Source organism: Dama dama, chromosome 12 (genome assembly GCF_033118175.1).
Source record: "Dama dama isolate Ldn47 chromosome 12, ASM3311817v1, whole genome shotgun sequence".
Classification (NCBI taxonomy): domain Eukaryota; kingdom Metazoa; phylum Chordata; class Mammalia; order Artiodactyla; family Cervidae; genus Dama; species Dama dama.
Window position 1 is genome coordinate 73996341 of NC_083692.1, and position 144179 is coordinate 74140519.

The 144179-nt window shown below is 36.2% G+C and overlaps 9 protein-coding genes and 3 pseudogenes across 9 annotated transcripts; 3 read left to right on the forward strand and 9 right to left on the reverse strand.

Moving 5' to 3' along the window:
* Positions 1-7785: 7785 nt before the first annotated feature.
* LOC133067282 (olfactory receptor 4F15-like) lies at positions 7786-9902 on the forward strand. Its single transcript, XM_061158433.1, has 2 exons — positions 7786-7940; positions 8948-9902. The coding sequence occupies exon 2, from the start codon at positions 8967-8969 to the stop codon at positions 9900-9902; it is 936 nt and encodes a 311-aa protein (XP_061014416.1). The 5' UTR covers positions 7786-7940; positions 8948-8966.
* Positions 9903-13822: 3920 nt separating this feature from the next.
* LOC133066867 (olfactory receptor 4F4-like) lies at positions 13823-26620 on the reverse strand (annotated as a pseudogene).
* Positions 26621-26919: 299 nt separating this feature from the next.
* On the forward strand, positions 26920-27855 carry LOC133067283 (olfactory receptor 4F6-like). The gene has a single exon (XM_061158434.1). It carries the CDS (start codon positions 26920-26922, stop codon positions 27853-27855), a length of 936 nt encoding a protein of 311 aa, XP_061014417.1.
* Positions 27856-30974: 3119 nt separating this feature from the next.
* Positions 30975-33239, reverse strand: LOC133066868 (olfactory receptor 4K2-like; annotated as a pseudogene).
* A 12401-nt stretch (positions 33240-45640) lies between these two features.
* On the forward strand, positions 45641-46580 carry LOC133067284 (olfactory receptor 4F6-like; annotated as a pseudogene).
* A 7306-nt stretch (positions 46581-53886) lies between these two features.
* On the reverse strand, positions 53887-54792 carry LOC133067285 (olfactory receptor 4K3-like). Its single transcript, XM_061158436.1, has one exon. The coding sequence runs from the start codon at positions 54790-54792 to the stop codon at positions 53887-53889; it is 906 nt and encodes a 301-aa protein (XP_061014419.1).
* An 18048-nt stretch (positions 54793-72840) lies between these two features.
* Positions 72841-73782, reverse strand: LOC133067286 (olfactory receptor 4K14-like). Its single transcript, XM_061158437.1, has one exon. It carries the CDS (start codon positions 73777-73779, stop codon positions 72841-72843), a length of 939 nt encoding a protein of 312 aa, XP_061014420.1. The 5' UTR covers positions 73780-73782.
* Positions 73783-109208: 35426 nt separating this feature from the next.
* On the reverse strand, positions 109209-110150 carry LOC133067287 (olfactory receptor 4L1-like). The gene has a single exon (XM_061158438.1). The coding sequence runs from the start codon at positions 110148-110150 to the stop codon at positions 109209-109211; it is 942 nt and encodes a 313-aa protein (XP_061014421.1).
* A 5971-nt stretch (positions 110151-116121) lies between these two features.
* LOC133066869 (olfactory receptor 4K13-like) lies at positions 116122-119264 on the reverse strand. Its single transcript, XM_061158263.1, has 2 exons — positions 118357-119264; positions 116122-116188 (listed from the first exon to the last, which is right to left on the reverse strand). The coding sequence occupies exons 1-2, from the start codon at positions 119262-119264 to the stop codon at positions 116122-116124; spliced, it is 975 nt and encodes a 324-aa protein (XP_061014246.1).
* Positions 119265-123351: 4087 nt separating this feature from the next.
* LOC133067288 (olfactory receptor 4L1-like) lies at positions 123352-124293 on the reverse strand. The gene has a single exon (XM_061158439.1). The coding sequence runs from the start codon at positions 124291-124293 to the stop codon at positions 123352-123354; it is 942 nt and encodes a 313-aa protein (XP_061014422.1).
* Positions 124294-132394: 8101 nt separating this feature from the next.
* LOC133066871 (olfactory receptor 4K13-like) lies at positions 132395-133339 on the reverse strand. Its single transcript, XM_061158264.1, has one exon. It carries the CDS (start codon positions 133337-133339, stop codon positions 132395-132397), a length of 945 nt encoding a protein of 314 aa, XP_061014247.1.
* Positions 133340-139444: 6105 nt separating this feature from the next.
* On the reverse strand, positions 139445-141366 carry LOC133066872 (olfactory receptor 4K13-like). Its single transcript, XM_061158265.1, has 2 exons — positions 141353-141366; positions 139445-140366 (listed from the first exon to the last, which is right to left on the reverse strand). Exons 1-2 carry the CDS (start codon positions 141364-141366, stop codon positions 139445-139447), a joined length of 936 nt encoding a protein of 311 aa, XP_061014248.1.
* Positions 141367-144179: the final 2813 nt, after the last annotated feature.

A 144179-nucleotide genomic window follows, 5' to 3' on the forward strand; every position in this document is an offset into this window, starting at 1 on the left:
CAATATACAGCCTTGACATATTCCTTTTCCTATTTGGAAACAGTCTGTTGTTCCATGTCCAGTTCTAATTGTTGCTTCTTCTCCTGCGTATAGGTTTCTCAAGAGGCAGGTCAGGTGGTCTGGTATTCCCATCTTTTTAAGAACCTGAACCCATAACTTGTGTAATTATGAGAAAAATGTCAAATAAATTTCAGTGGAGTGATACCCTTCATACTTCACAGTTCCTCCAAAAGTTAAATGGAACTCATCAATTCTGCTCCTAGTCTTTAACCCCAAAGAATTAAAAACAGGTATTAAAACAAAATCTTGTACATGAATATATAGAACTATTCACAATGGGCAAAGGTGTTCATCCAAATGTTCATCCGCTGATGAATGGATTGACAAATGCAGTAATCCATACAAAGGAATATCATTCAACCACAAATGTGTATCAGATACACATTTCAATATGGATGAAAATAGTTTGGAACTAGGTCGAAGTGATGATTCCACAATATAATGAATGCCTAAATGCCACTGGTTTGTAGCTCTCAAATGGTTGATTTTACATTATGTTAATTTATCTTGATAACATAAAATGTAACACTAAAAAGATCAATGAGCAAATATTATCTTCCATTACTATTAAGATTTTAGTTATTAACTTTTTTTAGCTCATTTTTTGTTCAAAACCATTCTTGGCTAGTATGTACTTTTGATGTAAAAGAGAATGCTACAGTTCCAGCACTAAGTTTTGCTCATTTCTTTCTAGGCAGAATGTTATATAGAAATCAGTCTAAATTTCTGTAAAATGAGAATGATAGCATTTAACAAAAGGAATTTTAGTAAAATGTGTTGAAATGTAGCTTACTTATAATAATGTTAAATTTTATATGAATGGTGATATTTGATCTTCTGTGTGTACACATTGCTTTTCTGAGCAGTATTATAGAGTTAGAGAGATTCAGTATGTCCAGACTTAGTTAATGAATTAAAAAATCACAGTGCTGAATGCCAAGGTACACAAATTATTTCCCCTTTTCTAGTATTAACTGAGAAGTCACAGTCTTATTTCTCATCAGGTGTGGAAGAATATTGGATTTCCATCTCACCGTTTGGTTAGACATAATAAATGAAATCATATAGGTATAATACTCAGAAAAGTGAAAAGCTTAATAGGCATGTGAGCTCCTTTTTAATATGTCATGGCATTGATCTGAAAAAGAGGCAGCATAGCACAGAGATTAAATTCATGGACTTTGAAATCAGAATATTATTTCACTTGAATATTGGTTTTAACTTTAGCATTCTGACCTTTGCCAACATATTTAATTTCTGTTTTTAAGATATTATCATGGTGAAAATGGGTTTGGTAATTATATAAATGAGGTAAAAAGCAGGGATAGGGATGCTAGGAATTTATTGCATGAATATGCTTCTAATAGAGTTCTAAAATAATTTTTGCTAATTGTGTTAATAAGCATTCCTTTTTCACTAGTATTGGTCTAAATGATATTTATCAATATGTGTTAAAATGTTAGGAGATCCTGAGTTTCCTTGAAGATATTGCTGTCATAGTTTGTTATTCATAGCTTCCTTTGTTTCACCTTTACTTTTTAAATCAAGCTTCTAATATTTTTTCTTCTCTTAATGGCATGGGAATTTAAGGTAGAAATCTCAGAATAAATGGCCTGGGGACTCGGGTCACTAAGTCATCAAAGGGCCACCCAAAAGTGGTGTTAGAGCTGAGGTAGTTGTAAGGAGTACTAACCACAGAGATCAAAGAGGGAAACACTTCTCAAGAGGTTCATTCATAGTGAAAATATTGTTCTCAGGGACCTTTTTTGGGAGGGTGAGGTCAGGTAAGTGGGGACAGTATAATTTAAGTGAATAGCCTGTTAAAATTACTAGCTGTTTTCCCTCTATGGGCAAAGTATAGCAGCTCAGCTACAACATTATAAAAATTCTCCCCCTCCACCCCACCACTTTGCCCCCCACTCTTTCTTATCTCTATTTCTGTTTTTCAATTCAACATACATTTGTTGAGCCTTGTTGAACCTATACAATTGCCAGTCTTTCCAAGGGGAAGTTTTACTTTTCAGATTGCAAGAAGCTCTTCATGTGCCTGGATTTGTATCTGAATTTACAGGGAAATTTTTAGATCTGGATTATATTTCACTTAGAACTAGGAAGGACCTTGGGAATTGGTTTTGATGTGAATTATCTTTGACCTGTCATTTTTTTCATGGCAATTTCTAGAATGAAAATTGCTTTTTAATTCTACTGGCATCAGTTTTCAATGAGAATAATATAAAAACCCAGTGTATTTACCAAGAAACTATTATCAATTTTCAAGGTATGTGCATATGCATGCCCACAGCCACCCAACCGCTTGTCTTCTCTCCCAAATTTGCACGATTTCGTATGGTCATTGATTATGACTAAGACATAGTCCCTGCTCTCAAGAAGCTCATACCCTTTGTAGAGGAGACAGAGAAACTAGTCAATTGTAAATTATACTGTCATGAAAAAGTATCATGAGAACCTCACAAGTGAGATGTGATGGCAGGGTGGAAGAATATCTCATGCAGACTGGAGGAGAGAGGGGGCCATCACTGAGTAATAACTGACAGAAATTTTAGAACAAGAAGTAATCAGCCAAGTGGAAAAGGCCAGGGAAAACTATAGGGCTGAACAAAAGTATGGATAACCCTGATATTAATGAAAGAACAATAGTCCTCCTAGTTCAAGAGATTTGTGAGGTGGAGAAGTCAGATCAGAGGCTGGGAAAATGGGTTGTAGACTTGCATTATGTGCCTTGCTGAGACATTGTGAAGAGAGAAGTTACTGAGAGTTTGTAATTGGTGAGCAGGCCAAAAAGACTCAGGAACCACTCCTAAGGTGTGCTGTTCTGACTGCTCCCTTTTTACCTGTTTGCTATTCCTTCTTGCTTGCTTCTGTTCTCTCCTTTTTCTTTTCTCTACTGTCCCTGTCTCTTCTGTCTTCTCTCTTTCCTTCCTTTTCATCTCCTTTCTTACTAGTATTAATCAGCTAAATGATAGATATATTTTATAGCCCCTAGCAGTAGACTGCCACAAATAGGTTTTTTCTTGGCCATTAATTTCTCATAGAGAACATTTTCTGTTAAGGAGCCATTGTGATTTTTTATGACTAAACAGTTGTTGACACACTTGTAAAACTTTATTTCAGTTTTTAATGCTTGGTTAAATGGTACTACCATCACTACAATCTGAATTTGAAGGGTTATACATTGGAGACCCTTATTCTGTATTTTCACAATAAATTTCATTTTTAAGTCAAAAGCCAATACCAGGTTGTTTTAGACCATTTAAATAATACAGAAATGTAGACCTTAGGAGATGGTGGAGGAATCCTATTTTGAGGATTCACTATTTGTAATATTTGGTGTGCAGTTTTGGAACTTTTTTTCAAGTACAAACAGAGTTTCATAAAAAGAATTCTGTTTTTGCCATTAGAGGCTGTTGCTTTAATCCAGTATTTGGATGGTTGTTTTAGTTGTTTCCAGTTATTTAAATACATATAAAAAACTGCCATCAGCATTTTACCAATTTAAGACATAGTACTGATCATCATGTAACAATTTTTGCCGGAATTAATACTTGGCTATGGAAATACATACCCAAATATTTTACTCTAATACTTTTGACTTCACATCTAGATGATGATAACCTTATGCTTACTTATGAGAACAGATCCTGAATTTTCGTGTACCATCAAATGTAACTAGGTTTCTGAATTGCAGTGATATCTCATGTATGATAGCATGCAGTGTTTTGCTTTCTGTGACTGGCTTATTTCACTTTCTCTGTGTTTATTCACAAGTTACTCTTGTGCTTGTTGCAAATGGCAGGAAATTTTTTTTAAAGCCAAATATTATTTTGGGGTGTGTGTGTGTGGTGTGTATGTGTAGCACATTTGCTTTATCCATTCATTAATCATCAGAAAATTCATTTGGTTTCATATTTGATTAATGTGAGTAGTGCTGCAATGAACATAGCATTGTCAATATCTCTTCAAGATACTGATTTCATTTCGTTTGCATATAAAACTACTGAAAATTTTACATGAAAAGGTAGTTCTAATTTAATTTTTTTGAGAACCTCAACACTTTTTCCACAATGGCAGGCAAAATATTATTTTTATGTACTTTCTTTTGTCCCTTAAATTGAAAATCTTTCTAAATCTGTATATATAAAACTGTTTAATTTTTATAGTATTCCACAGTGTATATATATATATATATATATATATACACACACATATATATATGTGTGTATATATATTCTGCAGTGTGATTAATGCATTCTCTATTGATTGTCATGCATCAACAGCATTCTATGATATGTATGTGTGTGTGTGTATATATAGACATATATACATTTTATATAAATACAGGTGGTACATAAGCATAATAGTTGCTCTTGTACAGCTCTGTCAATAAGTAGATTTGTGTGTTTTAAACTCTAATAAACTTTGTCAACTGGTAATTCCATGAACAAAGTATAATGTAGCTTTTATATTGAAATCCTGGTAATATTGGTAATATTTTTCATTCTCACATGTCTCTACTCTTTCTCTTTCTTTTCCCCTGTCAGTTGGTGAAGCAGAAAACTGTGTTTCCTAGTCACTGCTAATGATTAGGCTGGGCATCTATCATTATGTTCACGTTCACTTGTACATATTGTTGTTATTGTTCCTATTGTGGGTGCCTGTGCATGTAGCCCCACTTTTTAAAGTTTGATCTCCTCCCTGTGCAGTTACTATATTGACCTTTCTATCAAAAGCAATATTTTATTTGACTAATGCCAATATTTCCTCTTCTTATTGAACTATATCAGATGAAGAGACCATTTATTAATAATGCATTTTTAACATTAGAAGTTTAAAAAATAAAAACAGGAAAAAATAATCACCTAATTTCCTACTACCAGTAAAATTTTTAATTAGTACTTTTTAAACAATTGAACTTTCTTTTGATCTTTGAAACCAAATTTGAAAAATTTTCTATGTATTCTTTTCCATTTGGAAACAAAGTGAATATACCTTGTTTTGTATACCAGACTATGTATATTTTAAAATCTACATATTGCATGATCAAAGCTTTTAGATAAGAGACTTGATTATAGCTCCTTTGAAATGTCACACCCACTGCAGTTAACTCTGATGATTGTCCTATTCATTCTGTCTTGCTCAGTCCAATTCTTTTTTTCTGTTATTGGCTATAAACTCCTCCATTCACCGGCCCTGTATCAGGGCCTCCTGGCACCACCCCTGCAGTGTTTTCTTTTGGCTACAAGACCCGCTTCACATCCACCCTCACAAAGTCCTTCCTGACTGGCCTGGCTGCCTGCATGTCTATTCTTGGCTATAACAATTTCAAGGGGCTCCAGCCGACTTTCGCTGCTTTCTCACTGAGGCAGTGAGGGCTGTGCCCACAGGAGGCCCAGGCGTGGTGTGGAGTGCCAGGAGAGGAGGGGCAGAGAGAGCGTGGCTGTTAGTGGAGTGGGGCCTGGGGGAAAGCTGAGTGGTGGCCGTGCAGGTGGGGGCCTCCTGGTGTTCAATTCAGATGTGGAACAGGCATCAGTAGTTTGGTTTGTTTCAAGATACAGTAGTTTAATATTATGTCTAAAAAAATAGCGTGTATATTAGGTTGAACTCTATAAAATTGACATTGGACCAAATATGAACTCACTGAAAGAACAATTTCTTATGACTCAAACTAATAAACGCATTTAAGCCTGGAGAGGAACAATTTAGTGATAAGACTTAGAGATGAGCATTTTCTATTTTTGCCCTAGGCATACAAGTTTTAAGAATGGATTCCCTATATATCTTTCTTGTAAACTTCTCATTTTTAAAATGTCTGCTGTTCATATATTTCATAGCAATGAATTATGTTCCTATATATGAGTAATAGGACTTCTATGGCGGCTCTGCTGGTAAAGAATCCACCTGAAATGTGGGAGACCTGGGTTTAATACCTGGAGTAGGAAGATCTCCTGGAGAAGGGAAAGTCTATCCACTCCAGTATTCTGGCTTGGAGAATTCCTTGGGGTGGCAAAGAGTCAGACATGATTGAGTGACTTTCACTTTCACTTTTCGTATGAGTAATAATGCTCTTCCAAGATAAAAGAACTATGAATATTTAATTCATATTAATTTAACTATGAATATAGTCAAGGCTATGGTTTTTCCAGTAGTCATGTATGGATGTGAGAGTTGGACTATAAAGAAAGCTTCACGCCAAAGAATTGATGCTTTTGAACTGTGGTGTTGGAGAAGACTCTCGAGAGTCCCTTGGACTGCAAGGAGATCCAACCAGTCCATCCTAAAGGAGATCAGTCCTGAATATTCATTGGAAGGACTGATGTTGAAGTTGAAACTCCAATACTTTGGCCACCTGATGCGAAGAGCTGACTCATTTGAAAAGGCCCTGATGCTGGGCAAGATTGAAGGCGGGAGGAGAAGGGGACGACAGAGGATGAGATGGTTGGATGGCATCACTGACTCAGTGGACATGAATTTGGGTAGGCTCCGGGAGTTGGTGATGGACAGGGAGGCCTGTCCCCATGCTGCAGTTCATGGGGTCACAGACAGTCGGACATGACTGAGTGACTGAACTGAACAGCACTGATTCTCCATTGCAGGCCTTAATATTATTTCTAATTTTTTCTTTCGGTAATTTTTTTCATTAATGCCCCTTGTGATTTAACTGTGAACTTATCTAGTTCCAATATCCTCAGCAAATTTTCTTTTTTAATTGAAGCATAGTTGATAGTTTTGTGTGTTTTAGGTATATAGCAAAGTGGTTAAAAGTGAAAGTGAAGTCACTCAGTCGTGTCTGATTCTTTGCGACCCCGTGGACTGTAGCCCACCAGGCTCCTAGGTCCATAGAATTTTCCAGGCAAGAGTACTGGAGTGGGTTGCCATTTCCTTCTCTAGGGGACCTTCCTGACCCAGGGATTGAACCTGGGTCTCCTGCATTGCAGGCAGACGCTTTACCGTCTGAACCACCAGGGAAACAAAGTGGTTAATTCATATATACATATATGTGTATATATATATATGTAACTCTCTGTTTCTATATATATATATTCTTTATCAGATTCTTTTCCATTAGAAATTATTACAAGATATTAAATATAGTTGGCTCTGCTATAGAATAGTTCTTTGCTATTTATCTATTTTATATATAGCAGTGTATATATGTTTTTACTTGACTTGAGATTCTTAGTCATAAGTAGGGAAAATTTTGAAGTTTAGTTATCTATTTCTAAAGTACCTTCTAAACAAATTGCGTTTCTTCTCTCTTTATCATTTTATGAATGTAGCTTTTTCTTCATAGCCTCATCCATGATTTCATCAATTTTTTAAACCTTTGAAATTAGTACAGAATAGCACCCAATGCAATCTTAATAACGTTTCTTTGATTACTAGTGAGAATTTTACTTTTCATATGACTATCAGCTATTAGGACATCTTCTGTGTCAGTAGCCTTGTATTTTTTTCTCATTTTAAAATTGGTATACCACACTTCTTTTCTTTCTCTATCTGCAAGAACTAATTTCATAATAAAAATATTAGTCATCTGTCTGATATTTTATAACTTATTTTTCAGTGTGCTTTTAGTTTTTTTTTTATCGTGCTTATATTTCAATATAAGAGATCTCTATATAGAAAGTGAAAGTGAAGTCACTTAGTCGTGTCCAACTCTGCGACGCTGTGGACTGTAGCCACCAGGCTTCTCCATCCGTGGGATTTTCCAGGCAAGAATACTGGAGTGTGTTGCCATTTCCTTCTCCAGGGGATCTTCCTGACTCAGGGATGGAACTTGGGTCTCCCACATTGCAGGCAGACTCTACCATCTGAGCCACGAGGGAATCCCCGTCTACATGTAGATATTTATACAAAACTAGGTACATATATCTGTATCTAAGTATAGTAATAACTGAATATTGTGGATATATATTTCCTTCCTCATTTGTTAATTAGAGATATTCTTTGAATGAATTTTCTATCTTAAATGTTTGCTTAAATATTGTTTTTCTTTCTTTTGGTTTGTTGCCCTTATAGATGTTTAAATATACTTTTGAAACTTTCTTGAGTTTATGATGAGAGGCAATAATCTATGTATTTACAAGTTTATCTGTTGTGCCAACGCCATTGACTGAATAATTCACCCTCTCCACACTGATGTGATATGATTCCTCAATAGTCTCTTGAGGTCACTCTAAGTTTATTCTGGCCCTGTCCTTCCATTCTTTACATTAAGGCTTTTATAACTGTCTGAAAGCAGAAATATGATAAGCTGGAGCTGAATATCCCCTCAGATTTTCTACTGCTCTTATGGTAAAAAGCAAAATTCTTATCATGGATCCAAGATTTCATCCTGTTTGGTCTGTTTCTCCAGCCTGATCTGTCATTCACATTATTGCCTTTGTGCCTCAGGGCCTTTGCACACGACCGTCCCAAAGTCTGGACTATTCTACTAACTTTTAGTGGGAACTCCTATTTTGCAGAGTCTGAATAAGCATGATGGTGATGTGTCACATTGTCAAGGCCCTCTGATATTTCCTTCAAATTAGTTGTCAAAGATGTATCTATAATTAAAGTTATTTAATATCAATATCTACTTGTATCTACCCATCTAGATCTAGCCTGTCAAGTTTCAAAAGTCAGAATTACTGTTTCACCTCAGAACTTGACATTGGACTTAGAATATAGTGGATACTCATTAGGATATCAGTTACACTCATTAGTTGCATTACTTGAAAAAATAAATGCATGATATTTTCATAACATATTAATGGCTGTTAGTGAAGATTTTTTTCTTCATAAAACTGAATTTGATAAAAGCTTAAATCTGTTTCTTTAAATATTGACATTTGACAAATTCTGTGGTTATTTTGTTTCTGGATTTTAGGTATCATCAGAAAAAGCCAATGTATGGAAGAAATGACTCTTCTGTGTCTGAATTTGTGCTCCTGGGGCTTTCTACCTCCAGACCAGTGCAGGATTTCCTCCTTGCCTTCTCTACAGTGTTTTATGTAACAATCGTTCTGGGGAATCTCCTTGTTGTGTTTGCAGTGACCTTTGATCCTCATCTACACTCCCCCATGTACTTCCTTTTAGCCAACCTCTCATTTATTGATTTGTGTCTTTCTACCTTAACAGTGCCTAAGATGATCTCTGACCTGTACTCTGGGCACAAAACCATATCCTTCCAGGGGTGTGTCACCCAGATATTTGTCCTTCACACCCTGGGTGGATCTGAGATGGCACTGCTCACTGCCATGGGCTTTGACCGATACGTGGCCATATGTAAGCCCCTGCACTACCTGACCATCATGAGCCCACGGGTGTGCCTTTTGCTTCTGTGTGGTGCTTGGGCTATTGGCCTCATTCACTCAGTGGTCCAGTTAGCTTTTGTGATCCATTTGCCTTTCTGTGGTCCTAATGAAATCGACAGCTTTTACTGTGATCTTCCTTGGTTTATCAAACTTGCCTGCATAGATTCCTACAGAATGGAATTCATGGTCACTGCCAACAGTGGGTTCATAACCATGGGCACTTTCTTCTTGTTGATCATCTCCTATATTTTCATCCTGGTCACTGTATGGAAATGCTCTTCAGGTGGTTTGCACAAGGCCCTCTCCACTCTCTCAGCACACATCTCTGTGGTGGTTTTGTTCTTTGGACCATGCATCTTTGTTTACATATGGCCATTTCCTACGGTGCCAGTGGATAAGTTTCTTGCCATTTTAGACTTTTTGGTTACACCCATCCTGAATCCTGCCATTTATACACTGAGGAACAAAGACATGAAGATGGCTATGAGGAGACTGAGTTGTCAGCTCTTGAGTTTGAAGATCTCTTAAGTAACTCATGGGTTCACAAGTTACTTCAGACAACTTCATGTAATACAAATGGTTAAATAAATATGCAGAATTTGGGCTCTTTTTTTCTGAAGTTAAGCTGGATTAAAACTCAGCATTCAAAAGACTGTGATCATGGCATCTGGTCCCATCACTTCATGGTGAATAGATGAGGAAACAATGCAAACAGTGACAGACTTTATTTTCTTGGGCCCCAAAATTACTGTGGATGGTGACTGCAGACATGAAATTAAAAGACATTTGCTCCTCGGAAGAAAAGCAATGTCCAACCTAGACGACATATTAAAAGCAGAGACATTACTTTGCCGACAATGGTCCATCTAGTCAAAGTTATGGTATTAGTTTTCCAGTAGTCATGTATGGATAAGAGAGTTGGACCATAAAGAAAGCTGAGTGCCAAAGAATCGATGCTTTTGAACTGTGATGTTGGAGAAGACCCTTGAGAGTCCCTTGGACTGCAAGGACCTCAAACCAGCCAGTCCTAAAGTAAATCAGTCCTGAATATTTATTGGAAGGATTGTTTATTTATTTTATTATTTATTTATTGGAACTGAAGCTCCAATACTTTGGCCATCTGATGTGAAGAACTGACTCATTGAAAAAGACCCTGATGCTGGGAAAGATTGAAGACAGGAGGAGAAGGGGATGACAGAGGATGAAGTGGTTGGATGACAACACTAACTCTATGGGCATGAGTTTGAACATTTCCGGGAGCTAGTGATGGACAGGGAAGCCTGACGTGCTGCAGTCCATGTGGTTGTAAAGTTAGCCATGACAGAGCGACTGAACTGAACTGAATTGACCATTTTATGATATTTAGACTAGACCATTGGTTATGAGGTTACATTCAATTATCTTGTTAAATCTCTAGATAATGATTTCTTTGTCAGCCAAATTGAAGTCCCAGGAAATATTTGGACAGTTTTGGAAAAGCAGTGATTATAGACTTAGTGTCTACTGAAAGTATGGCCTTATGCATCAGACTGCCTGTATTCAATTAATCAACTGAATTTTATTAATTCAAAGAATTAATTAATGTAGAACTAATATATGCAAACTTTTCAGAAAACTATGAAATATCTAACTCTCATTTGATTTAAATGCTGGATATGAATAGTTACATTTATCTTTCTGAAAGACAAAAATATGTATGAGCGAGTATTTATGGCGCAGAAATAAAAACAGAGTGTGAGAAATGGAGTAGAAGGAAAACAGAACAGATACTATAATAGAGATTGACAGTAGGAAGGAAAACAAAAAGGAGAGCCTCATAAACAGTATGTTTTATGAGTTTGAAATACACTTTCCTTGTTTGTCTCAATTTCAGTGGACTCAAATCATTCTCCAATTGACTTAGGACAGGGAAGTTTATGTATGTGTTGGTATTTCACAGTTTTTGAAACTGTGACTTAATTCATCAATGAATGTTCCTCAAACATCAGAATGTGTTGATCTGATCATGGCCTAGATATTATTATTAATATACAGCAACTATGCTTTCCAAATTGTTGCTGACTATTTTCTATAGTAACTCATCTTATCTAACTCTACTGTGTCTCAAAACATGGGTTTCAAATATGTGTTAGTGTGTATGGTCTGTGTAAATTATAAAACATATTTAATTTATAGCTGGCTTTGACAACTAGAAGACTGAGTCAGGTTCACTGTGAAGCTATGAAAGGACCCTATGTCCTGAGTGTTTGTGATCCACAATTCTTTCAGGATTATGCACTCAGTTTGTAATTTTATATTTTTCCTGTTCAAAATTATTTCATTGCTTTGATTTATACTTTTAGTGGATTCTTGTTAGCTACGTTAAATTAGGAAGTCAATATAAAGCCAGAACTCTGAGGAATTTGCCAAAAGTATTTGAAAGTAGCAGGAGAACGGAGAAGACTGAAGTTCTAAGCTCAAAAGTTCTGAAAGGCAATATTGAATTACCTGAATCTGTCAGACTTAGGAGCTAAAGATCTATTAGAATCATAAGCCAAACGTGGAAGGGTTATATCCAAGGAACAGGATCAAACCTGAAGTGTACCAAGTCTTCTAAAAACTACAATGCAGATTCAGATAGGGTACTTGATCGGATTGAAGGCATCACACCTTAACATTTTATGCCTCATAGAGGAAAGGGTAAATCATTTCTGAAGGAATTTATTACATCAGAGGTACATGATCTTTTATATACAGTGTGTAAAATAGAAAAAAGTAACTATGGAATATGCAAGAAGTGGGAACATGTGATTTATAATTAGAGGGAAATGAGTAAAGAGAAGCAGACCAAATATGGCTCAATTTTTGAAATCAGAGGAGAGCATAAAATAATTGATATAGTTAAAAGAGACATTAAGAAGTTGAAAAACTGAAAAAAATTATACAGAGAAACAGAATATCCAAGAATAACCAAATGATTTTAGAAATGAAAAAGAAATGTATAATATTATGAATTTAAGAAGACTTAAAAATGGACTGGACACAGCAGAAGAAAAAAGTCAGTGGATTCAAGACAAATCAATAGATATTATCCAAAGTGAGTACAAAGATATAAAAGAATAAGAATATCAGAATATATGTGCATATATACATACACATATGAAAATAGCAGTTATTTTATTTAAGGGTTTATTCCTGAGATTCTCTATTGGAAATGTTGCAACTACACAGGACCATGTCATCTTTAGAAAGTAATATGAAATTGGTAGTATATCTAGATCCATGGATTTCATATAAATGGATGTAAACTTGTATAACATTTTGAGGAAGATTTCTGAAGAAAAGTTTTGTTTTGTTTAATGTAGTAATGAATAATTCGCAAACTCTGAACATAATCTAGTTCTTACAGGCTATTTGAACACTTCAGTGAATTAAAGGATTGCTGATTTCAAAGCTACAGTTTGACCTACCTGTATGATGAATTGCCTAACCTATTTAAGAATAGGAAGGGAAAAACAAATTCTCCAAAGTTTGTTAATATAGACATCTTTGTGTTTAATATGTATCTTTTAAAGAAATTACAGTTTCACAAATGACTAAAACATGATATTGAGGGAACAAATCTCTCTCCAGATTATGATTATGATTCAGTTTTCTTTCTGAATATAATTAGGAATACTTAATGATTACTTTTATAGATATGTCTACAGAAGGTAATAGAATGTTAACTAATTGATAGACTAATTTATCATTTTATATAGATAAATATCGGAGAAGGCAATGGCAAACCACTCCAGTACTCTTGCCTGGAAATCCCGTGGATGGAGGAGCCGGGTAGGCTGCAGTCCATGGGTTGCTAAGAGTCGGACGCGACTAAGCGACTTCACTTTCACTTTTCACTTTCACGCATTGGAGAAGGAAATGGCAACTTACTCCATTGTTCTTGCCTGGAGAATCCCAGGGACGGGGGAGCCTGGTGGGCTGCCGTCTATGGGTTTGCAGAGTCGGACACGACTGAAGTGACTTAGCAGCAGCAGCATAGATAAATATAGCAATATAATGCACTAACTTATTAAAGAAAATTTTAGAGAAGGTCTATGTGAAATGCTCTGCTAAAAGAAATGCATAGAATAGTAGAAAATTTTCAGATATGGTGTCAGTGTTGAAGTAACAAAAGAAGAGTGATAATTAGTGTTAAAATTCTTATTAATTTAAAGTCATTCTTGAGAACAATCGAAATTATAAAGACTGGCCGAATTTCCCAAACAAAAACTCATTTTGACACTTCTGGAATACTAAAGAATTGATACAAAACTTTCACCAAGAGATATACATGATTTCCATATGTGAATTGGGGAACTCTTCCCAGTCTTAGGTAACAGAATAGGTGTGGCTAATTTAGGGAACTCACAGAAGACATTCAGATAATTTGAGGTGATGAAATACCAACAGAAATCCACAGTCTGCCATCATACTCTCTTAATGGCATTTCTAATCTTTTTATTTCTGAAAGTATAAATGACTGGATTTAGTAGTGATGTGATGATCTCATAAAATACAGCAAGGAACTTGCCCACCCAAGTAGTGCTGAGTGGAAACAGATAGATGAAGATACAAGGCCCAAAGAATAACATGACCACAGTGATGTGGGTAGTGCAAGTGGTGAGAGCCTTGGATGCCCTGTCCATCGATTGATGGCAGACAGTAAGCAGAATATAAGAGTAAGATATCAGCAGTAGAATGAAGCAGATGGTGGCCAAGTACCCCACTGTCAGCCTTTATCAACATTTCGGGAATGTCCATGCAAGCTAGCTTGATCACCAAATATCACAGAAAAAAACTATCCAATTCTCAGGGTCCACAGAAAGGCAATTGTATAATTATAGCTAGTTGGCTTATTGAATGCACAAAGCCAGTGATCCATGGTGTCATCACTAGCTGAATGCACATGTGTGTGTTCATGATGCTGGAGTAATGGAGTGGCTTGCAGATGGCCACATAATGGTCACAGGCCATGGACACCAGCAGCACCATCTCACCCCCACCCCCCACCTGAAAAAAAGAGGAACAAAAACAACCTGACACATGCATGCTCTAAAGGAGATGGTCTTGTTTGCTTTGAGAAAGTTTGATGTCAGTTTAGGAGTAGTTACTGTTGAAAGAAATGAATCAATGAACAAAAGATTGGCTAACAGGGAGAACATAGAGGAGTGGAGATGAAGGTCAGCAGTAATTAGGAAAACAAAGAAGATATTACCCAAAATGGTGATTAAATAAACTGAAGAAAATATCACTAGGAGGAAGGCCTAGAGTTGTCATGAGTCACACAGCCTGAGAAAAAGAAATCCAGACACCACAAATTGGTTATTTCTTCCATTTATTCAGTTTATTCTAATTTTATATGAAGAAAAGACATAAAAATATTTTTCCTGAATCAAGCAAGTTTCTTATTTATTGGTGATGGAAGCATATCCTTACATAATCACTTTGGAAAAAAAATTTTTGCTCTTCTTATAAAGCTCAATACTCACACAGCCTGTGGTCCAGCAATTTCAGTCTCATGTGTATGCTCGAGATAAATTTTACAACTGTATATATAGAGATATTTATAATTATGCATATAAACAGGACCATGGAATATTATTCCGAATCATCTTTGTAAGGTACAACTATATAAAATGACAGATATAAAGCTTTTTGAGACACCATAATGAAGAAAAAAGAGCTTTGCATAATTTTTGTAAAGTAAACAGCAATATAAAAATGCTGTATTTTGTAGGAACTTGTATATATAACTATCTATTAAAAATGATGTAAGTAACTCCAACTGTGGGAGGCTAAGGATCAGGATGAATATATACACATTATTAGCTGTATGATATTATTAAATGTTTAGGTCGTATATTAGTCATGTTTTTATAGGTATAGTTTTATTATTGAATAAACAAGCATAAAAATTCAAAATGACCATTAAAAAAGATGTTGAATATACTATGAATCAAGAATTATGATCAATTCAATGCTGTGGACCTGAGGTTTAGCCTGGATTTACCCTCCCTGTTGTCTGTAACTGAAGCTATTGACGATACTGTTTTTGTTTAGATCCACTGAGTTATCAGGTACCAAGGATGAAAATAAAAATAGAATTAGAAAGCTATAGATGTAGGAGGGGCTTTTACTTTTTTCCAGTGTGGTAAACAGGAATTTATTGAATATTTTCTTACTATGAACTGTGATGACTTTTGAGCACTTCAGTGAAAAAGAAATAGATTGTAAGTGGTGTATGTTGTATCAAAGAATAAAAGCTTATGCCTGTTTTTTCACCTAATACTAGCTTAATAGGCTGTCAATGTTATTTTAGTTAAGTTAGAAAGGGCAAAATATTGCTGCCATATTCAGTTCAGTTCAGTCGCTCTGTCGTGTCCGACTCTTTGCGACCCCATGAATCGCAGTACGCCAGGCCACCCTGTCCATCACCAACTCCTGGAGTTTACCCAAACTCATGCCCATCGAGTCGGTGATGCCATCCAGCCATCTCATCCTCTGTCATCCCCTTCTCCTCCTGCCCCCAATCCCTCCCAGCATCAGGGTCTTTTCCAATGAGTCAACTCTTCTCATGAGGTGGCCAAAGTACTGGAGTTTCAGCTTCAGCATCAGTCCTTCCAGTGAATACCCAGGACTGATCTCCTTTAGGATGGACTGGTTAGATCTCCTAGCAGTCCAAGGGACTCTCAAGAGTCTTCTCCAACATCATAGTTCAAAAGCATCAATTCTTCAGCGCTCAGCTTTCTTCACAGTCCAAGTCTCACATCCATACATGACCACTGGAAAAACCATAGCCTTGACCAGATGGACCTTTGTTGGCAAAGTAATGTCTCTGCTTTTTAATATGCTATCTTGATCGGTCATAACTTTCCTTCCAAGGAGTAAGCATCTTTTAATTTCATGGCTGCAGTCACCATCTGCAGTGATTTTGGAGCCCCCCAAAATAAAGTCTGACATTGTTTCCACTGTCTGCCCATCTATTTCCCATGAGGTGATGGGACCAGATGCCATGATCTTAGTTTTCTGAATGTTGAGCTTTAAGTCAACTTTTTCATTCTCCTCTTTCACTTTCATCAAGAGGCTTTTTAGTTCCTCTTCACTCTCTGCCATAAGGGTGCTGTCATCTGCATATCTGAAGTTATTAATATTTCTCCCGGCAATATTGATTCCAGGTTGTGCTTCTTCCAGCCCAGCGTTTCTCATGATGTACTCTGCATAGAAGTTAAATAAGCAGGGTGACAATATACAGCCTTGACGTACTCCTTTTCTGATTTGGAACCAGTCTGTTGTTCCATATCCAGTTCTAACTGTTGCTTCCTGACCTGCGTATAGGTTTCTCAAGAGGCAGGTCAGGTGGTCTGGTATTCCCATCTCTTTCAGAATTTTCCACAGTTTATTGTGATCCACACAGTCAAAGGCTTTGGCATAGTCAATAAAGCAGAAATAGATGTTTTTCTGGAACTCTCTTGCTTTTTCGATGATCCAGCAGATATTGGCAATTTGATCTCTGGTTCCTCGGCCTTTTCTAAAACCAGCTTGAACATCTGGAAGTTCTCGGTTCATGTATTGCTGAAGCCTGGCTTGGAGAATTTTGAGCATTACTTTACTAGCGTGTGAGATGAGTGCAATTGTGTGGTAGTTTGAGGATTCTTTGGCATTGCCTTTCTTAGGGATTGGAATGAAAATTGACCTTTTCCACTCCTGTGGCCACTGCTGAGTTTTCCAAATTTGCTGGCATATTGAGTGCAGCACTTTCACAGCATCATCTTTCAGGATTTGAAATAGCTTAGCTGGAATTCCATCACATCCACTAGCTTTGTTCGTAGTGATGCTTTCTAAGGCCCACTTGACTTCACATTCCAGGATGTCTGGCTCTAGGTCAGTGATCACACCATTGTGATTATCTGCTTTGTGAAGATCTTTTTTGTACAGTTCTTCTGTGTATTCTTGTCACCCCTTCTTAATATCTTCTGCTTCTGTTAGGTCCATAACGTTTCGGTCCATCTTTGCCTGAAATGTTCCATTGATATCTCTAATTTTCTTGAAGAGATCTCTAATCTTTCCCATTCTGTTGTTTTCCTCTGTTTCTTTGTATTGCTCGCTGAATAGCCAGGAGAGATAAGAAAGCCTTCCTCAGTGATCAATGCTGCTATATAAAACTATATTAATAATACTGTTAAAATAGTTATATAAAATAAGTATGTAATTTTTAACTCTAATCTAAGTGTAAGAAGTAAGCCTAAATATTCTAAGAGTATGATTGTAAAATCAAATGAGTTAGAGCAGAACTCACAAAATAATCAAAAGTTAGGAAAATTAAAAATAAAAGCTGAAAAAAAAGTTTCATTTTATTCTTTGAGCTGCTAATTTTAGGGTCATGGGAAAACTAAACTTCCCTGTTTCTTTGTATCTCCCTGTCAATGTCTCTCTGAATACCTCTTATATGATAGAAATTTTCACCTGCATTGTCTAAAATAATCTTCACAATAACCAAATGAAATAAGTTAAATATTCTTACTAGTCTGAGTTTGGCTCTCAGTGCAATCTGTTGGAATTTCAGAGTGAGAAATATCATGACTAAAGTGTAATCCCAATGTTTTCTGATGCCAGGCCTTCATCTGTGTTGTCATTCTTTCTCTCCAGTTCAATTCCAAGAGTATAATTCCATCTCCAGGGTAACTATTAATTATTATAGGCTTTGAGAGATTTCTCTCCATAATTTCTATCAGATTTCTTCCAGAGTTAAATTAGTAACCATCACTTTTCTCAATATTTGGAAATTTCTATTAATTACAGTTACATATCTGTGTCCAGAACAGTTTTCCTTAACTCAAAGAAAACTGTAGACCCTGATGATTGTGGATCTGTGACTACCTGAATATTACCTCAAAGAGGGCACCTCTGTAGCTGTAAGACTCTGTAGAAGTTACTCATTTTGATGCTAGCGGGAGACCAGAAGTTTCAAAATGTACCTTGGAGAAGAAACCCTTGATATTTCTGAATGCTATGCAAAAATTCCAAACCATTCTAATTAGTGTGCCTGGAAATATAGCATTTAAAGATTGTCTTAAATATGACAGAGAGAAGTTAAGAAGTTTACAAAGTGTAGAGTGTATCTTCTTACCAGAGAGAAACCATGGGGTCACAAAGAGTCAGACACAAGTGAGCATACACGTACACAAAGGCAATATTATCAATATTCTTCAAAATATTGTAAGGGAAGCTCACCTTTTATTTTCATTTATACAATATCATATGATTTAATCTTAAGGACAAGAATCCAACACTTTAGTGGTCTGAGAAGGAAATATGATAATATATGTCTATCTGCCCATGGCTGTTACATTTTTTTTCATCAGAAGAATACAATTATTCACATATTGGTGGTTATGGTTTCAGTTTCTTTTCTATGCAGTTACATACTTACATGTGCACATGCCTCTCTCTCTATATATACATATATACATATATATATATATATATATATATATATATATATATATATATATATATATATACACACACACACATGTATGGCGGAGTTTTTTCCTTTGAGATTTAGAGTATGGAGGAATATTTTAAATTCAATTAATTTAAAATAATATTATGCTTAAATATATTTCATTCAATGTAAATGGTTGTTTTAGAGAAATTACAGAAAATTTATTCAACTGCATATTTTTAGTGTTCTTTTCACACTTTTGCAATGAATGGCAGGGTTTGGAAAGCAGACATGAAAAGAATGAAGTAGAAGAGTGGGATTATTACACTTGACATTAACTCTGTAGGTAGTGTCAGTGATGTCAATCCACCACTAGTCAACTCGGCTGATGATCAGGCAGAGAGTCTTCTATCTTGACACACTGGAGACAGTGAAAAGTTAGGTGCTTGTCAAGGGATCATGAATTCATGGGAATGAATGAATATGTGAGGCACAGGAGATTTTAGTGTAATGAAATTCTTTATGATAACTGTAATTTCAAATATATTTTCTTAGGCATTTGCTGTTTCTTCTGTGAGGGCCTAAATGCAATGACACTCTAGAAACAATGAGCACATGTTTATTTTTAATTCCATTATCCATAAACTGAATCAGGGATCTTTGGAGATAGGGCTATTGTTGGAATAGGAAATTAAGATACAGGATAATCCAGGAGCATCTTTTAGTCCCAGAGAATAAAGGAATGCTCAAATATACATAAACTCACAAAATTTGATGCAGATATACATCAAAGAGGCTTAAGAACCAAATGAAAATTCTCCCAATAGCAGTATTTGATTATAGTCCAGATTATAAAATAAATATCCATGATTTCATACTTATATAAATGGTTGAATAAATTAGTGCATGGGGTAGCAAAGTAATCACTCATGCAGGAGAATTAGAGATAAATTGTATAGCACGCTACCCTAATCAAGGGGAGCATAGCTACTCATTCCTTAAATGTGGGCTGAGTATAGTTACTTTTCTCAAAATACAGTGTGGATAGTACGGAAAGTAAATCTACAGTGAGGGGACCTGACATTTCCGTCAGATGATCAAGGTCACCATCATCAGACATAAATCATGGTGATGGTATAGACACTTGATGGGAGGTGTCAAAAATGGCAGATCACCTGTGGTGTGCATCCCCTGAACCCATAACTTTGGTGTAATCATGAGAAAATGCCAAATACATTTCAGTGGGGTGATACCCTTCCTACTTTGCAGTTCCTCACAAAGTTAAACAGAATTATCATAAAACTCATCAATTCTGCTCCTAGTCTTTAACCCCAAAGAATTAAAAACAAGTATTAAAATCTTGTACATGAATATCTAGAACTAGTCACAATGGGCAAAGGTGTTCATGCAAATGTTCATCCACTGATGAATGGATTGACAAATGTGGTGATCCATACAAAGGAATATCATTCAGCCACAAATGTGTATCAGATACACATTTCAATATGGATGAAAATAGTTTAGAACTAGGTCGAAGTGATGATTCCACAATATAATGAATGCCTAAATACCACTGGTTTGTAGCTCTCAAATGGTTGATTTTACATTATGTTAATTTATCTTGATAACATAAAATGTAACACTAAAAAGATCAATGAGCAAATATTATTTTCCACTATGAATTTTTAGTTATCAACTTTTTTTAGCTTATTTTAAAAAAAAATACTTGGGTAATGTGTACTTTTGATGTAGAAGAGAATGCTACAATTCTAACACTAAGTTTTTGCTCATTTCTTTCTAGGCTGAATGTTATGTAGAAATTAAATTTTTGTAAAATGAGAATAATAATGGTTTAACAAAAAGAATTTTAGTAAAATATGTTGAAATGTAGCTCTTATAATAATGTTAAATTTTATAAGAATGGTCATATTCAATCTTCTGTGTGTACACATTGCTTTTCTGAGCAGTATTATAGAGTTAGAGATTTAGTATGCCCAGAGTTAGTTAATGAATAGAAAAATTACAGTGCTGAATGCCAAGGTACACAAATTATTTCCCCTTAACTGAGAAGTCACAGTCTTATTTCTCATCAGGTGAGGAAGAATATGGGATTTCCATCTCACTGTTTGGTTAGACATAATAAATGAGATCATATAGGTATTATACTCAGAAAAGTGAAAAGCTTAATAGCCTTGTGAACTTCTTTTTAAACATCATGGCATTGATCTAAAAAAGAGGCAGCATAGCTAGGGAATGAATTCATAAACTTTGAGATCAGAATATTATTTCACTTGAATATTTGTTTTGACTTTAGTATTCTGGCCTTTGCCAACATATTTATTTCTGTTTTTAAGATATTATCATGGCCAAAATGGGATTAGTAATTATATCAATGAGGTAAAAGTAGGGGTAGGGTTTCTAGGAATATTGCATGAATATGTTTCCATTAGAATTTGAAATAATGTTTACTAATGAGTATGTTAATAGGCATTCCTTTTTCAATAGTATTGGTCTAAATAATATTGATCAGTAGGTATTAAAATATTAGGAGATGCTGAGTTTCCATGAATATATTTTTCTGTCACAGTTTATTAATCATAGCTTCCTTTTATTTGCATTTACTTTTTAAATCAAGCTTCTAATATTTTTTCTTCTCTTAATGGCATGGGAATTCAAGGTAGAAATCTCATAATGGCCTGGGGACTCAGGTCACTGAGTCATCAAAGGCCACCCAAAAGTGTTGTTAGAGCTGGAGTAGTTGTAAGGAGTACTAACCACAGAGATCAAAGAGGGAAACACTTCTTAAGAGGTTCATTCATAGTGACAATATTGTTTTCTGGGACCTTTTTTGGGGGAGTGAGGTCAGGTAAGTGAGGACAGTATAATTTAAGTGAATAACCTGTTAAAATTACCAGCTGCTTTCCCTCTATGGGCAAAGTATAGCAACTCTGCTACATTTCATGCACCTTGCCTTCCACTCTTTCTTATCTCTATTTCTATTTTTCAATTCAACATGCATTTGTTTAAATTAGTTGAATCTATCCAAGTGCCAGTCTTTCCAAGGGGAAGTCTGAGTTTTCTGAAGCATGAAGATCTTCATATGCCCGCACTGTTTCTTAATTTACAGGGAAATTTTTGGACATGGATTATATTTCACTTAGAACTAGGAAGGACCTTGGGAATTGGTTTTGATGTGAATCATCTTTGACCTGTCATTTTTTTATGGCAATTTCTAGAATGAAAATTGCTTTTTAATTCTATTGGCATCAGTTTTCAATGAGAATAATATAAGAAACCAGTGTGTTTACCAAGAAACTATTATCAATTTTTGAGGTGTTTATATGCACATGCATGCTCACAGTCATCCAACCCCTTGTCTTCTCTACCAAATTCACACAATTTCGTATGGTCAGAATTTCTAAGACATAGTCCCTGCTCTCAAGAAGCTCACACCCTTGGCAGAGGAGACAGAGAAACTAGTCACTTGTAAATTATGCTGTCATGAAAAAGTTACCATGTGAACCTCACAAGTAAGATGTGATAGCAGGGTGGAAGAGTATCTTATGCAGACTGGAGGACAGAGGGGGGTATCACTGCATAATAACTGACAGAAATTTTAGAACAAGAAGTAATCGGCCAAGAGAAAAATGTAGGGAAAACTATAGGGCAGAACAAAAGTGAGTAACCCTCATATCAATGAAAGAACAATTGTCCTAGTAGTTCAAGAGATTTGTGAGGTGGAGCTGTGTGGTAAGAGGCTGGGAAAATGGGTTGTAGACTGTTGTATTTTGTGCCTTGCTGAGACATTGTGAAGAGAGAAGTTACTGAGAGTTTGTAATTGGTGAGCAGGCCAAAAAGACTCAGGAACCACTCCTAAGGTGTGCTGTTCTGATTGCTTCCTTTTTAATTGTTTGCTATTCCTTCTTGCTTGCTTCTGTTCTCTCCTATTTCTTTTCAGTACTGTCCCTGTGTCTTGTCTCCTCTCTTTTCTTTTCATCTCTTTCCTTACTAGTATCAATCAGCTAAATGATAGATATATTTTATAGCCACTAGCAGTAGACTGCCGCAAATAGAAGATTTTTTTCTTGCCCATTGATTTCTTATGGACAACAATTTCTGTTAATGAGCTATTGTGATTTTCTATGAGTAAACAGTTGTTGACACACTTGTAAAACTTTATTTCAGTTTTTAAATGCTTGATTAAGTGGTACTACCATCACTACAATCTCAATTTGAAGGGTTATACATCTGGAACTCTTATTCTGTATTTTCACAATAGATTTCATTTTTAAGTCAAAAGCCAATACCAGGTTGTTTTAGACCATTTAAATAATACAGAAATGTAGACCTTAGGAGATGAAAGCCACATGTATCCTATTTTGAAGATTCACTATTTGTAATATTTGATGTGCAGTTTTGGAACTTTTTTTCAAATACAAACATAGTTTCGTAAAAAGAATTCTGTTTTTGCCATTAGAGGCTCTTGTTTTAATCCAGTATTTGGATGGTTGTTTTAGATGTTCCCAGTTATTTAAATACGTATAAAAAACTACCATCAGCATTTTACCAATTTAAGACATAGTACTGATCATCATGTAACAATTTTTGCCGGGATTGATACTTGGCTATGAATATACATAGCCAAATATCTTACTCTAATACTTTTGACTTCACACCTAGTTGATGATCGGAGAAGGCAATGGCACCCCACTCCAGTACTCTTGCCTGGAAAATCCCATGGACAGAGGAGCCTGGTGGGCTGCAGTCAATGGGGTCACTAAGAGTCGGACACGACTGAGCAACTTCACTTTCACTTTCCTGCATTGGAGAAGGAAATGGCAACCCACTCCAGTGTTCTTGCCTGGAGAATCCCAGGGACCAGGGAGCCTGGTGGGCTGCCGTCTATGGGGTCACACAGGGTCGGACACGACTGAAGCGACTTAGCAGCAGCAGCAGCAGTTAGATGATTATAACCTTATGATTACTCATGAGAACAGTACCTGAATTTTCATGTACCATCAAATTTAACTACGTTTCTGAATTGCTATGATGTCTCATGTATGATGGCATGCAGTGATTTGCTTTCTGTGACTGGCTTATTTCACTTGCTCCATGTTTAATCACAAGTTGCTCTTGTGCTTGTTGGAAATGGCAGGAAATTTTTGTTTTTTTAAGCTAAATATTATGTTGGTGTTTGTGTGTTGTGTGTGTGTATCACATTTGCTTTATCCATTCATTGATAATTAAAGAGAAAGACAGGAAAAATAATAATCACCTAATTTTCTTACTACCAATAAAAATTTTAATTACTACTTTTAAAAAATTGACCTTTTATTGGTCTTTGAAACAGCTTTAAATATTTTTTACATATGGAAACAAAGTGAATATACATTGTGTTGTATAGCAGACAATGTATATTTTAAAATCTGCATATTGCATGATCAAAGCCTTTAGATAGAGACTTGATTATAGCTCCTTTGAAATGTCACACCCACTGCAGTTAACTCTGATGACTGTCCTATTCATTCTGCCTTGTTCTGTCCAATTCTATTTTTTTCCCAATTATTGGCTATAAACTCCTCCATTCACCGCCCCTGTATCAGGGCCTCCTGGCAGCACCCCTGCAGTGCAAGACCCGCTTCACATCAACCCTCACACAGTCCTTCCTGACTGGCCTGGCTGCCTGCATGTCTATTCTTGGCTATAACAATTTCAAGGGGCTCCAGCCGACTTCCGCTACTTTCTCATGAGGCAGTGAGGGCTGTGCCCACAGGAGGCCCAGGCTTGGTGTGGAGTGCCAGGAGAGGAGGGGCAGAGAGAGCGTGGCTGTTAGTGGAGTGGGGCCTGGGGGAAAGCTGAGTGGTGGCCGTGCAGGTGGGGGCCTCCTGGTGTTCAATTCAGATGTGGAACAAGCATCAGTAATTTGGTTTGTTTCAAGATACAATAGTTTAATATTATGTCTAAAAAAATAGCATGTATATTAGGTTGAACTCTATAAAATTGGCAGTTGATCAAATATGAACTGACTTTGAAAGAGTAATCTCTTATGACTCAAACTAATAAATGCTATAAGCATTTTCGTCTTAGACATACAAGTTTTAAAAATGGGTTTCCTGGATATCTTTCTTGTGAACTTCTCAGTTTTTAAATGTCTGTTATTCATATATTTCATACCAATGAATTTTATTCCTATATATGAGTAATAATATTCTTATAAGATGAAAGAACTATGAATATTTTAATTCATCTTCATTTAACTATGAATATGCTCCATTGCAGACATTTATGTTATTTCTAAATTTTCTTTTTATAATTTTTTATCATTGATGTCTCTTGTAGCTTAACTGTTAGTTTACCTAGTTTCAATATACTAAAAAAATTTTATTTTCTTATTGAAGTATAGTTGATTAATCATTTTGTATGTTTTAGATATACAGCAAAGTGATTCATTCATATATATATATATTCTTTTGCAGATTCTTTTCCATTAGAAATTATTGCAAGAATATTCAATATAGTTGTCTCTGCTATAGACTAGTTTTTGCTATTTATCTATTTTGTTTATAGTAGTGTATATATGTTTTTACTTGACTTAGTCATAAATGGTGAAAATTTTGAAGTTTAGGTATCTATTTCTAAAATACCTTCTAAACAAACTGAATTTCTTTTCTCTTTATCAATATATGAATGTGACTTTTTCCTCATAGCCTCATCCATGATTTCATCAATTTTTAAACATTTGAAATTTATTAATTCAGAATAGCACCCGATGCAATCTTATTTCCATTTCTTTGAATACTAGTGACAGTTTTACTTTTCATATGACTATCAGCTATTAGAACTTCTTCTGTGTCCATAGTCTTATATGTTTTTCTCATTGTAAATTTCATATACCACGCTTTCTATCTTTATCTATCTGGAGGAACTGATGTCATCATAGAAATATTAGTCATCTGTCTGATATTTTATAACTTGTTTTTCAGTGTGTTTTTAATTTTTATTTTATAGTGCTTATATATCTATATAAGATATCTATGTAGCTTTGTATGCAAACTTTGTACATATACCTATATCTAGTATAGTAAGAACTGAATATTGTGGATAGTGCCAACTATTTTTCCTCCCTCATTTGTTAATTAGATATTCTTCAAAAGACTTTTAGATGTTAAATGTTTGTTTAAATATTATTTTTCTTTCTTTTGGTTTGTTACTCTTTTTGATGTTTAAATATCATTTTGAAACTTTCTTGAGTTTATGATGAGAAGCAATAATCTATGTATTTACAAGTTTATCTGTGTGCCAACACCATTGATTGAATAATTCACCCTGTCCACACGAGTGTGATGTGATTCTTCAATAGTCTCTTGAGGTTACTCATTTCTTCTGGCCTTCTTCCATTCTTTACATTGAGATTTTTATAACTCTCTGAAAACAGAAATATGATCAGCTAACTATCCCCCCAGATTTTCTCCTGCTCTTAGGGTAAAAAGCAAAATTCTTATCATGGATCCCAGATTTCATCCTGTTTGGCCTATTTCTCCAGCCTGATCTCAGTCATTCATATTCTCATCCCCCTGGCCGGTGTCTCAGGCCTTTGCCCACGGCATTTCCAGTCTGCACTACTCCACTTACTTCCAGTGGTAACTCATTTGCAGAGCCTAATAATCATGATGGTGATGTGTCACATTATCATAGCTTTCTGATATTTCCTTCAAATTAGTTGGCAGAGATGTATCTGTATTTAAAGTTATTTAATGTTGATTTACCTGTATCTATCCATCTAGATCTAACCTGTAAAACTTCAAAAGTCAGAATTTCTGTTTCACCTCCAACTTGACATTGGATTTAGAATATAGTAGATACTCATTAGGATATCAGTTACACTCATTAGTTGCATTACTTGAAGAAATAAATTAATGCATGATATTTTCATAACATATTAATGGCTGTTAGTGAAGATTTTTTTTCTTCATAAAACTGAATTTGATAAAAGCTTAAATCTGTTTCTTTAAATATTAACATTTGATAAATTCTTTGGTTATTTTGTTTCTGGATTTTAGGTATCATCAGAAAAAGCCAATGTATGAAAGAAATGACACTTCAGTGTCTGAATTTGTTTTCCTGGGACTTTCCACCTCTAGACCAGTGCAGCATTTCCTCCTTGCCTTCTCTACAGTGTTTTATGTAACAATCGTTCTGGGGAATCTCCTTGTTGTGTTTGCAGTGACCTTTGACCCTCATCTACACTCCCCCATGTACTTGCTTTTAGCCAACCTCTCATTTATTGATTTGTGTCTTTCTACCTTAACAGTGCCTAAGATGATTTCTGACCTGTACTCTGGGCACAAAACCATATCCTTCCAGGGGTGTGTCACCCAGATATTTGTCCTCCACACCCTGGGTGGATCTGAGATGGCACTGCTCACTGCCATGGCCTTAGACCGATACGTGGCCATATGTAAGCCCCTGCACTACCTGACCATCATGAGCCCACGGGTGTGCCTTTTGCTTCTGTGTGGTGCTTGGGCTATTGGCCTCATTCACTCAGTGGTCCAGTTAGCTTTTGTGATCCATTTGCCTTTCTGTGGTCCTAATGAAATCGACAGCTTTTACTGTGACCTTCCTTGGTTTATCAAACTTTCCTGCATAGATTCCTACAGAATGGAATTCATGGTCACTGCCAACAGTGGGTTCATATCCATGGGCACTTTCTTCTTACTGATTATATCCTATGTTTTCATCCTGGTCACTGTGTGGAAACGCTCTTCAGGTGGTTTGCACAAGGCCCTCTCTACTCTGTCAGCACACATCTCTGTGGTGGTTTTGTTCTTTGGACCATGCATCTTTGTTTACATGTGCCCATTTCCTATAGTGACAGTGGATAAGTTTCTTGCCATTTTAGACTTTTTGGTTACACCCATCCTGAATCCTGCCATTTACACACTGAGGAACAAAGACATGAAGATGGCTATGAGGAGACTATGTGGTCAGTTCTTGAGTTGGAAGATCTCTTAAGTAACTCATGGGAGCACAGGTTATTTCAAACAACTTCATGAAATACAAGTGGTTAAGTAAATATACAAATTTGGGACTGTTTTTTTCTGGAGTTACCATTTTGTAATATTTAGACTAGACCATTGGCTTTGCTGTTACATTGAATTATCAAGTTAACTCTCTAGATAAAGATTTGTCAGCCACATTAAAGCCCCAATAAGTATTTGGACAGTTTTGAAAAAGCAATGACTAGAGACCAGTGTCTACTGAAAATATGGCCTTATGCATCAGACTGCCTATATTTAATTAATCAACTGAATTTTATTAACGCAATTCATATAGAACTAATATATGCAAATTTTCAGAAAATTATGAAATATCTAACTCTCCAATTTAAATGCTGGATATGAATAATTAAATTTATCTTTCTTTCTGAAAGACAAAAATATGTGTCTGGGAATATTTTTGACCTGGGGACAAAAACAGCATGTGAGAAGTGGAGTAGAGAGAAAATGGATCAGATGCTGTAATAGAGATTGACAGATACTGGGAAGGAAAACAAGAAGCAGAAGCTTATAAATAGTTTGTTTTATGAGTTTGAAAATATGCTTCCCTTGCTTGTTTCATTTCAAATGGACTCCGGTCATCTCCAGTTGACTTAGGACAGGGAAATTTATGTATATGTTGGTATTTCACAATTTTTGAAACTGTGACTTAATCCATCAATGAATATTTCTCAAATATCAGAATATGTTGATCTGATTATAGCCTGGATGGTATTATTATTATTATCCAACAACCACTCTATCCAAATTTTTTGTTGACCCTTTTCTCTAGTAACTCATATAACTCTACTGTTTCTCAATACATGGGTCTTAAATATGTGTTAGTGTGTATGATCTGTGTAAATTACAAAACCTATTTAATTTATAGCTTCTTTGACAACTAGAAGACTGAGCCAGGTTCACCGTGAAGCTATGAAAGGACCCTATGTCCTGAGTATTTGTGATCCATAATTCTTTCAGGATTATGCAATCAGCTTGTATTTCATATTTTTCCTGTTCATAATTATTTTATTGCTTTGATTTATATTTTTAGTGGATTCTTTTGGGTACATTAAATTAGAAAGTACAATATAAAGTCAGAACTCTGATTGAGGAATTTGTCTTACTTTTGAAAGTAGCAGGGGAATGGAGAAGATTAAAGTTCTAAGCTCAAAAGTTCTGAAAGGCAATACTGAATCACCTGAACTCTGTCAGACTGAGGAGCAAAAGATCTATTAGAATTATAATCCAAATGTGGAAGGGATATATCCAAGGAACAGGAGCAAACCTGAAATGTACCAAGTCTTATAAAAACTACACTGCAGAATCAAATAGGGTAGTACTTGATCGGATTGAAGTGATCACACCTTAACATTTTGTGCCTCAGAGAGGAAGGAGTAGATCATTTCTGCAGGCATTTATTATATCAGTGCTACATGATCTTTTATATACAATGTGTAAAATAGAAAAAAATAATCGTGGAATATGCAAGAAACAGGGATATGTGATTGATAATTAGTGGGAAATGAGTTAAGAGAAGCAGACCACATAAGGTACAATTTGTGAAATCAGAAAAGAGCATAAAATAATTGATATAGTTAAAAGACATTAAGAATTTGAAAAACTGAAAAAAATTACACAGAGAAACAGAATATCTAAGAAAGATCAAAGTGATTTTAGAAACAAAAAGGAAATGTTCAATATTATGAATTTAAGAAGACAAAAACAGATTGGATACAGCAGAACAAAAAAATCAGTAGATTCAAGACAAGCTAATAGATATTATCCAAAGTGAGTACAAAGATATGAAAGAATAAAAATAGGAGAATACACGTGCATATATACATACACATATGAAAATAGAAATTATTTTATTTAAGGGTTTATTCCTGAGATTTTTTATTGGAAATTTACAAAATACAAAGGATCATGTCATCTCTGGAAAGGAATATGAAATTGGTAGTGTATCTAAATCCTTAGATTTCATATAAATGGATGTAAACTTGTATAACATTTTGAGGAGGATTTCTGAAGAAAAGTTTTGTTTACTATAGTAATAAATTATTCACAAAGTCTGTACATAATCTAGTTTCTACAGGCTATTTGAACACTTCAGTGAATTAAGTGGATAGTTCATTCCAAAGCTACACTTTTTGACCTACCTAATGAACTGCCTAACCCATTTATGACTAGGAAAGGATAAAGCAAAATCTCCAAAGCTTGTTCATATAGCCATCTTTGTATTTAATGGGCTTCCCTGATAGCTCAGCTGGTAAAGAATCCGCCTGCAATGTGGAAGGCCTGGGATCAATCCCTGGGTTGGGAAGATCCCCTGGAGAAGGGAAAGGCTACCCACTCCAGTATTCTGACCTGGAGAATTCCATGGACTGTATAGTCCATTGGGTTACAAAGAGTTGGACACAACTGAGTGAATTTCACTTCACTTCACTTGTATTTAAGATATGTCTTTTAAAGATATTACACTGTTTCACAAATGACTAAAACATGATGTTAAGAGAAAAAACCTCTCCAGATTAGGATTATGATTCAATTTCCTTTCTGAATATGATTAGAAATATTTAATGATTACTTATACATATATATGTTTTTAGAAGATAATAGAATGTTATCTAATTGATAGACTAATTTATCATTTTATAAAGATAAATGTAGCAATATAATACACTAACTTATTAAAGAAAACTTTAGAGAAGGCCTATGTGAAATGCTCTGTTAAAAAATGCATAGAATGATAGAAAATTTCCTGATATGATGGTCAGTGTTGAAGTAATAGTAAGAATCATAATAATTAATGTTAAAATTCTTACTAATTTCAAGTCATTCTTGAGAAAAATCAAAATCATACTTATAAAGACTGGCCACATTTCCCAAACCGGAACTCATTTTTGCAATTCTAAAATACTAAAGAATTGATGCAAAACTTTCTTCAAGAGATATACATGATTTCTATATGTGAATCGGGGAACTCTTCCCAGTCTTAAGTAACAGGATAGGTGTGGCTAATTTAGGGTGCTCGCAGAAAACATTCTGATAATTTGAGATGATGAAATACCAACAGAAATCCACAGTCTGTCATCATAGCTGCTTAATGGCATTTCTAATCTCTTTGTTTCTTAAAGTATAAATGACTGGATTTAGTAGTGGTGTGATGATGGCATAAAATACAGCAAGGAACTTTCCCATCCAAGTGGCGCTGAGTGGAAAAAGAGAGATGAAGATACAAGACCAAAGCATAACATGACCACTGTGACGTGGGCAGTGCAAGTGGAGAGAGCCTTGGATTCCCTGTCCCTGGATTGATGGCAGACAGCAAGCAGAATATAAAAGTAAGAGATCAGCAGTGGAATGAAGCAGATGGTGGCCAGTACCCCGCTGTCAGCATGAATCAACATTTCTAAAACATAAGTGTCTAAGAAAGCTTGCTTGATCACCAATGGAATATCAAAGAAAATACTATCCAATTCTCTGGGTCCACAGAAAGGCAATTATATAATTATAGTGAGTTGGCTTATTGAATGCACAAAGCCAGTGATCCATGATGTCATCACTAGCTGAATGCACATTTGTGTGTTCATGATACTAGAGTAATGGAGTGGCTTGCAGATGGCCACATAAAGGTCATAGGCCATGGACACAAGGAGCACTATTTCACCCTCTCAAAAAAAATGTCCAAAAAACAACCTGACACATGCGTGCTCTAAAGGAGATGGTCTTGTTTGCCTTGAGAAAGTCTGAGATCAGTTTAGGAGTGGTTAAGGCAATGAATGAAAGACTGACTAATACAAAGTACATAGGGGAGTAGAGATGAACATCAGCAATAATTAGCAGCACAATGAAGATGTTGCCTAATATGGTGATTAAATAAAGTGAGTAAAATATCACTAGGAGGAAGGCCTGGAGCTCCCATAAATCACACAGCCCAAGAAAAATAAATCTGGACACTACAGACTGGTTCAGTTCAGTCGCTCAGTTGTGTCCGAATCTTTGTGACCCCATGAACCACAGACTGGTTACTTCTTTCATTTAGTTCAGTTTATTCTAATTTTATCTGAAGAAAGACATAAAAATATATTTTATGAATCAAGCAGGTTTCTTATTTATTGCTGGTGGAAGCATTTACTTACATAGTCACTTTGGAAAAAAAAGTGTCCTTTTCTTGTAAAGCTCAATACTCATACATCCTATGGCCCAGCAATTTCAGTCTCATTTGCATGCTTGAGATAAATTCTTACAACTGTATATATGGAGATATTTATAATTATACATATAAATAGGACAGTGGAATATTATTCAGAAACATAACATATAAAATACTACTATATAAAATGACAGGGATGTAGCTTTTTGAGACATAGTAATGAAGAAAAAAGAGGTTATCATAATTTTTATAAAGTGAACAGCAATAGAAAATGGTGTATTTTGTAGGAACTTCTATGTATAAACTGTGTATTTAAACTGATGTAAGTAACTCCAGCTGTGGGGAAGTAAGGATCAGGATGAGTATGCACACATTATCAGCTGTATGATATTATGAGCTATTTAGGTCTTATATTAGTCATGTTTTTATAGCTATAGTTTTGTTTGTAAATAAGCAAATAAATTCAAAATAGACATTGAGAAATTTGTGACTATACTATGAATCAAGAATTATGATTAATTCAATGCTGTGGCCCTGAGGTTTTACATGAATATAATCTCCGTGTTGTCTGTACCTGAAGCTATTGATGATACTGGTTTGGTTTAAACCCATTGATTTAAGAGGTACCAAGAATGAAAATAAAAAGAAAATTAGAAAGTAATAGATGTAGGGGGGGCTTTTAATTTTTTCCAGTGTGGTAAACAGGAATTTATTGAATATTTTCTTACTATGATCTGTAATCACTTTTGAGCACTTCAGTGAAAGAGATAGATTATAGGTGGTGTATGATTTATCAAAGAATAAAAACTTATGCCTACTTTTTCACCTAATAGTAGCTTAATAGGTTGTAAATATCATTTTAGTTCAATTACAAATGGCAAAGTATTACTGCTAAGATAATTATATAAAAACTGTGTTAGTAATACTGTTAAAATTAATTTCATGAAATAGATATATAATTTTCAACTCTACACTAAGTAGGAGAAGTAAGCCTAAAGGTTCTAAGAGCATAGTTGAAAATCAAATGAGTTAGATCAGAACTCACACAAAAAAATCAAATGTTAGGACAATTAAAAATAAAAATAAATGGGACAATTTATTTTCTTCTTTGAGTTGCTAATTTCAGGTCATGGGAAAACTAAACCTTTGTCTTTGTCACTCTGTCTCTGAATACCTCCTATATGCTGGAAATTTTCACCCATATTGTCTAAAGTAATCTTCACAATAACCAAATAAAATGAAATGAATGAAATATATCTTACTCTTCTGAGTTTGGCTCCCAGTGTAACCTGTTAGAGTCTCAGAGCTGGGAAACAGCGTGACTGGAGTGCAGTCCCAGTGCTCTCTGAGGCCAGTCCTGCATCTGTGCTGTCATTCTGCGTCTCCTGTTCAGTTCCAAGAGCATAATTCCATTTCCGTGGTAACTATTGACTGTTGTAGGCTTTGAGAGATTTCTCTCCATAATCACTATAAGGTTCCTTCCTGAGTTAAATTAGTAGCTATCACTTTTCTCAATATTTGGAAATTTCTGTTAAAACAGTTCCATATCTATACCTAGAACACAGTTTCCCTTAAGTCAAGAAAACTGCAGGCCCTGATGACTGTGGATCTGTGAGGATCTGAATATTATCTCAAAGAGGGGACCTACATAGTTATGAGACTGTGTACTCATTTTGACTATGTAGAGAGCCCAGAAGGTCCATCAATACCTTGGAGAAGAAATCTTTGATGTTTCTGAAAGTTATGCAACAATTCCAAACCTTTCTAATTAGTGTGCATGGAAATGTGGCATTAAAACTTTGTCTTCAATATGATAAGGACGGGAACTAAGGGAGACATTAAGAAATTTAGAGTGCCGAGTGTATCTCCTAACCAGAGAGACACCATAGTTGACCATATTTCTTCCTGAGAATAAAACATTGTCCATATTCTAAATAGAATCTGAAATAGAATCATATTGCACCAAAACAAAGAATCCACTTTCTGCTGTGACCAGCATTCATGGGGGAGTGTGAGGCATATATTTAGTATAGAGGGAGGCCTCTGGAGTAGGAAATTTTTCAAGCTACTCATGCTATGTTCCTTTGAGACCACTTCAATTCTGGTCTCTCTGAATTAAGAATATCATCTGGAAAGTGTGCCTTTTGTCAAGATCAGAGTGAGACCTGGTGAGGACAATAATAAAAGTTCTAATGGTGGAGTTAAGCACAGTTTTAAAACATTTCTTTGATTAACTTTTTTAAAAAGAAAAACATTATCCCAGAACTAAGTCGCCACTCTAGTCCCAGATGACTTGGGTGAGTGGTCGCGGGATGACCAGCAGAGGGAGATGAACTCGCCAGTGTGTACTCAGTTGCTCCCTCAGTGCTATAAACCAAGTATGCCCATTGTAGAGCAGTCAGTCTTGAACTGCTTGTTTTATGGGCTTTTAATGAAGAATAGAGAGACATTTTATAGTGTCAAAAATTTCTTTGATTATTTGAGCAATGATCATGATTGAAAAATGGGTACAAGGCAATACTGGGGCTTCCCAAGTGGCTCCCAAGAATCTCCTGCCAAGGCAGGAGATGCAAGAGACATGGGTACGATCCATGGAAGGGGAAGATCCCTAGTATAGGAGATGACAACCAACTCTAGTATTCTTGCAGGCATAATCTTTTGGACAGAGGAACCTGGCAAGCTACGGTCCATGGGGTCACAAAGAGTTGGACACAACTAAGTACTCTCATACCCAAAGGGCAATATTAACAATATTATTCAAAATAACAAAACAGTAAGGGAAGCTTACCTTTTATTTTCATTTTTACAATATTATATGATTTAGTCTTATGGGCAAGAATCCAACATTTTAGTGGTCTGAGAAGGAAATGTGATAGCGTGTCTCTATCTGCCCATTACTGTTACTTTTTCTTTTATCAGAAGAATAAAATTGTTCACATATTGGTGGTTATGGTTTCAGTTTGTTTTCTATGCAGTTACGTACTAACATGTGTGCATTTTAAATATATAATATGGAAGAATATTTTTCTTTGAAAGATATACAGTGTTGAAGGATATTTTAAATTCTAGTTACTCTAAAATAATGTGCTTAAATATATTTCATTCAATGTATATGGTTGTTTTTAGAGAAATTGAGAGAAAATTTATGTAACTACACATTTTTAGTGTTCTTTTCACACTTTGAGAATGAATGGTTAGGGTTTGGAAAGCAGACATGAAAAGAATGAAGTAGAAGAGTGAGATTATTATATTTGACATGAACTATGTAGATAGTGTCAGTGATATAAATCCACCACTGGTCAACCTGGCTGATGATCAGGCAAAGGAGGGTCTTCTGTCTTGACACACAGTTTAAAAACATCTGTACATTAAACTTTAGCTGACTATGTTTAGGAATGGAATCCAGAGATAACCCTTTAAAACATTTATTTAGGTTCCATTGTATGAATATCTCGAACACAGGGGAACACAAACATTTAATTATGATATCTACATTGAAATAACCTTGAATATGGGGTTGGGTGGAGAAGGAAATGGCAACCCATTCCAGTATTCTTGCCTGGAGAATCTCAGGGATGGGGGAGCCTGGAGGGCTGCCGTCTATGGGGTTGCACAGAGTCGGACACGATTGAAGTGATTTAGCAGCAGCAGCATGGAGTTGGGAGAGGGCAGAGTCAAATCCCTTCATCTCAGCTCCACATCAGCTCATCAAGAATGGGTGGCTAACAAGCAGCATATCTACAGGATGACTTTCTATTCATTTTCTTCCCTTCTCATTGTTAGAGAGCTTTTGCTAAAGACATTTCACTATTTCTCAGTGACTGGGGGCCCTGGACAGGTTTCCAGGGCTTATCTAAACTTCATGGTTGCTTCCTCTCTATCTAGTATATCTATTTATGTGTTTTAGGGAATAAGTTAATTTTGTGTTTCAGCTCCAACAAGTTAGGAGACACAACAAGTGGAGGAGGTGGACATTCTATTCAGTTAATCAAGGTGTTAATATTGTTCTTCTTATACTCCTGTGACTTCTAGGACATGGGGCTTTTAAAGAAGTCAAATGGGGCAACCAATGAAAGAGTAATCTAAAGAAACCTCTACAAATCAAAACCGCAATGGGGTACCATTACATGCCAGTCAGAATGGCTGCAATCCAAAAGTCTACAAGCAATAAATGCTGGAGAGGGTGTGGAGAAAAGGGACCCAACCCTCTTATACTGTTGGTGGGAATGCAAACTAGTACAGCCACTAGGGAGAACAGTGTGGAGATTCCTTAAAAACCTGGAAATAGAACTGCCATATGACCCAGGCATCCCCCTGTTGGGGAAACCAGATCTGAAAGAGACATGTGTACCCCAATGTTCATCACAGCACTGTTTACAATAGCCAGGACATGGAAGCAACCTAGATGCCCATCAGCAGACAAATAGATAAGAAAGCTGTGGTACATATACACAATGGAATATTACTCAGCCATTAAAAAGAATACATTTGAATTAGTTCTAATGAGATGGGTAAAACTGGAGCCCATTATGCAGAGTGAAGTAAGCCAGAAAGATAAACACCAATACAGCATACTAACGCATGTATATGGAATTTAGAAAGATGGTAATGATAATCCTATATGTAAGACAGAAAAAGAGACACAGATGTATAGAACAGACTTTTGGACTCTATGGGAGAAGGCGAGGGTGGGATGATCTGAGAGAACAGCATCGAAACATGTATATTATCAAGTGTGAAACAGATCGCCAGTCCAGGTTGGATGCATGAGACAAGTGCTCGGAGCTGGTGCACTGGGATGACCCAGAGGGATGGGATGGGGAGGGAGGTGGGAGGGGGGATCAGGATGGAGAACACATGTAAATCCATGGCTGATTCATGTCAGTGTATGGCAAAAACCACTGCAATATAGTAAAATAATTAGCATCCAACTAATAAAAATAAAGGAAAAAAAGAAAAAAGAAATAAAAAATAAAAAAAGTAAAGAAACCTCTAACCTGATTAAAACAACTTTAAATTAAGACAAACATTTGGAAGACAATTTGGTAGAGCTTTACAAAACTGATGATAGTATTGCCATATGATAAAGAAATAGTACTGCTGGGCATTTACCAAACTGAGTTAAAAATTCTGTTTATACAAAACCTACATTTGAACATTTGTGGCAGCTTTATCCATAATTACCAAAAACTAGAGCCATCTAAGATGTCCTTCAATCTGTTAATGGTTAGATAAAGTGTGGTACACTTGTACAATGGAATATTATTTTGTAATAGACAGAAATAATCTATCATGTCACGAAAAGATATACAGGATCCTTAAGTGTCTATTGCTACACAAACGAAGCCAATCTGAAAAGTCTATGTGCTGTGTGATTCCACCTGTATGAAATGCAAAACTATGGATACAGTGTTAGGTGGTTAGGTGGTGGTTAGCTGGTTGTCAGGGGTTCATGAGTTAAGGGGAATGAATGAATAAGTTACACCCAGGAGATTTTAGTACAGTGAAATTATTTTTTAGGATACTGTAATTTTGAATATATTTTCTAAGACATTTGCTGTGTCTTCTGTGGGTGCCTGAATGGCATGACAGCCTAGCAAAAATGGGCTCGTGTTTGTTTCTAATATTGTTATCCAGTTAAAGGAACCAGGGATCTTTCGAGAAATGGCTATTGTAGGAAAAGGAAATAAAGATAAAAGATAGCCAGGAGCATATTTTGGTCCCAGAAAATAAGGGAATGATCAAACATACATAAATTCACAAAATTTGATGCAGGTATACATCAAAGACGCTTAAGAGCCTAATGAAAATAAAACTCCCAATAGCAGTTTTAGATTATAATCCAAGTTATAAATACCCATGATTTCATACTGATGTAAATGATTTAAGAAATTAGTACACAGGGTAGAAGAGTAATCACCCAGTGCAGGAGAATTAGAGATAAATAATGAAGCACACTACCCTAATCAAGGGGAACATAGCTACTCATTCCTTAAGTATGGGCTGAGTGTAGTGACTTTCCTCTAAATACAGTGTGGATAGCAGGGAAAGTAAATCTACAACAAGGCAACCTGAGAAACATTTCAGTCAGGTGATCAAGGTCAACATCAACAGACAAATCATGGTGATGGTATAGACACTTGTTGGGAGGTGTCAAAATGGCAGATCACCTGTGGTGTGCTTCCCCTGAACCCATAACTCTGGTGTAATCATGAGAAAATGCCAAATACATTTCAGTGGGGTGATACCCTTCCTACTATGCAGTTGCTCAAAAAGTTAAACCAAATTACCATAAAACTCATCAATTCTGCCCCTAGTCTATAACCCCAAAGAATTAAAAAACAAGTATTAAAACAAAATCTTGTATGTGAATATCACAGAACTATTGACAATGACTTAAGGTGAAAACATTCTAAATATTAATCTGCTGATGAATGGATGAACAAATCTGTTAATCCATACAGAACAATATCATTCAGCCACAACAAGGATTGATGTACTGATACACATTTCAATATGGATGAAAACATTTTGGAACTAGGTAGAAGTGATGATTCCACAATATAATGAATGCCTAAATGCCATCCATTTGTAGCTTTCAAATGATTAATTTTACCTTATCTTAATTTTACCTTGATAAGATAAAAGTGAAGTGAAGTTGCTCAGTCCTGTCCGACTCTTTGCAACCCCACGAACTATAGCCTGTCAGGCTCCTCTGTTCATGGGATTTTCCAGGCAAGAATACTGGAGTGGGTTGCCATTTCCTTCTCCATATATAAAATGCAATGCTAAAAAGATAAATGAGTAAATATTATTTTCCATTATGAATTAAGATTTTAGTTTTCCACCTTTTTTTAAGCTCATTTTTTTAATCATGCTAGGCTAATGTGTACTTATGTAAAAGAGAACGCTACTGTTCCAACACAAAGTTTTTGCTTATTTCTCTCTAGGCTAGATATTATGTAGAAATTAGTCTAAATTTTTGTAAAATGAGAATAATAGCAGTTTAACAAAAATCAATTTTTTAAAACAATCTGTTGAAATGGAGCTCTTATAATAATGTTAAATGATATAAGAATTGTGATATTTGGTCTTCGGCATGTACACATTACTTTTCTGAGCAGCATTATAGAGTTAGATATATTCAGTATGTCTAGGTTTAGTTCATGAATAAAGAATACACAGGGCTGAATGCCAAGACACACATGCTGTCCCTTTTCTACTATTAACTGGTAAATTACAATCTTATTTCCTCATCTGATGGGGAATAATATTGTATTTCCATCTCACCGTTTTGTTGGAAATAATAAATGAGATAGTATAGGTATAATACTCAGAAAAGCAAAAAGCTTAATAGACAGATGAGCTCTTTTTTTTAAATATGTTATAACATTGATCTAAAAAAGAGGCAACATCTGTATAGGGATTAAATTCCTGATTCAGAATATTATTTCATTGGAATATTAGTTTTGACTTTAGCATATTGACCTTTGCCAACATGTTTAATTTCTAGTTTCTTAGATATTATTATGGCTAAAATGTGTTTGGTAATTATATAAATGAGGTAAAAGCAGGTATAGGGTTTCTAGGAATATTCTGTGAATAAGCTTACAATAGAATATTAAATAATTTTTACTAATGAGTGTCTTAATAGGCATTCCTTTTTCACTGGTATTGGTCTAAGTGATATTTAATTTATCAATAGACATTCAAATGTTAGGAGATGCTGAGTTTCCTTGAAGATACTGTTGTCATCATTTATTAACCATAGCTTCTTTTGTTTCCCATTTACCTTTTCAAGCAAACTTCTAGTATTTTTTCTTCTCTTAATGCTATGGGAATTCAAGGTAGAGATCTCATAATTAACAGCCTGGGAATTCAGGTCACTGAGTCATCAAAGGGTCATCCAAAGCTGTTGTTAAAGCTGGAGTAACTGTAAGGAGACCTAACCACAGAGATCAGAGACGGAAACAGTTCTTAAGAGATTCTATTATAGTGAAAATATTGTTTCTTGGGATTTGTTTCTTGGGGAGGTCAGGTAAGTGGAGAGCGTATAATTTAAGTGAATAGCCTGTTAAAATTACCAGCTTTTCCCCCTATATGGGCAAAATATAGCAACTCTACTACAACATTACAAAACTTCTCCCCATGTACCACCTTGCCTCCAGCTCTTTCTTATCTCTGTTTTTCAATTCAATATGCATTTGTTGAACCTTGCTGAAGACACAAGTGCCAGTCTTCCCAAGGGTAAATTCAAGTTGTCATTTCAGGTTGTGTGCAGCTCTTCATACACCTAAATTGTATTTTAATTTACTGGGAAATTTTTGGACATGGATTATATTTCACTAAGTACTAGAAAGGACCTTGGGAATTGATTATGAGGACCATATATGCAAGGCAGCAAAAGAGACACGGATGTAAAGAACAGACTGTTGGACTCTGTGGGAGAAGACGAGGGTGGGATTTTTTGAGAGAATAGCATTGAAACATGTTTTTTTTGTTTTTTTTTTTTTTAAAAAGAAACTAGCAGTAGACTGTCACAAATAGAAGGTTTTAACTTGGTCGTTAATTTCTTATGGAGAACAGTTTCTGTTAAGGAGTAATTGTGATTTTTTTATGAGTAAGGAGTCGTTTACACACTTGTAAAACTAACCTTTAAACGTTTGACTAAATGGAACTGCCATCACTACAGTCTGAATTTGAAGGGTTGTATGTTCATCTGAGCCTCTTATTCTGTGTTTTATCAATAAATTTCATTTTTAAGTCAAAAGCCAATATCAGGTTGTTTTAGACCATTTAAATAATACAGAAATGTAGGCCTTAGGAAATAAAAGCCATAGATAGTCCTATTTTTCAGGATTCACCATTGGTAATATTTAATATGCAGCCTTAGAACTTTTTTCAAGCATAAACATATTTTCATAAAAATAATTTTTTGCCGTTAGAGGTTGAATTCAGTATTTGCATGGTTGTTTCCAGGTACTTAAATAAATATAATAAACTGGCATCAACATTATACCAGTTTAAGACATAGTACTGGTTATCATGTAACAATTTTTGCAGAAATCAATACCAGCTATGAATATACAGATATCTTTAATACTTTTGACTTTGCACGTAGGTGATGATAATATTATTACTCATAAGAACAGGACCTCAATTTTCATGTAACATCAAGTTTAACTAGATTAGTTCCTGAATCGCTATGGGTGAAAAGCTTTTTTTCTAGGACTGCACAAGCCCCAACAACTGATGATTAATACAGGCTTTTTCAGATAGTTTATGATGTTATTTTGCAGTAGCAAACAACCTTAATGCAAGTGGCTTATAACAAGTTTTTATTTTTTCAGAAAAATTGAGGTATAGTTGTCACAAATATTGTGTATTTTTAAGGTATACAACTTGATGCTTTGACCTAGGTCTATTATGCATTATGTATATCAAATAATTTTTGTTCTATGTCAATATTATATATGACAAGTAATTACCAATAATTATCAAACAATTACCACAATCAAGCTAATGAGTGTATCCACCGCTTGGCACAGTTACCATTGTTTTGTGTGTGAAAACACTTCAGATTTACCTCTCAGCAAATTTCAAGTATAAAGCACAACTTGCTTGTGCATTAGGTCTCCAGAACTTATTCACCTTGATATGTGAAATTTTGTCTCTTTTGACAAACATCTCCCCATTTCACCCTCCCCTCAGACCTCAAAAACCACAATTTTACTCTTTGCTTCCATGAATTTGACTCTTTTGGATGTCTCATATGTGATACGATGCAGCGTTTTGCTTTCTATGACTGGCTTATTACACTTTTCTCTGCTCTTAATCACCTTGTTGCAAATGGCTGGAATTTTTTTTTTTTTAGAATGAACTGTATTTTGGTATGTGTGTGTTGTGTTGTGTTGTGTTGTGTGTGTGTATCACATTTGCTTCAACTGTTCATTCATCACCAGAAATGTTGTTTGTTTCCATAATTTGGTTAATGTGAGTAATGCTGCAATGAACATGGGACTGCCAATATCTCTTCAAGATACTGATTCCATTTCCTTTGCATATATAAGAAGTGAAATTGTTACATGAAAAGATAGTTCTAATTTTAATGCTTTGAGAACCTCAATACTTTTTCCAAAATGGAAGGCAGAGTGTTATTTTTATGTACTTTCTTGTGTCCCCTAAATTGAAAATCTTTCCAGATCTGTATATTTATAGAACTATTTATTTCATTTTTATAGCTTCATAATATTGGAAAATCTTTTTCATTTTCATCTGTCTCTTTTTCTTTCTTTTTTCCCTGCCAGTTGGTGAAACAGAAAACTGTGAGTCTCCTAATCACTCCTGATGATAAGGCTAGGCATCAGTTTGTTCATTGGTCACTTGTACATGTTGTTGTTACTGTGCCTACTGTCAGTGCCTGTGCATGTATCTCCACTTTTTCAAGTTTAATCTCCTTGCACAGTTACTATATTGACCTCTGCATAAATATAATCTTTTGTTTGACTAATGCCAATATTTTGCCTTTCTTACTGATCTGTAACAAATGAAGAGTGTATTATTAATGGTATTTTAATGTTTAGAAAGTTTAGAAAAGAGAAAAACAGGAAAAAATAATTACCTAGTTTTCCTAATACTAATACAAAAATTTATCATTATTTTTTTAAACTGAACTTTCTTTTAATCTTTGAAACATTTTAATTTATTTTTTACATTTGGAAACAAAGTAAATATACACTGTTTTGTATACCAGACAATGTATATTTAAAAATCTACATATTGCAATGATTAAAGCCTTAGACAGAAGCTTGATTATAGCTCCTTTGAAAAGTTGCCCCCACTGCAGTTAGCTCTGATGATTTTAACATTCATTCTTACTTGCTCAGTCCAATTCTTTTTTTCTGTTATTGGCTGTAAAATCCTCCATTCACCGCCCCTGTATCAGGGCCTCCTCGCAGCACCCCTGCAGTGTTTTCTTTTGGCTACAAGACCTACTTCACATCCACCCTCACAAAGTCCTTCCTGACTGGCCTGGCTGCCTGCATGTCTATTCTTGGCTATAACGGTTTCAGGGGGCTCCAACCATCTTATGCTACTTTCTCACTGAGGCAATGCAAAGTCGTGCCCACAGGAGGCCCAGGCGTGGCGTGGAGTGCCAGGAGAGGAGGGGCAGAGAGAGCGTGGCTGTTAGTGGAGTGGGGCCTGGGGGAAAGCTGAGTGGTGGCCGTGCAGGTGGGGGCCTCCTGGTGTTCAATTCAGATGTGGAACAAGCATCAGTAATTTGGTTTGTTTAAAGTTGTTTAGAAGATCATGTATGAATAGCTTATATAGAAATATTAGTCATCTGTCTGATATTTTATAATGTATTTTTCAGAGTGTGTTTTTTATTTTATAGTGTTTATATATCCATATAAGATATCTCTGTGTAGATTTTTATACAAAATTTTGTACATCCACTATATCTAAGTATAGCAAGACAGAATATTTTGGATAGTGCCGACTATTTTTCCTCCCTCATTTGTTAATAAGAGATACTCTTAGAATGAATTCTCCATCTTAAATGTTTGCTTAAATATTATTTTTATTTCTCTTGGCATGTTAGCCTTTTTTGATGTTTAAATATCCTTTTGAAACTTTCTTGAGTTTATGATGAGAGGCAATAATCTATGTATTTCCAAGTTTTATCTGTTGTGCCAACACATTTGGTTGAATAATTCATCTTGTCCACGGGTGAGAATGATTATTCAATAGTCTCTTGAAGTCACATAAGTTTACCTTCTCCTTCCATTCTTTACACTGAAGCTTTTGTAACTGTTTGAAAGCAAAAAATTATCAGCTACAACTGAATATCCCCCAGATTTTCAACTGCATCATCGAAAAAGCAAGAGAGTTCCAGAAAAACATCTATTTCTGCTTTATTGACTATGCAAAAGCCTTTGACTGTGTGGATCACAATAAACTATGGAAAATTCTGAAAGAGATGGGAATACCAGACCACCTGACCTGCCTCTTGAGAAAACTATATGCAGGTCAGGAAGCAACAGTTGGAATTGGACATGGAACAACAGACTGGTTCCAAATAGGAAAAGGAGTATGTCAAGGCTGTATATTGTCACCCTGCTTATTTAACTTATATGCAGAGTACATCATGAGAAACACTGGGCTGGAAGAAGCACAAGCTGGAATCAGGATTGCTAGGAGAAATATCAATAACTTCAGATATGCAGATGACACCACCCTTATGGCAGAGAGTGAAGAGGAAGTAAAAACCCTCTTGATGAAAGTGAAAGAGGAGAGTGAAAAAGTTGGCTTAAAGCTCAAAATTCAGAAAACTAAAATCATGGCATCCGGTCCCATCACTTCATGGGAAATAGATGGGGAAACAGTGGAAGCAGTGTCAGACTTTATTTTGGGGGCCTCCAGAATCACTACAGATGATGATTGCAGCCATGAAATTAAAAAATGCTTACTCCTTGGAAGGAAAGTTATGACCAACCTAGATAGTATGTTAAAAAGCAGAGACATTACTTTGCCAACAAAGGTCCATCTAGTCAAGGCTATGGTTTTTCCAGTGGTCATGTATGGATGTGAGAATTGGACTGTGAAGAAAGCTGAGCGCCGAAAAATTGATGTCTTTGAACTGTGGTGTTAGAGAAAACTCTTGAGAGTCCCTTGGATACAGGGAGATCCAACCACGCCATCCTGAAGGAGATCAGTGCTGGGTGTTCATTGCAAAGACTGATGTTGAAGCTGAAACTGTAGTACTTTGCCACTTCATGTGAAAAGTTGACTCATTGGAAAAGACAATGATGCTGGGAGGGATTGGGGGCATGAGGAGAAGGGGATGACAGAGGATGAGATGGCTGGATGGCATCACTGACTCGATGGACATGAGTTTGAGTAAACTCTGGGGGTTGGTGGTGGACAGGGAGGCCTGGCGTGCTGCAATTCATGGGGTCGCAGAGTTGGACACAACTGAGCGACTGAACTGAACTGAATTGAACTAGTATAAAAAGCAAAGATACAAGATTCCATCCTGTCTGGCCTGTTTCTCCTCCTGAGCTCAATCATTCACCTTCCTTCCTCACTGGCCTTCGTGTCTCAGGGTCTTTACTCATGGCATTCCAAAGTCGACTACTGTATTTACTCTTCAAAAATAACTCATATTTAGCAGAGTCTGAGTAAGTATGATGGTGATGTGTCATATTGTTCTCATAACCCTCGGTTCTTGTCCTTGAAATCAGTTGTCAAAGGTGTATTGTATTTAAATTCATTTGATCTATGTATCTACCTGTATCTACCCATCTAGATCTAGTCCATTTACTCTCAAAGTCAGAATTACTGTTTCACCTCAGAACTTGACATTGAACTTGAAATATAGTGGATACTCATTAGGAATATCAGTTACACTCATTAGCTGCATTAGTTGAAGAAATAAATTAATGCATGATATTTTCAAAATATATTAATGGCTGTTAGTGAAGATTTCTGATTTAAAACCATATTTGATGAAAGCTTAAATCTGTTTCTCTAAATAAAAATGTTTGATAAATGCTTTGGTTATGTTTTGTTTCTAGTCTTTAGGTATCAACAGACCAAGCCAATGTATGAAGCAAATGACTCTTGGGTGTCTGAATTTGTTTTCCTGGGACTTTCTACCTCTAGACCAGGGCAGCATTTCCTTCTTGTCTTCTCTACAGTGTTTTATGTAACAATTGTTCTAGGGAATCTCCTTGTTGTGTTTACAGTGACCTTTGACCCTCATCTACACTCCCCCATGTACTTCCTTTTAGCCAACCTCTCATTTATTGATTTGTGTTTTTCTACCATAACAGTTCCTAAGATGATTTCTGAACCTGTACTCTGGGCACAAAACCATATCCTTCCAGAGGTGTGTCATCCAGATATTTGTCCTTCACACCCTAGGTAAATCTGAGATGGCACTGCTCACTGCCATGGGCTTTGACCGATACGTGGCCATATGTAAGCCCCTGCACTACCTGACCATCATGAGCCCATGGGTGTGCCTTTTGCTTCCGTGTGGTGCTTGAGCTATTGGCCTCATTCACTCAGTGGTCCAGTTAGCTTTTGTGATCCATTTGCCTTTCTGTGGTCCTAATGAAATCGACAGCTTTTACTGTGACCTTCCTTGGTTTATCAAACTTTCCTGCATAGATTCCTACAGAATGGAATTCATGGTTATTGCCATGAGTGGGTTCATATCCGTGGGCACTTTCTTCTTGTTGATTTTCTCCTATGTTTTCATTCTGGTCACTGTATGGATACTCTCTTCAGGTGGTTTGCGCAAGACCCTCTCTGCTCTGTCAGCACACATCTCTGTGGTGGTTTTGTTCTTTGGACCATGCATCTTTGTTTACATGTGCCCATTTCCCACAGTACCAGTGGATAAGTTTCTTGCCATTTTAGACTTTTTGGTTACACCCATCCTGAATCCTGCCATTTACACACTGAGGAACAAGGACATGAAGACGGCAATGAGGAGACTGAGTAGTCAGCTCCTGAGTTGGAGAAAGGTCTCGTAATTAACTCATGGAAGCCCAAGTTACTTCAGACAACTTCATGTAATACAAATGCTTAAGTAAATATACAGCATTTGGGTATTTTTTTCCCTAAAGTCAACATTTTATAATATTCAGACTAGACCATGTATTATGAGGTTCCACTGAACTCTTTAGGTAACAAGTTGTTTGATAGTCAGATTAATCCCAGGAATTGCTTGGTGGAAATTTTTTAAAAACTCTCAGTTATACATTTTGAGTCTCCTGAGTATATGGCCTTATACATCACCCTGCTTGGATTCAATTAATAAATTTAATTCAATTAGTTGAATTAACATAACTATTTGTAAGGCCTCCTCAGACAACCATTTTGCCTTTTTGAATTTCTTTTCCATGGGGATGGTCTTGATCCCTGTCTCCTGTACAATGTCATGAACCTCCGTCCATAGTTCATCAGGCTCTCTGTCTATCAGATCTTGTCCCTTAAATCTATTTCTCACTTCCACTGTATAGTCATAAGGGATTTGATTTAGGTCATACCTGAATGGTCTAGTGGTTATCCCTACTTTCTTCAGTTTAAATCTGAATTTGGCAATAAGGATTTCATGATCTGAGCCACAGTCAGCTCCCGGTCTTGGTTTTGCTGACTGTTTAGAGCTTCTCCATCTTTGGCTGCAACGAATATAATCAGTCTGATTTCGGTGTTGACCACCTGGTGATGTCCATGTGTAGAGTCTTCTCTTGTGTTGTTGGAAGAGGGTGTTTGCTATGACCAGTGCGTTCTCCTGGCAAAACTCTATTAGCCTTTGCCCTGCTTTGTTCCGTACTCCCAAGACCAAATTTGCCTGTTACTCCAGGTGTTTCTTGACTTCCTACTTTTGCATTCCAGTCCCCTATAATGAAAAGGACATCTTTTTTCAGTGTTAGTTCTAAAAGGTCTTGTAGGTCTTCATAGAGAGATCAAATTGCCAATATCCACTGGATCATAGAAAAAGCAAGAGAGTTCCAGCAAAACATCTAATTCGGCTTTATTGACTATGCAAAAGCCTTTGACTGTGTGGGTCACAATAAACTATGGAAAATTCTGAAAGAGATGGGAGTACCAGACCACCTGACCTGTCTCTTGAGAAACCTGTATGCAGGTCAGGAAGCAACAGATAGAACTGGACATGGAACAACAGACTGGTTCCAAATAGGAAAAGGAGTATGTCAAGGCCGTATATTGTCACCCTGCTTATTTAACTTATATACAGAAGACATCATGAGAAATGCTGGGCTGGAAGAAGCACAAGCTGAAATCAAGATTGCCAGGAGAAATATCAATAACCTCGGATATGCAGATGACACCACCCTTATGGCAGAGTGAAGAGGAAGTAAAAAGCCTCTTGATGAAAGTGAAAGAAAAACTTGGCTCAAAGCTTAACATTCAGAAAACTAAGATCATGGCATCTGGGAATGGCCTCCAAAATCACTGCAGATGGTGACTCTTACTCTTTGGAAGGAAAGTTATGACCAACCTAGATAGCATATTAAAAAACAGAGACATTACTTTGCCAATAAAGGTCCGTCTGGTCAAGGCTATGATTTTTCTAGTGGTCATGTATGGATGTGAGAGTTGGACATGAGTAAAGCTGAACACCGAAAAATTGATGCTTTTGAACTATGGTGTTGGAGAAGACTCTTGAGAGTCCCTTGGACTGCAAGGAGATCCAAGCAGTCCATCCTAAAGGAGATAATTCCTGGGTGTTCATTGGAAGGACTGATGCTGAAGCTGAAACTCCAATACTTTGGCCACCTCATGCGAAGAGTTGACTCATTGGAAGAGACCGTGATGCTGGGAGGGATTGAGGGCAGGAAGAGAAGGGGACGACAGAGGATGAGATGGCTGGATGGCATCACCGACTTCATGGACATGAGTTTGGGTAAACTCTGGGAGTTTGTGATGGACAGGGAGGCCTGGCGTGCTGCGATTCATGGGGTCGCAAAGAGTCGGATACGACTGAGCGACTGAACTGAAGTGAACTGAACTTATAACTAATATTGTCAAAAGTTTGAGGGAGTTGTGAAATATCTAACTCTTCTTTGATTTAAATTTAGGATGTGAAATAATCATATTTTTTTCTGAAAGACAAAAAAATGTGTGAGGGGGGATCTAAAACCTGCAGAAACAGAACAGGGTAATAGAAGTGGAGTGGACAGGCAATGGATAAGGTAGCATAATAAAGAGAGATTGACAGATAGTAGAAGAAAAGCATTTGGGAGAGCCTCATAACGTATTTCATGAGCTTGGCCTCTGGCTACTAATCTCACCCTAGCTTGTCTCAATTTTGGACTCAAGTCATCTACAGTTGGCCTATGACAGGGAAATTTATGAATATGTTGTTATTTCACAATTTTCTGAAATTATGACTTAATCCATCAATGAATATTCCTCCAACATTGGAACATGTTGGTCTGACCGTATCCTGGCTGGTGTTATCACTAGCTAACATCCATTCTGTCCAAATCGTTTGCTGACTATTTTTCTCTAATAACTCATCTTACATAACTTTTGTGCCACCACATGGGTCTCAAGTATGAGTTATTGTGTATAACCTGTATAAATAACAAAACTAATTTAATTTATGTTTACTTTGATAACTAGAAGACTGAGCCAAATTCCCTGCAAAGCTGTGAATGGACCCTATGTTTGAGTATTGAGATCCAAGGTTCATTTAGGATTATCAATCAGTTGTACATTTAGAATTTTTCCTGTTCATAATTATTTCATTGCTTTTATTTGTATTTTTAATGGATTCTTGTTAGGTACATTAATTAAAAAGAACAATGTAAAGCCAGATTTCTCTTTGGGTAATTGGCCATACTTTTTGAAAGTAGTAAGAGAAGGAAGAAGACTAAAGTCTAAAGTTCTAAGTATAAAAGTTCTGAAGGGCAAAACTGAATCACCTGAATTTTTTCAGACTGAGGAGAAAAAGATCTAGGAGAATCATCATCTAAACTTGGAAGGGATCTATCCAAGGAACAGGCACAAACTTGAGGTGTACTAAGTCTTATAAAATTTACAATCCAGATTCAAATAGGCTTTAGTACTTGCTTGGATTGAAGTGATCACACCTTAATCTTTTATGCTTCATAGAAGAGAGAGTAGATAATTTGTGGAGGAATAGTGACTCAGATGGAAAAGATTCCACCTGCAATGCAGGAAACCTGGGTTCGATCCCTGGATCGAGAAGATCCTGTGAAGAAGGAAATGGCAACCCACTGCAGTATCCTTTTGGTTTTCACAGAACTAGAACAAATAATTTCACAATTTGTATGGAAATACAAAAAACCTCAAATAGCCAAAGTAATCTTAAGAAAGAAGAATGGAACTGGAGGAATCAACCTGCCTGACTTCAGACTCTACTACAAAGCCACAGTCATCAAGACAGTATGGTACTGGCACAAAGACAGAAATATAGATCAATGGAACAGAATAGAAAGCCCAGATACAAATCCACGAACCTATGGACACCTTATCTTTGACAAAGGAGGCAAGAATATACAATGGAAAAAAGACAGCCTCTTTAACAAGTTGTGCTGGGAAAACTGGTCAACCACCTGTAAAAGAATGAAACTAGAACACTTTCTAACACCATACACAAAAATAGACTCAAAATGGATTAAAGATCTAAATGTAAGACCAGAAACTATAAAACTCCTAGAGGAGAACATAGGCAAAACACTCTCCGACATAAATCACAGCAAGATCCTCTATGACCCACCTCCCAGAATATTGGAAATAAAAGCAAAACTAAACAAATGGGACCTAATGAAACTTAAAAGCTTTTGCACTACAAAGGAAACTATAAGTAAGGTGAAAAGACAGCCCTCAGATTGGGAGAAAATAATAGCAAATGAAGAAACAGACAAAGGATTAATCTCAAAAATATACAAGCAACTCCTGCAGCTCAATTCCAGAAAAATAAATGACCCAATCAAAAAATGGGCCAAAGAACTAAACAGACATTTCTCCAAAGAAGACATACAGATGGATAACAAACACATGAAAAGATGCTCAACATCACTCATCATCAGAGAAATGCAAATCAAAACCACAATGAGGTACCATTACACGCCAGTCAGGATGGCTGCTATCCAAAAGTCTACAAGCAATAAATGCTGGAGAGGGTGTGGAGAAAAGGGAACCCTGTTACACTGTTGGTGGGAATGCAAACTAGTACAGCCCCTATGGAAAACAGTGTGGAGATTTCTTACAAAACTGGAAATAGAACTGCCATATGACCCAGCAATCCCACTTCTGGACATACACACTGAGGAAACCAGATCTGAAAGAGACACGTGCACCCCAATGTTCATTGCAGCACTGTTTATAATAGCCAGGACATGGAAGCAACCTAGATGCCCATCAGCAGATGAATGGATAAGGCAGCTGTGGTACATGTACACCATGGAATATTACTCAGCCATTAAAAAGAATTCATTTGAACCAGTCCTAATGAGATGGATGAAGCTGGAGCCCATTATACAGAGTGAAGTAAGTCAGAAAGATAAGGAACATTACAGCATACTAACACATATATATGGAATTTAGAAAGGTGGTAACGATAACCCTATATGCAAAACAGAAAAAGAGACACAGAAATACAGAACAGACTTTTGAACTCTGTGGGAGGATATGAGGGTGGGATGTTTCAAAAGAACAGCATGTATACTATCTATGGTGAAACAGATCACCAGCCCAGGTGGGATGCATGAGACAAGTGCTCCAGCCTGGTGCACTGGGAGGACCCAGGGGAATCGGGTGGAGAGGGAGGTGGGAGCGGGGATCGGGATAGGAAATACGTGTAAATCCATGGCTGATCCATATCAATGTATGACAAAACCCACTGTAATGTTGTGAAGTGATTGGCCTCCAACTAGTAAAAAAATTAAAAAAAAAAAGAAGACATACAGATGGATAACAAACACATGAAAAGATGCTCAACATCACTCATCATCAGAGAAATGCAAATCAAAACCACAATGAGGTACCATTACACGCCAGTCAGGATGGCTGCTATCCAAAAGTCTACAAGCAATAAATGCTGGAGAGGGTGTGGAGAAAAGGGAACCCTCTTACACTGTTGGTGAGAATGCAAACTAGTACAGCCCCTATGGAAAACAGTGTGGAGATTTCTTACAAAACTGGAAATAGAACTGCCATATGACCCAGCAATCCCCCTTCTGGGCATACACACTGAGGACACCAAATCTGAAAGAGACACATGCAGCCCAATGTTCATCGCAGCACTGTTTACAATAGCCAGGACATGGAAGCAACCTAGACACCCATCAGCAGACGAATGGATAAGGAAGCTGTGGTACATATACACCATGGAATATTACTCAGCCATTAAAAAGAATGCATTTGAATCAGTTCTAATGAGATGGATGAAACTGGAGCCCATTATACAGAGTGAAGTTAGCCAGAAAGATAAAGACCAATACAGTATACTAACACATATATATGGAATTTAGAAAGATGGTAACGATAACCCTATATGCAAAACAGAAAAAGAGACACAGATGTACAGAACAGACTTTTGGACTCTGTGGGAGAAGGCGAGGGTGGGATGTTTCAAAAGAACAGCATCGAAACATGTATATTATCTATGGTGAAACAGATCACCAGCCCAGGTTGGATGCATGAGACAAGTGCTCAGGCCTGGTGCACTGGGAAGACCCAGAGGGAACAGGTATAGAGGGAGGTGGGAGGGGGGATCAGGATGGGGAATACATGTAACTCCATGGCTGATTCATGTCAATGTATGGCAAAAACCGCTACAATATTGTAAAGTAATTAGCCTCCAACTAATAAAAATAAATGGGGAAAAAAAAAAGACAAGTCAGTAGATATTATCCAAACTGAGTAAAGCGAGATTAAAAGAACAAAAAAAGTCAGAATACATACACATATGAAAATAGCAATTCTTTTATTTGAGGGTTTATTCCTGAGATTTTCTATTGGGATTGTTACTAAATACACAGAACCATGTCATCTTTTGCTTCCCTGGAGGCTCAGATGGTAAAGAAGCTGCCTGCAATGCAGGAGACCTGGATTCAATCCCTGGGTCAGAAAGATGTCCTGAAGAAGGGAATGGCAACCCACTTCAGTATTCTTCTTGGAGAATTCCATGGAGAGAGGAGCCTGGCAGGCTGCAGTCCATGCAGTCGCAGAGTTGGACATGGCTGAGTGACTAGCATACATGTCATCTTTAAAAAGTAATATAAAGTTGAGATGCATCTAGATCCATGGATTCAGATAAATGGATGTAAACTTGTATAATTTTTTGAGGAAGATTTCTGAAGAAAAGTTTTGTTTTGTTATATGTAGTAATGAGTAATTCGCAAACTTTGTACATAATCCTGTTTTTACAGGCTATATGAACACTGCATTGAACTAAATGGATAGAGTATTACAAAACTAATTTTTTTGCCTATCTATATGATGAACTGTCTAACCTATTTATGAATTGGAAGGAAAAAAGCAAAATCTCTAAAGGTTTTTAATACAGCCATCTTTGCATTTCATATACATCATTTAAAGACAATTTATTACAAAACTAATTTTTTGCCTATCTATATGATGAACTGTCTAACCTATTTATGAATTGGAAGGAAAAAAGCAAAATCTCTAAATGTTTTTAATATAGCCATCTTTGTATTTCATATACATCATTAAAAGACAATTACAGTGTTTCACAAATGACTAAAACATAATATTGAGGGAACAAAACTCTGTCCAGATTATGATTATGATTCAACTTTCTGAATATGATTAGGAATGCTTAATGATACTTTTATAGATATGTCTATAGAAGGTAACTAGAATGTTAACTAATTGATGACTATTGTTTTGTAAACGTAAAGAGAGAAATATAATGCAGTAACTTATTAAAGAAAACTTTAACAAAGGTCTATGTGAAATATTCTGCTAAAAGAAATGCATAGGATAATAGAAAATTTCCTGATATGGTGGTCAGCGTTGAAGTAATAGTAAGAATAGTAATATAAATTATTAACATTTCAAGTCATTCTTGAGAACAATCAAAATCATACTTCTAAAGACTGGCCAAATTTCCCAAACAGGAACTTATTTTAACAATTCTAGAATCCTAAAGAATTGACACAAAATTTTCATCAAGAGATACATATGATTTCCATATGTGAATTGGGGAACTCGTCCCAGTCTTAAGTAACAGGGTAGGTGTGGCCAAATTAGTGCACTCACAGTAGATATTCTGATAATTTGAAATGATGAAATACCAAAGAAATCCACAGTCTGTCATCATAGTCGCTTAATGGCATTTCTAATCTCTTTGTTTCTTAAAGTATAAATGACTGGATTTAGTAGTGGTGTGATGATGGCATAAAATACAGCAAGGAACTTGTCCACCCAAGTGATGCTGAGTGGACATATGTAGACAAAGATACAAGGCCCAAAGAATAACATGACCACTGTGATGTGGGCAGTGCAGGTGGAGAGAGCCTTGGATACCCCACTCTTTGATTGGTGGTAGACAGTAAGCAGAATATAAGAGTAAGAGATCAGCAACAGAATGAAGCAAATGGTTGCAAGTACCCCACTGTTAGCATTTGTCAACACTTCTAGAATATAAGTGTCCATGCAGACTAACTTGATCACCAGTGGAATATCACAGAAAAAGCTATCCAATTTTCTGGGTCCACAGAAGGGCAGCTGTGTAATTATAGCTAGTTGGCTTATTGAATGCACAAAGCCAATGATCCATGATGTCATCACTAGTCGAATGCACATTTTTGTGTTCATGATGCTGGAGTAATGGAGTGGCTTGCAGATGGCCACATAACGGTCATAGGCCATCATCACTAGGAGCACCATTTCACCCCCTCCAAAAAAATGTCCAAAAAACATCTGGCACATGCAACCTCTAAAGGAGATGGTCTTATTTTCTTTCAGAAAGTCTGTGATCAGTTTAGGGGTGGTTACTGAGGAAAAGCCTAAGTCAGAGAATGACAGATTTGCTAATAGGAAGTACATAGGGGAGTGGAGGTGAAGGTCAGCAATAACTAGGAGCACAATGAAGACGTTGCCTAAGATGGTGATCAAGTAAAGTGAAGAAAATACCACTAGGAGGAAGACCTGGAGGTCCCATGAGTCACATAGCCCAACAAAAATAAATTCAGATACCACAGACTGGTTCACTTCTTCCATTCAGTTCAGTGTCTTCTAAATTTATCTGAAGAAAAGATGTAAAAATAGATTTTGTAAATAAACACTCTGTGCATCAAGTGTGTTTTTTATGCACTGCTAATGGAAGCGTGTACTTACATAATCACTGTAAAAAGCAGTTGGCCTTCTCTTTTAATGCTCAATATACATATATTCTATGGTGCAGCAATTTCACTCCCATTTGTATGCTCAATATCTGTGAACTCTTGTATCTGTATATAAGGAAAATTTACAGCAATGCCTATAAACATAGTGATAGAATCTTAACAAAGTACAACTATATAAATGACATGAATGTGTTAGTAAAATATAGTAATAAAGAAATAAATAGCCTCAAATAGATCCTCTCAACATAAATTTTATAAGATGAAGAGCACTACAAAAGTAACAGTATATTTTGCAGGAACTTGTATAAGTAATAAAACTATGTCCCAAAATGTAAGAAGCAAGTAAACTCAATTGCAGGAAGCCAAGATTCTGTGTGAGGATGAACACTAAGCAGTTGTCCATTATTATCATCTGTTTAGGTCTTGGACTGGACAGTGTGTCATAGGTATAGTTTTATTATTATATAAACAAGCAAACAAACTCAAAATGGACATGGAAAAATGAGAATATACTGTGAATCAAGAATGATGATCTACGCAGGCCCAGGTTGGATGCATGAGACAAGTGCTCGGGCCTGGTGCACTGGGAAGACCCAGAGGAATCGGTTAGAAAGGAAGGTGGGATGCTGCAACTAAAGTTTCTGCATGCTGCAAAACAAAACAAAAAAAAAAAAGAAAGGGAGGTGGGAGGGGGGATCGGCATGGGGAATACATGTGAATCCATGGCTGATTCATGTCAATGTATGACAAAAGCCACTGCAATGTTGTAAAGTAATTAGCCTCCAACTAATAAAAATAAATGAAAAAAAAAAAAAAAAAGATCATCCTTGACGTGTATTAGCAGATGCATGACTTTGGGGCAAATGACACAGCATCCTTCAGTCATTTTTCTCATTTTGTAAAGTGGGAATAATGAGTGTCTACCTTATATAATGGTATTGTTGGAAAGAGTAAATTAAATATGCATATAAAGCTTAAAAAAAAAAGAATGATGATCTGTTCAATACAGCAAACGTGAGTTAAATAGTGGTTTCAAAAAATGGCATTTTCATTTGTTAATTGAAGTATAGTTGACTTACATTAAGTGACTTAAATTCTGCCATCTACAGCAACATGGGTGGACCTATAAAGTATTACTGTTAGTGAAATGACAGAGAAAGACCAGTACTGTTTGATATCACTCATATTTGGAATCTAAAAAGTAATACAAAAAGTTACATTTTATTAATATATTTTGAAGCTGTGTGGTAAAAAGATATTTATTATACATAAAATAAATTTGAAAAACTCAAACAATATTTAACACCTTATTGAAAAGTAATAATAATTTTAATGAATGGATCCAATAAAAAAGAGATATTAATACTAGTTTTGATAAAAGGACAAATTTTTTTTTACCAAGAAACACAGTTAACTGTGTATAAGAGTAGATAAGCTAATCAAGGATAGTGTGGAAGAATACATGTTGCAGGCATAAGGGGTAAATCAAAAGCATCAGGAAGAAACGTATTCTGTTCATGAAATTCAAAGCTATATAGCCTGTAATTGAGATAAGAAGATAGGTGTTTCCCAAACTGTGTGAAGTTGCATCACTGCTCTTGGCACTCCTTGCTCTGGTTTTGCTTTCCTTTAGTCTTGGTTTACTCTGCCTGTTTTCTATAATTGAAGTTGTTCTTGATTATATTTTTGTTGTTTAAACCCACAAAGTTATCACATACTAGGGATGAAAATAAGAATAGAATTAGAAAACACTAGATGTAGAATGGATTTTTAATTTTTTCTGATAGGGCAAACAGGAATTTACTGAATACTTTCTTCCTGTGAACTCTAATTACTTTTGAGCACGTCAGTGAAAAAAAAGTGGATTGCAGTCATTCGAGGTTATACTAAAGAAGTAAAAGGTCATGCCTACTTTCTCACCTAATTGCCATAAATGTTGTTAATATTATTTTAGTTGAATTACAACAGATAAAATATCACTGCTAAATTAATTATGAAAAATGAAAGTGAAAGTTGCTCAGTTTTGTCTGACTCTTTGTGACCCCACAGGCCATTCCAGTCCATGGAATTTTCCAGGCCAGAATACTGGAGTGGGTAGCCTTTCCCTTCTCCAGGGGATCTTCCCAAACCTGGGATTGAACCCAGATCTCCAGCATTGCAGGTGGATTCTTTACCAGCTGACCTACTATATTTAATTTTTAAGCAAATACTACATGGGAGAAGTAAATCTAAAGATTTTAAGAGTACAGTTGTAAAATCAAATGAGTCAAAGCAAGACTCACAAAAAAGAATCAGAAGTTAGGATAATTAAAAATAAAAAAGAAAAGGAGACAATTCTCATTTTTTTAAGCTGATATTCTCAGGGTCATACATAAATTAAATTTGTCTGTTTCTTTGTATCCGTGTGTCTCTCTCTGACTAGCTCCCCTGTGCTAGAAATTTTCACCCACATTATCTAAAGTAATCTTCACAAAAAGCCCAAGAAAGACGTCTTATTCTGAGTTTGACCATCAGTGTAACCTGTTAGAGTCTCAGAGCTGAGAAATAGCATGACTGGAGTATGTATGTATGTATGTAGTGTGGATGGAAATATGATATTGAAACAGTCTCTTAAATGTGATAGAGGAAGGGAACTAAGGGAGAAATTAAGATATTTACAGAGCATATAGACTATATTCTTACCAGACAGACACCATATTTGATCACCTTTTTTCCCAAGAATAAAGCATTGTTTATATTCTTAACTAGAGTCTGAAATAAAGTCATTACTTTGTCAAAACAGAATCTGCTTTCTGTTGTGATCAGCATTCATGGGGGACTGTGCGACATATATTTAGTGTAGAAAGTGGCCTCTGGGATAAGAGACGCTCAAGCTAAGTTCCTTTGGGGCCACTTTATTCTGAGTCTCTGAATTGAGAGTTCACTTGGAAAGTGTTTCTTTTGTGTGGGTCAGAAAGAGACCTGTGGGAACAATGATAAAAGCTCTAATGGTGGAAGTTAAGCATAGTTTTAAAACATCTCTTTGCTTGCGGTTTTAAAAAAGAAAAAAATTATTCCAGAACTAAGTTGTCATGTCTAGTTCCAGATGACTTGGGTGGGTGGACAGGGGATGACCAACAGAGGGAGATGACCTGGTCACTGCTGTACACCACCTACGTCCATGGTTAAACAGTCAGCCTTGAGCTGCTGGTTTTGTTGGGTTTCAATGAAGATTAGAAACATTATAAAGTATCAACAATTTCTGATTGGAATGGAAATCCAGGGTAAATCAAGAAACTTCTTCTTTAAGTCCAATATTCTTGAACATAGGGTAGCACAAACATATAAATATGACAACTATACTAAAATATCCTTGAATATGGAGGGGGCAGAGTCAAAGTACTTCATCTTAGCTCCACATAAACTCATAAAGAAAGGGTGGATATAATGCAGCATATCTGCAGGATGACTTTTCATTTCCTTTCCTTCTCATTGTTAGAGAGCTTTGGATAAACAGACATTTCACTCGTCCCGAGTGATGGGGGACTCTGGACAGGTTCCCAGCATTTATATAAACTTCATAGTCACTGTCTTATCTACCTGGTAAATCTATCTATGTGTTCTAGGGAGGAAATGAATCCCATGTTTTAGCTTCACGAAGTTTTTAGGTGACACAACAGTAGAGGAGGATGATGACAAGATTCTATTCAGTTAATCTAGGTAGTAAGACTGTTATTCTTATACTCCTACAGCTTCTAGGAAATGAGGCTTTTAAGCAAAGAAATCAAATGGGGCAGCCAACCAAATAATAATATATTGAAATCTCTAGCCTGACTAATACAATTCTAAATAAGGGCATACATTTGGAAGACAGCTTTGTAGTGCCTTATAAAGCTAAAGATACTATTGCCATATGATAAAGTAGTAATACTCCTAGGTATTTACCAAACTGAGTTAAAAAAATTCTGTTCATACAAAACCTGAATTTGAATGTTTGTGGCAGCTTATTCATAATTATCAAAAACTAGAGATAACCAATATTTCCTTCAATATGTTAGTGGACAAACTGTGATATGTCCTTATAATGGAATACTATACAACTATAAAGTAATCTATCAAGTCATGAATAGATATAGAAAATCCTTAATATCTTGCTACATGAAATAAGCCGATCTGAAAAGTCTACATACTATATGATTCCCCATATGTGACATGCTAGAAAATGCAAAACTATGGACACAGTGAAAGTATAGGTGATTCTCAGGGATTCAGGGTGATGGATGAATAGCTGAAGCATGGGAGATTTTAGTATGGTGAAATTACTTTTTATGATGCTGTAGTTTTGGATATATGGACTTAGACATTCGCTGCATCTCTGTGAGGACCTAAAAGGAATGACAATGTAGTAACAATGAATGCAAATTTGCTTCTAATGCCATTACCCACTAAAAGGAGCCAAGAATCTTTGGAGAAATGGCTATTGTAGGAATAGGGAAGACAGAGGAAGAATGGTGCAAAATAATCTTGGAGCATCCTTTAGTCTTAGAATATAAGGAAGTGCTCAAACATACATAAAATCACAAACTTTGATGTGGATATGTATCAAAGGGACTTAGGAGGCAAATAAAAAATCTCCCAGTATTAGAGTATAATAATAATTATATATATATATAAATATAATATATATAGATTATAGTTTGCAGTATTAGATTCTAATCCAAAGTAGAAAATCAAATCTATGATTTCATACAGATATAAATGATTGAATAAATTAGTACATGAGATAGAAGAGAAATCACCCATGTAGAAGAATAACAGAAAAATTATTCTGTCCTATATGAGGGGAAGTTAGCTCCCTATTCCTTAACTATTGGCCGAATAGAGTGACTTATTTTTTTCAAAAAGTGCATCATGGATAGTAGAGAAAGAAACTTTACAGTGAAGCAACTGACAAACATTTCAATCAGATAATTAAGGGCAACGTTAGTAGTATAAATCAAATTGATGGTATAGACCTTTGATAGGAGGTGATGAAAATAGGACTTTACCTGTGATGTTCCTCCCTTGAGCCCATGATTCTGGTGTAATCATGGGAAAAATGTCAAGTAAATGTCAATACAATGGTATCCTTCTTATGTTGCAGTTCCTTAAAAAGTTAAACTTAGAATTATCCTACAACCCATCAATTTCATTCCTAGTATTTAATCCCAAAGAAATAAAAACAGGTATTGAAATAACAACTTGTATGCAAATGTTTAGAGTAGAATTATTCACAACGGCCAAGGATGGAAACAATCCAAATGTTCATCAGTTGATGAATTGATAAACAAATGTGGTAATCCATACAAAGGAATATCATTCAGCCACAAAAAGGAACAGTGCACTAATACACATTTCAATATGGTTAAACTTGAAAACATTATGCTAAATGAAAGATGCCAGACACTAAAGGTAACATAATTGTTTTCATTCTTTTTTGTATACAATATCCAGAATAGGTTAATTCATAGAGACAGGAAGCAGACTAATAAGTGCCAGGGGCTTATTAGTGGACAGTGATTGGGAAGAAATGATGATTTAAAATGATGATTTAACAGTACTGTGAACGTACTAAATGCCATTGGATTGTACTCTTCAAATGATTTATATCATATTATGTGAATTTTACCTTCATAATAAAATAACATAAAATTTAATACTAAAAAACACATGAGAAAATATCATTTTCCATCATGAATGAAGACTTTAGTTATCCACTTTGTTTTTTTTTTTTTTATGATTTTTTTTTTATTATTATTATTTTTTTTTCCAGTGGGTTTTGTCATACATTGATATGAATCAGCCATGGATTTACATGTATTCCCAATCCCGATCCCCCCTCCCACCTCCCTCTCCACCCGATTCCTCTGGGTCTTCCCAGTGCACCAGGCCGGAGCACTTGTCTCGTGCATCCCACCTGGGCTGGTGATCTGTTTCACCATAGATAGTATACATGCTGTTCTTTTGAAATATCCCACCCTCACATTCTCCCACAAAGTTCAAAAGTCTGTTCTGTATTTCTGTGTCTCTTTTTCTGTTCTGCATATAGGGTTATCGTTATCACCTTTCTAAATTCCATATACATGTGTCAGTATGCTGTAATGTTCTTTATCTTTCTGGCTTACTTCACTCTGTATAATGGGCTCCAGCTTCATCCATCTCATTAGGACTGGTTCAAATGAATTCTTTTTAATGGCTGAGTAATATTCCATGGTGTATATGTACCACAGCTTCCTTACCCATTCATCTGCTGATGGGCATCTAGGTTGCTTCCATGTCCTGGCTATTATAAACAGTGCTGCGATGAACATTGGGGTGCACGTGTCTCTTTCAGATCTGGTTTCCTCAGTGTGTATGCCCAGAAGTGGGATTGCTGGGTCATATGGCAGTTCTATGTCCAGTTTTTTAAGAAATCTCCACACTGTTTTCCATAGCGGCTGTACTAGTTTGCATTCCCACCAACAGTGTAAGAGGGTTCCCTTTTCTCCACACCCTCTCCAGCATTTATTGCTTGTAGACTTTTGGATAGCAGCCATCCTGACTGGCATGTAATAGTACCTCATTGTGGTTTTGATTTGCATATCTCTAATAATGAGTGATGTTGAGCATCTTTTCATGTGTTTGTTATCCATCTGTATGTCTTCTTTGGAGAAATGTCTGTTTAGTTCTTTGGCCCATTTTTTGATTGGGTCATTTATTTTTCTGGAATTGAGCTGCAGGAGTTGCTTGTATATTTTTGAGACTAATCCTTTGTCTGTTTCTTCATTTGCTATTATTTTCTCCCAATCTGAGGGCTGTCTTTTCACCTTACTTATAGTTTCCTTTGTAGTGCAAAAGCTTTTAAGTTTCATTAGGTCCCATTTGTTTAGTTTTGCTTTTATTTCCACTATTCTGGGAGGTGGGTCATAGAAGATCTTGCTGTGATTTATGTCGGAGAGTGTTTTGCCTATGTTCTCCTCTAGGAGTTTTATAGTTTCTGGTCTAACATTTAGATCTTTAATCCATTTTGAGTTTATTTTTGTGTATGATGTTAGAAAGTGTTCTAGTTTCATTCTTTTACAGGTGGTTGACCAGTTTTCCCAGCACCACTTGTTAAAGAGGTTGTCTTTTTTCCATTGTATATCCTTGCCTCCTTTGTCAAAGATAAGGTGTCCATAGGTTCGTGGATTTATCTCTGGGCTTTCTATTCTGTTCCATTGATCTATATTTCTGTTTTTGTGCCAGTACCATACTGTCTTGATGACTGTGGCTTTGTAGTAGAGTCTGAAGTCAGGCAGGTTGATTCCTCCAGTTCCATTCTTCTTTCTCAAGGTTACTTTGGCTATTCGAGGTTTTTTGTATTTCCATACAAATTGTGAAATTATTTGTTCTAGTTCTGTGAAAAATACCGTTGGTAGCTTGATAGGGATTGCATTGAATCTATAGACTGCTTTGGGTAGAATAGCCATTTTGACAATATTAATTCTTCCAATCCATGAACACGGTATGTTTCTCCATCTGTTTGTGTCCTCTTTGATTTCTTTCATCAGTGTTTTATAGTTTTCTATGTATAGGTCCTTTGTTTCTTTAGGTAGATATACTCCTAAGTATTTTATTCTTTTTGTTGCAATGGTGAATGGTATTGTTTCCTTAATTTCTCTTTCTGTTTTTTCATTGTTAGTATATAGGAATGCAAGGGATTTCTGTGTGTTAATTTTATATCCTGCAACTTTACTATATTCATTGATTAGCTCTAGTAATTTTCTGGTAGAATCTTTAGGGTTTTCTATGTAGAGGATCATGTCATCTGCAAACAGTGAGAGTTTTACTTCTTCTTTTCCTATCTGGATTCCTTTTACTTCTTTTTCTTCTCTGATTGCTGTGGCCAGAACTTCCAACACTATGTTGAATAGTAGTGGTGAGAGTGGGCACTCTTGTCTTGTTCCTGATTTCAGGGGAAATGCCTTCAATTTTTCACCATTGAGGGTGATGCTTGCTGTGGGTTTGTCATATATAGCTTTTATTATGTTGAGGTATGTTCCTTCTATTCCTGCTTTTTGGAGAGTTTTAATCATAAATGAGTGTTGAATTTTGTCAAAGGCTTTCTCTGCATCTATTGAGATAATCATATGGTTTTTATCTTTCAATTTGTTAATGTGGTGTATTACATTGATTGATTTGTGGATATTAAAGAATCCTTGCATTCCTGGGATAAAGCCCACTTGGTCATGGTGTATGATTTTTTTCATATGTTGTTGGATTCTGTTTGCTAGAATTTTGTTAAGGATTTTTGCATCTATGTTCATCAGTGATATTGGCCTGTAGTTTTCTTTTTTTGTGGCATCTTTGTCTGGTTTTGGAATTAGGGTGATGGTGGCCTCATAGAATGAGTTTGGAAGCTTACCTTCTTCTGCAATTTTCTGGAAGAGTTTGAGTAAGATAGGTGTTAGCTCTTCTCTAAATTTTTGGTAGAATTCAGCTGTGAAGCCATCTGGTCCTGGGCTTTTGTTTGCTGGAAGATTTTTGATGACAGTTTCGATTTCCTTGCTTGTGATGGGTCTGTTAAGATCTTCTATTTCTTCCTGGTTCAGTTTTGGAAAGTTATACTTTTCTAAGAATTTGTCCATTTCATCCAAGTTGTCCATTTTATTGGCATAGAGCTGCTGGTAGTAGTCTCTTATGATCCTTTGTATTTCAGTGTTGTCTGTTGTGATCTCTCCATTTTCATTTCTAATTTTGTTAATTTGGTTTTTCTCTCTTTGTTTCTTAATGAGTCTTGCTAATGGTTTGTCAATTTTGTTTATTTTTTCAAAAAACCAGCTTTTAGCTTTGTTGATTTTTGCTATGGTCTCTTTAGTTTCTTTTGCATTTATTTCTGCCCTGATTTTTAAGATTTCTTTCCTTCTGCTAACTCTGGGGTTCTTCATTTCTTCCTTCTCTAATTGCTTTAGGTGTAGAGTTAGGTTATTTAATTGGTTTTTTTCCTGTTTCTTGATGTAAGCCTGTAATGCTATGAACCTTCCCCTTAGCACTGCTTTTACAGTGTCCCATAGGTTTTGGGTTGTTGTGTTTTCATTTTCATTCATTTCTGTACATATTTTGATTTCTTTTTTGATTTCTTCTATGATTTGTTGGTTATTCAGAAGCGTGTTATTTAGCCTCCATATGTTTGAAGTTTTAACAATTTTTTCCCTGTAATTGAGATCTAATCTTACTGCACTGTGGTCAGAAAAGATAACTGGAATGATTTCAATTTTTTTGAATTTTCCAAGACCAGATTTATGGCCCAGGATGTGATCTATTCTGGAGAATGTTCCGTGTGCACTTGAGAAAAAGGTGAAGTTGATTGTTTTGGGGTGAAATGTCCTATAGATATCAATTAGGTCTAGCTGGTCCATTGTGTCATTTAAGGTTTGTGTTTCCTTGTTAATTTTCTGTTTAGTTGATCTATCCATAGTTGTGAGTGGGGTATTAAAGTCTCCCACTATTATTGTGTTACTATTAATTTCCTCTTTCATACTTGTTAGCGTTTGCCGTACATATTGCGGTGCTCCTATGTTGGGTGCATATATATTTATAATTGTTATATCTTCTTTTTTGATTGATCCTTTGATCATTATGTAGTGTCCTTCTTTGTCTCTTTTCACTTCCTTTATTTGAAAGTCTATTTTATCTGATATGAGTATTGCGACTCCTGCTTTCTTTTGGTCTCCGTTTGCATGAAATATTTTTTTCCAGCCCTTCACTTTTAGTCTGTATGTGTCTCTTGTTTTGAGGTGGGTCTCTTGTAGACAGCATATATAGGGGTCTTATTTTTGTATCCATTCAGCCAATCTTTGTCTTTTGGTTGGGGCATTCAATCTTTGTTTTAGCTTATTTTTTTCAAAATCATACTTGGCTTATGTGTACCTTTCCCTTTTTTAGGTAAATGTATAATTCTTATGTAAAAGAGAATGCTGCAGTTCACACACTAAGTTTTTGCTCATTTCTCTCCAGGCTAGATGTTATGTAGAAACTAGTCTAGATTTTTATAAAATGAGATAATAGCAGTTTAACCAACAGAAATCAAATTTTTAGGACAATGTGTTAAAATGGAGCTCCCTGGTGGCTCAGGGGTGAAGAAACTGCCTGCCAATACAGGAGACCAGGGTTCAGTCCCTGGGTGTGGAAGACCTCCCTGGAGAAGGAAATGGCAACCCACTCCAGTATTCTTGCCTGAGAAATCCCATGGACAGAGGAGCTTGGAAGGCTACTAGACCATGGGGTTGCAAAGAGTCAAGCATGATTTAGCAACTAAACAACAAAATAATGGTGTTAAATAAGATAAGAATGGTGATGCTTGGTCTTCTGTATGTGCACATGGATTTTCTGAATAGCATTAGAGAGTTAGAGATATTCGGTATGTCAGAATTTAGTTAATGTATAAAAAAAAATCGCAGGGCTGAATACCAAAACACACAAATTCTACTACCTTTTCTTCTATTAGCTGATATGTCACAATCTTATTTCTTCATCTGATATGGAAGAATATTGGGTTTCCATCTCACCATTTTATTAGAAATAATAAATGAGATAATATAAGCAAAAATACTCAGCTAGGCATAAAGCAAAGTAGACCTGTGAACTCTTATTTATATGTTCTGCAATGATCTAAAAGAGAGAAAATATAGCCTAGGAATTAAATCCATGGACGTTGAAATCATAAATTATTGTGTTTGAATATTGGATCTGACATCAGCATATTAACTTTTGCCAACATGTTAAATTTCCATATCATTTAATATTAGTATCTCTAAAATGGGGATGGTAATTGTATTAAAGAGGTAAAAAGCAGGTTTAGTGTTTTCAAGGATACTCCATGGATATGCTTCCAACGGAATTCTAGATAATTTTTACTAATGTGTTTGTTAATAGGTATTCCTTTTTCACTGGTATTGGTCTAAATGATATTTATCAATAGACATTAAAATATTAGGAGATACTGGTTTTCCTTGAAGATATGTTGCTGTCATATTTTATCAGACATAGATTCCTTTGTTTGCCATTTTCTTTTTAAACCAAAGTTCTAATAATTTTTTCTACTCTTAATGTCATGAGAATTCAAAGTAGAGATCTATTAAATGGCCAGGGGACTCAGTTCACTGAATCATTGAGGGTCCAAGCTTGCCCTGCTCTTCACAGGGTAAGGCAATAACTGAGAGACAAGGTGTTGGGATCAACAAGAGACTTTATCAGGAGCTAGCTGGCTGACTGAGAAGATGGTGCTCAGTTCGGTTCAGTTCAGTCATTCAGTCGTGTCCGACTCTTTGTGACCCCATGAATCACAGCACACCAGGCCTCCCTGTCCATCACCAACTCCCGGAGTTAGAAGCACAAGCTGGAATCAAGATTGCCGGGAGAAATATCAATAACCTCAGATATGCAGATTTCACCACCCTTATGGCAAAAAGTGAAGAGGAACTAAAAAATCTCTTGATGAAAGTAAAAGAGGAGAGTGAAAAAGTTGACTTAAAGCTCAACATTCAGAAAACTAAGATCATGGCATCTGGTCCCATCACTTCGTGGGAAATAAATGGAGAAGATGGTGCTAGCACCTCAAAATAATCACCTTGTCAGGGCCTGGTCGGCAGGTTCTTTTATGGATCAGAGATGGAGTGGGGAGATGAGGAGACAAAGTAAAAATACTATTCAATCCTTGCAAATGTCTACCAGAATGCCAAGCCTCAGGCAGGGGAATGTGTTGGTTTCACTTCCTTGTGTTCCTTCACAGGCAGGCAGCTCAGGTTATCTCCCCGAGGCAGTCCATTATTCATGCTTACAAAAGTGGCAAGATGAGGGTTAAAGTTACAGAAGCAGATCTAGCAGAAATTCAAAATTAACCTTTCCCAGTTACAAAGGGTCACCAAAAAACTGTTGCTAGTCCTGGAACAGTTGTAAAGAGCACTAACCACAGAGATCAAATAGGGAAACATTTCTTGAAAGGTTCAATTATAGAGAAAATATTGTTTTCTGAGCACCTTTTTTTTGAGAGGTCAGATTATATGGGCCAGTATAATATAAGTGACTAGCCTGCTAAAATTATCAGCTACTTTCCTTATATGGGTAAAGCAGATCACCTCTGGGACATTACAACAAATCTCCCACACCCTCTTTCCTCTGATTCTTATCTCCATTTCTATTTTCAATTCAGCAAGCATTTGCTGAACCACTACAGGTGCCAGCCTTTTCAAAGGGAAGTTAGTATTTCATTCCAGGTTGCTTGAATTGCTTCATATACCTTGATTGTTTCTTGATTTACAGGGAACCTTTTGGATCTGGACTATATTTCATTAGGAATTTGAAATGTTAGTTGCTCAGTCATGCCTGACTCTTTGTGATCCTATGGACCATAGCCTACCAGGCTGTTCTGTCCATGAAATTCTATAGTCAAGAATACTGGAGTGGGAAGCCATTCCCTTCTCCAGTGATTTTCCTGACCCAGGGATTGAAATGAGTTGCCCTGCATTGCAGGCAGGTACTTTACCATCTGAGCCAAATAAGTGGAATACATATATTAGAAGGACAGAGGAGGGAATAAAAAGCCTCCTATTGCCCGGGTCCACCTTGTCAGTCCAAATGGTGACTATGTCTTTGGACATAATCACCAAATGGTGATTAATCTTCCTCAACACCATCATGAAGTGAATGCTATCTTACTATTCAAGCCATTAAATTGATATGCAAAAAGAGCATTGTATTTTCAAGTGGAAATCATACATAAGAGATTAGGTTTAAGCAGGTCTATAGACATAGAGAAGTTACTTTAACTTATGACTCACTTCATTCAACAACTACTACTGTCCAGTTGCCTTCCTTTGCCCCCAACATACAGCTATAGTTAACACAGAGAATTCCTTATAATGAGTAGAATGAAAATTTAAAATTTGGGCCTGAACATACAGATGGTTTTTCATGATATGTTGGTAGCAACTAGGAGTAAAAGTCTACAGCTTTACTGTCCCAATTTAGGGATGTATTGTGGTTGAATATAACTTAGTTGTGGTTAGTATTTGGGCTTCCCAGGTGGTGCTAGTGGTCAAGAACCCACCTGCCAATTCAGGAGATGTAAGAGACGTGGGTTCGATCCCTGGGTTGGGAAGAGTCCCTGGAGGAGGGCATGGTAACCCACTCCAATATTCTTGCCTGGAGAATCCCACGGACAGAGGATCCTGGTGGGCTACAATCAGGAGTTGAACACGACTGAGCAACTTAGCATGCACATTGTCAGTATTCTGTTTATGGTTCTGAAAAACACTAATAAGAAATTTTCCCATTTGGAAGAAATGCAAGCAATGTATTTGGTTGTCCACTTAGTTTGGCTAGAAGAATACATATATACTGATTCATGAAAAGTTATTAATGGTTTGGTTAGATGATCAGAGCTTAGAGTAAATAGATTTGGAAGACTGTGGCAAAGAATTCCTGGGGGAGAATTGGTGGTAATTGATCTCTCAGAATGGGCACAGATTATGAAAAATCTGTGTCTGGTGTATTCCAAAGACACCAAAGGGTATCCATTATAGAGGAAACTTTAGTAGTAGACTAATAAATTCTATGCATGCTAACCTCTTTTTCCAGCCATCTCCAGTGCTTGCTAAATGGGATTTTGTACAAAATAACCATGGTCAGAAATCATGTCTTGCTATGACTGCATTTGATCAAGTTTATTTTATAGCAAAGCAATTAGCAACAGCAATGATTATAGAAGTGGATTTGTGGTCATGGAATTTATGAATCATAACATACTTAATCACCCATAAGTATCTGATCTATTAAATGGTAAGATGGCATACTGAAGACTTCCTTATGAGTCTTTTGGGAGGTAATATTTTCATTCTCTGATTCTGGAATCAAAATGTGGAAGTTATAGTTAATCTTTACACTCTGATGCTTCATAACCCACTCACAAAATGTTTGCTTCCCACCTACCAATTTGAACACTTCCATCAGAGTAGATAGTATTTTCACTAACTTGGAAGTTAAGACTGACTACTGGCCATTTTGTGATGAAATTGAAAGAGGAGAGTGAAAAAGTTGGCTTAAAGCTCAACATTCAGAAAACTAAGATCATGGCATCCGGTCCCATCACTTCATGGCAAATAGATGGGGAGACAGTGGAAACAGTGTCAGACTTTATTTTTTGGGGGGCTCCAAAATCACTGCAGATGGTGATTGCAGCCATGAAATTAAAAGACTCTTACTCTTTGGAAGGAAATTTATGACCAACCTAGATAGCATATTAAAAAGCAGAGACATTACTTTGCCAACAAAGGTTCATCTGGTCAAGGCTATTTTTTTTTCCAGTCGTCATGTATGGATGTGAGAGTTGGACTATAAAGAAAGCTGAGCACCGAAAAATTGATGCTTTTGAACTATGGTGGTGGAGAAGACTCTTGAGAGTGCCTTGGCCTGCAAGGACATCCAACCAGTCCATCCTAAAGGAGATCAGTCCTGGGTGTTCATTGGAAGGACTGATGCTGAAGCTAAAACTCCAATACTTTGGCCTCCTCATGCGGAGAGTTGACTCATTGGAAAAGACCCTGATGCTGGAAGGGATTGGGGGCAGGAGGAGAAGGGAATGACAGAGGATGAGATGGCTGGATGGCATCATTGACTCGATGGGCATTAGTTTGAGTAAACTCTGGGAGTTGGATAGGGACAAGGAGGCCTGACGTGCTGAGATTCATGGGGTTGCAAAGAGTCGGACACGACTGAGCGACTGAACTGAACTGAACTGGCCATTTAAGTCTGGCTAGAAAATGTATAAAACTATGCATCTCACTGATTAATATCTGTGAGAATGATTATAAAAGAAACCCGTGAGAATTAAGGAGAATTTGCCTTTCTGATAATTGTGTGAAAAGTAATGCCAGATGGTATGAAAGCGACTGTAATGTTTGAGTTGAGAGCATGTGATACTTGGGTTTGTTGTGGCAAATGATATTACAAGACAATATAAGCTGCATTTTTCATCCTTATGCTCTTCTATCTTCAGAACATTAGAAAATTCATACAAATTGTACTTAAGCGGTTTATTTTTTAAGAACTGAGAGAAGTAAAAAGGTACCAATTATTCTAGGTAGGATAAAAGATGCTTTGAAAATACAGAGATGACAGTGCAGCAAATGAATGGGCATACCCATGAGAAAGAACTGAGGCGACCGCCCGAGATAAAGACAGCCGTGTGGTTGGCTCTTGGTCTTTTGGCACCACCTCTGTGCAGGCATGTTCTTGGTGATGTTTCTGCCATTCCCAACTTTCACTTCATGATAAAATTAGCTTGCAAACCATATTACTCCCAGTATTTTTATACAGTTATATTGATAGAGGCACTCTAATATTTTATTCTTGGCATAATTTATTCTTTCACTCTCAGGAATGATTTTCTACTGTACTGTGTAGTGTCATATAATAAATGAATAATTTAGGAAATCAGATTGATCTTTTCGTCCTTAAGTGAAGAGAAAATTGAATTGTACTATCTTGAGGAACTGTATTTCATATTTCTGAGTCTCATTTTCTTATCCATAATTTGAATAATATAATAATAGTAAATTTATATAATAAACATAACAGTGGTATAGAGCAGGCATTCAAGGATGATAAGTACTATTTTTTTTGCTAAAATTGTTTTAATTTTTTCACTTTAGTTGAAGTATATTTGGTTTATAATATTATACAGTATTAGTTTTAGGTGTACACCAAAGTGATTCAGTTATATATGTATACATATATATAGGTTCAATATATGTATTCAGATATTATAGGTTATTGCAAGATATTGCATATAATTCCATGTGATATATAGTAAATCCTTGTTGCTTATCTATTTTATGTATAGTACTTTGTATCGGTTAATTCCATTCTCCTCATTTATCCCTCCTCCCATCCTTTCCCCTTTGGTAACTCTAAGTATGTTTCTTTTGAGAGTCTGTTTCTCTTTTGTGTCTAGATTCATTTGTATTATTTTTATCTTCTACACATTTCTACACAGAAGTGATAGCATATAATATTTCTCTTTCTCTGCATGACTCATTTCACTTAGTATGATTTTCTCTATATTCAGCTATTTTGTTAAAAATGACAATACTTCATTCTTTTTTGTATCTGAGTAATATTCAAGTAAGTATGTGTGTGTGTGTGTGTGTGTGTGTGTGACATCTTCTTAAATCAGTCTTCTGTTGATGAGCAGTTGGTTTGTTTTCATGTCTTGGCTATTGTAAATAATGTTCCTATGAACATTGGGGTGCATATATCTTTTCAAATTAAGTTTTCATGTTTTCTGGATATATGCAATCCCAGGAGTGGGATTGCTGTACTTTTATTTCTAGGCTCTCTATTTTGTTCCATTGACCTATATGTCTATTTTGTGCCAATACCATGCTCTTTTGATACTGTAGCTTTATAGTATAGTCTGATTTCTAGAAGGGCTATGTCTGCAGCTTTGTTCTTTTTCTTCAGGATTGCTTGGCAATTCTGGGTCTTTTGTGGTTCTATAAAAATTTTAGGATTGTTTGTTCTAGTTCAGTGAAGAATGCTATGAATGTTTTGAAAAGTATCACAGTAAATTTGTAGATTGCTTTGGGTGGTATAGCCACTTTAACAGTATTAGTTCTTCCAATCTAAGAGCATGAGATATCTTTTTATTCCTTTGAATAAGTTTCAGTTTCCTTTATCAGGGTTTTATAGTTCTCAAAATACAGATTTTTCAGCTCCTCGGGTAAATTATTCCTAGGTATTTTAATTTTTTTTTTTTTTTTGGTCTTTTGACACAATTCTAAATAGAATTTTTTTTTGCTTTCATTCTCTAATACATCATTGTTATGTAAGTACATCACTTTTATTCTGCCATTTTTCTGTTTTTGTTTCCATATTAAGAGAAGTTAAATTTCTATATGTACCATATTCTTATTTTAGGACTTTTATTGTTGATTCTTACAACTGAATTTCAATTTACTTAATTTATACCTCTCAAGGAAAGTAAATTTTATTTATTATTTAAAATTTTTAGGAATTTTTAATTCATGAAAAAAGACTGTACTTAAATACACCATGATTGATAAATGGTATTGATATTTTAATTACAAAAATGGCCTTTTATATATCAATTAAAATATATTTGTTGAATGTTGATTACAAGTACTAAGTACTGCAGTTTCAAGAATTAACCAGGTAAGGCATAGCCCCTACCATTAAGGAGTTTACAAATTTAGGACTTCTAAACCAATGGTTAATATAATTCAAAGTATAAATGTTAATCCTTGAGACTAAAATAATCAAAAGAAATATCATTTGTCTTGTTTTTTCTTTTATTGAGTTAATGGAAACCAAACACAGAATAGCTTCTGCTGTTATTCTAGTGTCCACTGTCATTCCTATGTACTGTACCACTGTTATTCTCTCTTTATTTTTCCCCTATTGCTTTCCATTAGTATTTGGGTAGAGCGTTAAGCTAAACAGTAATTCAGTTGACAAGAGGTTAAGTGAAAAGTCTGAGGAAAAGAGTCAGTGTTACAGAAACATCTTCCAAATGGAGTTAGGAGAAAGTTCTAAAGAAGTTTATTAAGATGCTATCCATCAGAATGGATGTATAGTTTGCTTGAATAAACTTTAGCTTCTCACTTAAATATAGTTAAAGGCATAGGAAAGCTGATTAGACAATTCCCTCACAAAGAAGAACTATTTGTGTTGTATTTTAGGGAAACATTCTGTGGTGTTCTACTGGTTGATTAGTAAATGTTAAAATTCTATGAACTTTATTAACCCTATTCCTGTACTTTGAGACAGGCATAACATGTAGATATAAATTGAATGCCTAGAATGTTCAACCTCTTTTTAAGGTCAGTATATTGTCAGTTTGAAGTGCTTCCAGTGAGGTTTCTGGGCATTAAATATTTCCCTTGGGATGTGTGTAGTAGCTTCTGTATCTCTTTATAGCATTTTTTATCTCTTTATTTCTCAGGGTATAAATGGCTGGATTTAGAAGAGGTGTAATAACAGAGTAAAACACAGCAAGAAATTTGTCCACCCAGGTGATGCTGAGTGGCCACACATAGATGAAGATGCAGGGCCCAAAGAAGAGCAGCACCACTGTGATGTGGGCAGTGCAGGTAGAGAGTGCCCTACAGGTACCAGCTTTAGAGCTTCGGTGAACAGTAAGAAGAATACATGTGTAGGATATCAACAACACTATAAAGCATGTCATGGCTGGAACCCCACTGTCAGCATTCATTAATATTCCCAAGTTATAAGAGTCTATGCAAGCAAGCTTGATTACCAGTGGTATGTCACAGAAGAAACTGTCAATTTCCCTGGGGCCACAGAAGGGCAGCCCCACAATCACAAACATTTGACTCACGGCATGCACAAAGCCAATGGTCCAGGAAGTCACCACAAGCCCAATGCACTTTTGCATGTTCATTATGGTTGAATAGTGGAGTGGCTTGCAGATGGCCACATAGCGGTCATAGGCCATTACCACCAATAGCACCATCTCACCCCCTCCAAAAAAATGCACAAAGAGAATCTGGCACATGCAGCCTCCAAAGGAAATAGTCTTGTTCTCTCTGACAAAGTCTGTGATCATCTTAGGAGTGGTCACTGAGCAAAGCCACATATCAACAAAGGACAGGTTGGCCAATAGGAAGTACATGGGAGAATGTAGATGGGGGTCAGTGATGATTAAGATTATGATGCCAATGTTTCCAAGTACAATGATCAGGTAAAGAATAAAAAACATTGGTAAGAGGAAGACCTGCATAGTCCATGACTGGCAAAGTCCCAGAAGCACAAATTCTGACACTACAGACTGATTTCCTGCATCCATTTAATTCAGCGCATCCTCTAAAACCACTGGGAGAAAAAGACAGGTTTTTCAGTTAGTGGGATGGGAAAGAATATTTAATCTTTAGAAATTGGTTGAAATTCTATCTCAATGAAGTTTAAATTCATTGAAAATTAGCATCTATATCTGAGAGTGAAAATTTAATTGGCAAGAGAAATATTAGGAAAATACTCATGGTGTTATGAACAAAAGAGAAGTAAATGCCTAAAATTTGCTTTCCAAGATAGAGTTCTTATAAATGATTAACTATGAGGATATTCCCACACACACACACACAAAAAAAAAAAAGTGAGAAAGGTGGACAGAAAAATGAAAGGCTGAGAAAAGATTGTAGTGTCACCTAGAAACTAGGTTCAGTCTGGTTCCCCAGTGAAGAGAATCTGAATGCAGGATGAACAACTGTTATACTGTAATAGCTGTGATTTGAGTAGTCAACTTAGGAAGATGATGGTGAACAGATACTGAAGTCCAGAACAAATGCCATGGCACAAAATTACAGTTTCTCTCTATTATGCATATTGATTTCTTTAAGCCTCATTTGAGTGTCTTCTATAAGACATCATTTAATTAAATTTTTACCTTATTTCTCTACATTATATATTGGGACAATCTTTAGGAGAAAAGCCATATAAAAAGTCATATAATAAATACCAGGCATGATAATTCACATGCATAATCAAACACATAATTTATCATTGTTTAAGATCACAAGTCAATAGAATTCATTTAGTTAACTAAATCTATTAGAAAAAATGTCTGGAGAATTATGTGAGAAAGGGAGGTTACTCAGACTCAGGTTCTGTTTTGATGACATCTGAATGAAAGTTCCTTATAACTCAAGCTTATGAATAGAAAATATTTGCTTTCAATTATATCGATAGATGGTAGGAAACCCCTAGGTTTTGAAATATCACCATAAATGTATAAAAATATTTTCTAAGATTACAACAAGCTATAGACATGTGTAAGCAAAGCATGTCTTTGTTAGTACTGATTGAACATGAAGTTAAACTTCAGAGATCATCAATTATTGACGTCTAAATAGAATAAAGATATAGCTTATATTAATCCTTAAGTACATTAAGAATTCCTCTCGAGCTGAATGGTGGAAATATAACTGTGTATCTCTGAAGTGAAAGTGAAAGTTGCTCAGTCCTGTCTGACTCTTTGCGACCCCAAAGACTATACAGTCCATGGAATACTCCAGGCCAGAATACTGGAGTGGGTAGCCTTTCCTTTCTCCAGGGGATCTTCCCAACCTGGGGATTGAACGCAGGTCTACCACGTTGCAGGCGGATTCTTTACCAGCTGAGCCACAAGGGTGTGTGTCTCTCTCCCCCCTCTATTTATTTCCTTTGGCTTTGTTTTACTTTTTTGGGTGCTGCATTTTCTTTTATCCTTTGAAATCTCAAGAGTGGTGCTAAGGAGAGCAGGTGAACAATGGAAACTATTACCTCATCATGAGGACTGGTTTTCCCTTCCCTTATAATGTGAACTCAGAAGTATAGAGAAAGGATGGAAAGAAAAAATCATTTCTTCAGAAAATTAGATGACTCACACATTTGCTGTGAAAGGGGAAACATGTAATGATAGTCTCACAGCTTAAAGATAAATATATCCTCCATGATAGAGATATGTTTAATTTCTAAAGAAAATATCCTATATTATACACAGTAGACTTATGTCCCCTGAGAAATTTGAACAATTTTACCTTTCCTTGGAAACTTAATTTTTGTCAAGATAAATCTATCAAGATGACAGACGAGGAATAGTTTTCTATATTTTTTAAAATACCTCTTGGGATTGGAAGAATCAATATTGTCAAAATGACTATACTACCCAAAGCAATCTATAGATTCAATGCAATCCCTATCAAGCTACCAACAGTATTTTTCACAGTACTAGAACAAATAATTTCACAATTTGTATGGAAATACAAAAAACCTCGAATAGCTAAAGCAATCTTGAGAAAGAAGAATGGAACTGGAGGAATCAACCTGCCTGACTTCAGGCTCTACTACAAAGCCACAGTCATCAAGACAGTATGGTACTGGCACAAAGACAGAAATATAGATCAATGGAACAGAATAGAAAGCCCAGAGATAAATCCACGAACCTATGGACACCTTATCTTTGACAAAGGAGGCAAGGATATACAATGGAAAAAAGACAACCTGTTTAACAAGTGGTGCTGGGAAAACTGGTCAACCACTTGTAAAAGAATGAAACTAGAACACTTTCTAACACCATACACAAAAATAAACTCAAAATGGATTAAAGATCTAAATGTAAGACCAGAAACTATAAAACTCCTAGAGGAGAACATAGGCAAAACACTCTCCAACATAAATCACAGAAGGATCCTCAATGACCCACCTCCCAGAATATTGGAAATAAAAGCAAAAATAAACAAATGGGACCTAATGAAACTTAAAAGCTTTTGCACAACAAAGGAAACTATAAGCAAGGTGAAAAGACAGCCCTCAGATTGGGAGAAAATAATAGCAAACAAAGCAACAGACAAAGGATTAATCTCAGAAATATACAAGCAACTCCTGCAGCTCAATTCCAGAAAAATAAATGACCCAATCAAAAAATGGGCCAAAGAACTAAACAGACATTTCACCAAAGAAGACATACAGATGGCTAACAAACACATGAAAAGATGCTTAACATTACTCATTATCAGAGAAATGCAAATCAAAACCACAATGAGGTACCATTACATGCCAGTCAGGATGGCTGCTATCCAAAAGTCTACAAGCAATAAATGCTGGAGAGGGTGTGGAGAAAAGGGAACCCTCTTACACTGTTGGTGAGAATGCAAACTAGTACAGCCCCTATGGAGAACACTGTGGAGATTTCTTACAAAACTGGAAATAGAACTGCCATATGACCCAGCAATCCCACTTCTGGGCATACACACTGAGGAAACCAGATCTGAAAGAGACACGTGCACCCCAATGTTCATCGCAGCACTGTTTACAATAGCCAGGACATGGAAGCAACTTAGATGCCCATCAGCAGACGAATGGATAAGGAAGCTGTGGTACATATACACCATGGAATATTACTCAGCCATTAAAAAGAATTCATTTGAATCAGTTCTAATGAGATGGATGAAACTGGAGCCCATTATACAGAGTGAAGTTAGCCAGAAAGATAAAGACCAATACAGTATACTAACACATATATATGGAATTTAGAAAGATGGTAACGATAACCCTATATGCAAAATAGAAAGAGACACAGATGTACAGAACAGACTTTTGGACTCTGTGGGAGAAGGCGAGGGTGGGATGTTTCGAGAGAACAGCATCAAAACATGTATATTATCTAGGGTGAAACAGATTTCCAGCCCAGGTTGGATGCATGAGACAAGTGCTCGGGACTGGTGCCCTGGGAAGACCCAGAGGGATCGGGTGGAGAGGGATGTGGGAGGGAGGATTGGGATGGGGAATACATGTAAACCCATGGCTGATTCATATCAATGTATGACAAAAACCACTACAATATTGTAAAGTTATTAGCCTCCAACTAATAAAAATAAATGGAAAGATAAAAAAAGTAAAAATTAAGATACCTCTTGGGATAAGGGATATGGAGGATAGCTAGTAGCAAAAGCAGAATTCAACTGGATTTGAGAGAGGAATTTCTTAAAAGATTAATATGTACATTGCTGAGGAACCACTTACCAAAAAAAATGACAGTGTTTTAAAATCAGTTTTGAAATTGTTAATATTTCATAATATTAGTAGACTGATTATATCAATCAATATCAATCTAACATTTGAGAAAATTAGTAGAATAACCTGATGGCCTTTTAGGTTAGTTAGATTTGGTCTAAACTCCAGCTTTATTACTTGTTGACCTTGTGATCTTGAGATAAATTTATTTCTATATCCATTTCCTCATCTGTGAAAAGAGAACACTCAAACTAATAGACTTGTCTTAAAATCAGAAAACATATAGAAATTACTTCAAGTTTTCTGATATTTAGCATATGTTTAATAAACTAGTTATTTATTTCCCTTCCTTATTCATTAAAATGTAACTCAAAGCTCTGCAGTTTCCAAAGGTTTCAAGAAACAATCTTAGGTAACTGCCAACCACCTTATATATAAAGTAAATTTTATTTAAAATAATAACTGATTACATTTTCTTTAAATTAAATAAGCAACTTTATAGGATGTGAAAGCAAAGGAAATATCAAGAAGCAATAATTGCTTCTTAACTTTCCTGGTGGCTCAGAGAGTAAAGCGTCTGCCTTCAATGAAGGAGACCTGGGTTCGATCCGTGGGTGGGGAAGATGCCCTGGAGAAGAAAATGGCAACCCACTCCAGTATTCTTGCCTGGAAAACTCCATGGATGGAGAAGTCTGGGGGCTACAGTCCATGGAGTCACAAAGAGTCGGACACGACTGAGTGACTTCACTTCCGTGAGTTTAACAAGTTGTTTCACCTTTTACATCTGCTTTTATCTAGGAAGTGTTTCATATTTTAAGAAAGTCTTCAAGAGAAGAGGACATTTTTTTTAAAGCACCTTTAGAATCCTGTAACTTAGGGTCAGTTTTCATAAGAAGAGGTAGTTATAACTTTGCGATTAGTGAAAATGAAAAAATTAGGGAAAGGAGACAAATTGAGTTACTCTTTTTAGAATATTAAAATACGGCCAAACATTTTTCATCCCCTTCTAGACGCAAGGTCCTCCTATTAATTTTTTATAGTAGCAATTGTAAAACTGTGATTATCAACATTTTTAATTTTACAAAGAGAAACTTGGACACAGAGAATTTAATAGATAGTCTGAGATATACACTAGGGAAAGTACACAGGGAAATTGTCCAAGTTCCTTTCTCTACCTAAAGCTGCTCTCTTTTCTTCCTAAGGTTATGAGTTTTAATCCTGTTAAATTCTATTAACCCTACAGTAACAGTATTTCATCTTTTCTCACTGGATATATAATTATTTTTTCTTCTATCTTTATGCTGAAAGTTACCTTATTATGTAGTACTCTCTCTAATATAAAACTCTTATCTTTTAAATGAAAAGGACCATTTAGCCAGGATAGCTGGAAGTTGCTCATAATCAAGTAGTTGTTATAATATTCAAAGAGCTGTGATCTCTCAAAGCAGACTTGAGAGCACCTCTGAGGCATGGCATTATGATGGCATGTATACTGTTGTTAAACAGACCATGGAAATTCCAGTAGGATAACTCATTATCTCTTTAAAGGTCAGAAGCTAAACAAGTCATACTCAACTCTAAGCATAGTGGGCATGCATGAAACAGATGCATAGAAATATTTTTAAAATTATTTTAAGGAAGAAAGTTCTAGAGAATATGAGATAACTTACTAAGATCAGATTTCTCTAAGACCAGATTATTTTTTATTCTTCTCTTCTGATATATGCTTGAGATAACATCCACTGTGGAGTGGAAACAGTATCTGTGGGAGAAATTTCCCTCAGCCTGACTTATATTTACCACTGGAATCCCCTGGGTGAATTTTTCCTATTACTTGTTCTGGACAGAACAAGAGTCATGAAAATAATTTACCTTGTACATCTCTTAGGGACATCTTTGCTAAGAGCAGTAACTTGCATATTCTGGAAATCAGAACTGGGAATCAAGAAAAATCACACATAAAACAGCTAAGAATAGTGAAGTTTTAAATTACTTTTTTTTTAACCTGTAAGTACTAAGATGTATTCTGCAGTCTTAATCTCTAACTAGATCTAAATAATCAGATGCAATTAATATTTAATTCCAGTTTTAAGAAACCGTACCCTAACCAGTGTGCGATACATGACCACCAATAGAAAACCCTCATGTGAATGGCAAGATTACTTGTCTATTTAGAAAACATTCAAAGAAGACTTGATAACCTACCTTTTTCAAACTCTCTAAAAACTTGGAGAGGGAAAATTCTCCAAACACATTACTGAAACCAGCATTACTCTGATTCCAAAACCAGACAAGGACTTCACACACACACAAATTATAGGCCAACAACATTGATGTACATAGATGTAAAATTCCTGAACAAAATATTAGCAACTGAATCCAACAATTAATTAATTTAATCATATGTCACAATCTAGTGGCATTTATTCCAGGAATGTAAAGATGTTTCAGTATTCACAAATCACTATGATTTATCACATTAACGAAAAGAGGGATAAAAATCAGATGATTATCTAAAGAGAAGCAGAAATGCATTTGACAAAATTCAGCATCCATTAACAAAAACTCTGAGCAAAATTTGAAATATTTTCCTCTAAGATCAGGAACAGAACAAGGATGACCAGTCTCACCACTTTTGTTTAACATAGTATAGAAAGTTCTAGCCATGGCAGTTGGGCAGTAAAAATGAAAGTCATCAAAATCTGGAGGGCTTCCCTGATAGTTCAGTTGGTAAAGAATCCGGCTGCAATGCAGGAGACCCCTGTTTGATTCCTGGGTTGGGAAGATCTGCTGTAGAGGGGATAGGCTACCCACTCCAGTCTTCTTGGGCTTCCCTTGTGACTCACTGGTAAAAAAATCTGCCTGCAAGCAGAAGACCCAGGTTCGATTCCTGGGTTTGGAAGATCCACTGGAGAAAGAAATGGCAACCCACTCCAGTATTCTTGCCTGGAGAATCCCATGGATGGAGGAGCCTGGCAGGCTACAGTCCATGGGATCACAAGAGTCGGACACGACTTACTGATTAAACCAACCAACCAAAATCTGAAGAGAAGATATAAAAATGTCACTATTTGAAGATTACATGGTACTAAATATAAAGAGCTCTAAAGACTTCACCAAACAACTGTAAACTAATAAATTAATTCAGTAAAATCAGAGAGTACAAAATTAATTTACAGAAGTCTGTTGCAGTTGTACACACTAATATCAAACTGTCAGGAGGGTAAATTAAGAAAACAAACCCATTAAAATTTCATCAAAAAAATTTAAAAACCTAAGAATAAATACAATTGCAGAGGTTTAAGTTCTATATAGTGAAAACTGTAAGACACCGATGAAAGCAATTAGAAGATACAAATTAAAAAGATGTTTTGTGTTCATGGATTGAAAGAATTAATATTATTAAAATGTTCTTGCTACTCAAAGGAATCTACAGATTCAGTGCAATCCCTATCAAAATTCTAAAGGTATATTTCACAGAACTACAGCAAGTAATTATAAAATTTGTATAAATCAAAAACAATCCTCAATAGCCAAAACAACCCTGAGAAAGAAGAATAAAGCTGGAGGTATCACAGTGTCTGATTTTAACTATCAAGCTATAGTAATCAAGATATTTTGGTACTGGCACAAAAACGGACACACAAGATTAATAAAACAGAGGTGAGAGTCCAGAAATAAACCCACATGAACATAAACAATTTATGACAAAAGAAAAAAGGTCATACACTGAAGAAAAATGGACTTCAATGAATGGTGTTGGGAAAAATGGACAGCCACATGTGATAAAACTAGATCATTATCTTTCACCATTCACAAAAATTAACACAAAATGGATTAAAGACATGAGTGTAAGAACTGAAACCATAAAATTCTTAGAAGAAAGCATAGGCCATAACCATACTGACAGCAGTTTTATTGATGTTTTTGTCCATGTGACTTCTGATGCAAGAGCTGCAAACGCAAAAACAAACAAATGAAACTACAATAGCTAGAATGCTTCTGCACAGCAAGGAAAACTAGAAACAAAATTAAAAGAGAATCTAAGAAGTGGGAGAAGATGTTTGTAAATCACATATCTGACAGGTGGTTATAAAATATATAAAGTCATACAACTTAACAAGCAAACTGATTTAAAAATGGGTAGAGGGTCTGAATAGACATTTTTCCAAAGAAGACAAAAAATACATGAAAAAATATTCAATACCACTAATTCTTGGGGAAATGCAAATCAAAACCATAATGAGATATTGCTTCACACATGTTAGAATGACTACTGTTGAAAGGAAAGTGATAACAAATGTTGGAGTGGGTGTGACAGAAAAGGAGTCCTTGTACATTATTGGTGGGACTGTAAATTAGTGCAGCTGCCATGGAAAGAAATATGGAGACTCCCCTAAAAATTAAGACTAGAGCTAACATATGAAACAGAAATTCCATTCTGAATATTTATCCAAAGAAAACCAAACATATATAGGTGTATATGCACCCCTATATTCACTGTCCCATTATTTACAATAGCCAAGATATAGAAACTAGTGTCCATCAGCGGATGAATGGGTGAAGGAGATGTGGTGTATATACACAATGGAGTATTACCCAGCTCTAAAATAGAATGAACTCTGTCATTTGTGACAACATGGATGGACCTTGAAGGTTTTATGCCAAATGAAATAAATCGGATGAAGATGACAAATACTGTATGATTTCAGTAATATGTGAAATTTGGGACAACAAAGCAAACAGAAGCTCATAGGTACAAAGACCAGATTAGTGATTGCCAAAGGGGAAAGGGTTGAAGAGTAGGTGAATTTGGTTAAGAGTGTCAACTGATTGATGATGAATGATAAGTGTACTTAGACTTGGTGTTGATTACTTTGTAGGGTTTACATATGTCAAATTATCATTCTGTACACACAGAATTTATATAGTAAGTAAATAAACACATAAAAAATAGATAGAAGTAACCTGAAAAACACTAATTTTACTGAGCCATTTAAAATGCAATATACACTTGAAATTAATATATTAATAATATTGTAAGTGAACTATGCATCAATAAATTTAGAAAAATTAAATATGCAATATTACTGAGTGTTTTAACACCAATTTAACTTCACCATTAAAATAATTGCATTCATTATGTAAAAAAACTTTAATGCCATTATATAAAAAATTTTACACCAAACATGGTGTCTCCTATATTATTTTCTAGATTACATATAGCTTACATTTTCAATACATCTGTGATCCATAATGAGTTAGTGTTTGTGAAGGATGTAAGGTCTATGTTTCGATTCTTGGGATTTTTGCATGTGGATATCTAGTTGTTCCTTCTCTAACTAGATCTTTGCTGTATTTTATTGTGTTTGTTTCTTTTTTAACTGATTGACAAAGTTTCCTACGTACATCTATTTCTTGGCCTTTTATACTGTTACATAGATATCTTTCCATTCTTTAGCCAATACCACACTGTATTGATTGCTGTAGCTTTATAGTAAATCGTGAAGTCTAGTAATGTCAGTCTTCTGACCTTGTTCTTCTTCTTCATCCTTTTACTTCTAATCCATATCTTTATCTTTAAAGTGTGTTTGACATGTAATATATAGTTGCATCAATATTCAGTAGAGATATTGGTCTGTAGTTTATTTAGTGTCATTTTTGTGTTGCTTTTGCACCAGAGTAAAGTTGTTCCCTATTCCTCTATTTTCTGGAAGAGTGTGTTGAGAATTGGAGTTATTTATATATAACGTATAAATTATATTTTATAAAACATATAAATTATATATAAATATATACTATAAATAATATATAAAATATATAAATATTTGGTAGAATGCACCAGTGAAGTCATTAGGGCCTGCCTTTTTCATTTTAGTAAGTTTTGTAATTCTTAATTCAATTCTTTTTTCTTATGTCTTCAATTCTCTATTTCTTCTTGTGTCTTTTTAGATATTTGCCCATTCCATGTAAAATATCTAATTTATTGGCATATTGTTTTCTATAGTATTCTTTTTAATTCCTCAGCATATGGATAGACCACAATTTGTTTATTAATTTGAGTTATTTCAAGTGTTGGTATTATGAACTGAGTGCTATGAACGTTTGCAAAGCCATTGTGTGGAACAAGAGACAATGATGGATTCCTTTCAGAATGTAATAACACTGGAGGGCAGTTCCTGCAGATTCTGGAACTCCAACTAGAACCCCAAATCTCCAGGTTCAGTTTCTTGTAGTTAGATCTGCTTCCCAGTTACACAAACTGAGCTTCTAGGTCTTTTTTTCCATTTCTTCTCTACCTTTTCCTCTATCTTTTCCTAGTCTCCACACCCACTGGACACCAATTCCCTAGGGCTTTGGTCTCAGCAGGTTGTCGTGGAATAAAGGAGATAAACCAGCTCATGATATGATATGCATGACTAAAACCAAGCAAATATGTTATGTTTGTAATTTTGTATACTTAAGTACTTTTTTTAAGGAAATGGTTTTATCACTAAAAGAATGACAAAAATAGTGGAATTTTAGGATGTGTGGCAAGTAATACTCAGTGATCATTTTGGGGAAAGTACTCTTCCAGACACTATTGAACTTTACCAAATATATGTATATTGTGTGTGGTCTGGTATAAAGCTGTCCCTATGCTTCCTCTCTGAAGATGGGTAAGACCATCTTTTGTGGACATGTCAAATCCAGCTCTGATCCTTGTAGGGTACAGTGAGTTCTCTAAATGCCATGGCTTCTTTCCTACTTTCAGATAGTTGTGAGTGACCCAGAAAATCTTTCATGGATCTTTACCTATTTTTTGCATATTTATCTTTGGTCTGGGAGAAAAGTAGTGGAGACATTGAGGTGTGTGCATTTATGATAGAATAAATATGTTATTTTCTGTCATACTGCTTCTGTTTCAGTTATCATTCACAAACTTTTGATTTGCTCTTTAAGATGGGAATATTTCTTTATTTTTTCAATGGAACATGAGAAAACAATCTCTGAAGAATTTGAAATTTATAAGAAATGCCTTCTGAGGTAGACTGATCATAGTATGAAGACTTATGCATTATAATAGTTGTTTAGTTCTCAACTTTTGCCATTTGTAAACAAAATATTTGCCTGTTGTGTTTTTCAGGTTATTTGTTTTCATTGAATGAATACACAGGATTGTTTTCCTACTTCCTTTTGTCTCTATAACCAGAGTTGCTACCAATGACTGCAATGTCTTCCTTAAAATTGCAAGGTCTTCTATAATTATAAAATTCTAGTTTTTTTTTATTATGGTCAAGCGATACATAAAAATAACCTACCAAAAACGTGTATTGATCTTTTATCACCAGGACTCCACTCCGTCAAAAATCAGACTTCATAAAATATAAAAATACCATTTGCTATAGCTGCTGGTTTTCATCTAATGAGGCAATGCCACAAACTAACAAAAAGGACTAAATGACAAGCTATCAATAAATCTATTCAAATGCACAGCTAGAGAAGCTACATTGAGTTGTGTTTTATTATTGGGAATTAGTAGTGATGTGATGGTATCCAAAAGGCATTACATTAATTCTCTGTAAAATAACACACAGGATTAAAGTATTATTCAGTTCAGTTCAGTCACTCAGTTGTGTCCGATTATTCGCAACTCCATGGACCACAGCACTCAGGCCTCCCTGTCCATCACCAACTCCCAGAGTTTGTTCAAACTCATCTCCACTGAGTTGGTAATGCCATCCAACCATCTCATCCTCTGTCATCTGCTTCCCCAACTGCCTTCATTCTTTTCCAGCATCAGGGTTTTTCAAATGAGTCAGCTCTTTGCATCAGGTGGCCATAGTGTTGGAGTTTCAAGCTTCAACATCAGTTCTTCCAATGAACACTCAAGGCTGATCTCCTTTAGGATAGACTAGTGACCTCCTTGCAGTCCTAGGGACTCTCAAGAGTCTTCTTTCTTATTTTTCTTAATATCTTCTGCTTCTGTTACGTCCATACCATTTCTGTCCTTTATTGCGCCTATCTTTGCATGAAATGTTCCCTTGGTATCTCTAACTTTCTTGAAGAGATCTCCAGTCTTTCCTATTCTGTTGTTTTCCTCTATTTCTTTGCACTGATCACTAAGGAAGGCTTTCTTATTTCTTCTTGCTATTCTTTAGAACTCTGTATTCAGATGCTTATATCTTTCCTTTTCTCCTTTGCTTTTTTCACTTCTCTTCTTTTCACAGCTATTTGTAAGGCCTCCTCAGACAGCCATTTTGCTTTTTTGCATTTCTTTTCTTGGGGATGGTCTTGATCCCTGTTTCCTGTACAATGTCACAAGCCTCCACTCATAGTTCATCAGGCACTGTGTCAGATCTAGTCCCTTAAGTCTATTTCTCACTTCCACTGTATAATTGTAAGGAATTTGATTTAGGTCATACCTGAATGGGCTAGTGGTTTTCCTACTTTCTGCTATTTAAATCTGAATTTGGCAATACGGAGTTCATGATCTGAGCCACAGTCATCTCCCAGTCTTGTTTTTGCTGACTGTATAGAGCTTTTCCATCTTTTACTGCAAAAAATATAATCAATCTGATTTAGGTGTTTACCACCTGGTGATGTCCATGTGTAGAGTCTTCTCTTGTGTTGTTGGAAGAGGGTGTTTGCTATGACCAGTGTGTTCTCTTGGCAAAACTCTTATTAGCCTTTGCCCTGCTTCATTCTGTACTCCAAGGCCATATTAGCATGTTACTCCCAGTGTCTCTTGGCTTCCTACTTTTGCATTCCAGTTCCCCATAATGAAAAGGACATCTTTTTGGGGAGTGTTAGTTCTAAAACATCTTGTTAAGTGTATTATTAATTATCATATTTTAAAATCAAGTCACTCTTAAGAAAAAAAATCAGGTTTTCCCTTAATTCTGTAAACTGATTTTTGGAGTCAGAAGCAAAGTTTCTAAAATTCAGAAAATTGGGGCATAATAAATGTGAATAAGATTTAAAATTAGCAGACTTAAAGACATCTACATAAACTCACACTATGGAAGCAACAAGAAAATTCAGTGTACTTTGATAGTATAGGTAGATACTGAAATTCAGAGTTACTGTTTTCTTAGGCACCACACGTGAGTGCTGAGTCAGAGTTTAAGACAGAGAACTAACCTTGGGCCCACAACAAGTGCCACATCATTCTGGTAATACAGACATTCTGTGATAGACTTTCCAAAGAGTCACTTTATTTTTTCTTTCAATCAATACCACTTCAATGCCTTGATTAAGCATGTATTTACCAACTCCTCTTAAATACAAGTGAGTTTTTAATTGAACATTTTTATAATTCAGTCAGCATCATTTAAAAATCTAAAATTTATTTTTGTTGGATTTTTATAATTTTGTTGTGTTTTACTTGACTTACTCTGAATGGATCAATAGCAACTTTTAAAAGGAAACCTTTAAAAACTTTTAAAGCAACCTGTATCTGTCTAAATTGTATTTTTAATTTAAGTATCATCTCTAGAACTCATAAAAGCACTCCAGACTTTCTTCATGGCTGTCTTCATTTCTTTATTTCACAGAGTATAGATAATTGGGTTCAAGATAGGGGTGATAATGGTATAAAACACAGCAAGAAACTTATCTACAGAGTGGTTGCTGAAGTGCCAAATATAGATGAAGATGCATGGGCCAAAGAAAAGAATCACCACTATGATGCGAGCAGTCAAAGTTGAACGGGCTTTGGACTGTCCATTATTAGAGTGGCTCCTAATGATTATGAGAATTATACTGTAGGACATAAGCAAAATGCTGAAAGAGCTCAGAGAGATCATCCCACTGTTGACAACAATGACTATCTGTACAATATAGGTGTATACGCAGGCAAGCTTAGTAACCAGAGGGAGATCACAGAAAAGGCTGTCCACTACATTGGAACCAAAGAAAGGCAAGTTCACAACAAAGCGTATCTGAATGATGCGTGAATGAAGGAAATATACTGTAATATGAATATATTTAAATATATTAATTATAGTAGGCTTCTATGCAAATATTCAGTATACTGTATTGGTGTTTTTCTTTCTGACTTACTTCACTCTGTATAATTTGGCCTAACCTCTTTAACATTCAGATTTTGAGCTAATCTTGGAGACATTGTCTTTCCATAACTATATTAAGAAATTTTATTTTGGTTTTCAATCAACCCCAGAATTTTGAAGGGTCTGTGATCTGGCAAATATAAACCTGCTCTGGATAAGTGAGTTAGTTGGGTTTTAAGTGAACCACACTGCAGTTCTCCCCGACAATCCCTAAATGATCTTCTGATCTTTTCACAATTCTAGAAAGACTTTCAGGCAGAGACTGTTTTTCCTAGTGTAACTGTCACCACACTTGGCCTGCTGCGGTTGAAACTCCCATTCCTCGGGAGGTCTTATAGCATCCATGTGTCAAAGGCAGCTTTGGTGACCAGTGGGGATGAATATTCTGAGTCTCTGAGTAGTTCCATCACACTCTATTAATAAGAAGAATATAATATAACATATTATAGATGCTATCGTCATAAATGTTTATTGGAGACTGCTGTTTGAGCATTGTATTGGTGAGACTGGCTCCTTGGATCCTAAGCAAATCTTAAAAGTGGCTCAGCAGGGGAGTGTGATGAAATCACCTGTACCTTAGAGCTTAGGCATGAAGCACCACTTTGAGACCATTAGAGATTTGAACTAGCCAGACCACAACTTGTCATTCTTCACTTGTGTAAGATAAGTTTTAATTATTAAGGCAGAGTGGCAATAAAAAAGGCACTGGGCCAGTGGCCATGGCATTACTTTACTTGTCTTATGCTTGTAAACAGTCTTATCATACGTATTAAGTCCCCTTAGTTCTTGGGTAAATGAAGAGTGAGGGAGGTTTCAATACCGAGATATTAGACTGTTGCCTAATAATAGGTAGTAACTCCTATTGTAACTAATTGAGTATGACAAAAGCGATGTGTTCATATTTGATTCCTAAGCTGATGGGACAAGTCAATCTCTTTAGAAAAAAAGAGATGTTAACGAGTGGAAGATAAGGAGCAAGTCATCCTGTAGGTTGTGGAGATAGCAAGAACAAAGCAATAGAACCAATTGTGCAGGCTTTGGAGGTGGGTGCTAATAATAGAGATTGCATAGAGAAGAAAGGAAGGAGGAGGAGGAGCAGGCAAAGCCTTAATGAATGCAAGTATTTCAGGTGGAACAGTGGAATAAGTGGTAGCTGAAAAGATTTCAGAAGCTTGTTGGAGAGGTGGGAGGGAAGAGCAGTGAAGTTTCAAGATTTTCTGTGCCATCTTGAAATTTAGTTGTCCATTTTTATCTTTAACGTGTGTGTGTGTGTGTGTGTGTGTGTGTGTGTGTGTGTGTGTATACTCAATCATGTCTGGCTTGTTTGAACCCCATGGAGTGTATCCTGCCAGGCTTCTTTGTCTATGGGGTTTTTCAGACAAGAATATTGGAGTGGGATGTCATTTCCCCACATTTCCTGCCTCACATGAATTGGCAACTGGATCCTTTCCCATCTGGAAAGCCCATTAGATAGTCTTATGAGACGTTATATCTCAAAACTCAATAATTAATAAATTTAAGATGTAGGAATATTGAGTATTTTAATTGAAATAATGTGTGCAAAGCAGTTGGCATAGATTCAGGATATAGTTCACACAGAAATGTTAGTTATTATTACTATGCCTATTATGAACTTCCTCAAGTTTATTCAGATAAATTAAAGGACTGGGCTTCAAACTCAGAATTTCATGACACCAAAGTTGTGTTCTCTATCACAGAGTTAAAGATTAACTTTAGCATGCTTATGCATACCATTAGAAGTTTTAAAATACTATAATTTTTGATAATATGATTACTAGAATTAATTTGTAAATACCTATGTAGAAAAGAAAGTGTTGGATAATTGGAAAAGTTGCACTGTTGTTCACACTAGTACACAAAGTCATTTTTGGCATTGTAATTGCTACTTGAGTAGAATTCTACTTCCCTCAAGCACAGTTCCTGCATGACCTCATTTATATGTGACCTTCCTTTGGCATGGGATTGATATCATGCCTTGCTTCTTTTCTCTTTATTTCCAAGTTATGTTCTACTCTGAAGTATAGTACCTTAGCCTTCTCTATGACAGTGCATCAGTAGCTGTATCAAACAAAAAGACTTGATATTGATCTGAATTCATTGGTTTACCAGAGAACCATTGGGCAAAAGGTGAAGACCCCTGCATGCCAAGAACAGATTTGGATAATAGAAGCTTCAGAATTTTTTCATCATTATATCAAAGGATGCATGCTTTGAGCCATGAACTTGGACGTTCTCTTACCTTTGTAGTATATCTGAAATATTTTGAAATTCAGGGGATAGGCTCATAAAGTTAGGATGTTGCCTCTTACTTTCCCCATACTTATATGCCAGAACAACAAGGTCATCTACTTTAGCCTACTGTGTCTGACTGCACAGAAATATTTTGTAAACCTTCTGTAAGGATAAAACTTATTTTTCATTTAAGGATGTGAGCTGTTGCTTTGATTTCCTCTGAATTTAGTTTGCTGATATCCATGTTTACTTTAGTTACTGGTCTGGGTGCTAAGGCTTCACTTAACTAGTTTTTCTTACCTTGAGATACTGGTGCTTTCTTGATTTCTGAGTCCACGTCCCTTGCTGTGACTCTGAATACACTACTTTGTGCTATCAGTAACAGCCATAGTGCTCCGAATCAATTCCGATCACCTGCCTTTGGAATGTGTTTTAATCATCTGTAGACTCTGGGACAGAAATACTAAAGATTTCTGAGCAGAGAGGCTAGTGATTTGTGCTTTCCTGGTTATAATGAGTCTACTTTCCTCATCAAACATCCTTTCTGGATAGATTTGTGAAGTGAGAGCACTGACTCTGCTCTCTGATTTTTGTCAGTTTAGATGAACCTGTGCTGCCTCTCAGAATATGTATTACATAATGTACTAGAAAAAAAGCAGGGGCTAACAACTTATTTCTGAAATTCACTGTTAGCTTTCAGGGTTCATCAATCTGTTTCCTCACTATGACTTCTCCACTCCCCCCACCCCCAACACACACACACACACATATACAGAGCTACAAACATTATGACTCTTTTGTTGAATCCTTACCTCCCACTGTCTTCCTCACTACTTGAATAAATTTGTTGTTCAGTCACTTCATGTCTGACGCTTTGCGACCCCATGGACTGTAGCCCATCAGGCTCCTCTGTCCATGGGGTTTCTCCAGGCAAGAATACTGGAGTGGGTTACCATGCCCTCTTCCAGGGGGTCTTCCCAATCCAGGAATTGAATCCAGGTCTCCTGCATTGCGGGCGGATTCTTTGCCATCTGAGCCACCAGAGGAATGGTAAAGTCCAGATTGGTTTCCTTACTTGAACCTAGCCAGCCGTTCCAGAGCTCCATTTATTTCCTTTGTTTACAAATCTGATGTACAATGAAGAGAAAGTCGGCATAGAACTTTTGTTCTTCCTACTGTGGAGGGGAATTGCAATAAAATACAATAAAAGAGAGCCCAGGCTTCTCCGATGGCTCAGTGGTAAAGGATCCGCCTGCGGTGCAGGAGACGCAGGTCCGATCCCTGGATCAGTAAGATCCCTTCAAGGAGAAAATGGCCACCCACTCCAGTATTCTTGCCTGGAGAATCCCATGGACAGAGGAGCCTACCGGACTAAATCCAAATGGTCACAAAGAGGCGACACATCTGAACGCTGGCAGAGAGAAGAGAGGTTATTGTAGGTGGAGTCACTGGACTAAAGCTGAACCCAAGAGATATCCTCATTACCGGTGTTTTCGCAGCTTCTGAAATTTATACAGGACAGGTCTGTACTGTTTGTATATCACATATTTTCTATGCTGTTTATTTTTCCCAGCCTCCCATTAAGAGCCCTAAGATCAGCAACTCTATCTCTTGCAGTTCCTTTCCTGGAACTATTTGGAGCCTAAGCAACACCACCAAAACAAAACCTCGAATACAGCTTCCTGCTTTGGTCATAAGAATGCTTAGATTCCCTTAAATTAGCATGGGTTATTTAGAGTTGGGTGTTGGTTTTAACAGTTTTATTTTAGCAGCAGCCTAAATATTTCTACAAAAGCTTCTAAAAACAATGGTCTCAGGAAATTTAACTCCCTAGTAAGAAGAAATGCTTACATCTACATAAATGAACCGTCTCAACTTTCCAATTCCTTCTGTTCACTCTCAATGCAAATGATATATCAGTGGTTCTTTTTTCCAGGTTGAGTCAGAATTGATTCTTCTCTTTGCCCCCATAGCTCTGCTCTTATAACTTATAATGTAGCTAATTTTTGTATATTTCTGTCTTTCCTCCAAGCTTATGAATCATTTTATTTATTATTGTCACTTTAGCACCTAATGAAGTGCCTGGCATAAAACAGATACCCAAAATTCTTCCCTCAATGTCAATAAAAACAATCAGATTTTAAGGTTCTGCTATTCACCAAACTCTGTATTAGGAACTTCAATTAAATTTTCTCACTTATATTTTTCAACTCTGAGTTTAATTCTTTCTGGCTCATTTTCCAGAATCTGTGACACATTTTCCCAAACTTTTCATGTTAGATTAGTAAAATTCAGTTAAGAATGGCGATTTTGTGTGAGCTGTAACAAGCAAATACATTGACTCTATATTCACAATGGAATTTTTTGCTTACCAGATAAGAAGCAGTTACACACAATGGATTCAGACTAAAAAATATCTAGATGACCAGGGGCAGGAAGCTTCTTAATTCATGTCACTTAAGAAGGAACAGGTCACTCAGGTATATAAACTCTAACCTGGAGACTTCCTAATACTGTTTTCATTACTATTAGGTTTTGCCCTATAAGTGCTGGAAAGTTTTGGGGACCCTCAGTGGGTGATTCTGATGGGAACTCTGTTGTAAGGATAGTGCTTCAGAAATGCTTTATCATGGTTAGTCTTTTCAGTTCAGTTCAGTTATTCAGTCGTGCCCGACTCTTTGCAATCCCATGAACCGCAGCACGCCAGGCCTCCCTGTCCATCACCAACTCCCGGTGTCCACCCGAACCCATGTCCATTGAGTCAGTGATGCCATCCAGTCATCTCATCCTCTGTCGTCCCCTTCTCCTCCTGCCCTCAATCTTTCCCAGCATCAGGGTCTTTTCAAATGAGTCAGCTCTTCGCATCAGGTGGCCAAAGGATTGGAGTTTCAGTTTCAACATCAGTCCTTCCAATGAAAGCCCAGGACTGAACTCCTTTAGGTTGGACTGGTTGGATCTCCTTGCAGTCCAAGGGACTCTCAAGAGTCTTCTCCAACACCACAGTTCAAAAGCATCAATTCTTTGGTGCTCAGCTTTCTTTATACACCAACTCTCACATCCATACATGACCACTGGAAAAACCATAGCTTTGACTAGACGGACCTTTGTTGGCAAAATAATGTCTCTGCTTTTTAATATGCTGTCTAGGTTGGTTATAACTTTCCTTCCAAGGAGTAAGCATCTTTTAATTTCATGGCTGCAGTCACCATCTGCAGTGATTTTGGAGCCCAGAAAAATAAAGTCAGACACTGTTTCCACTGTTTCCCCATCTATTTGCCATGAAGTGATGGGACCGGATGCCATGATTTTAGTTTTCTGAATTTTGAGCTTTAAGCCAACTTTTTCACTCTCCTCTTTCACTCCAGAATACTGGAGTGGGTAGCCTTTCCCTTCTCCAGGAGATCTTCCCAACCACAGGATCAAACCCAGATCTCTCGCATTGCAGGCAGATTCTTTACCCACTGAGACACAAGGAAAGTGGAAAGTGATATGGAGGTCCCTTAAAAAAAATTGAATTAGAAAATTATCATATAATCCCATAATTCCACTTTCAGGTATTTATCTAAAGAAAACAAAAACACTAATCAAAAAGCTATATGCATCCCCATGGAGTTCTCCAGGCCAGAATACTGGAGTGCGTTGCCATGCCCTCCTTTAAGGGATCTTCCCAGTTCAGGGATCGAAACCGGGTTTCCCACATTGCAGGCAGGTTCTTTACCAACTCCACCACCAGGGAAGTAACTTACATGACTCATTTCAAATAAAAGTATCCCACAGTGAGATGTGTCAAATGAGAGGAATGTAAGTCACATATCTATACCTTGGCAGTGAAAGTTATTGGGAAATGCAGCCTTTCCAAAAAAATTATTTATTGGCAAGATACAGTTGTTCTAATGGGAGTATCATCAAAATGTGAAGATGTTCATTATCATGCACTGCCCTGTGTAGAGCAGATAGCTACTGGGAATCCATGTACAGAGTAGGGAGCCCAGCTGGGTGCTCTGTGGTAACCTAGATGGGTGGGAGATTCAAGAAACTAATGCAACATTGTAAGGCAACTATACCCTAATAAAAAACATGTGAAGATTTTTCAAAAGCATTTTTAAATTTAAGTGTAATTGACATGAATTATGATATTAGTTCCAGGTATATACCATAATAATTTGACATGTATAGTCATTAAACATTGATCACCACAAGTCCAGTAACCATCTGTCACCATACAACGTTATTGCAGTATTAATAACTATATTTCTTTTGCTGTACATTGCATTCCTGTGACTTATTTATTTCATAACTGGAAGTGTGTACCTTTTAACCCCTTCACTTATCTCAGCCAATACCACATACCTGCCCTCTATCAACCACCAATTTATTCTCTGTATCTATGAGTCTGTTTCTGTTTTATTTGTTCCTTTGTCTTGTGTTTAGATTCCATCAGTGAAATTGTATGGTTCCTGTCTTTCTCTGTCTGACTTATTTCACTTAGCATAATACTGTCTAGGTTTACCCATGTTGTTTTAAACAGCAAGATTTTATTCTTTTTATGGCTTAGTAATATTCCATTGTCTAATTTTTACCATATCTTCTTTATCCCTTCATCTGTTGGTGGACATTCATCTGTAGATGTATCTATCAATGAACACTTTCATATTTTGGCTATAATAAAAATGCTGCAGTGACCATGGGGATGCATATAGCTTTTTGATTAGTGTTTTTGTTTTCTTTAGATAAATACCTGAAAGTGGAATTATGGGATTATATGATAATTTTCTAATTCAATTTTTTTTAAGGGACCTCCATATCACTTTCCACTTCCCTTGTGTCTCAGTGGGTAAAGAATCTGCCTGCAATGCGGCAGACCTGGGTTTGATCCCGTGATTGGGAAGATCTCCTGGAGAAGGGAAAGGCTACCCACTCCAGTATTCTGGCCTTGAGAATTCCATGGACTGTATAGTGCATGGGCTTGCAAAGACTCAGACACGACCGAGCAACTGTCACTTTCACTTTCATATCGCTTTCTGTTGTGGCTGCACCCATTTACATTCCCAAAATAATGCAAGAAGTTTTCCTTTTATCTATATAATGCTTGTTATTTGTTGTTTTCAGATAAAAGGCATTCTGATAGGTTTGAGATGATATCTCATTGTGGTTTTGATTTGCATTTCCATGATGATTAATGATGTTGAACATCTTTTCATGCATCTGTTGTTCATCTATATCACTTCCTTCAACAAATATTTATTCAGGTCTTCTGCCCATTTTTCTTAAATTGGATTTTTAAATACTGCATTGTGTGAGTTCTTCATATAATTTTGATGTTGCATGCTTAGTCACTCAATCTTTGTGACCCATGGACTGTAGCTCTAGCCTGCCAGATTCCTCTGTCCGTGGGATTCTCCAGGCAAGTATACTTAAATGGGTAGCCATTCCCTTCTCTGGGAGATCTTCCCAACCCAGGGATTGATCCCTAGTCTCCTGCATTGCAGGTGGATTCTATAATGTCTAAGCTACTGTTTGGGGACAAAGGTGCTCAGAGGAAGGCTTCCCTAGGTGTGTTTAAACCACCAACCCTTCGGTTAGCAGCCAAACACACTAACTGATTGAACCACATATCAAATGTATCATCTGCAGTTATTGTCTCCCATTTAGTAGGTTGCCTTTTATTTTTGTTGATTGTTTCTTCACTGTGCAAAAACTTTTTGATTTGGTGAAGCCCCATGTGGTTATTTTTGCTTTTCTAAACCTTTGCTGAGGAAACAGATCCAAAAAAATATTGTTAATTGTACTGCCTATGTTTTCTTCTAAGAGTTTTAGGGTTTCAGGTATTACATTTAAGTCTGTATTCCATTTTGAGTTTACTTTTGTATATGGCATAAGAAAGTGGTCCAGTTTCATTATTTTGCATGTAGTTGTCTAGTTTTCTCAATATTGTATGTTGAAGAGATTTTCTTTCCCACTGCATATTCTTGACTACTTTGTCATAAATTGACCATTTTATTTCTGGAAACTCTCTTCTCTTCCATTAATTCATGTGTCTGTTTTTGTGCTAGTACCATGTAGCTTTGATTACTATAGCTTTGTAGTATACTTTGTAATTAGGGAGTGTAATACCTCCAGCTTTGTTCTTTTATCTTAAGATTACTTTGTCTCTTTGGAATCTTTTGTAGTTTCATACAAGTTTTAAGATTATTTCTTCTAGTTTTGTAAAAAGTTCTGTTGGCAACTTAATAAGTATTGCATTGAACATGTAGATTGCTTTTGATAGTATGGTCATTTTGACAGTACTAATTCTTCCAATCCATGAGCATACTACATCTATCCATTTATTTGTGTCATCTTCAATTTTTCATCAATGTCATAGTTTTCAGAGTAAGGTCTGCGGGTAGATTTATTGTTTTATTTTTTTGATGCAGTTGTAAATTATACAGTTTTCTTAATTTATTTTTGTGATAAATTGTTTTTACTGAGTACAAATGCAACAGATTTCTGTATATTAATTTATCCTGAAATTTTACAAAATTAACTTATTAGTTCTTGAATCATTTTTTGTAGTATCTTTAGGATTTTTTATATACAGTATCATGTTATCTGCAAATAATGACAATCTTACATCTTCTTTTTAAAATTTTATATCTTTTAACCTTTTTCTTGCCTGATTTCTGTGGCCAGGACTTCCAATATAATGTTGAATAAAAGTTGCAATAGTGAGCATTCTTGTCTTCTTACTGATCTTAGAAGACCTTTTTGCTTTTCAGTGTTGTGTATCATATTAGCTGTGGGTTTGTTATGAATGGCCTTTCTTGTATTACGGTGTGTCCCCTATATACTCACTCTGTGGAAAAACTTACCATAATGTATGTTGAATTTTGTTAAGTGCATTTTTTGCTTCTATTGAGATAATAATGATCTTTAACCTTGTTTTGTTAATGTGATGTAACACATTGATTGATTTGCACAGTTTCTATCTTCCTTGCATTTCTGGCATAAAATTGATATGATCATGGCATATGATCCTTTTAGTGCATTGTTGAATTCAGTTTGGTATCTGCAGGGAATTGTTTCCAGAAGACCCAGGGATACCAAAACCCATGGATGCTATAAATTCTTCTATACAATGGTGTAGTAGAATGAATACAGGTATCTGTATGTATCTTTGAGCTTCACATCCATCTATCCACTGTTGTTTGAATTTACCAATGTGAAACAGATACAAAGGCCTGCAGATATAGAGGGCTGACTATATTTTACTGAGGATTCTTACATCTATGTTAATCAGGGTTTTGGCTAGTAATTGTGTGTGGGGGGTATTGTTTTCTAGTCTTGGTGCTAGGGTTATGCTGGTACAATGAATTTGAAAAGTTTCTTCCTCTTTAATTTTTTGGAATAATTTGAGGATAGATGATAACTCTCTAAGTGTTTGGTAGAATTCACCTATGAAGCTGTCTGGGTCCAGGACTTTTGTTTTTGGGGAGTTTTTAATTATTGATTCAATTTCATTACTAGTAATTTGCCCATTCAGATTTTCCCTTTCTGATTTAATCTTGGAAGATGGTGTATATCTAAAAGTTTATCTGCTTCTAGATTGTCCAGTGTTTGGTGTTTAACCGTTTATCAGAAAAAATGAATCTTACAATCATTTGCATTTATGTGATATTGGTGTTTACTTCTCTCTCATTTCTGATTTTATTTATTTCCGCCCTCTCGTATTTTCTTGGTGAGACTTAATAAAATTTCAACAATTCATTTGTCTTATCAAAGAACAAACCATTATTTTCATTAATCTTTTCTATTAAAAAAATTTTTTTTTCTCTCTGGCAGCACCACACGGCATGTGGGATCTTAGTTCCCCATTCAGGGATCTAACCTGTTCCCTCTGTCTTAGACACACAATCTTAACCAGTGAACCTCCAGGGAAGTCCATAATCTTTTCTACTATTTTTTGTTCAACACTTTCTACTCATTTGTTTCCATTCTGATATTTATTATTTTCTTCTTCTGTTAACATTAGACTTCTGCTTGTTATTCTTTTTCTAGTCCCATTAGTGCAAGATTAAGTTGGTTATTTGAGTGTTTGTTTCCTGAGGTAGACTCATATCACTATAAATTTTCCTCTTAGAACTCTTTTTGCTGTGTGGCCCATGGGTTATGTTACATTGTGTTTCTATTTTCATACATCTCAAAATATTTTTTGATTTTTGATTTGATTTTGTCAAAGAGCTATTAGTTGTTTAGTAGCATATATTTAGTTAAAGACATGTGCTCCTTGGAAGAAAAGCAATGGCAAACCTAGACAGTATACTAAAAAGCAGAGACATCACTTTGCCAACAAATGTTCATATAGTCAAAGCTATGTTTTTTCCAGTAGTCATGTATGAATGCAATTGTTCAATCATAAAGAAGGCTGAGTACCAAAGAAATGATGCTTTTGAATTGTGCTGCTTGGAGAAGACTCTTGAGAGTCCTTTGGATAGCAAGATCAAACCACTCGCTCCTAAAGGAAATCAACCCTGAATATCCATTGGAAGGATTGATGCTGAGGCTGAAGTTCTGATACTTGGCCACCTGATGCGAAGATCCAACTTATTGGAAAAGACTCTAATGCTGGGAAAGATTGAGGGCAGAAGGAGAAAGGGGCAACAGAGTATGAGATGGTTGGGTGGCATCACTGACTCAAAGAACATGAGTTTGAGCAAACTCTGGGAGATAGTGAAGGACAAGGAAGCCTAGCATGCTGCAGTCCATGGGATTGCAAAGAGTTGGACATGACTTGGCAACTGAACAACAGGAATAAGCATATGTTTAGCTACCACGTTTGTGTTTCTTCTAGGTTTTTTTTAAATGATTTCAAGTTTCATATTATGGTGTTCAGAAAATATGCTTGATATGATTTCAATCTTCTTAAATTTACTGAGGTTTGCTTTTTTGCCTAACATGTGACTTATTCTGAAGAATGTTGCAAGTGCACTTGAAAAGACTATATTCTGTTGTATTGGGGTGGAATTTTCAGTACATGCATATCTGTTAAATTCATCTGGTATAAGATATTTGTTGTTTTTCAGTCATTGTGTCATGAGCAACTCTTTGAACCCCATGGACTATAGCATGCCAGGTACCTCTGTCCTCCACTATCTCCCAGAGTTTGCTCAAATTCATGTCCATTGAGTAGGTGATGCTATCTAACCATCTCATTCTCTATTCCTTTTGCCTGCAATCTTTCCTAGGATTAGGGTCTTTTCCAATGAGACAACTCTTTACATCAGATGGCCAAAGTATTGCAGCTTCAGCTTCAGCAACAAGAATTAATGACTACTTTATGCAGACTCAGGTTTTCCTGGTGGCTAAAATGGTAAAGAATCTGCCTGTAATACAGGAGAGCTTGGTTTGATCCCTGGGCTGGTATGATACCCTGGAGAAGGAAATGGCAACCCACTCCAGTATTCTTGCTTGGAGAATCCCATGGACACAGCAGCCTGGTGGGCTACAGCCCATGGGTCACAAAGAGTCAGATATGACTGAGCAAGTAACACACACATATCTGGCAAGAGTTTGGTGTGGGGTGTGGAAAGATAAGTGAAGAAGATTAAGAGGTATAAACTTTCAATTATAAAATAGAGAAGTCAGGAGGGTTTGATTAAAACTTGGAAAATATAGCCAAAAATATTGTAACAACTTTGTATGCTGACATGTTTACTAGGCTTATTGTGGTGGTCAATATTTAATCTGCATAAATGTCAAAAATCACTATTTTGTACACCTGAAACTAACATAATATTCTATATCAACTACACTTCACTTAGAAAAAAAGAAAAATAATCAAGATTTTAAAAAAGCATTAACAATGTTAATTAAGTCTATTAGTGTAACAGATTAAATGAGTGAGTATAATTATCTCAAACTGTGCAGAGAAATTTTATGAATTAAATATTCATTTATTATTAAAATATTACAAATCTATTAATAGAAGAGATATATCTTTATTTCAAAAAAGTATCATCCATGATGGTAGTTTAGAAACAAGCATTGCAAATTTAGGGGGAAAAAATGCTTCTCTTGAGCACTGTACTGGTGGTTCCAACCCATTCAATATGAAAAAATCCAGAAAACAATAGCTACTTGGTCTGGAAAAGATCAGGAAAAAATTGCTATTTGTTTTCTGTATACCCCTTCATGGATCACAGCCTTGTCTTGGCGAAGGGACTTGCATAACTCAGTGAAGCAATGAGCCATGCCATATAGGACCACTCAAGATGGACGGGTCACAGTGAAGAGTTCTGACTAAACAGGGTCCACTAGAGGCTTGGGATTTTAAGAGGAATCTATATACAAAATACAAATGAATGGTAGAAAATTTCAACAAATGTAATGAATATGTAATGAATGTATGAAAATTTGTTATTTTTCTACATTAGTAATGACCTACTAAAATATAGAGTGTTGGTCCTTTAATGGACCGGAACCTGGTGGTCCGGAGTCAACAATAAGAAAGTAAGAGAGAGAAAGAGGCTGATATCCCTTGGTTTACACGGAAAGCCAATAGAGCCCTGTTCTTTTTTTTTTTTTTTTTAGTTGGAGGCTAATTACTTCACAGCATTTCAGTGGGTTTTGTCATACATTGATATGAATCAGCCATAGAGTTACACGTATTCCCCATCCCGATCCCCCCTCCCACCTCCCTCTCCACCCGATTCCTCTGGGTCTTCCCAGTGCACCAGGCCCGAGCACTTGTCTCATGCATCCCTGTTCTGTTCTTAGGGCTCGCGCTGCTGCACGCAGGCACCAGGCACCCTCTCAAGTGGATGAAGGCACAGTGCGCCTTCTCGAGAGGGTCTTAGAAGCCTGGGCAAGAAAATGAGCTCAGCGGGCCTCCGCACTACAAGGAATTAGCCAGAAATAGAGAGACAAAGAGAGAAGGAATAGAAAGAAACAAAGAAAGAAAGACACGGGGACCAAAGCTCTGATGGAGCAAAAGTGTTTTGATCAACATGGCGTGGGCATATATACTGTCTTACAAGGTGGTTATTCTCAGCAAAGACAAAGATTAAAATTCCAGACTTACAAGACATAAGATGATCCCTATCAAAGAGAGAGTTGCAAACAGTCACCTTTTACCATTTGACTCATAATAAGGAAGAGGGTACTTATCACTGTAATGAGAAATGCCTGGATTCCTCAGCCCCTGGAAAGGCGTGCCTCTCCTCTTAATTCCTGAATATTCAGGAATCAATAAGGGCCAGAGGGTTCCTGACAGATCCAAGACAGCACATAGGAAGCCTTTTGTTAAATGCTTCCTGACAATAGAGCAAAAGATATTTCTATGTAATAGCTTGAAAATATAATGCCTGATAAATCAAACAAATCAAAATCACTAAATATAAAATAATAAAATGTAACTAGGTAAAGAGATATACTAGGTTTATGGATTAACATAATAAAAATCATAAAATTATCTATTCTTTCCAAATTAATCTGTAAATTCTATCCAATTTCAATTGATATCCTAAGATTGTTATTGTCTAATTTGACAACTTATCCTAAAATTGTAAGAGTTAGGTAACAAGAAGAACTTACATATTCTTAAAGTAGCATATTTGAAGAGTATAGATTAACTGTGCTAAGTACCAAACATATTTAAGATTTTATATTGTTGTATCTGAGAAATAAAATGACTAATGGACAGAATGATAGAGTCAAGGAACAGAGCCAAGCATAGATGAATGTTTGATATGTCAGGCGAGTGTATGCTCCTCAGTTCTTTGTCTCGTCACAACAAAGATTTGGAGTGACGGACATTAAAGCCCCTTGGTGGGTCACAGTTCTCGGAGGACAGACTGTGTTATAGCTCTTAAATAAATCACTGTTACAGCTCAGTGTTATAGCTCTATTTATTTAGATGATAGCAGGAAAATCCATCTTCGAGGTGTGAGGGCACTTAGATCCAAAGATAGGAAGAGAAGAGCGCCCCATCGTGCGGGGGAGAGAGAGAGAGAAAGAGAGAGATAGAAGAGGGACTAGCCTTGGGAGTGTTAACTCAAAGGTTGGGATCTGAGCCCCAGCCTGTAGCTTACTTATCCAAGAGACTTGATCCAACTGCCCAAGGCTGTCTCCCCTGCCTTCGAAATCTTGCAGCTATTGCAGTCATGGTAGAAGATGCTTTAAAACTCTCCTTTGGGGGCAAACTAACTATTTTTACCAGCCACCAAGTAAAACAACTCCTAAATGGGAGAGGCCATTTATCGATGTCTGATCAAAGAATCCTCAGATATCAAGTAATACTGATGGAAAATCCAGGCCTCACTATATCCCCTTGTGAGGTTCTTAACCCACCCTCCTGCCTACCCCCGAGGGCTCTCTCCCCTTTCACTCCTGTCTAGAAACCTTGGACCACTGGACAAAACCCCGAGAGGGATTATCAGAAGATCCTCTGATCAATCCTGAAGAAATCTGGTACACTGACGGAAGCAGCTTTGTCTTGGATGGAAAAAGAAGAGCCAGATATGCAGTAGTCTCAGATTTTGAGATCATAGAGGCTAAGCCTCTGCCACCAGGTACTTCAGCCCAATTAGCTGAGCTCATAGCTCTGACTCGAGCTCTAGAGCTGGGAAAAGGAAAAAGAATAGCCATTTATACTGACTCCAAGTATGCCTTTCTGATGCTACATGCACATGCAGCTATTTGGAAAGAAAGGGGCCATTTGACCACCCGAGGGTCCCCAGTCAAATATGGTGACCAAATCCTTAGACTCTTAGAGGCAGTCCATCTGCCCACTGAGGTCTCAGTCTCCCATTGTTAAGGACACCAAAAAGGGAGCACAGAAGTGGGACAAGGGAACCAAGCAGCTGATCAGGCAACAAAGAGAGCAGCGTTACAGAACCGTGACCTAATAGGGGTTGCCACCTTAGTTCCACAGACTAACTTGCCAGAAACTCCTTCATATACTGAAGGTGAAACTCTTAAAGCTAAGAGTGAGGGCTTTCAAGAAGACCATATGGAGTGGTTCCAAAAGGAGGGGCTCCTTTTTCTGCCTGGGAACCTCCAATGGAAGTTGGTTAACTCCTTACATGCCACCACTTATTTAGGAGAAAAGGCCCTCCAAAGATTACTAGAAAGGTCTTTCAGAGGAACAGGCTTCCAAACAACTGTAAGACAAGTGGTCTCCTCTCGTCCCACTTGCCAATTAAACAACCCCCAAGGAGCTCGAAGACACCAGCTGGCCCAGCCTGTCCAACGACGTGGGGCCTATCCAGGAGAGGACTGGCAGATGGACTTCACCCAGATGCCAGTTTCTCAAGGGTATAAATACCTATTAGTCATGATAGATACATTCACAGGATGGATTGAAGGCTTTCCCACCCGAACTGAGAAGGCTGAGGAGGTGGTAAAAAACTGCTCCATGAAATCATTCCAAGGTTTCGTCTGCCTAGGTCATCACAAAGTGACAATGGGATGTCATTTACTTCTAAGATCACCCAAGGAGTCTCTAAAGCATTTGGCATTACTTATTATCTCCATTGTGCCTGGAGGCCTCAGTCTTCAGGAAAAGTAGAAAGAGCCAACCAATTCTTAAAATCAGTGATAAAATGATAACCCAAGAGACCTCCCTGGGATGGAAGGAAGCTTTACCAATAGCTCTCCTCCGTACCTGTATTGCCCCTAAGGAACAGGTTGGTTTTAGTCCTTATGAGATGCTATATGGGAGACCTTTTGTTTATGTCAATGACCTCTTCCTAGATCCAGAGGTTCAGACCCTCCAGTCTTATACCATGGCCATTAGGCAATACCAACAGGATATACGCTTGTGGGGTATGAACCAGGACCCAAAAGACTCTAAGGACTCGCCATTATATGCTCCAGGGACTCAAGTCCTAATTAAAGTCTGGAAAGAAGGGTCCCCAAAGGCTCAACTCCAGCCCACATGGAAGGGCCCCTACCCCATAATACTTTCTACTCCCACAGCGGTCAAGGTGCCAGGACATGACTCCTGGATTCACTACTCACGAGTCAAGCCATGGAAGAAAACAGAAGAGGACACTCAATACACCTGTGAGCCCCTGGGAAATCTCAGATGCCTATTCAGAACTACAAATGAGTGCCCTTCTAATAAACAACCCCCAAATCTGGTCTCTGAGGATAAGATTTCTCAAGACAGCTCTAAAGAGCCAATGCAGCTTGGCAGAGATTGTACTCCAAAACAGACAGGAGATAGATCTTCTGATCCCTGAACAAGGAGGGACTTGAGCCATCCTGGCGATGTGAGTTTGAAATTGGCTAATGCCCCTACTAGTCCTTGTTATGCCATACTGACGCTGCTAGTGATTGTTCCATGTACTGTCAATTGTCCAACCTGTCTTGTCACTGCCCAGGTCAAGCTACGACATGCAGCGCCAGTTCAACAAAGATCTAAAACTACAGCCAACCACAGAAAACATCAGTCAACCTTAGATGGACACCGCTATAAGGACTCTGAGGCCTGAGACTAGCAAGAGGGGGAGGCCCAATGCCCCTCGCCGTCCCAGTTCAGCAGGAAGTAGCCAGAGAGACCTCGACGCCCCTATTCCCAAAGAATGGGCCTCCCATCTCTTGAGGGGGGAATGTTAGGTAGTTAGAATAGGGAAAAGGAGTCCAAAATGGCGGTGGCTAAAAGACCTGGAAGGGAAAGCCTGCGAAAATAGAACAAAGGAAGGTCCGAGGACCAGAGTGAGAACCTCAGGTAAAACAAACAACGCTCCTGCCTAAGCCCAATTTGCATAGGACAGGCCCAGGGGGAACAAAAAAACATAAAAAGAGAAGCCAAAGCCCCCTTTTTTTTCCTCTCTCTCTCTCTCTCCCCTGCGCGATGGGGCGATCTTCTCTTCGTGTCTTTGGATCGACGTGCCCTCATGCCTCGAAGATGGATTTTCCTGCTATTATCTAAATAAATAGAGCTGTAACACTGATTTATTTAAGAGCTATAACACGGTCTCTCCTCCGAGAGCTGTGACCCACCAAGGGGGCTTCAATGTCCATCACTCCAAATTTTTGTTGTGACAAGACAAAGAACCAAGGAGCATACACTCGCGTGACAGATATATAGCAAAGATGACATTACAATCAGTAGGGAAGATCTATTCAATAAATCATATTTAGATGATAGTTAATGTCCATATAAAATAAATTATACTCCTTTAATATACCAATAAAGATTTAATTTCTTATTGGATTAAATAACTGTGAAAAATAAATGTTTAAAATTATAAAAAAAGGGTAAAGACAAAATATTTTGGGAGATTACTTATGAAATGTACTACAGAGGAGACAAAAGTTTTAAATCTAAAGGAAAGAAATTGATAAAGGTAACTATTAAATTTTGTATATGTATAAACATCACAAACTTTTCATGTCATCTATGGGAGTGAAGGCCTTTTCAGTTTATATAATTTTTATATAAAAATGATAGCATCTGCAAAGATGTAGCTTAAGAATGAACTAAAAAGATGAAAGAGGATGTCCAATAAATATTCAAATTGTTGCCCAAATTCACTATTAGCCAAGAAAATGCAATAAATGTTTTAAAATTAAAATTTAACATTTTATTTTAAAATATTTTTTATCCACCTAAATGGAAAAAAAACACAGCAATTTGCAAAATTCGATATTGATAAGTCATAGAGAAATTAGGACCCTTGGTAGAGTATAAACATCTACAATTTAGGAAGAAATTTTGTAATTTCTAGTAAAGTTAGATTTATACCTTACAATTCAGCACTTCTAGTTCTAGGTAAATATCCTACAAAAATTACCACATGTGCACAAAGAAATATATATATATATATATATATATATATATACACACACATATAAACATGTATACTTGTATATATATATTCAATTGAGACATTATTTATAATAGTAAATAATTAGATAATTCTAAACTTTTTCCGAGGGGAGAGGGAAATACATTTTAGTATATCTATTAGAAGAAGACTGTAGCCATTAAAATGAATAAACTAAATTCAACAAGTGGGGTGAGAAGGCTAGATATACACATGTAAAAATGATGTTGGAATTTTAACCTTTCACCATATACAAAAATTAAATCCAAATGAATTAAATACCTAAATGTAAGACCTGACACTACTGAACTTAGAGAAGAAAATACATGAGAAGGTTTTGAAGATGCTGAATTTGGCAATTATTTGTTGGATATGGCAGCAAAATATAGCAAAAGCAAAAATCAGACAAAGTTACATCACAGTTATAAACTTTTCTGTAGCAAAAGAAACAAGAGAGTGAAAAGGCAAACTACAGAATAGAAGAAAATATTTGCAAATAATATACATAAGAAGTTAATATATAAAATATATAAAGATCTCGTACAACTTAACAACATGAAACCAAGTAACTGATTGAAAAATAGGCAAAGGACTTGAATAGACATTTATTCAAAGAAAACATGCAATAGTCAGCAAGCATGTGAAGATGTTCAACATCATTAATCACCAGGAAAATGTAAATCAAAAGCACACTGACATATTACCTCACAACTGTTAGGATGGCTTCTGTCAAGACAAAAACCAATAAAAAAACAAGTGCTGATGAGGATGTGGACATGCAGAGAAACGGAAAGCCTTTGCATTGTTAGTGGGAATATAAAATGTTGCAACCATTCTGGAAAACACCAGTACAGTATACTAACGCATATATATGGAATTTTAAAAGATGGTAACGATAACCCTATATGCAGGACAGAAAAAGAGACGCAGATATATAGAACAGATTTTTGGACTCTGTGTGAGAAGGCGAGGGTGGGATGATCTGAGAGAATAGCATTGAAACATGTATATTATCAAGTGTGAAACAGATCACCAGCCCAGGTTGGATGCATGAGACAAGTACTCAGGGCTGGTGCACTGGGAAGACCCAGAGGGATGGGATGGAGAGGGAGGCAGGAGAGGGGATCAGGATGGGGAACACATGTAAAACCATGGCTGATTCATGTCAATGTATGGCAAAAACCACTACAATATTGTAAAGTAATTAGCCTTCAACTAATAAAAATAAATGAAAAAAAATTAAAAATAGAGAATAAAAATAGAGTTACCATTTGATACAGACATTTGAATTCTAAGTGTATATGTGTGTGTGTGTGTGTGTGTGTGTATAAAGAGTTGAAAACAGTATCTTGAAGAGATATTTCCACACTTATGTTCATTGCAGCAATATTTACAATAGGCAAGGGGTGGAAGCAAATTAAATGTCCATTGATGAATGACCGGATAAAGAAAATGTGGCATGTACATAGAATGGAATGGTATTTAGCATTAACAAAGAAGGAAATCCTATCATGTGCTACAGCATGGGTGAACTTTGAGAACAGTATCCTAAGTGAAATAAGTCCATCTCAAGAAGATAAAAATACTTCATGGTTGTCTCAGGTACTCAAATCCTTAGAAACAGAATGGAGACTGGTGGTTGCCAGGGTGAGGTGAGGTGAAAAGAGCACTTGTATAATTGCTGTAGTTTTTCAGTTTTGAAATATGAGAAATTTCTAGAGATCTATTTCACAAGGTGCATATATTTAACATTATTGTACAATTGAAAATTAAGATGTTATATTTTAACCACATTTTAAAAAAGGATGAACTAGAGCAGGATATATTTAAGAAGATGAATCTTTACAATGTAACAGTGAGTGAAAAAATAAATTTTAGAATAATGGCAATAATATATAGGTACCATTTGTATGAAGTTAAAACTATGCAAAATGTATTTTTGCACAATATATGAAAAAGGAGGAAACTAATTTTTTTAAATATACAAGGGAATGATACTCATGGAGTTGATGATAGTTATTATCTTTGCTATGGTAAAATAATTGGATACAGAGGATTACTTAGAGGTCCTTATTTTTTCTAATAATCCACTTTTGTAGTAAGAATCTGAAATAAATAAGGCAAATGTTAAAAATTCGACAAAATCACATGCCATATCAGTGTCTACATTAAACTCTACAATTGAAATAGTTTATAAGAAAGATACAAATATGTCCATTGATCTCCAGGGACCTTTTCTACCCTTCTCAAAGCACTTTTTAAAATAAAAATTTAGTGTGAAATATATCAAGCACATATGGCTAGAGATTCATTTTTAAAGCACACTTTAGCCTATAATTAGTATGGACTGCAAGGAGATGAAATCAATCAATCCTAAAAGAAATCAACCCTGATGCTGAGTCTGAACCTCTAATACTTTGGCCACCTGATATGAAGAGCTGACTCATTGGAAAAGACTCTGATGTTGGGAAAGACTGAAGGCTAAAGGAAAAGAGGGCACCAGAGGATGAGATGGTTATGTAGCATCACCAACTCAATGGACATGAATTTGAGCAAACTCTGGGAGATAGTGAAGGACAGAGGAGCGTGGGGTGCTGCCGTCCATTGGCTTGCAAACAGTCAGATACGACTTAAATGACTGAACAACAGCAAATTGTTTACAGGCAATAAAGAAAAAGTATTGGATAGATGCCCATAATAGGATCACTGAATGGGGGAAAAGCAGAGCATTTGAATTTGATGCCAAAGAGATCATAGAACATGTTTGTGTTCTAATACTCATGAGTTATCAAACTTGTAAAGTGGCACACTTTATGCAATCCAAGTAGCTTGAATACTTTCTGTTTTATTGTGAAGTAAATAACTGAATATAGAGAGACTTCTTTATTTTTTCCTTTTCCATGTGTATTGAAATAGTAGTAATGCTCTTACTTGACTCTTGATAGATATGTGAGAACAACTGTGAATACAAACATGAATGATGGAATAAGGTAAAATGAACTGTGTGTAACTTTTATGTTAGGGTGGAACTTCTATTTTCCTTAAGAATTAAATATATGCTTCTTGCCAGCAGATGACACTATTATTTAGATCTATCTACTTATAGAAACTAGCCCATTTTCCTTGTCAAAAAGCAATAATTCTTATACATATTAGGATCCATAAAATTGTAAGTTTATGTGTGTATGTGCTTATGAGTTGAGTTAATACTTTTGTATGCACATATGGCCAACTAGAGAATTTAGCTGAAAGATCCCTCATTTTGAATTTAAAAGTGGACCAATTCATATTTGATTTTTCTTTATTTAATGAAGTTTAGTCTTGAACATTTCTGGGTTTCCCAGTATAGTTAGTGAGTCAGTTTTTTTTTTTTTCCTCCTTATTTCTATATTTAAGAAATTTAATCCCAGCTGAACTGAATTCAGTTAAAAATTACTCTTCCAATAAAACAAAATATATCATAGAAATATGATGATGGAGCATTTGGTAGGTTTAACATACATTCTGAATATTTAAAAAACTACAAAAAGGCAAATTAATACCAACTTATTCCAAGATGTACTATATATGCGTTTTGGTCTAGAAATATTTTTCATTATGGTTGTTGCCTAGAAGGTCTTTCTGGAGCTCACGTGTTGGGTCCTCAGTCTACTCATGGCTGCTTTCATCTCCTGATTCCTCAGAGTGTAAATAATGGGGTTCAGTAAAGGTGTGATAACTGAATAAAACACAGAAAGAAATTTATCCACTGAAAAGCTACTAAATGGCCAAGCATAAATGAAGATACACGGCCCAAAGAACAGGGTGACCACAGTAATATGAGCAGATAGCGTGGACAGAGCCCTGGAGAGACCACCAGAGGACTGACGTCGAACAGTTACCAGAATGACAATGTAGGAAATGAGCAAGAGTATGAAGGAGATGAAAGACAATAGCCCACTGTCAGCAATTACTAACAACTCCAGAACATAGGTCTCAGTGCAGGCAAGCTTTATAACCAGCGGAAGGTCACAGAAAATATTGTCCACTATATTGGGACCACAGAAGGGCAAGGTGATGGTAAAAACCATCTGGCTCATTGTATGCACAAAGCCAACAGCCCATGATAGCAGCACAGAGCCTCTGAGTACCCGGTGGTTCATGATGGTTGTGTAGTGAAGAGGTTTACAGATTGCAAAGTACCGATCAACCGCCATAACTATGAGAAGTGTCATCTCACTGCCCCCTAAAAAGTGAAGGAAGAACATCTGAGCCATACAGCCCCATAGAGAAATAGTTTTATTTTTCCTGACAAAGTCTGCAACCATCTTGGGGGTTGTGATTGTAGAAATAGACATATCGAGAAAGGAGAGGTTTCCAAGGAGGAAGTACATTGGTGTGGAGTGCAGACGAGAGTCCAAGGTGATGGTGACCACAACGAGAAGATTTCCTGCCATAATCGCTGCATAGGCCAATAAAAATATGAAAAAAAAGAAAAGCTCAAGTTCCCAAGTGTTGGTGAGTCCTAACAAAACAAACTCAGATATCATTGAGCTATTCATCATTTTCATCAAGTTGTGTATTTTCAGAAAGTCTTTAAAATGAAGGTAATCCAGAAAAAGTGATTATTTAATCTGTGACAGTAGTTTTCAAGGTATAGGCATATAGAAAGTAGTATTTGATTCCTACAGAAAAAGAAAAGGTAGATATTTCTGAAAAATGCATTTTAATTGACTAATGCAAGCACAATACTTGTATACACTTTCACATTACTGCATTTATTTTCAAACAGAAAGGCACGAAAGGGAAACTTCTGGTAAAATTTTGTAAATATAGTTTGTGGGTATAGATTTTCTCTCCACATTTATTTGTTGTTTTTACCATGAGTTCATGAATTTATGAACCCTGAGTTTAATGGATCACGTCACAATCAAATGGTCTTTGGTCATAAGTTTTTTCAAGTGGATTGGAATATAGTCATGTAACTTTTTGACAGCTAGTATTCAATCTTTTACCCTTTTCACCTTCCTAGTTTGAAATATTCAGATATGTTTGTATGAGTTGAATTATATACCCACTCAGCAAATTGTTACAGGATTTTCTTCTCTCACCTATACTATATTCTCACCCTTCCCTTTTAGCTCACGTATATATACCAAAAGATTTAACTTATTCCTGAAGACTTAAACTGGCTACAGTCTGTCATGTGTCCCTACCTCCCCCAAATATTAATAAAATAATCTTCCCAGAAAGTTTCTGCATAGGAACACAAATGTCAGGGAATGTTTGACAGGAGGATTCCTACGTGCTATATCTCATGAGTCCTTTGTCCCTCTTCAAGCGGAACAGCACGCTGCTCCCAGGGACTGAGGTCATTGTGTGAGGCAGGCTTGGGTCTCCTTTAGTAAACATTCTCTTTAGGACAAAACTGCTTAGTCTCGTTCCCCTTTCTTGAGATATGGATTGTCTCCTGACCTTGTGACTAACATTTCCCTTTGTGCCCTTGGTAATGGTTGCTGTACGTTTGGTTTTCTGATCTCTATCATTCCCGAAGAAGTTTCTTGTACCACAGCCTATATATACTCATAGAAAAATCATTAAAGCACCTTTGCTCCATCAGAGCGTAGGTCCCCGGGTCTTTTCTCTCTCTCTCTCTCTTTCTCTCTTTTACTTTTTTATCATTGACTCCGTACCACCAGGTTCCGGTCCATTAAAGGACGCCAACACACAAATATTTCTGTGTTGATGATTCTTTCTTCCTTTGTTTCTTCCTTCTCCCTCTGTCTGTCCTTCCTTCCCTTTCTCCTTTCCTTCCTTCTATTTTCTCTCTTTCTTTGTTTTTCAGTTGTGTTCTGTGTCTCATACTTTGGTTCGTGAATAAAACTCTTAGCCTCTAGTTTTTGTCTATTTCCCTGACTCTCTTGTTGCTGGATTTCTGGCTGGTGTTTTCTTTCTTATCTCTTTGCGTTCTCCGTGTAAATGATCTCTAAACAATCATTAAATCTTCCACAAGTAGTGCTTATTTCTTCCCTTGGCTCCTAAACACTTACCTTTTTGTGATGATTGCTTTCCTCTGACTTTTCGAACTTGTGTCCAGACTGACTCTTGATCATTCCTGGCTCAAATATCCTTGATACTTATACTCTTGTTTTTCCACAAAAAAAAGAGTGGGCACTGTTGACTTACTTTTGTCTGCTTTTCTCTTTGATTGAGATCTTTTGGCCCCATCTTCCTGTTTCTTTTTTTTCCTTTAAAAAACTGTTAATGACACATACCAACTGCACAGACACAGATGCAGAATCACAGATATACACATATATGCTTATGCCAAGTTCTAGTTCTAGAGTACAAGGACAGAATGTGGAAAATTTACTCTGAATTTCCCTTTTTTATCTTTATAGTTCACAAAATATTCATAAGTGATTGTTTAGTCCAGTTATCAAAACTTGAAAAAACAAAACAAAACACTGAAGCAAGAGTCAAGAATCAAATCTAGTCCTGTGCTAACATGTACTAGGGAAATATACTCTTTAACTCTTCTCCACGTTGATTTAATTTTCTATAGAAATAAAATAATATCTACTCTTCAACCTCTCAAATTGTTATAAGACTCTAAAGGGCAACATGTTGTTCTTGTTATTCTGTCACTCAGTTGTGTCTGACTCTTTGCAACTCCATGGACTGCAAATTCCCCGAGTTTGCTCAAACTCATGTCCATTGAATCGATGATGCCATCCAACCATCTCATCCTCTGTCGTCCCCTTCTCCTCCTGCCCTCAATCTTTCCCAGCATCAGGGTCTTTTCCAGTGAGTCGGCTCTTCACATCAGGTGACCAAAGTATTGGAACTTCAGCTCCAGCATCCATCCTTCCACTGAACATTCAGAATTGATTGGTTTGGTTTCCTATCCAAGGGACTTGCAACAGTCTTCTCCAGCACCACAGTTTGAGAGCAGCAGTTCTTTGGTGCTTAGCCTTCTTTATGGTCCAACTCTCACATCCATACATGACTACTGGAAAAACCATAGCTTTGACTATACAGACCTTTGTTGGCAAAGTGATGTCTCTGCTTTGTAATACACTATCTAGGTTTGTCAGAGCTTTTCTTCCAAGGAATAAGCATCATTTAATTTCATGGCTGCAGTCACCACCTGCCTTGATTTGGAGCCCAAGAAAATAAAGTCTGTCACTGTTTCCATTCTTTTTCCCAAGTATTGGCCATGAGCTGATGGGACCAGATGTCATAATCTTCATTTTTTGGATGTTGAGCTTTAATTCAGCTTTTTCACTTTCCTCTTTCACCTTCATCAAGAGGTTCTTTAGTTCCTCTGCACTTTCTGCCACTAGGATGGTGTCATTGGCATATCTGAGGTTATTAAAAATTCTCCCAGCTATCTTGATTCCAGCATGTGCTTCGTCCAGCCGGCATGTTGCATGATGTACTCTACATATAAGTTAAATAAGCAGGGTGACAATATGCAGCCTTGATGTACTCCTTTTCCAAGTTTGAACCAGTCCATTGTTCGCTGTCCAGTTTTAATTGTTGTTTCTTGATCTGCATATAGGTTTCACAGGAGGCAGGTGAGATGGTCTGGTATGCTCATCTCTAAGAATTTTCCACCGTTTGTTGTGATCCACACAGGCAAAGGCTTTAGCAACAGGAGGATTTTTACTATGCAAGATTTGGTACAGTAGACTTAGTGTTAATGAAAACGTTTTTCTTTATTAAATATAAGTGATAAAATTACCTAGGCTGTCTTCTTTAAAAGAATTGTTGTCATCATTGGTATTATATTTAGTGCAATCATTGAGTCTACATAATAATTATGAAATTATCAAAATTATGCAGTCCTCAATCTCAAAATACTAACAGAAGAAAACTTTGAGGAGAATCCTAAAAGTAATTTTTATAGTTTATTGTGTAAAATTGGAACATTAAAAGCAAGAATTATATTTATTAATTTATGGTTTTAAAAATTTTTGTAACCATATTTATAAAATATATCCATCTAAATGCACATAAACATGATTCAAATATGTTACAAGCGACAAAATAATTCATTTTGACAATTTTTACATATGACCAAATGTGAAATATTTTTAAAATACTCTTTTACTCAGACACAGGTAAAAATAAGTTAGAATCAGAAAAATTTTACAGTTATTGCTAACTTGAGGCACAGTTTAAAACTCACATGAAAAAATTTATATTTTTGAGTAGTATGTATTTATACAAATAATATTGAACTGAAAAGGATAGAAAAAATAATTTAATAACGTTCAATCAGGCAAGGTTTGGTTTTTCTCTACGAGAAATTTCTGAGAATGGGATGGTCGCCTGTGACTGGGGAGCCTAGTTCTTTCTGTGCTGTTTATGTGACTAAATGAATAAAAATTACTAGTTCAACTGTGGTGCAAACTTGAAGAAAGAAAACTATGTTTAATATTCCGTGTCTATATTCAGTAATAATGCCTTTCTACACATTTTCCTAAAAGCACTTAATGTATGTGGAGATATGTAACTGGAAGCTCTTGTGTTAAGAAAAAAAAGGCTGTGAAGTTTCTATTGATCTTGAATTTTTTTAATGATTATTTGTCCTCAGAGTGTTAAGCTGTGTATGAATTAGATAACCCAGGGGGTAATATTCACTTATCACAAAATAATGTTTGACATGTGAACAATCAGATTTTCTGCCAAAATAACCAGTATAAATATTTTCCTTATTAAAAAATAAGCTTGTACAGCTGGTAGAAAAAGTTCCAACATTTTACATGCTCAAATAACTCTTTTCCCATGTACTGATCAAGTATAAAATATTAAAGTATGTAGTTGTTATAAATGTAGGTAGAAAAGGGTGGTAAGTTTAGAAAAATTGGAAATAGTCCTTAGGTTACAAAATCATGAAAACAAATATATTATCAGTATAATTAGACAATCATATTGAATAAAAGGTTTGATACTTCAGAAAAATAAATAAAGGCTTGAGGGGAAATCTTTTAAATATTGGTTTAAATTAATCACATTTAATTTAGAATTCCATAAGTGTTTTCTCAGTTGAAGTAAATAGCCAATGTAGGGAAGTAAAAACATGAAGAATTAAATGAACATAAAATAAAATAAGTCAATGTGTTCCATTTTCTTGATATGTGATTTTTATTAGACTACATTTCAGACTTGTCAAAGATGTTAAATGTAGCCAAGGATGAAACTAAATTTTTGTTATTTTACCATATTCTAAATCATTTTGTATTTTATCCAACAGTGGTTAAACAATAAACAAACTCAAATTTATGTTCTCAAAATACAAACTCAAATTATAAAACTGACCCCTTAGATCAGGTTATCAATGGTATTTATCCATCACAGACTGGCTTTCTTCTTATTAAAACTGAGTAAATTTGTCCAGATGCTATCTGACCCAAGTTGTATTTTACCATTACCTTCATGATCAGAATAATCTGGTTTTCATTAAATTCTAGGTTTCGTATACAAAGTCTCCTCCTTTATTAAAGTTTACAGTTTCCCTGTGTTATAGAACTGCTATTTCAACCTACCAGTTCTAGCTGAGGAATGGCCTCTTCAAAGATACATAGACACAGTGAGATTCTGAATATATATTTTTTATCTTTTTGCATCTGTGGATATACATGACAATCATTGCAGGTCAGAAAAAAAAGACACAAAACACATACATAAGGTGGAGACAGTGATTAACCCCCAGAGGGAATTGTTAGCGTAAAGGTGCTAGTTAGTTGTCTCTAGAGTTCAGAGCAAGGACTTAGTCTCTCATTTAAGTTGATTATGAATTCACCAAGTGTATGAGTTGTGTGCAGTCTCCCTATTAAGTGCTTTCCAGAAAAAATCATTAACTTAAGTGTTTTGGTTGGTAGAGGGTAAGCAATTTTATGAAAATGGATGTACAATAGATGATGCACTTGAGAAAACTATAATTCTATTCATCTGACTTTACCAATCTGAATACTTATAATTTGATAATTGAATGCATTTATTCAATTAGAATTAAAATAAATAGATCCACACAAAGCAAGGCATATAAGGAAATTCATAGACTATAGACTAGTTCTTAGCACGGAGAAAACTTTCCTTTTACTCTATAAGGGAATAAGAGAGAGAAAGAAGCACCACATACACTCATGGGCTAGAACGAGCAGAGGAGGCCTTCACCAGTGAAGGGACGTGAAGACGCTCAGTCGTGTCCGACTCTCTGCGACCCCATGGGCTGTAGCCCACCAGGCTCCTCCATCCATGGGATTTTCCAGGCAAGAGTACTGGAGTGGGTTGCCATTTCCTTCCCCAGAGGATCTTCCCGACCCAGGGACTGATCCTGGGTCTCCTGCATTGTAGGCAGACGCTTGAACTGTCTGAGCCACCAGGGAAATCCCTGGCCTTCACCAAGATAATCAATAAATGATTTATGGTAATCAATAAGTGATTAGTTAGTGGAGTTTAGCAGATTTGGAATTTCATGTAGTCTCTTACAATTATGTTTAACTTCATGATGGCTTAACTATTGAAGGAATATTATGGAGGTGAGTACAGTAAATCTTTTATGGTAAAATATAATTGAGCAGGTAAAATTCGACGGCCTATCTGAGTATCAGTACATGGCTGCAGAGGATTTCACCTGTTTGAGGAATTTTTCTGTCTTTATTCTTATATGTAACTCTGCCATGTCTCCTCAATTACAATCCTCTTGAAAAGGTTACAAGAAAGTGAGGGTTGTAAATATATGATATATATGATTCATTTCCAAAGCCCATAGTAGATATTGCTAAAGATTTCTTATTCTTTCTAACTGAATCTCAGAATTTTTTTCCATGTGGTTCCCCAGGCAACTGCTAGCAATTAGAATTGCCATTAAAAAAATATTTCAGGTAAGGAGATACATACCACAACATAGCATGACCTTTGAGGAGATGTTCGCAAGAGAACACAGCAGAGCATTCTTAAAAATAGAAATTAGAAGGATAATATGAGCACAATATTGATATCCAGATGAGATTACCCACACTAGTTGTTAAGGATGGTACACATATAGTTTTTCAGAATAAACTGAAATATTAGGTGCACTATATCTAAGGTCAAACTAAAAACAGGGCAGTGAATTGTTTCTTATCCTGTTCATTGTGCCAATTGTCTCGCTATTCATACTGTGTGTGCTGTTCCTTGAACCCATGGTAGACGAGGTGCAAGTGGGGAAGCTGGAAGAAAACCGCAGCACGACCTCTTTCTCGGCTGGCACAGAGGCCGTAGCTGTATTCTCTCCTGGCTGATGCGGCGGTGGTGGCAGCAGACGCGCTATCTTCTCGCCTCTCGTGGCTTACCCAACGGACACAGGCGTGATGCAGCAGTAATGCCACTGCTTTCTAGGTGGAGTTCATATATCTGATTCACAAAAAGTAGCCCACAGGCAAGCAGCGCCTCATGATGTGAATGCACAGCGCTCCAAGTGGTCAGAGCTGTTACATAATCATTATTTGCAAAATGTGGAGCGAGAGCAGGAGGCGGAGCTGTAGGGTGAGAGAGCCTGACTATGTCATCTTGGCTAATTTGCAATTTGCCTACAGGCAGATACAATCTAACACAGGGGAGAAAACAAAGAAGATGAAAATAAGGAGAGAAAATATGCCTTATTCCAGGTTCCTTGTTTTGCAATATGTTAATAAAATACATCAAAAGAGATGATCTTGAAGATGTTTGCATAATTTAGGTTTCCAATAAGTCTTTAGAAGGACTCTTTGCAATGTTTCCATAAACTTACTGAATCATTGATAAATTTAGATTTGTAACGTGAAATAGCCCACTATTTTCTCTGCATTCATTTCTATTACAATCTATTCTCCATTTAAAAAGACAAACCTTCATGACACTTCAGAAGATTGTTCGATCTATTCTCAAACCTCCCATTCTCAAAACTCTTTAATTGCTTTATATTGCTAAAAACTAGGATTCACAAGGCCTGAATACTCTGCCTCTCTGTATAACCTCTGCACAGGTCTTTCTTCCTTTTATCTATCAACCTCCCTCATAAATGTCTGTGTTTGGTACCTAAAATGACTTTCTCACACTACAATATCCATAAAAACTGGCCCTTCTGCCTGCAATGACTTTTTCCCACTCAAATGTCTATTCTTTACCTTTCTTAATGTGTTTCTGTGAAGACTTCTGTTTAACATGATCTTCTAACATCACCACGCCTAATATGGATGCCTCCTCATTATTCTCTGCAGGGCAGAGAACAGTGTTGTGTGATAACCATGTATGTTTATTATGAACTTTAAACATTCATAAGGGTTCCCTTGAATTTGAAGATAAGGAGGTAAAGGAGGTAATGAACGCAAGTTAATATATATATTACGTTTGTGCTAAGAATATTTTCCAATAAAATAAAAAGATACCATAATACTCCTCACATTTTGTAAGGTGGAAATTCAATATTATTTAACATTTGATTTCAATTGTTTGAAGAAATATTTAAATGGTCTTCCCTGGTGTCTCAGTGATAAAAAAATCGACCTGCCATTGTAGGGAACATGGGTTAAATCCCTGGATAAAGAAGATCTTCTGGAGGAGGAAATGGTAACCCACTCTATGGACAGTGGAGCCTCTTGGGCTACCGTTCATGGGGTTGCAACGAGTCTGACAACACTGAAACTAAACAATAACAATAACAACCCCCAAATTGCAGAGATCAAAAACCGATCGTATACAACAGACAATATTTAGGGGGTGAGCCAGGAACCAATGTGCTGGTTGCTCAGTCTCTTAATGGCTGCCTTCATTTCCTGATTCCTCAGAGTATAAATAATTGGATTAAGGAGAGGAGTGATGACAGAGTAAAACACAGAAAGAAATTTATCTACACAGTAACGATTAAATGGGAAAGCATAGATGAAGATGGCAGGGCCAAAGAAGAGAGTGACTACAGTGATGTGAGCATAGAGTGTAGACAGAGCCTTGGAGGATGCACTGGAGGAGCGCTGCCAGATGGTGACCAGCATGACAGCATAGGATATGAGCAAGAGAAGGAAGCAGATCAGGGACAGAAATCCACTGTTCACGATCACCAAGAGCTCTAGGGTGTAAGTATCAGTGCAGGCAAGCTTGATGACCAGGGGCAGGTCGCAGAAAAAGCTGTCCAATACATTGGGACCACAGAAAGGTAAATTCACAGTGAAAACCATCTGGCTTGTAGTATGGGTAAGCCCAATCACCCATGAGAGCAGCAGAAACCCAATGAGCACCCTGTGACTCATGATGGTCTTGTAGTGCAAGGGTTTGCATATGGCGACATACCTGTCAATGGCCATAGCTATCAGAAGAGACATCTCTCCACCCCCAAAGAAGTGCATAAAGAACATCTGGATCATGCAGCCCCACCAGGAGATGGTCTTGTGTTTTCTAAGGAAGTCTGAAATCCCTTTGGGAGTTGCAGCAGAAGAAAGACATAAATCAAAAAATGATAAGTTTGCCAGAAAGAAATACATGGGGGAGTGAAGATGGTTGTCAACTATCACAGAGATGACAATGAGGAGGTTTCCTACTATGATGGCAACATAGATGAGAAAGAAGATTGCAAAAAAGAATATTTGAGTTTCTTGAGAAGCAGAAAGTCCCACCAAGATGAACTCAGAAACACTTGACCTGTTATTCAGGAGATCCATTTATCCTTCTGCAGAAGCTGTCTGAAAAGTGAAAACAAACAGTGTGTGATAGGGGCTAACAGGTCAGGAAACTTAATATTTACTTAAGCATGTTGCCTTTTATTCAGGGAAATGACTGTTTTGGCAGTACGAGTGCTTTTTAGGGTATTTTGCAGTTGGAGATATTTCACAAGACAACGAGACCATAAATATGTGATGATTATGGACCAAATTAAATGAATTATTCGCATGGTTAGTGCAAGGCAAGTTCAGTTAGCCAGAAGACGTGTCTTCTTTCATGTTCAGCTCCAGATCGCACTGTGTAGAAACACTTAACTATTAGAGTGACAAAGGAGAGTTTTCAAAACCTCCTGGAGGTAGATTTTTGTCTTTTGTGAATCTCAAGAAGTACATTATGATATCCTCAGTATGCAGTAATAAGTTTACCTTACTAAAAAAGATATTATGAAGACCAATTCAAGACTAAAGCAACATGAAGAAAATAAATTACAAAAATTATAGCAAAAATTAAATGTGGAATTCAGAGAAAGATAATGAAAGAAACCAGTGAAACTAAGACCTTATAGTTTAAAAAAAATGAATAAAAGCAATTATACTCTAAATAGGCTAAGAAAAAAAGAGAAGATATTTTTACAAAATCAGAAATGAAAGAGAGTTCATCACTACTGGTCTACTCATCCCATAAACATTATGAGGATAGTAAAGAACTCTATAAAATAAATAAAAAACTATTGCCAAAATCACATTATGTGCATTATGCTTCCTGAAGTAGATTGATTAAAGACATGTATTGTTGATAGGAAGTTAAGTATTGAGATAGCTCCATGGTTTACTGAGATCAAACCCTATTCATTTACACCTGAAACACCAGGTTAACTCTCAAAAGTGCAGATTCTCATTTCACCTGTTTTCCTAACTCATCCCTTTATGTGGCTATGCAAATAAATGTATTCTATCTGTGCATTCTTACCCTGCATGCTGCATGCTGTCACTTCAGTTGTGTTGAACTCTGTGCGACCCTGTGGACTGTAGCCTGCCAGGCAAGAATACTGGAGTGGGTTGCTTTGTCTTCCTCCAGAGGATCTTTCTGACTCAGGGATGTCAATTGCATCTCCTGCATTGGTTGGCAAGTGTTGCAAAATTCATGACCATTTTTATCTGATATTTGCTTTTAATGCACATATTTTCATAAATACAATGAGTATGTAGAAATACCAAAAATACTGTCACTAAGACCATGAGCTAGTGATGTAACTAAGGTAGTCCTGGTCAACTTTTCACTTAAAGAGATGTAAGGAGCAGGGTGACTGAATTATTTAACGTTGTGCATCTAAACAAAGAAACTAAAAGTATGAATAACTATTTGAACAGAGTAGCATCTTTGGATAGTTATTTCTCACCTTTGGACCTGTTTCCTCTCATTGATTTTCCTTAAGTTTCCTTTAACCTTTATCTTTGTCAAGGATAGACAGAAATAGATATGTGGTGCTGACTGAGGTGGACTCTGCTAAGCTATTTTTAAAAATACAAATAATAGGAAAAGTGAATGTTTCATCTACATAAATTCATTATTTCATTGCCTCCGCTGTTTATCTGATTTTAGCTCTATTGTTCAAGTTTAATTACAGGCTCAATGATCATCTCTAGTGCTTTAATTGCCTTCTTCAGAGCCTAGAGTCAGTCCTAATGCCAAAATGAGAGAATAAATAGGATACATTTGATTATTTGTGGATCTCCAACCTGTTAATCACACAGTATAGTTTTTGGAGACTCAGTATATGCAGTTGGCCATAATGAACATTATATGCACTTAGGTATGTCAGATTACTATCAGGAAGACAATTATTTGATAAGTGGCCATACTCTAACCATTATGTTTGACACCATTACTCAGAGTAGCATAGAAACTTCTTTCTTTCAGGTGGTAGTCAAATAGAAAATGGAAATCTTTATTATGTGAATCAACATTCCTTCTTTGTGCTTTGTACACTTAATGCAAGACAATGATTTTATCTAAGCTATAGGCACTGGATCTTCTGTGTTTTTCTGAAGTATGCAAATAAGTAGATTTGAAGGTGCTCATTGACTTGGCAAACATCACATCCTAGACAGGGTGATTCTTCTCTCTCGTTTTTTTTTTTTTACAAACTCAGTTCACTTCACTTCAGGTCAGTCACTCAGTTCTGTCTCACTCTTTGCAACCCCATGAACCTCAGCACACCAGGCCTCCCTGTCCATCAGCAACTCCCAGAGTTTACCCAAACTCATGTCCATTGAGTCAGTGATGCCATCCAACTGTCTCAGCCTCTGTCGTCTCCTTCTCCTCCTGCCGTCAATCTTTCCCAGCATCAGGGTCTTTTCAAATGAGTCAGCTCTTCGCATCAGGTGGCCAAAGGATTGGAGTTTCAGCTTCAACATCAGTCCTTCCAATGCACCCCCAGGCCTGATCTCCTTTAGGATGGACTGGTTGGCTCTCCTTGCAGTCCTAGGGACTCTCAAGAGTCTTCTCCAACATCACAGTTCAAAAGCATCAATTCTTTGGTGCTCAGTTTTCTTCATAGTCCAACTCTCACATCCATACATGTCTACTGGAAAAACTATGTTTGTTTAAATATATGGCAATTTTCAGACTGCTGTCACTGGATAGTGTGTCATATATTCCTCTCCATAATTCTGAACAAGTGTAATGAAAGCATCAATATTTTGTATGTGTTGAAACTCCATGATTGACCAAGCCATGAATCAGGCATTTTATCCTTGCAGTTTTGTTATCTATCTCCCTTTAAAAATATTTACATCCCTAGAAACAAATATTCAAATTCCTCTATATTATGTGGTAGCTCAAAGAATAAAGTCATTTAATCTGATCAGGGTAGCCAAACAATTAAAATATCTTGAAAACATACCCCTTTCTCTAAGAATAATTTCTTTGGCCTGAATTGTTGCCTTAATTCCCAGTAAACATGATTAGAGTGATTTTTATATTTTTTCCACTTATATAAAAATAAGCTTTTTTTCCAGTGCAATTTCACTCTTCAACCCTCACCTCAGTATTATTTTGGCATTTGAATTTTATCATTTATAGAAACATTTATATCATAAATGAATTAACATGATAGATGTGATATATAGGTAGAGTAACACATCAGGATTATGTAACCTACCGGGTGCACTTGTGCTTTAGAAGTAACATCACTATGAAATCCTGAATGCTCAGTTATTATCCAGTGATTTTATTTTCTGCTCTGGACTTCAAACTGCTCAGTATATAAATGCATCTCTTAATAGGAGGTATAAAGGAGAAACTCACTTGACTGTTTCAGAGTCCTCAGAGACTGGCAGTAAAAAGTAACTGGGATTGTTAAAAGAGACTTTTGCCATTACAGAAATTGAGACACCATTTTTCAGTTCTCAAATTGACAATTCTTTAAAGGCTACAATTGATAATCAAGGGGGTTTTAGAAGCTGTCACTAGTTGTGAATTGTGGGATTTTTGTATAGTTTTTTTTTTTCTTTTGTTGTAGTTTAATTTCTAAAATAAGCATTAAGAAATGTTATATTTAGGCAAACATATATATGTTCTAGGTAACTTTAACTGTAAATTTTACTAAGGTTGAAAATGTCACATTTAAACTCAAATCTGTTGAAATTTTTGAGAAATGATATGAGGAAATTTTCCATCATTCCAAAGAAATAATTATTCCACTAACAACTTGTTATACTTTTTATTTCATATAATAATGTAGCAAATTTGTAAAAGGATCAGGTTCTTTTTTGGGTGTGCTCATTTTCTTCCTTGTCTTGGCTATTAGCTTTTGAGCAGGTTCTACACACTTTATTTTTACCTTACACACTTTATTATTTCTTTATTTAAGAAATTTAATCCCAGCTGAACTGAATTCAGTTAAAAATTACTCTTCCAATAAAACAAAATATATTATAGAGATATGATGATGGAGCATTTGGTAGGTTTAATATACATTATGAATATTTTAAAAACTACAAAAAGACAAATTAATACCAACTTATTCCAAGATGTACTATATATGTGTTTTGGTCTAGAAATATTTTTCATTATGGTTGTTGCCTAGAAGGTCTTTCTGGAGTTCACGTGTTGGGCCCTCAGTCTATTCAAGGCTGCTTTCATCTCCTGATTCCTCAGAGTGTAAATAATGGGGTTCAGTAAAGGTGTGATAACTGAATAAAACACAGAGAGAAATTTATCCACTGAAAAGCTACTAAATGGCCAAGCATAAATGAAGATACACGGCCCAAAGAACAGGGTGACCACAGTAATATGAGCAGATAGCGTGGACAGAGCCCTGGAGAGACCACCAGAGGACTGACGTCGAACAGTTACCAGAATGACAATGTAGGAAATGAGCAAGAGTATGAAGGAGATGAAAGACAATAGCCCACTGTCAGCAATTACTAACAACTCCAGAACATAGGTCTCAGTGCAGGCAAGCTTTATAACCAGCGGAAGGTCACAGAAAATATTGTCCACTATATTGGGACCACAGAAGGGCAAGGTGATGGTAAAAACCATCTGGCTCATTGTATGCACAAAGCCAACAGCCCATGATAGCAGCACAGAGCCTCTGAGTACCCGGTGGTTCATGATGGTTGTGTAGTGAAGAGGTTTACAGATTGCAAAGTACCGATCAACCGCCATAACTATGAGAAGTGTCATCTCACTGCCCCCTAAAAAGTGAAGGAAGAACATCTGAGCCATACAGCCCCATAGAGAAATAGTTTTATTCTTCCTGACAAAGTCTGCAACCATCTTGGGGGTTGTGATTGTAGAAAGAGACATATCAAGAAAGGAGAGGTTTCCAAGGAGGAAGTACATTGGTGTGGAGTGCAGACGAGAGTCCAAGGTGATGGTGACCACAATGAGAAGGTTTCCTGCCATAATCGCTGCATAGGCCAATAAAAATATGAAAAAAAAGAAAAGCTCAAGTTCCCAAGTGTTGGTGAGTCCTAACAAAACAAACTCAGATATCATTGAGCTATTCATCATTTTCATCAAGTTTGTGTATGTGTTTTCAGAAAGTCTTTAAAATGAAGGTAATCCAGAAAAAGTGATTATTTAATCTGTGACAGTAGTTTTCAAGGTATAGGCATATAGAAAGTAGTGTTTGATTCCTACAGAAAAAGAAAAGGTAGATATTTCTGAAAAATGCATTTTAATTGACTAATGCAAGCACAATACTTGTATACACTTTCACATTACTGCATTTATTTTCAAACAGAAAGGCACGAAAGGGAAACTTCTGGTAAAATTTTGTAAATATAGTTTGTGGGTATAGATTTTCTCTCCACATTTATTTGTTGTTTTCACCATGAGTTCATGAATTTATGAACCCTGAGTTTAATGGATCACGTAATAATCAAATGGTCTTTGGTCATATGTTAGTTCAAGTGGATTGGAATATAGTCATGTAACTTTTTGACAGCTAGTATTCAATCTTTTACCCTTTTCACCTTCCTAGTTTGAAATATTCAGATATGTTTGTATGAGTTGGATTATATACCCACTCAGCAAATTGTTACAGGATTTTCTTCTCTCACCTATACTATATTCTCACCCTTCCCTTTTATGTCAAATATATTTACCAAATGCTTTAACTTATTCTTGAAGGCTAAAACTGCTACAGTCTGTCATGTGTCCCTACCTCCCCCAAATAATAATAAAATATGCTTCCCAGGAATTTTCTGCAGAAGAACATGAATATATCTGTGTTGATGATTCTTTCTTCCTTTTTTCTTTCCTTCTCCCTCTGTCCCTCGTTCCTTCCCTTTCTCCTTTCCTTCCTTTTATTTTCTTTCTTTCTTTCTTTCATTTGTCTTCTGTGTCTCATACTTTGGTCCGTGAATAGAACTCTTAGCGTCTACTTTTTGTCTATTTCCCTGACTCTCTTGTTGCTGGATTCCTGGCTGGAGTTTTCTTTCTTGTCTCTTTGCATTCTCCGTGTAAATGATCAACAAATCTTTCACAAGTATTGCTTATTTTTTCCCTTTGCTCCTAAATGCTTACCTTTTTCTGATGATTACTTTCCTCTGACTTTTCAAACATGTGTCCAGACTGACTCTTGATCATTCCTGGCTCAAATATCCTTGATACTTGTACTCTGTTTTTCCACAATGAGTGGGTACCGTTGGCTTATTTTCATCTGCTTTTCTCTTTGATTTAGATCTTTTGGCCCCATATTCCTGTTTCTTTTTTTTCCTTTAAAAAACTGTTAATGACACATACCAACTGCACAGACACAGATGCAGAATCACAGATATACACATATATGCTTATGCCAAGTTCTAGTTCTAGAGTACAAGGACAGAATGTGGAAAATTTACTCTGAATTTCCCTTTTTTATCTTTATAGTTCACAAAATATTCATAAGTGATTGTTTAGTCCAGTTATCAAATCTTGAAAAAACAAAACAAAACAAAACACTGAACCAAGAGTCAGGAATCAAATTCTAGTCCTGTGCTAACATGTACTAGGGAAATATACTCTTTAACTCTTCTCAACGTTGATTTAATTTTCTATAGAAATAAAATATCTACTCTTCAACCTGTCAAATTGTTATAAGACTCTAAAAGGCAACATGTTGTTTTTGTTGTTCTGTCACTCAGTTGTGTCTGACTCTTTGCAACTCCATGGACTGCAAACTCCCCCAGAGTTTGCTCAAACTCATGTCCATTGAATCGATGATGCCATCCAACCATCTCATCCTCTGTCGTCCCCTTCTCCTCCTGCCCTCAATCTTTCCCAGCATCAGGGTCTTTTCCAGTGAGTCGGCTCTTCACATCAGGTGACCAAAGTATTGGAACTTCAGCTCCAGCATCCATCCTTCCACTGAACATTCAGAGTTGATTGGTTTGATCTCCTATCCAAGGGACTTGCAACAGTCTTCTCCAGCACCACAGTTTGAAAGCAGCAGTTCTTTGGTGCTTAGCCTTCTTTATGGTCCAACTCTCACATCCATACATGACTACTGGAAAAACCATAGCTTTGACTATACAGACCTTTGTTGGCAAAGTGATGTCTCTGCTTTGTAATACACTATCTAGGTTTGTCAGAGCTTTTCTTCCAAGGAATAAGCATCATTTAATTTCATGGCTGCAGTCACCACCTGCCTTGATTTGGAGCCCAAGAAAATAAAGTCTGTCACTGTTTCCATTCTTTTTCCCAAGTATTGGCCATGAGCTGATGGGACCAGATGTCATAATCTTCAGTTTTTGGATGTTGAGCTTTAATTCAGCTTTTTCACTTTCCTCTTTCACCTTCATCAAGAGGTTCTTTAGTTCCTCTGCACTTTCTGCCACTAGGATGGTGTCATTGGCATATCTGAGGTTATTAAAAATTCTCCCAGCTATCTTGATTCCAGCATGTGCTTCATCCAGCCGGCATGTTGCATGATGTACTCTACATATAAGTTAAATAAGCAGGGTGACAATATGCAGCCTTGATGTACTCCTTTTCCAAGTTTGAACCAGTCCATTGTTCGCTGTCCAGTTTTAATTGTTGTTTCTTGATCTGCATATAGGTTTCACAGGAGGCAGGTGAGATGGTCTGGTATTTCCATCTCTTTAAGAACTTTCCACCATTTGTTGTGATCCACACAAGCAAAGGCTTTAGCATAGTCAATGAAGAAGAAGTAGATGTTTTTCTGGAATTCCCTTTCTTTTTCTATGATCGAATGGGTGTTGGCAATTTGATCTCCGGTTCATCTGCCTTTCCTAAATCCAGGTTGTACATCTAGAGGTTCTTGGTTCACATACTGTTAAAGCCTAACTTGAAGGATTTTGAGCTATATTTGTGTTATTTTATTCTACACATAGGTGCTAAATACCTATGTGCATTCCCCAAATTTTATCTTTAACATTATCTCATTTTCTGGTGATTGTGAGGATACTCAAACCAATAAGGACCACAGGAGGATTTTTACTCTGCAAGATTTGGTAAAGTAGACTTAGTATTAATGAAAATGTTTTTCTTTATTAAATATAAGTGATAAAATTACCTCGGCTGTCTTCTTTAAAAGAGTTGTTGTCATCATCATTGGTATTATATTTAATGCAATAATTGAGTCTACATAATAGTTATGAAATTATCAAAATTACACAATCCTCGATCTCAAAATACTAACAGAAGAAATCGTTGAGGAGAATCCTAAAAGTAATTTTTATAGTTTATTACATAAAATTGGGACATTAAAAGCAAAAATTATATTTATTAACTTATGCTTTTAAAAAATTTTGTAAGCATATTTATAAAATATATCCATCTAAATGCACATAATCATGATTCAAATATGTTATAAGGGACAAAATAATTCATTTTGACAATTTTTACATATGACCAAATGTGAAATATTTTTAAAATACTTACTCTTCTACTCAGACAGGTAAAAATAAGTTAGAATCAGAAAAATTTTACAATTATTGCTAACTTGTGGCACAGTTTAAAATTCACATGAAAAAATTTATATTTTTGAGTGGTATGTATTTATAGAAATAATATTGAACTGAAAAGGATAGAAAAAATAATTTGATAATGTTCAATCAGGCAAGGTTTGGTTTTTCTCTACGAGAAATTTCTGAGAATGGGATGGTCGCCTGTAACTGGGGAGCCTAGTTCTTTCTGTACTGTTTATGTGACTAAATGAATAAAAATTACTAGTTCAACTGTGGTGCAAACTTGAAGAAAGAAACTATGTTTAATATTCTGTGTCTATATTCAGTAATAAAGCCTTTCTACACATTTTCCTCATATGCAATTTTTCCATTTTCTTGATATGCAATTTTTATTAGACTACATTTCAGACTTGTCAAAGATGTTAAGTGTAGGCAAGGATGAAACTAATTTTTTGTTATTTTACCATATTCTAAATCATTTTGTCTTTATATCCAAAAGTAGTTAAACAATATACAAACTCAAATTTACGTTCTCAAAATACAAACTCAAATGATAAAACTGACCCCTTAGATCAGGTTATCAATGGTATTTATCCATCACAGACTGGCTTTCTTCTTATTAAAACTGGGTAAATTTGTCCAGATGCTATCTGACCCAAGTTGTATTTTACCATTACCTTCATGATCAGAATAATCTGGTTTTCATTAAATTCTAGGTTTCGTATACAAAGTCTCCTCCTTTATTAAAGTTTACAGTTTCCCTGTGTTATAGAACTGCTATTTCAACCTACCAGTTCTAGCTGAGGAATGGCCTCTTCAAAGATACATAGACACAGTGAGATTCTGAATATATATTTTTTATCTTTTTGCATCTGTGGATATACATGACAATCATTGCAGGTCAGAAAAAAAAGACACAAAACACATACATAAGGTGGAGACAGTGATTAACCCCCAGAGGGAATTGTTAGCGTAAAGGTGCTAGTTAGTTGTCTCTAGAGTTCAGAGCAAGGACTTAGTCTCTCTATTAAGTTGATTATGAATTCACCAAGTGTATGAGTTGTGTGCAGTCTCCCTATTAAGTGCTTTCCAGAAAAAATCATTAACTTAAGTGTTTTGGTTGGTAGAGGGTAAGCAATTTTATGAAAATGGATGTACAATAGATGATGCACTTGAGAAAACTATAATTCTATTCATCTGACTTTACCAATCTGAATACTTATAATTTGATAATTGAATGCATTTATTCAATTAGAATTAAAATAAATAGATCCACACAGAGCAAGGCATATAAGGAAATTCATAGACTATAGACTAGTTCTTAGCATGGAGAAAACTTTCCTTTTACTCTATAAGGGAATAAGAGAGAGAAAGAAGCAGCACATACTCTCATGGGCTAGAACGAGCAGAGGAGGCCTTCACCAGTGAAGGGACGTGAAGACGCTCAGTCGTGTCCGACTTTCTGCGACCCCATGGGCTGTAGCCCACCAGGCTCCTCCATCCATGGGATTTTCCAGGCAAGAGTACTGGAGTGGGTTGCCATTTCCTTCCCCAGAGGATCTTCCCGACCCAGGGACTGATCCTGGGTCTCCTGCATTGTAGGCAGACGCTTGAACTGTCTGAGCCACCAGGGAAATCCCTGGCCTTCACCAAGATAATCAATAAATGATTTATGGTAATCAATAAGTGATTAGTTAGTGGAGTTTAGCAGATTTGGAATTTCATGTAGTCTTTTACAATTATGTTTAACTTCATGATGGCTTAATAGTATTAAAGGAATATTATGGAGGTGAGTACAGTAAATCTTTTTTTTTTTTTTTTTATTTTTTTTTCCAGTGGGTTTTATCATACATTGATATGAATCAGCCATGGATTTACATGTATTCCCAATCCCGATCCCCCCTCCCACCTCCCTCTCCACCCGATTCCTCTGGGTCTTCCCGGTGCACCAGGCCAGAGCACTTGTCTCATATATCCCACCTGGGCTGGTGATCTGTTTCACCATAGATAGTATACATGCTGTTCTTTTGAAATATCCCACCCTCACATTCTCCCACAAAGTTCAAAAGTCTGTTCTGTATTTCTGTGTCTCTTTTTCTGTTTTGCACTTTCTAACACCATACACAAAAATAAACTCAAAATGGATTAAAGATCTAAATGTAAGACCAGAAACTATAAAACTCCTAGAGGAGAACATAGGCAAAACACTCTCCGACATAAACCACAGCAAGATCCTCTGTGACCCACCTCCCAGAATATTGGAAATAAAAGCAAAAATAAACAAATGGGACCTAATGAAACTTAAAAGCTTTTGCACTACAAAGGAAACTATAAGTAAGGTGAAAAGACAGCCCTCAGATTGGGAGAAAATAATAGCAAATGAAGCAACAGACAAAGGATTAATCTCAAAAATATACAAGCAACTCCTGCAGCTCAATTCCAGGAAAATAAATGACCCAATCAAAAAATGGGCCAAAGAACTAAACAGACATTTCTCCAAAGAAGACATACAGATGGCTAACAAATACAGTAAATCTTTTATGGTAAAACAATTAAGCAGGTAAAATTCGATTGGCTATCTGAGTATCAGTACATGGCTGCAGAGGATTTCACCTGTTTGAGGAATTTTTCTGTCTTTATTCTTATATGTAACTCTGCCATGTCTCCTCAATTACAATCCTCTTGAAAAGGTTACAAGAAAGTGAGGGTTGTAAATATATGATATATATGATTCATTTCCAAAGCCCATAGTAGATATTGCTAAAGATTTCTTATTCTTTCTAACTGAATCTCAGAATTTTTTTCCATGTGGTTCCCCAGGCAACTGCTAGCAATTAGAATTGCCATTAAAAAAATATTTCAGGTAAGGAGATACATACCACAACATAGCATGACCTTTGAGGAGATGTTCGCAAGAGAACACAGCAGAGCATTCTTAAAAATAGAAATTAGAAGGATAATATGAGCACAATATTGATATCCAGATGAGATTACCCACACTAGTTGTTAAGGATGGTACACATATAGTTTTTCAGAATAAACTGAAATATTAGGTGCACTATATCTAAGGTCAAACTAAAAACAGGGCAGTGAATTGTTTCTTATCCTGTTCATTGTGCCAATTGTCTCGCTATTCATACTGTGTGTGCTGTTCCTTGAACCCATGGTAGACGAGGTGCAAGTGGGGAAGCTGGAAGAAAACCGCAGCACGACCTCTTTCTCGGCTGGCACAGAGGCCGTAGCTGTATTCTCTCCTGGCTGATGCGGCGGTGGTGGCAGCAGACGCGCTATCTTCTCGCCTCTCGTGGCTTACCCAACGGACACAGGCGTGATGCAGCAGTAATGCCACTGCTTTCTAGGTGGAGTTCATATATCTGATTCACAAAAAGTAGCCCACAGGCAAGCAGCGCCTCATGATGTGAATGCACAGCGCTCCAAGTGGTCAGAGCTGTTACATAATCATTATTTGCAAAATGTGGAGCGAGAGCAGGAGGCGGAGCTGTAGGGTGAGAGAGCCTGACTATGTCATCTTGGCTAATTTGCAATCTGCCTACAGGCAGATACAATCTAACACAGGGGAGAAAACAAAGAAGATGAAAATAAGGAGAGAAAATATGCCTTATTCCAGGTTCCTTGTTTTGCAATATGTTAATAAAATACATCAAAAGAGATGATCTTGAAGATGTTTGCATAATTTAGGTTTCCAATAAGTCTTTAGGAGGACTCTTTGCAATGTTTCCATAAACTTACTGAATCATTGATAAATTTAGATTTGTAACGTGAAATAGCCCACTATTTTCTCTGCATTCATTTCTATTACAATCTATTCTCCATTTAAAAAGACAAACCTTCATGACACTTCAGAAGATTGTTCGATCTATTCTCAAACCTCCCATTCTCAAAACTCTTTAATTGCTTTATATTGCTAAAAACTAGGATTCACAAGGCCTGAATACTCTGCCTCTCTATATAACCTCTGCACAGGTCTTTCTTCCTTTTATCTATCAACCTCCCTCATAAATGTCTGTGTTTGGTACCTAAAATGACTTTCTCACTTTACAAAATCCAAATAAAATGACCTTTCTGCGTGGAATGCTATTTTTCCCGCTCAAATGTCTATTCTTTACCTTTCTTAATGTGTTTCTGTGAAGACTTCTGTTTAACATGATCTAACATCACCACACCTAATATGGATGCCTCCTCATTATTCTCTGCAGGGCAGAGAACAGTGTTGTGTGATAACCATGTATGTTTATTATGAACTTTAAACATTCATAAGGGTTCCCTTGAATTTGAAGATAAGGAGGTAAAGGAGGTAATGAATGCAAGCTAATATATGTATTATATTTGTGCTAAGAATATTTTCCAATAAAGTAAAAAGACACCGTAATATGCCTTACATTTTGTAAGGTGGAAGTTCGATATTATTTAACATTTGATTTCAATTGTTTGAAAATATTTAAATGGTCTTCCCTGGTGTCTCAGTGATAAAAAATCGACCTGCCATTGTAGGGAACATGGGTTAAATCCCTGGATAAAGAAGATCTTCTGGAGGAGGAAATGGTAACCCACTCTATGGACAGTGGAGCCTCTTGGGCTACCGTTCATGGGGTTGCAACGAGTCTGACAACACTGAAACTAAACAATAACAATAACAACCCCCAAGTTGCAGAGATCAAAAAACGATCGTATACAACAGACAATATTTAGGGGGTGAGCCAGGAACCAATGTGCTGGTTGCTCAGTCTCTTAATGGCTGCTTTCATTTCCTGATTCCTCAGAGTATAAATAATTGGATTAAGGAGAGGAGTGATGATAGAGTAAAACATAGAAAGAAATTTATCTACAGAGTAGCTATTAAATGGGAAAGCATAGATGAAGATGGCAGGGCCAAAGAAGAGAGTGACTACAGTGATGTGAGCAGAGAGTGTAGACAGAGCCTTGGAGGATGCACTGGAGGAGCGCTGCCAGATGGTGACCAGCATGACAGCGTAGGATATGAGCAAGAGAAGGAAGCAGATCAGGGACAAGAGCCCACTGTTCACGATCACCAAGAGCTCTAGGGTGTAAGTATCAGTGCAGGCAAGCTTGATGACCAGGGGCAGGTCGCAAAAAAAGCTGTCCAATACATTGGGACCACAGAAAGGTAAATTCACAGTGAAAACCATCTGGCTTGTAGTATGGGTAAGCCCAATCACCCATGAGAGCAGCAGAAACCCAATGAGCACCCTGTGACTCATGATGGTCTTGTAGTGCAAGGGTTTGCATATGGCGACATACCTGTCAATGGCCATAGCTATCAGAAGAGACATCTCTCCACCCCCAAAGAAGTGCATAAAGAACATCTGGATCATGCAGCCCCACCAGGAGATGGTCTTGTGTTTTCTAAGGAAGTCTGAAATCCCTTTGGGAGTTGCAGCAGAAGAAAGACATAAATCAAAAAATGATAAGTTTGCCAGAAAGAAATACATGGGGGAGTGAAGATGGTTGTCAACTATCACAGAGATGACAATGAGGAGGTTTCCTACTATGATGGCAACATAGATGAGAAAGAAGATTGCAAAAAAGAATATTTGAGTTTCTTGAGAAGCAGAAAGTCCCACCAAAATGAACTCAGAAACACTTGATCTGTTTTCAGGAGATCCATTCATCCTTCTGCAGAAGCTTTCTAAAAAGGAAAACAAACAGTGTGTGATAGGGACTAACAGGTCAGGGAATCTAGTCTTAATCACCCTATTTCTTATTCAGGAAAGTAACCCGTTTTATAACATGACTGCTTGTAGATGTGTTGCAATTGGAGATATCTTACAGGACCACAAGACCATAAAATTGTGGTGGTTATGAAACCAACTAGATTACCTTTTCTCTTGGTTAGTGCAAGGCAAGATCAATTAGACATTGAGCAAACTTGTCTTCCTTCATGTTCAGCTCCAGGCCACACTCTGTATAACCACCTAATTTATTAGAGTGATAAACGTTTTCAAAAGCATTAGAGGAATAGATTTGTTTCTTTTGTCGGTTTCATATAATATATTTACTGACATATTTTGTTACATCCTACATTGGTACTTCCATGGTGGCAGAGTGGTAAAGAATCTGCCTGCCAGTTCAGGAGATGCGGGTTTGATCCATGGGTTGGAAAGATCCCCTGAAGTAGGAAAAGGAAACCACTCAGCATTCTTGCCTAGAAAATTCTACCGACAAAAGAGACTGACAGGCTATCGTCTGTGGGTTCACACAGAGTCAGACACGACAGAGTGACTGAGCTCACATACACTATGTAGTAGAATGTGTACCATATTAAAGAGATATTGCTGAAATTGCATGATCTGCATTGTATTTCCTGAAGCGAACTAATGATGAATATCACTGAGACCACATTATGATAGAAAGTTGAATTTTGAGACAGGTTTATAGTAGTTAACAAAATTACTGAGATTTTATATTTGAATGATTTAGATTGACTCTCAAAACATCAGAATTTCTCTAACTCTTCGGTCTATGTGGTCAGACAAGTAAGTGCATCCTATTTGTGCATTCTCAGCCAATTGTTGCAAAACTGAATCAAATGACCATTTTTATCTGATATTTCTTTTCAATTCATATATTTTCACATATAGTGAGTCTATAGAAATACCAAAATAACCATTATTAAGACTATAAACTAGTGAGGATTCCATGGTACTCTTGTTCAACTTGTCCGTCTTAGAGAGATATAAGGAGTAAGGGGAATACTGTATCATTGTGAATCTAAACACAAAAAAGTTAATGATATATTGTTTGAGCAGAGTAGTATTTTTTGGTTAATTTCTTATCCTCTTTGGACCTATGTTCCTCACAGTAATCTACCTTAAATTTCATTTAATTGACATTTAACCTTGTCAAGGATAGATAGACTCATAATATTGTGTTATTGACTGAGGTGAACTCAGCTAAACTAAATTAAAAATTTTCAAGTACACACTTACATGGAAGGGGAAGAGGTCAGTGCTCAGTCTACATAAAGGTACTTATTTCAGTGCTTCCACTGCTTATCTGATTTTAGGTCTATTTTTCAAATCTCATTCCAGGCTTGTTGATCATCTTCAGTGCTTTTCTGGCCTTCTTCAGAGCCTAGAGCCAAACCTAAGGCCAAAATGAGAACACAAAATAGGACATATTTGATAATCCATGTACCCTTAGCATTTCCATCACACTGTTTAAATGTTAGAAGTACAGTATATGTAGTTAACCGTAATGAACATTTAATTATATACACTTATGTGTGTAAGTTTACACACATTAAGACACATTTGATCATAAGTGGCCCATACTCTAACCATTATTCTTGACAGCATCACTCAGAGTAGCATAAAACTTCTTGTTTTCACATAATAATGGAATGGAAAATGAAAATCTATATTCTTCTTTGTGCTTTGTACTCTTTACGCAAGACAATGATTTTATCTTATCCAAGCTACAGTCTTGGATGGCTTTGTTTTTCTAAAGTTTGCAAATAAATAAATAGATTTATAGGTACACATGAACTGGGCAAAGATAAGATCCCAGACAAGGTGATTTCTCTCAGCTTTTTTTTAACCAATTAATATTTGTTTAAATATATGGCTATTTTCAGACTGTTATCAGAAGATGGTTGTATATTCCTCTCTAAAATTTCTGACAAGTGTAATGATAGCATCGATATTTTGGAAATGGTGACTTTCTCTGATTTTTTCAAGCCATGAATCAGGCGTTTTATCCTTGCAGTTTTCTTAACTCTCTTTTAATATTGCATCCCTAGAAACAAATATGCAATTTTCTCTACATTATGCAGTAATTCAAGGAAACATTTAACCAGTCTGATAAGTATAACCAAACAATTTAAGCTTGCCTAGATCCCTTTTCTGTACACATAAATTATTTAGCCTGAATTGCTGTATTATTATCTTAATTCCCTGCAAACATCATTAGGGTGACTTTTGTATCTTTTTTCCATTTTTATAAAAATCAAACTTTTTCCAGTTTAAGGTCTCCTTTCCCTCCCTTCTTTCAGTTATTATTTTGGCATTTGAATTCACCAGTATGGACAGACACATTTACACTCTAAATGAAGTTTGTGATAGGTGTGGTATATAGGCAGAGAAACATGTCAGGATTATGTAACCTACCTGTTGGACTTCAGAAGTAAAGTCAATATGAAATCCTGAATGCTTATCTTCATCGTCTAAAGGTTTTTGTCTCTGAACTTCAAAAGACAACAGTATATAAAAGTATCCCTTGATGGGTGACATAAAGGAGAAACCTCATTTGGTTAATTCAGAGTCCTCAGGGACTGGCAGTAAGAAGTAATTGGGATTGTTCAAAGACACTTTTGCCACTGCAGAACATGAGAAATCATTTTTCACCTCTCAAACTAACAGTACTTTAAAGACATCAATAAATAATCAAGAGAGTATTGAAAGATATCACTAGCTGTGAACTGTGAGTTTTTGTATGATGTTTGTCTTGGCTGTAGTTTCTTTTCTACAGTAAACATTTATGACTGTTCTATTCAGGCAAAATATGAATATTCAGTCTAGATAATTTTAATTCTAAATCTTATTAAAAGTGAACTTTTCCCATGTTTTAACTTTAATCTCTTGGAATTTATTGATAAAGGATGTGAGATAATTATTTATATCATTGTAATTAAGTAAGTTAATTCCACTGAATTTTATATTTCCTTTTCCATTTAAAGATATGTGTAGACAAGTCTGCTTCAAGTTTACCCATTTCTCTCCTTTTTAAAAAATGAACTGTTTTTTAGAACATGTTTAGGTTCACGGCAATATTGAGAAAATGGTATTTTCCATACATGTGGTATTTTCCTTCACACATGCATAACCTCCCCTATAATCAACTTATTGCACTATGGTGCATTTGTTACAAATGATGAACCTACGCTGACATATAACTGTCGCTCAAAATCCACACTTCACAGTATAGTTAACTCTTGATTGAACATTGGATGGATTGGGACAAATCTATAATGATATATAGACATCATTATAGAATCATATGGATTAGTTTCATTGCCATAAAATCCCCTCTGTTCCATCTAGTCTTCCTTTTCCCCCTCTATTCACTGACAACTACAGACCTTTTCCTGTCTCCGTAGTTTTTCATTTTCCAGAATGCCATATGATTGGACTTATAGAATATGTAAACTTTTTAGATTGGCTTTTCATTTAGCAATATGCATTTTTCTCCAAGCTTTTAATGGCTTCCTAGCTTGTTTATTTTTATCACTGAATAAAATTCCATTGTCTCGATGTATCATAGTTTATTTAACCATAAACCTACTGAAGAACATCTTGGTTGGTTTCAAGTTTGAGTACTCATAAAGAAAACTGCTCTGAACATCTGTGTGCATTTTTTTCTGGATAGTTTTCAGTGCATTTGGGTAAATATACAAAGGAACACAACTGCTGAAACATAACCGTAAAAGTATGCTTAGTTCTGTAAGAAACCACCAATTGTCTTCTGAGGTGGCTGTACCATTAACATCCCCCCAACAACGAATGAGAATTCTTGTGTTTCCACATCCTTGCCAGCACTTGGCATCATCGGTATTCTGGAATTTGACCACTCTCATAACTGTGTAGTAGTGTTTTATTACCATTTAATTTACATGATCCTGATGATACCTGATGTATGACTTCTTTGGTGAGGTGTTAGTTAAGGTCTTTGCCATTTTCAAAATAGGACTGTTTATTTTGTTATTTTGAGTTTTAAGAGTTCTTTTTATATTTTGGATAGTGGTCCTTTTCGGATATGTATCTCACAAATCTGTTCTTCATCTGTGGCTAGTGGTTTCATTCTCTTGACACTCTCATTCAGAGAATAGCATTTTTTTAAAATTTTAATCAATCCAGCTTACCAATTCTGTCAGAGACTGTGCCTTTAGTGATATATCTGAGAAGTCATTGCCTAGCCCAAGGTCATCTACATTTCCTCCTATGTTATCTTCTATGAATTTTATAATTTTACATTTTATGTTGAATCCTGTGATTTATTTTGAGTTAATTTCTGTGATGAGTGTAAAGTTTATGTTTAGATTTTTTTTTGTATGTGAATGTCCATTTGTTGAAAGTCTATCTTGTATTACCTCTGCTCACTTGTAAAATAAGTTCACTATGTGTATGCAGGTCTATCCTGTTCCACTGATCTACCTATTCTCTCTCATATTGTTACCACAAGTTTTCATTTTACTCATTTTATTTTACAGTGCATTTTAATATCAGGAAGGACAGGTTGATGTGCTATTCATTCAAAATTTTCTTAGAAATTCTGTATTTTCTAATGAAATAAAATTATTTCCTGAGACTAAAACAAGTCCCAGTGGGATCAATCAATGCAATATTAGAAACTCATGACAAACATAGGAGAAATGAACAGGTTTACAAAATTGAGCATTTTCATCTCAAAAGAATTTATGTACCTTTAAATCTGTCTTATTTATAGCTTACAACAAAGTTTTATCATCTTGATTATATGAACAATGCACAATTTTTATTAAATGAAATGTTACATATTTTGTAACTTTTGTTTCTATACTGAATCATTTTCCTTAACAAAAATATAGTCATATGAAAGGTTATTATGTCTGTATAATTGATAAATGTCAGCACACTGGAATTTAATTTTTAATTTTATTTCTATAAGGAACTTCATAGACCTCAAGCAGTTGTTATCATAGACAAAAATCTTTTACCATATAAAGGTTCTTTGAGAGAGGAAGAGATGGGGTGGCATGAAAGCTGTGAAGGGAAGAAGGTAGGGAGAATAGCCGAAAGGGCAAGAAGAGACAAAGAGGCAGAGAGAAAGGAGAAAGAGGAGAAGGCTCTTTTCACCATATGGAAAGCTCTTTATGGATGAATGGTAATTAATTAATGATTAATTAGTGGAGTTGAGTGGTCATCACTCTAAAATTTTCAGATTTTGCTATGTCCTTTGTGCAAATCTTTAAGAGGTTAAAAATGTTTAATGTTTAAAATATTATAAAAATTCAGTCATCAATACCTGAATTTAGTTAAAAGAATATTAGTATTCAAGCTATCTGGTATAGCAAGATACAATGAGCAGTTTATGATTTTGATCTTCAATATTTCAGATCATATAGTGCTGAGAAAACTATTCGGGTTGCCAAAGAAATTTTTGGAATATTATTTTCTAAGTACTTGAAACATTCTACTCCAGATGATTAGCTTATCAAAACTATACAATGAAAAATTATTTTTCAAATTGTGATTCAAATCACAACTCCTCTGTGAAGCTTCTATATGGTTGACATATCTTGGCAGATTAATACCTGGTAAATTACTACATACAACCTGGAAAAAAAAGTCACACTAAACATCATATAATGTGCTTTCATTAAAATTTCATATTTTTATAGATTGGTTCACTAAAATCTTTTGTAAGAATAATTATTGTCATGGATTTTATACATATGAAAATTTATGTTATTTAAATACTTACTTACAATATTTTTATATATACTTAAGACTCACTACCCACAAATAGCACTGGAAGAGGAAATGGTAACCCTCTCCAGTATTCTCGCCTGGAAAATCCCATGGACAGTGAATCCTGTTGCGCTAGTCCCTGGGGTAGCAAAGAGTTGGACATGACTGAAGCGACTTACACACAGACACACAGACACACACACACACACACACACACACACACACACAAAGAGCAGAGAACATAAAACAATTGTTTGTAACAGACAATATTTAGTGGGTGAGCCCAGCACCAGTATGATGTTTGCTTAGTCTTTTAATGGCTGCCTTCATTTCCTGATTCCTCAGAGTATAAATAATTGGATTAAGGAGAGGAGTGATGACAGAGTAAAACACAGAAAGAAATTTATCTACAGAGTAGCTATTAAATGGGAAAGCATAGATGAAGATGGCAGGGCCAAAAAAGAGAGTGACTACAGTGATGTGAGCAGAGAGTGTAGACAGAGCCTTGGAGGATGCACTGGAGGAGCGCTGCCAGATGGTGACCAGCATGACAGCGTAGGACATGAGCAAGAGAATGAAGCAGATCAGGGACAGAAATCCACTGTTCACGATCACCAAGAGCTCTAGGGTGTAAGTATCAGTGCAGGCAAGCTTGATGACCAGGGGCAGGTCACAAAGAAAGTTGTCCAATACATTGGGACCACAGAAAGGTAAATTCACAGTGAAAACCATCTGGCTTGTAGTATGGGTAAGCCCAATCACCCATGAGAGCAGCAGAAACCCAGTGAGCACCCTGTGACTCATGATGGTCTTGTAGTGCAAGGGTTTGCATATGACGACATACCTGTCAATGGCCATAGCTATCAGAAGAGACATCTCTCCACCCCCAAAGAAGTGCATAAAGAACATCTGGATCATGCAGCCCCACCAGGAGATGGTCTTGTGTTTTCTAAGGAAGTCTGAAATCCCTTTGGGAGTTGCAGCAGAAGAAAGACATAAATCAAAAAATGATAAGTTTGCCAGAAAGAAATACATGGGGGAGTGAAGATGGTTGTCAACTATCACAGAGATGACAATGAGGAGGTTTCCTACTATGATGGCAACATAGATGAGAAAGAAGATTGCAAAAAAGAATATTTGAGTTTCTTGAGACACAGAAAGTCCCACCAAGATGAACTCAGAAACACTTGATCTGTTTCAGGAGATCCATTCATCCTTCCGCAGAAGCTCTCTGAAAAGGGAAAGCAAACAGGGTGTGATAGGGACTAACAGGTCAGGAAACTTAATATTTGCTTAAACATGTTGCCTTTTATTCAGGGAAATGACTGTTTTGGCAATAGGGAGTGCATTTTAGGTATTTTTCAGTTGGAGATATTTCACAGGACCACGAGACCAAAAAAAATGTGATGATTATGGACCAAATTAAATGAATTATTCGCATGGTTAGTGCAAGGCAAGTTCAGTTAGAAGACGAGTGTCCTTTCATGTTCAGCTCCAGATCGCACTGTGTAGAAACACTTAAACTATTAGAGTGACAAAGGAGAATTTAAAAAATCTCCTGGAGGTAGATTTTTATCTTTTGTGAATCTCAAGAAGTACATTATGATATCCTCAGTATGCAGTAATAAGTTTACCTTACTAAAAAAGATATTATGAAGACCAATTCAAGACTAAAGCAACATGAAGAAAATAAATTACAAAAATTATAGCAAAAATTAAATGTGAAATTCAGAGAGAGATAACAACGGAAACCAGTTAACCGAGACCCTGTTGTTTAAAAAAAAGATTAAAACCAATGATACTCTAAGTAGGGTGAGAAGAAAAGAGAAGAGGCAATTTAGCAAAATCAGAAATGAAAGAGAATTCATCACTACTGGTGTACTCATCCCATAAACATTATGAGGATAGTAAAGAACTCTATAAAATAAATAAAAAACTATTGCCAAAATCACATTATGTGCATTATGCTTCCTGAAGTAGATTGATTAAAGACATGTATTGTTGATAGAAAGTTAAGTATTGAGACAGCTCCATGGTTTACTGAGATCAAACCCTATTCATTTACACCTGAAACACCAGATTAACTCTCAAAAGTGCAGATTCTCATTTCACCTGTTTTCCTAACTCATCCCTTTATGTGGCTATGCAAATAAATGTATTCTATCTGTGCATTCTTACCCTGCATGCTGCATGCTGTCACTTCAGTTGTGTTGAACTCTGTGCGACCCTGTGGACTGTAGCCTGCCAGGCAAGAATACTGGAGTGGGTTGCTTTGTCTTCCTCCAGAGGATCTTTCTGACTCACGATATCAATTGCATCTCCTGCATTGGCGGGCAAGTGTTGCAAAATTCATGACCATTTTTATCTGATATTTGCTTTTAATGCACATATTTTCATAAATACAATGAGTATGTAGAAATACCAAAAGTACTGTCACTAAGACCATGAGCTAGTGATGTAACTAAGGTAGTCCTGGTCAACTTTTCACTCAAAGAGATGTAAGGAGTAGGGTGACTGAATTGTTTACCGTTGTGCATCTAAACAAACAAACTAAAAGTATGATGAACTGTTTGAACAGAGTAGCATCTTTGGAGAGTTACTTCTCACTTTGGACCTGTTTCCTCTCATTGATTTTCCTTAAGTTTCCTTTAACCTTTAACTTTGTCAAGGATAGACAGAAATAGATATGTGGTGCTGACTGAGGTGGACTCTGCTCAGCTAAATTATTAAAAAAAATAATAATAAGAGGAAAAGTAAATATTTCATCTACATAAATTCACTTATCTCTTTACCTCTGCTGTTTATCTGATTTTAGCTCTATTGTTCAAGTTTAATTACAGGCTCAGTGATCATCTCTAGAGCTTTTATTGCCTTCTTCAGAGCCTAGAGTCAGACCTAATGCCAAAATGAGAGAATAAAATAGGATACATTTGATTATTTCTGGATCTCCAACCTGTTAATCACACAGTATAGTTTTTAGAGACACAGTATATCCAGTTGGCCATAATGAACATTATATGCACTTAGGTATGTCAGATTACTATCAGATAGATACACATTTGATAAGTGGCCATACTCTAACCATTATGTTTGACACCATTACTCAGAGTAGCATAGAAACTTCTTTCTTTCAGGTGGTAGTCAGATAGAAAATGGAAATCTTTATTATGTGAATCAACATTCCTTCTTTGTGCTTTGTACTCTTAATGCAAGACAATGATTTTATCTAAGCTATAGCCACTGGATCTTATGTTTTTCTGAAGTATGCAAATAAGTAGATTTGAAGGTGCTCATTGACTTGGCAAACATCATATCCTAGAAAGGGTGATTCTTCTCTTTTTTTTTTAAAAAACTCAGTTCACTTCAGGTTAAGTGAGTCATTCAGTTCTGTCTGACTCTTTGTGACCCCATGAATCTCAGCATGCCAGGCCTCCCTGTCCATACCAGCCCCTGGAATTTACCCAAACTCATGTCCATTGAATTGGTGATGCCATCCAACCATCTCATCCTCTGTCGTCCCCTTCTCCTCCTGCCCTCAATCTTTCCCAGCATCAGGGTCTTTTCAAATGAGTCAGCTCTTCGCATCAGGTGGCCAAAGGATTGGAGTTTCAGCTTCAACAGCAGTCCTTCCAATGAACACTCAGGACTGATCTTTAGGATGGACTGGTTGGATCTCCAGGCAGTCCTAGGGACTCTCAAGAGTCTTCTCCAACATCACAGTTCAAAAGCATCAATTCTTTGGAACTCAGTTTCTTTATAGTCCAACTCTCACATCCATACATTACTGGAAAAACTATGTTTGTTTAAATATATGGCAATTTTCAGACTGCTGTCACTGGATAGTTTGTCATATATTCCTCTCCATAATTCTGAACAAGTGTAATGAAAGCATCAATATTTTGTATGTGTTGAAACTCCATGATTGACCAAGCCATGAATCAGGCATTTTATCCTTGCAGTTTTGTTATCTATCTCCCTTTAAAAATAATTGCATCCCTAGAAACAAATATTCAAATTCCTCTATATTATGTAGTAGCTCAAAGAATAAAGTCATTTTACCTGATCAAGATAGCCAAACAATTAAAATATCTTGAAAACATACCCCTTTCTCTAAGAATAATTTCTTTGGCCTGACTTGCTGCCTTAATTCCCAGTAAACATGATTAGAGTGATTTTTATATTTTTTCCACTTATATAAAAATAAGCTTTTTTTCCAGTGCAATTTCACTCTTCAACCCTCACCTCAGTATTATTTTGGCATTTGAATTTTATCATTTATAGACACATTTATATCATAAATGAACTAACATGATAGATGTGATATATAGGTAGAGTAACACATCAGGATTATGTAACACCTTGTACTTTAGAAGTAACATCACTATGAAATCCTGAATGCTCAGTTATTATCCAGTGATTTTATTTTCTGCTCTGGACTTCAAACTGCTCAGTATATAAATGCATCTCTTAATTGGAGGTATAAAGGAGAAAACTCACTTGATTGTTTCAGAGTCCTCAGAGACTGGCAGTAAAAAGTAACTGGGATTGTTAAAAGAGACTTTTGCCATTACAGAAATTGAGACATCATTTTTCAGTTCTCAAACTGACAATTCTTTAAAGGCTACAATAGATAATCAACGGGGGTTTGGAAGCTGTCACTAGTTGTAAATTGTGGGATTTTCATATAGTTTTTTTTTTCTTTTGTTGTAGTTTAATTTCTAAAATAAGCATTAAGAAATGTTATATTAGGCAAACATATATATGTTCTACGTGACTTTAACTGTAAATTTTACTAAGGTTGAAAATGTCACTTTAAACTGAAATCTGTTAAAATTTTTTGAGAAATGATATGAGGAAATTTTCCATCATTCCAAAGACATAATTACTCCACTAACAATTTGTTATGCTTTTTTTTTGGGGGGGGGGTTGCATCTGCTCATTTTCTTCCTTGTCTTGGCTGTTAACTTTTGGGGAGGTCCTACACACTTTATTTTTACTCTTTATG

Excerpts from the sequence above, each read along its gene's own strand:
- LOC133067282 (XM_061158433.1), top strand. The coding sequence starts at position 8,967 with ATGTATGGAAGAAATGACTCTTCTGTGTCTGAATTTGTGCTCCTGGGG.
- LOC133067283 (XM_061158434.1), top strand. The coding sequence starts at position 26,920 with ATGTATGAAAGAAATGACACTTCAGTGTCTGAATTTGTTTTCCTGGGA.
- LOC133067285 (XM_061158436.1), bottom strand. The coding sequence starts at position 54,792 with ATGGAAGAAGTGAACCAGTCTGTGGTATCTGAATTTATTTTTGTTGGG.
- LOC133067286 (XM_061158437.1), bottom strand. The coding sequence starts at position 73,779 with ATGGATGCAGGAAATCAGTCTGTAGTGTCAGAATTTGTGCTTCTGGGA.
- LOC133067287 (XM_061158438.1), bottom strand. The coding sequence starts at position 110,150 with ATGAAAATGATGAATAGCTCAATGATATCTGAGTTTGTTTTGTTAGGA.
- LOC133066869 (XM_061158263.1), bottom strand. The coding sequence starts at position 119,264 with ATGGATCTCCTGAATAACAGGTCAAGTGTTTCTGAGTTCATCTTGGTG. Across the intron at positions 116,189-118,356 it reads GCAGCCATTAAGAGACTGAG|AGGCCGTCGAATTTTACCTG; the intron begins CAACCAGCACAT and ends TGATACTCAGAT.
- LOC133067288 (XM_061158439.1), bottom strand. The coding sequence starts at position 124,293 with ATGAAAATGATGAATAGCTCAATGATATCTGAGTTTGTTTTGTTAGGA.
- LOC133066871 (XM_061158264.1), bottom strand. The coding sequence starts at position 133,339 with ATGAATGGATCTCCTGAAAACAGATCAAGTGTTTCTGAGTTCATTTTG.